Here is a 121,896-nt window from a genome sequence, read left to right as displayed (position 1 = left end):
CCGGGTTTTCTCGTTAAGTTGTGAATTACTACCATATTTTCCTCCTGATTTTTATGATCAAAACATTAGATTTCACAAACTGAAATGGGCAGAAAGTAAACCTTTGAGTGTAAATATTATCCATGAATCATGCCCGCTCTGTCATTGAACCTCTGACGTCACAAAACAGTTTGTGAGGCAAATATAAGCTCTACCTTCTTCCAGAGAGACAGATTGAAAGGAGAGACAGACATGCTGCGTGTGATCTTCACCATTCTGTTGTTCACCCCTTTGGGTTTCTCAGCTCCGCTGGACTGTGAGAAGCTGATCCAGCGCCTGGATCCGCTCGATCCCCTTCAACATGCTTCTGGAAGATGGCCGTTGGTTGCCGGCAGTGTGAAAGAAGAGAGCGACCTTTTCCTCCCACTTGAAACAACATTAAGTATAAGTCTGGAATTGGGTAAATCCTCCTTTACCCAGTTTATCCGAAGCATTCCTGGATGCTTGTTGATTGCCTCCAACTTCACCCTGGAAGACCATGTTATGAAGGCGGTAATAGGCTGCAACAACCACACCATCACCTTTTTCCGTACGTCCTGCCCAGACTGCAGGCTGTTCACAATTGAAGCGAGGACCTCTGCCGCCAAGTCTGAGGGAATCTACCTGTTCAGCAGGAGGAGAGAGCTGAAGCCCCATGAGATCACCGAGTTTAAGAGTCAAGCGGCGTGTTTGAAGTTCCCTCCAGTTGTGGAGATGGACCCGGAGGAAGAACTTTGTTAGCTGCACGAGATCTGCAGTTCAAGATGAGAAACGAAACGTTCAGAAGTGGAGCTTAAGGACTGAAAATGACATTCCAGTGGAAACAATCTTAACTGGAAGAAACCTCAAGCTGAATCAAGCCACAGAGGTCAACAGCTTTGTCATTCCTTTTGTCATCCTCAATAAATCTGAAACTTAAATCAAACCCTTTTTGTTGCCTCATTTCAAAATAGCAAATCCAAAGAAAGTGTTTTGCAATGCTACAAAATTATGAAACCAAACTTCAAAATAGCAAGGCTCCTAATAATGCACAGAGGAGACTAGTGAAAAATAGTTCTTCCCTTATTTTTTGTTACTTTTCTGCCTTTTTTGAGCCTTAAGAACCTTGAATGTCTCATAGTTTGATGAGTGGGAATTGCAGAGTTGAAAGACACACATCAGCTCTATTGAGAACATCAATAAAAATCTATTTCTCAATCAAACCACAAGCCCAAGAAGTCAATACCCAAGCGACACAGCCACCTCCGCTGAGGGCCTGGTTCTCCCCACTGAAAACCTGAGCTATGGTCAGTTTAAAGGTGAGGGTACAAAGTTCTAAAAGTAAATGATCACCACCCCCAAAAGTTACTTTTTTGAATTGCTTTGTTGTTACAGTGAGATCATCTTTCTCTAACAGCCATATATGCTTAATATCCCACTTTAAAGCATCAGTATTTAGAAAGATAATAAAAGGGACAATAAAATTATATGTCTAGATTTTTTCTTAATATATGTTCTCCACCATGAGAAATATGTCACAAGAACATGTTTAAAAATACAATTTCATAGCAGTGGATCTTTAAGATTAGTAATGGAGCAAGCAGAGCGCCCTCATTCACCCCAGATGTTACTTTTTCTCATTCTCAGTTTTTCCCATTCATTACAACTATTCTCTCTGTCTGACAGATGGGAAACAAACCACTGAAACATTTTACATCAGTATTCTATGACTCTGCCATTTTGGATTAAAACAGTTTGTGATTAACAGAGTATGAGGCTGCACTACGTGTTGCATGTATTGCTTACACACAGAATTTTACTTATCATTTGAAATGAAAACTGGAAGTTTCTGAAAAACGTGCTTAATTTCACACTCAGTAAAAACTCAGAAGAGTTCTTATCTCTGGCACAGATAAGGTTTCAAGGGGGGGGGGGGGCTGTGGAAAATCCAGAACTGCATCCTCGTTTTTGAGCATCGAGCTTAAAATATATATTATTTTAGGAACTTCATGCTTTCCTTCAGCACACAGGAACTCTCAAATACAAAGTTAATAGAAATCAGAGCAGATAGGCAGGTGGTTTCCTGAATATATGTCAATTTGCTGATAAAGTATTTTATTTCATATTTCTCAGTATTATTTCATATCATTATTTTATTTCATATATAAACAGGTATCCATAGCCAAATTTCTTGTTATAGTAGAAATTCAAATATTAAGTAAATGCCAAAGTGTCTTAGCTTGAAAGACTTTTCACAATTCTCAAAGCCGCAGTGAAATAAAAAAATTAAATCAATTTCTTGTTTGGTACAATAAGGAAGGGACTATGCCAAAGGAGAGAAGATGAGCATGGTGATTACATGTTTTCAGGAAACCTCTTAAAATCTGGTACTTCCTGCACATGAGGCAGTAGTGCCATCTGAGAAGTTTCAGTGGGATCAAAGACTGTTCTTGTTAAAATGGAGAAATAAATGACACAATTCAGTCATTTTTAGAAATAAATTCCTTTTTTCCCCACAATGATTCATTACACAATCTCGGAATCCACAGGTACAAAACTTCAGTGTTGTGAAAGCTGCCTCTGAAAGCCTTATAAAAGCAGCCACTGCTTTTCACCAGCTTTAAAGCTGCAGGGAGACTGACTGCAAGAGATTCAACATGATTTTTGCTTTGGCTCTCATCTGCTTGGCCTCTGTGGGACACTCGGTTCCTCTGACCTGCACCGAGTTGACCCGCCCTTTGGATCAGCTCGATCCACATGACCTGCCGGGTCGGTGGGCGTTAATTGCTGGCAGCATTAGCTACCTGCCATACCTGGAGATATTTCAACAACGAGACAGCGCCACTGTGGGTTTCTCCAGCCCCACCAACGCCAGCAGCATCTCTTACTCCCGCAGCCTCAGTGTAAATGGCTCCTGCTTATACAGCTACTACAACATCTCCCTCGAAGGCAGAAGCTTCAACTACGACGGGACGGATAAAAGCCAATTCAGCGCAAAGGTCGTCCACACGTCCTGCCGTGACTGCCTGCTATTCCTCATGACTGTCGAGTCGGGGAAGAGGCAGCACTTCTACTTGTTCAGCAGACGGAGGCAGCTGGAGGAGAAGGAGATGGAGGAGTTTAGAGCACAGGTGGAGTGTCTGAACATGCCTCCACCTGCTGTAATGGACCCCACCAAAGACCTGTGTCCAGAGAAGGACAGAGACACAGAAATGGACTGAGATCCATCTGCTGAAAAATTAACTGGATGTTTGACGTATGTAAATTTAAAGAGAAGTCTTTGCACTTTCATGTCACATCTGTAACACTTTCCCACTCTGTGTCTGTCAATAAATAAGATGTAATGATGATAATGTTGTGTGAGAGGAACTGTTTTCTAATAAACACTCTTTTCAAGACTTATTATGTCTTTGGTCTGACAAAAATGGGTATGTACTGTAGTTTCACTGACCACTTTCGTAGGACTATCCTTACAAACCAATCAATTCTGATGCTACGTTCACACCAGGCATGTGATACTCACATTCAACAGCGCTCTGAACACGGGTACTTGAACGTGCTTTTAGCATATGGTGTTCATGCTGGACTGTTGCTACCTGGTACTAGCGCATGTACTCACGTGCTTGGTGAAAAATGTCAAAGCAGTACAAATCTCACGAGTCATGCTTCAGGCTTTTTCTGTCACAATTCTATTCTATTATAGCATCTGTACATTTCTCCTTCGTGATTAAGTTTAAACAGTTGGCTCTTCCTTGTTTTGAAAAGGAACGCTGCCTTAACGTCACTCAGCAAATGAGGGTAAGGATGCAGCTTCAGCAGACACACCAGAGGCTGCGCCAAAAACCCCAAACCTTTCTGCAGCACCCACACAGTTCCAGGAGGTGCCCCTGACTGGTCCTCAGGACAAGCAAGACAACAATGCGGGTCCAGGAGAGCAGGAGCCTCTTCTGCTGAAAGTAGAAGCCTCCAACAGGGCTAGCGAGGCCCCAGCAGCAGGGGGGAACAGCCCCGCCAGTGCAGAGACACAGATCCAAAGTCGCGGGGAGAGCAAAACACCCAAACAGAAAACCTGCCAGTGCTGCTCCGTCATGTAAACCATCTGTTGTCGTCCATTCCTTCTCTCTGCTGAAGAATTCAGTACATTTCTCCAGTCTTGTTTTTATGCTTTCTTCTCCCCTTGGTGATGCTTAAATCTCATTGTACTATGCACAATGACAATAAAGCCATTCTATTCTATTCTATTCTATTCTGCATTCATACACTACATTCAACTTACACTCACCAACTTCTTGAGTTTTGAGTTTTGTTGCATTTTTCTTGGTTGACAGATGAACCTCAGTCTGCATCAATCCCTCACATAAAGTCTAACTTGTTTTTTTTAATTGCTGTATAAACATTTAGATCTCAGCATGTTTTTAAATCTAAAAATGTGCTGTAGCTAAACATGGTCAGAGATCTCCAGAGGTTTGTCGAGCATAAATAGTTTAGTTTCTTAAAAATTAAATTCTTGTATTTTTTGGGAGAACCTGTTTTGGAGATATTAACTAATACATTTAGGTAGAAAACAGGGTTTATGTACTTTTTTAAAGCTGTTGTGGCAGCCGTGCGTCTGCAAATGTTTACTTTCAAAATAAGTGGACCTCATTTAGACCATTTTTAAAGAAAATGTTTAAAATTCCCTTAAGTGTGAATTTATTTTATATTTTTTGTCAGATAGGCTTAACATTAAAGAGTAAAGTTTGAACACCCATAATTACTTTAAATAGAAATAAGCAAAATATGTGAGTTGTTTTTAGGATTGTTTAATGGTTAAACTAACAATTGTTTTACACCACCTGACTGGTTATGTGTTTATCCGGCGTCTGTAGCGCAGCTAAAATGGGGTAAATTGTTAACAATATAACATTAAGGTTGTTTTTTTTTTTTTTTTACAGGATTTTCATATTGAATAGGTAACTTTTTTTTTTTTTTTTGCATATTTTGTTCCAGATACATATCCCAGCAGCAGAAAGTATAAATCTTTTCTCCACTGTACTTGACATGTTGCAGAAAAAGCCTTCCTTTTTGTGAAGATGTCAATCTTTTTTGTTTGGAAGATGCTGCTAGAGATCCTGCATGTTGCATTTCACTCTATAGAAAAAGATGAGATCTTTGGAAGATTCAGTTTGCCTGTTTGAGTTCAGCCAAGCTGAGCAGAAATGATCTGTTCTGCCCTTCAAAACATAAGTTAACAAAAACAGTCCTGTTAAAGTATAAAGCAGTTGGCAATATTGCAGAAAACATTTAATGTGTTATATTTGCTTAGTCTGGATCCGTTGCCTGTCAGTTGTGATCATGTCTTATTAAATGATCTACTGCACATGAGAATCCAATAGATTTCATAAAAAAGGGCCATGGGAATAAAAAAATTAATAAAATCACTACATCATCTATTTTTGTCAAAATCTGAATTTAAAAGTTTGTCATCTAATTGACATTTGTAGACCCAAAACAAGTGAGAAATTGTTCTTCCTCTATTTTTTGTTACTTTTCTGCCTTTTTTGAGCCTTGAGAACCTTGAATGTCTCATAGTTTATTGAGTGGGAATTGCAGAGTTGAAAGACACACACCAGCTCTATTGAGAACATCAATAAAAATCTATTTCTCAATCAAACCACAAGCCCAAGAAGTCAATACCCAAGCGACACAGCCACCTCCGCTGAGGGCCTGGTTCCCGCCACAGTGAAAACCTGAGCTATGGTCAGTATGCTTAATACCCCACTTTAAAGCATCAGTATTTATAAACGTAATGAAAGTGGAAATAAAATTATTCTTAACATATGCCCTCCATCATGATAAACATGACACAAGAAAATGTTTAAAAATACAGTTTCATAGCAATGGGTCTTTAAGAGTAGTGATGGTGCAAGCAGAGCGCCCTCATGGTTCCCAGATGTTACTTTTTCTCATTCTCAGTTTTTCCCATTTATTACAACTATTCTCGCTGTCTGACAGATGGGAAACAAACCACTGAAACATTTTCCATCAGTATTCCATGACTCTGCCATTTTGGATTAAAACAGTTTGTGATTAACAGAGTATGAGGCTGCACTATGTTGCATGTATTGCTTACACACAGCGTGCGTGAGCATGTAGCTTAAAAGAAATACAATTTTGAGAAACTTCATGCTTTCCTTCAGGACACAGGAACTCTTAGATCCAATGATTATGGAAATCAGAGCAGGTAGGCATGCAGTTTCCTGAATTAATGTCCATTTGCTGATAGTGTAGAGGGATTCTGTTGCACCATATCCATATTCCTGTTAAAAAAGGTATTCTGTACAGCTTTTTAAAAGAAAACACACAGTACCCTGCAACTGTGAGGGAGTACAGGACCAATTAGCACAGGCAGTTCCCAAACAATGATTCATTTCACAATCTCGGAATCCACAGGTACAAAACTTCAGTGTTGTGAAAGCTGCCTCTGAAAGCCTTATAAAAGCAGCCACTGCTTTTCACCAGCTTTAAAGCTGCAGGGAGACTGACTGCAAGAGATTCAACATGATTTTTGCTTTGGCTCTCATCTGCTTGGCCTCTGTGGGACACTCGGTTCCTCTGACCTGCACCGAGTTGACCCGCCCTTTGGATCAGCTCGATCCACATGACCTGCCGGGTCGGTGGGCGTTAATTGCTGGCAGCATTAGCTACCTGCCATACCTGGAGATATTTCAACAACGAGACAGTGCCACTGTGGGTTTCTCCAGCCCCACCAACGCCAGCAGCATCTCTTACTCCCGCAGCCTCAGTGTAAATGGCTCCTGCTTATACAGCTACTACAACATCTCCCTCGAAGGCAGCAGCTTCACCTACGACGGGACGGATAAAAGCCAATTCAGCGCAAAGGTCGTCCACACGTCCTGCCGTGACTGCCTGCTATTCCTCATGACTGTCGAGTCGGGGAAGAGGCAGCACTTCTACTTGTTCAGCAGACGGAGGCAGCTGGAGGAGAAGGAGATGGATGAGTTTAGAGCCCAGGTGGAGTGTCTGAACATGCCTCCACCTGCTGTAATGGACCCCACCAAAGACCTGTGTCCAGAGAAGGACAGAGACACAGAAATGGACTGAGATCCATCTGCTGAAAAATTAACTGGATGTTTGACGTATGTAAATTTAAAGAGAAGTCTTTGCACTTTCATGTCACATCTGTAACACTTTCCCACTCTGTGTCTGTCAATAAATAAGATGTAATGATGATAATGTTGTGTGAGAGGAACTGTTTTCTAATAAACACTCTTTTCAAGACTGATTATGTCTTTGGCCTAGCAAAAATGGGTACAGTGGTGGACAAAATTGTTGGTACCCCTCAGTTAAAGAAAGAAAGTCCACAATGCTCACTGAAATGACTTAAAACGTTCAAAAGTAACTATAAATTAAAATGTATTGAAAAGTAAATAATCCAAATAGCCATTACTTTTGAATTGTTGATTCTTCCTCTTTTGGCTTTCCCAACAGGGGTCGCCACAGCGAAACAACTTCTCATTTGAGGAAGAGTCGCATGGTTAACTTAGCAATGTTTTACGCCGGATGCCCTTCCTGACGCAACCCTCTCAAGTTATCCGGGCTTGGGGCCGGCACAGAAGCAGAGAAGGGAATAGGGAGCATCCTGGATTTGAACCCTGGTTTCACGGATGGAAGGTGCTGCAAACCAGCACGAGCTAAACTGGCTCCCCCGAGTTGTTGATTAACAGAGTTATTTATAAAAATAAACAAATGAAATAGGGCTGGACAAAGTGATGGTACCTCCATAAAAGACTGAGAACTAATTGCCCAGGGGGTCAAGATGAACTCAGGTATGTCCCTTAATTGACATCATAGCTGTTTTCAAACCCATAATCAGTCAGTCTACCTATTTAACCCTTGTGCTATCCTAGGCACTTTAACATTGGGAGTTGGGTCATCTAGACCCACTAGTGCGCTGAACCTTTTTTCTTCTATGATTTGTGATCTTCACTGTTGTCCATGGATTACATGAAATCTTTCCACCTTTATCCACCTTTGTCATGGTAGGAATAACACGTCAATGCAAGGGTGGGGTCATCTAAGATAGCACAAGGGTTAAAGGGATTCAAATAGTCACGTTGCTGTTTGGTGAAAAGGTGTGTACCACACTGAACATGGACAACAGACAGTCAAGGAGAGAATTGTCCCAGGACATTAAGCTTGAAGTTCCTGTGACAACAGTGACACATATTATTCAGAAGTGTAAGACCCACGGGACAGTAGCCAACCTCCCTGGACGTGGCCGGAAGAGGAAAATTGATGACAAATTGAGGAGACGGATAGTTGGAACTGTATCCAAAGAGCCCAGAACAACCTCCAAAGACATTAAAGGTGAACTCTTAGATCAAGGTACATCAGTGTCAGATTGCACCATTCGTCGTTGTTTGAGCCAGAGTGGACTTCATGGGAGACGACCAAGGAGGACACCACTGTTGAAAGGAAATCATAAATAAAGCGGGACTGGAATTTGCAAAAATGCATGTTGACAAGCCACATAGCTTCTGGGAAAATGTCCTTTGGACAGATGAGACAAAACTGGAGCTTTTTGGTAAGGCACATCACCTCTATGTTCGTAGAGTCAAAAATGAAGCATACAACGAAAAGAACACTGTCCCTACTGTGAAACATGGAGGAGGCTCAATTCTGTTTTGGGGCTGCTTTGCTGCATCTGGCACAGGGTGTCTTGAAGTTGTGCAAGGAAAAATGAAATCTCAAGATTCTCAAGGCATTCTGGAGAGAAATGTGCTGCCTAGTGTCAGAAAGCTTGGTCTCAGTCGCAGGTCACGGGTCTTCCAACAGGACAACGATCCAAAACACACAGCTAAAAAAAAAACAAGAATGGCTGAGAGAAAAGCGTTGGACTATTCTGAAGTGGCCTTCTATGAGCCCAGATCTGAATCCCATTGAACATCTGTGGAAGCAGCTGAAACATGCCATTTGGAGAAGACACCCGTCAAACCTGAGACAACTGGAGCCGTTTGTTAATGAGGAGTGGGCCAAAATACCTGTGGACAGGTGCAGAAGGCTCATTGACAAATACAGAAACCGTTTCATTGCAGTGATTGCCTCAAAAGGTTGTGCAACAAAATATTAAGTTATGGGTACCATCATTTTTGTTCAGCCCTATTTCATTAATTTGTTTTTTTTTAAATAATTCTGTTAACAACTCAAAAGTAATGGCTGATTTTGATTATTTAATTTTCAAGAAATTTAAATTATTTTTTTTGAATGTTTCAAGTCATTTCAGTGAGCATTGTGGACATTCTTTCTTTAACTGAGGGGTAACCAACAATTTTGTCCACCACTGTATGTTGTAATTTCACTGACCACTTTCGTAGGTTTATCCTTACAAACCAATCAATTCTGATGCTACGTTCACACCAGGCATGTGAAACCCACATTCAACAGCGCTCTGAACACGGGTTCTTGAACGTGCTTTTAGCATATGGTGTTGGACTGTTGCTACGTGGTACTTACAAAGAACAGTACAGACTTACAAAAGTAGCGGTGCAGAGGTGGAGGAAACATAGACTTTTTGAAAAAACAAAAACCATTAACAAATAAATAAAGAAGTTAATCTTAGTATAAATAAAAGATACAGAGAAATACATTAACTGAACCTCAAGGATCAAAAGGCTTGGAAACGCTTATTTTATGAATCTTTATTCAGTGATAATAGTTCATGTAAATGTTTAATTAAAAAAATCTTGAGATGGTTTAAAAAATCATCTTTATTGTCCTGCAGATATTGAAAAATAAGCCTCTTTTGAAATTTAATCTTTCTCTAAATTAAAAAAAACAGCAACCAAGATAGGAGAGGACCCCCTGGGAGGTTCATAGAATAAAAAAGCTTTGATAAAACAGCAGGACAAAGAGCATGTGAAGTTAGGTAAAACTATAAAAAGATCCTAATATGAATTGCTGATAAAAAGGAAGTCACTGCAGATGTCTGTCTTATTTCTGTTTTTAGTCAACTCACAAACAACTAAGTTTAGGGTCAACTGTTGTGCTTCTCAAACCATCATTAAAAGTATGAGAAAAACATCTTTTAAAGCACCATACAGGCTATGAACTTGAAACCAAAATGAGTTTTAAATAGACAAACACCTGATAAGAACAAGGGATATGGATATTTACTCTAATGCGTTTAATTTGAAGAAGGAAGTGTCATCTTGTGTTAAGAAAAGCACATTTTTATTACCTTGGAGGGGATAAGTAACACAATTGTCTTCACGACTAACTGCTGAGTCATGGTAGCGCATGGACAGCCCTTCTTTTACTCTATGAAAACATGCTCATCATGTCAAAACTGTGGACAAAACAGGCACAAAGGTACATTTGCAGTTCACACTGGACTGACGCTTCCAGATACTAGCACAAGTACTCACAGTTAGAAGGGGTGTGGTGTGAAATGTTAAGCGGTGCAAATCTTGCATATCCTAAAATTATCGATCTTCAAATAGTTGGCACTTGCATGAATTGAAAAGGACGCTACCCATTCGTCATTCCCTGATTGGTCAAAACTCCCCTGGTTTAATTTTCAGCAAGCATTCAATGACAGCGTATTTTGCACATATGGCTGGAAAACTGATTGAAAAAAGCTTGTGTGAATGCGAGAATTGAAAATTTTAGCTTGAATGCGTGTTGCTGAGGCCTGTGTGAAATTTGCTTGAGACTCTCTTCATGAAATGACTTTCAAAGTGAAGTTAAAAGAAGACCTTTTATATGACTTGCACTCTTAAAATCTAATTTTTATTCGATTTTTGACGAACTTTGAGCAAAGCAAAGACACAGAGCAGCACTCCCTGTTATCAAATCCAAACAGTCACAGAATGTCCTTTTATTTCACAATCACAAAATACACAGACATAAGAGAACTCTGACTCCTCAAATCTGGCAGATTTCTGCAACAGCTTCAAAAACAGACAGGCTCCTCTACCAGGCTCATTTCTGCTTTGATACTGACGCTTATTTCACAGCTTAAAGACATGCTTCCTCTGTATGCCATCGCTCTCCTCTGCTGGGTGTCTGTCAGCCGCTCAGCTCCAACGCCCTGTGAAGAGCTGGTGAGACCGTCGGATCAGGTGAATTTTCCTGACTTGAAAGATTCCCGAGTTTTGGTTTTAGCTTCTGCCAAGGATCCATTACAAGCTGAGAAACTCAAGAGTCGAGACAGCGTCACTATCAGCTTTGACAATCACACCGACAGCTCTGAGATGTTCCTGAAACGCAGCTACAGCTTCGGTGACAGATGTGAATACGTGCAGTCCAACATCACAGTAGAAGGCAGCAGCTTCAGCTTCGCCGAATACAACATCAGCGTGAGCTTCCTCAGAAGCTCCTGTGCAGACTGCATCACCATGGTCTTCAACAAGAGCTCCCAGGGACCCGTGCGTCTGTACCTGTTCAGCAGAAGACGGGAGGTGAATCTGAAGGAAAGTGAAGAGTTTACAGCCCAAGCCAAGTGTTTCAACATGTCTCCCACTGTTGTGATGGATCCTACCAAGGAGCTTTGTCCAGAACAGATGGAGAAACAAAGTCCATGAGAAGCTTCTTCCTGGCTGATAATGCATCAGGCAGCACGTTCAAGACATGAAGGACAAGCAAAAATCTGGATTTCCATCATGCCGTCATTAGATTGGATTAATTCAAATTCTCATACACTCAAGGTTTTTTTAATGTATAAACCCATGACTTGATACATTTACAGATTTATATGCTACTGTGTCAGATGTCTTTAAAAAAATTGCTCATCTGCTCAATAAAGTTATACTGCAGAAATCTTATTGAGTGCATTTGTGCATTTGGCAGAAAACCTTTAAAAGGTAACAAAATTACTAAGAATGACCTATTTTGGAAAATATACATTTAAAAAATAAGATTTTCACCTAAAAATAATGAAAATCTATACTGTTTGGGAGCTTCAAATTTTTGTTACCTGTATCAATTTGTACAGTTTGTTTAAATTTAGGCTTGGACTGAATTGAAAAAATGGTGTTTGGACGCGATTAAACTTTACCCAAACTGGGGTTTTTTTGTAATGCTGTCATTCATTGCTATATTTCTGCTTATCATAGTGATTTTTTTATTTTATCAGTTGAAAATAAATAAATAAAATAATAATACATAATTAATAGCACACTTAACATAAAAAACATAAATAAATACACTCAGAATCAGACTTATTGGCTTCTGATTCACATTTGCTATAAAATAAACAAACTTGGATAATGATATGCCCACTTACAATATATCTGAGAAACCTTACAGAAAAAACTTACAGAAAAAATTGTGACAGATGAAAATGCTTTGTCACAAACAGTAAAGACTTTTAAATAATTTATAAATTTTAAATTTCTGTAGAAAAAAAAAACTATCCCTCTCAAAATAGAAGCGGCTATTAATTGTAGAACTTTTACCAAAATGGTTGGTAAAAAAAAATTAACAATATAAAGAGTTTAAAAAATGACTTTTTAATTCTAAGTGGACCTTTTTTGACCTAATTTGCTCTTAAAATATGAGTTAGATTTACACTGTTTAACTGCTTTTCTACAGACTGTGTAACTGAGAAGGTTTGTAAAGGCTTTTCTCTGAGGAATCAGGTCAAGATTTTATTAACCTGTTAACACATTTCCTGCCCACAAAAAATAAATGGATGTATGTAATGACCACTGTAAGTAGATTAGATAAACTTCACCATACATGTTCTTCATAGTTTGTATTATTGTGCATATCAGTTATTCAGGAAACATTTCTATAGTTTGTGATTTTACCCTTATTGTGTTTAAATTTCTCTTTAAAATCTAATTTCAATTTCTAGTCAATTTTTTTCTGTTCTTTGTTGCTTAAAAATGACCTGGAAAGGATTTAAAAGTACAAATATATTGATCTGCTATGTAACCACCCAGCTGCCACTCTTTAAATGAAAAAAGTCCAGAATTACAGTCTGAACACATCAAATTGTTCATCCTTCTGACAACAGAAAAGTCCATGAAGCACATTTTAAAGAAATGTTGCACAACAAAATGTAAAAACTGCAGCAAAAAAAAAAAAGATAATCAATAGAATATTGTGTCCATGCAAGTGTTAAACAACTGGACAAAGGATTTAGATTGAAAAACAGAAAAAAAAAACATTTTTAAACCAGTTTCTTTAGTATTTAAAGCAAAATAAGAAAGAAAACCAGACTGCATGGACTCGACCTTAGCTTGAAGACCTGATCTCCACTTGTGTGATGATTATGCAGAAATGTAGGTGCTAGTAAAATCACAAGAGCACTTTCACCTACACATCTATTAATGGGAAAGTGTCCAAATGTAAAGTGGTTCCCTTCGTGTTTTTGCTTTTCACTACAGCAAAGAACAAAGTATAATTGCTGTAAGTTTTCTTCAGTACATTGAATTTTAGGACATTTCCTTTTGTTTTTTTCTCAACAATCAGATTTCCGATGAAGAAAATATCTGCATTATTTATTTAAAGAAGGCACTATTTTATTTTATTTCAAGATTATTTTTTTTTAACTTGTTTGTACCCTTTAACCCGTGTGGGTGTGTGTGTAGCAGTGTGTGTGGGTGGATGATACTGGAAATTACTCTGTGTTCCAAAGTTTTTTCTGAAACGCCCCACACAAATAAAGCGGTTTGATTGATTTATTGAATGAAAAAGTGAGTAATGTAAAAGTCAATGTGATTTCCGCAACGATGGAAATCACACACAGATAATAAATTCTACCTGTGTTGCAAATGTGGAACTTTCTCATCCATGTTGCTCTACAAAAACACGGCCCACCGCCGCACAGAATCAGCTGAAATGTCAACCTGGAGAAACATGCGGTCTGTGTGCGCTGTTGCTATCTTCTGTTTGGTCTCTCTGACCCGATCGTCTCCCCTGGTCTGTGAAAAACTGGTCCATCCTTTAGATTTGTCCACTTTCAGTCACCTGGAGGGCAGATGGGCTTTAATTGCAGGCAGTCTTAACCACCCGCCGTCCATGGAGGCGCTGGCTCAAAGAGACAGCATCACTATGTACTTCTCCAACTCCAGTGATGCTGTCACGTACACCCAGATCAACCGCTTTGGAGATCAGTGCCAGCCTCTCCTCTACAACATCTCAGCGGAAGGCAGAACCTTCTCCTTTGACGTGGGGAATCGCTTCCACCTCACCGGAGCTCTGCTCCGAACCTCCTGCCCAGACTGTCTGGTGATGCAGTGGGTTGTGAAGTCCAAACGGAGGCATTCGGTGGACCTGTACCTGTTGAGCAAAAGACGGACAGTGGAGCCAAGAGAGATGGAGGAGTTCAGGGCTCAGCTGAAGTGCTTTCAGCTGCCTGCACCTGTTGTGATGGATCCTTCCAGAGATCTTTGTCCAGAGCAGCCCGAGAGCCAATCAACAGCAGCAACACCTCAGGCCCAGGTGGAGGATGGTAGAGCATGAAGGATCCGGACATAGCACCTTCAATTACTTTATCTGCAAGACTGTGAGCTTTCTGGAGGCTCAAGGACAACCAAAATAAAAGGCATGATGGGAAATGTTTTAGCAAGTTTTTGGGTGGGATTTGCTCACTCTGAAGCAGCTGTTTAAAATGTATTGGGTTTGACATTACAATTAGTTCTTTTTCCTGTTTTATTTTTGGAGATTTCTTGTGAGCCCTGAACAACAGAACACAGTGCTCAACGGCACAAGCATGTTGTCATTAAATTACCTTGAGATAAATCTTTCTATTCTGTGTCGTTCGGTTTTGAGACATTTCTGAGCTTTCCTTTTGTATCTCAAAGAATTGAAATGAAACAGATGGAAATTAAATAAAAATTCTTGAATCATTTGCTGGGTTTTGATTCGACTGTTTCCCAGGATATTGCAGTTTAAACTGAACCAACTGGAGATATGTTTAAAATGTACAGCCTGTAAAATGTCAGTTAGATCACTAACTATCCTTTGTAAAGGTACAGGTTACAGGAGGAAACACACACAGCGAGTGCAGCTGCATGTTTATTGAATTTCACAAAAGAATCAGATTTGTTTTTCTCTCTTAATCTCTTAATGATACTGAACATGTTTTACGCACTTATAGGAGTGTAAAAGAGTCAAATTGGCTATAGGAAAAAGAGCAATAGTTCTGTTAAGATTTGTAAATCCACTGATTTTCATCTCACCACTTTCACCATCCTGCACTTGCACGTTCTCCCCGTGCATGTTTGGGTTTTCTCCGGGAACTCCAGCTTCCTTCCACAGTCCAGAAAAAAGCTTCATGGGTTGATTAGTTACTCTAATTGTCCCTAGGTGTGTGTGTGGGAGTGATTGTGCGTCTCGCAACAGACTGGCAACCTCTCCAGGGTGTACCCTGCTGTCGCCCAACAGTAGCTTTGAGAGGCCCTGACAGCCTTCTGACCCTGAAAGGGATGTGGTGGGTTTAGAAAATGGATGGATGAACGGAATTATGAGGGAAAAAACACACAATTTAAACTCCAAACTTCCGTCTTCTGTTGTGGTTTGTGTCAATTGTGGTGTGGATAAGGTCAAGGGGTTGCTGGAGCCTATCCAAGCCACTGTTGGCTGAAGCCGGGGTGCCTCTTCAATTGTTTGCCAGTCAGTCTGGTGGGCCATACAGAGGCAAACCATCACAAACACTCACACCTAATGAGCAATTTAGAGTCAGTTTCCTGTGCAACATGTTTTGGAAAGCCAGAGTGCCTGGAGAAAATCCACATGTGTGAGGAGAACATGCAAACTTCACTCAAAAAGAAACCAGGGTTGGAACCAGGGCTTTGGCGCTGTGCAGCTAGGCATGGAGCCCCTGATGTGGATTTTAACAAGCTAAATAACGTTTGTATTTAGCAGGTCAGATAAACAATCAAGAAAATTTTTTAGCAATCTTACCATTTTTACCTTTTCTGCATCAATTTGAAGCTGAAATATATAAGATACATTTTTGGGTCTGACCTTTTTTGTTTTTTCGCCAATGAACATTTCAAATTCAAATGAAATTGTGGCAAAGAAGATTTTTGGCTTTGACTCTTGTCTTGCCTTTTTAATGGAGTTATTGTAATGCATTAGCGTGTTTCTAAAAATTTGGTGAGGGATCTTCCAGAATTTGTCATTCTGATCAAATGGTCCTCTCCAGATATGTTGCAAAACCTCTACTCAGAAGAATAAGTTAACAAAACTAACAAACAGAATCATACAAATATTTCAAGAAAAGCAGAGAGTTCACTCCCTGGCAGTGAAGGGTGAATGCTTTGATCTATTTGGAAATGGTTTCTATGAAACTTCTCCTAAAAGAAAGCCATCCATCTTTTATTTGTTTTGGGGATGGAGGTTGAAGTGCAACAAAATGAGACTGATTGAAAATGTAATCATTTTACTAAAAGAAAAAGAAAAAAGAATTCTTCACAAAAACACTCCAATAGACTCAGGAATAAATCATGAGCGCGGAGAACGAAAACTGACAAACTGATTTGATACAAAATATAAGAAATTTAGAACATTTTCATTAGAGCTTCAATAAGAAAATTTCAAATGAAATAGAAGCATAAGGGGAAGAACAGAAACAAGCTGCACTTGTAAGAGAATTAACCAAAGTTACATGTGTGAGCTTATAACCACAAATCCTCACAGCAAAACGCACAGGACCCAATAACTGCCTCTGATGAAGATCAGCTTTTCTGCTGTGTCGACAATTATTAAAAGAGACGCATTTTTGTGTCAAACTGTTGTTTTTAGTTCACTGGGATCTCTTTTCTGGTTTTGATGTGCTACACTAGCTTCACTCAAGATATTTTGCTCTGTGATCAAACTGCAAAAACAGGCTCCCGAAAAAATAAGTTCATCCATTCATCTTTTCAGCGGGTTAGCTGTATCCGTTTTGAGGCCTTGGCTCCCAGAGCCTAACCCGAGTACTGTAGGGTGAAGGCGGGGCACACCCTGGATGACAGCGGACTGCGATATTATTCAAAAATTCTTACAATTTGTAAAACATGTGTAAAACATTTCTTTGAAAAAGCAAAAAAAAAACAGTCAAGAATTCTTATGTTTAGAAAAAAATGCTCATTTTGCTATCGAAAAACTTTCTTGTTTACTTGTACGACAGAAGTTGGCATTGTTTTTTTTAACTCACTTCTGATTCAGTTTTTGCAGAGCACCTTGCTGTTGCTGCAGGGAGTTGGAAAATAGCGTGAGACCATTTTTGTGCCTTTGTTCGATCAACACCTAATGCTTTTCCTGTATAAAAATCCATTCTCTCTGTAGCGCCTCTCTTCCAGGCTCATAAACATGTCATTGATTCTTCAGTGTTTCTCCCTACGCAGATCTGTGGCTGAGGAGCTGGAACTTTTACAAACACACCGTCCAGCAGTTCTATATTGTTGTGGTCTCATGCTGTTGCATTTCTTTAGTCGGTTCCCGTCTTTTCTTCCCTAGGCAATATCATTCTTCCTGAGTCTTGCTGTGCTGGAGGTGTCTTTCTGCTTCAAGTTACCATCTTTCATGCAGAAACGCAGCAAAGTGAAACACAAGTAAGGAAACAAGGTTTTGTTTCATGGTCTCTCTTGTGCTTTTAGATTTCAAATGCAAGATCTTAAATCTTTATTAAGAAAACACATTTTAAACAACTTTTTCATGACTTTTATGGAGCCTTTGGATTAGTCTGCTGTAGACAGAAATTTCCTAGTTTCAGCCCCTGCTGGCCGTGGGTGGTAATGCAGCCAAAGACTGATTCAGCTCAATTTTTTCAACGTTTTCTGGTATTTTTTGTCCAGCTAAAACAAAATAGCAATTTTGAATTATACTAGGGAATGACTCAGATCTAAGAAGAATTCCAGTGTTTGGAGAAGCTGTTCCCATAAAAGAACAAACAAAAATCACCAAATATTGAAGTCTTGGACATTTTACCCCAGATAAAAGTGAAATCATCACATTTCCCTCTTTTTTCCCTCCCTTTGGTACATTGTTTGATTTGCCTACATGGTCTAATAATCAGCGTTTGTTGCAAACTAATTGGATTAGTAGCATGCATTTTCTAATCCGCCTAAGACCTGAGCTCCCTCGTTAGTGCATGCACACACACTCATTTGTCATATTGTTTGTGTATCGGCGTGTGATTGTGTAAATGGTGAACCAAAGGTGTTTATGCACATGAAGAGGGGTGGGTTCCAGGCAGCAGGAAAACACTGCGCCCACAGATTTCTTTGGTGCTGATGGCCTCGAGTTTCTGTCAGAGGAAACTTCCAAACCTTTTTTTCAGCAGGTATGTGTGATGGTATATTCTAGTATCTGTTTTTTCTTTGAATATTCTAATTATGATTAACATTGTTTTATCAGTAGAATAGCTGTTTAAACAGAAAACGGCTGCTGAAGCTTTGATTTGGATCAAAAACGGTCTTTAAACACTTCCAACCCAGAAAGAATGCATGGATGTTTTTGTAAAGACATTTCGAGTCTCCATGATTATAATTTCCTTCCTTTTAATAAAACAGGACCCTTTGTAGAGGCTGAGTGAAGCATGAGCCTCTTATGTAATGTTGTTTTAATTAGCAGCCACTTTCAACCCCGGAGGGCTTATAAAGCTATGGTCAAATTATGACAAACAAAAAGAATGTTGTTCTGATAAATAAAGATTTTTGTTTCTGGAGGAAATGTGCTAATTACATAAACATGGCTTCATCATAAAAGCTGTATTTTGTTTGACCAAAGACGTTTCAGCTGAAACGGATGTTAGGAAATAAATATTAGTTCACAGGAAAAGAAAAAAATGGAATATGTTAAAACGTCTACATTTTTACCAAAACAAGGTTTTCTGTCATGGGTTCTGTTTCTCTGTAACACTTTAACACTGACAGCAAATGATGGTAATTTTACTTGTCAACTGCTGCTAAAATGGGTCATGTAATGTCTGACTATAAATGATCTCCAGCTGATTTGGACAGCAGATCTGAGGGGATAAACTGTAAACAGTCACAGAGAAACAGAATTCAAATGTTTCTAGCTTTCCAAACATTGTGTGTGTATTTTTATAAGCAGCTTGTTCTTTACACAGGAAGGAGAATATTTTTGACCTCAATGTTTGACTTAACGTATTGTTAATGTTTTGTTTTGATGTGGAAAAACAACAGTCGGCTTTAAAAAAATTTATGAAACTAAATTTTGAATGGATTTGCCATCAATTCTTGTTTACTTGTTTGGACACGTATTTAAAATACACTTGATTATCTTGCAAGAAATATAAGGAATCTGGAAAACTTCACCTGCATTGTTCTGTACCCAGGTTTTTATCTGAGTCACAATGGTATTTTGGCTAAAGATTAAATCAAATTGTCAAAAGGAATCGTTGCACCCCTTGAAATCCGACAGCTGATGAGTGTTGTTCAGCTTTGCTGTGAATCTCCTTACAGCAAACTGCTGTGGCTTCTGCTATTGTGATCCTGACATGAGGGATTGCATTTTATTCGTCCATCCATGCCAGTCTATCAAAGATTAGTCATCCTCAGTGCTGTGATCCACACTGCCTTTAATGATCAGCCACTGTGTTGGAACCAGGCCTGGACAGAGGGGCTTGGCAGAGGACCGCTGTGGATGAGAAATGGCAGAACGCAGGCTGAGAGTGTTTGCGCTATAGAGGCATAATAACAAGCGCAGTTCGGATCCACGGCACATATGGGCATGAAAAGAAAAAATTAATAATGGAGGAAGCGAAAACTCCCATAAGCAGACGTCCCTTTGCTGTTTTAGACTGTGTGAGTGTGTGTTTTTTTCAGGCTTTACGGTGATTAAAGAAAGGTGCACTCAGCAGAAAACATGATACTTTGCTCCAGGAGCAGAAGCCATAGAGCCACAGCTTATTGCAACAACATGTTCTCTTTCACCTCTTAAACTACAAAAAAATAAAAACAATTCATGATATCATAAGAGGATTTTGTTTTCTTTGTCAGTCTACAGCTGTTTAAGCTAACACAGAACCGGGTGACAAATTAACGTGACATCAGAAGATTGCATTTGAACTTCATGCCACTGAGAGCAAATATAAAATGTCACGTCGCATTTTCAGTTTTGTCACACTTTGAGGACAGGTTGAATTTTCTTCAATGAAATGGAGAAAACCTGCAGCATTAAATAGGCTTTGACTTTTTCAAGCATTGAACAGATGAACACAGCTTCACATCTTTTATTATTCATCTATTTATTAATTGAGGTATTTATTTACATATTTAATTATTTATTTTCTTGTAAGGACTATTATTATCTTTGTTTCTAATATGCAATTCTTTTTATTGTTATTTTACCAATGATTCTTAGGTTATGTTTTAATCACTGACATTTTTATTTTTTTTATTTTTTAATTACTAACATTCTTATATCTTATTTTATTTTTTATCTTTTTCTATTTTTATTGTTGTTATTTTATGATCATTTTTATTTTTTATTCTGATGTTTTTTTTACTCCAGTGTTTCCTCTGGGGGATCCATCGTTCTTGGGCACCACCAGCTTGACCTGTAGGGCGTGCCGTTGCTGTGGTGCCCGTTCTGGTTGGGCGGGCTGGGGTCCCACTCTGTGGTCTAATAGCCATGGATGGGGCCCTGGGCTGCCCTGTGTTGGGCGGGCGCTGCGGTAATGGCCCCTGTGGTCCGGCTGGGCCTTGGAATGAATGGATCCCCATGATATCGTTTCCTCGCAGCAGTACCAAGCCAGACCTTCTTCAACTGCAGTTCTTTTTCTGTTCACGGTTCTACTGCGGTAACTGGGTGGGTGGGGGTGGGGGCGGGGGGTGGTGAGGGAGGGGTACCTTCTTTGTGTGATTGTCCTTTGTTTTCTGTTTTTAATAACTTTCACTTTTTATGACTGTTTTATCTGTTTTTATGTTAAGCGCTTTGTGTTTTTAACCAAAATGAAAGGCGCTATATAAATAAATAAAGTTTGAGTTTGAGTTTGAGTTAAAACAGTTGCGTTTTCTCACAAGTTGTAAAAGGATAAATCCACTATCGAATGGAAAATACTTTTAACTTACTATTCCTGAGATTTGTAGAGCAAAGAAAATATTTTTTTAAACTTATGGAGTTTGTCCTGCATTCAGTTCTGTGAAATAAAGGTGAATGACATTTTGTTTGGGAATTTTTCTGTAATTTTGTGCGCTCTGCAATGACTTTTCTTTTGCTGAACTGGTTTATTTTTCCTTTCAGTTTGTGACCCACTCATCCTTAGCATATTTTTACTGCTTTTCTTCAACATTTTGTTGTAGTTTGAGAGTCAGAATGACCAAAGTGATAAAAGAAGAAGGATTTTTCCCTTTTTTGCTCAAAGCAAATCAAGTGACTTATGCAAATTAAAAACAATAAGATGGCACTTAACATTTCAGAGCTGCTCCACAACAAATGTCACCAACAATCCAGGTGAATCATCCTGTGGTGCAAACTCATCGTGCCCTTAAATAACAGCATATAAAACAACCGGCAGTGTTTTTTGTTGTGCAGCCCTGTTAATCACTCTGCTGCTCTCTTCTGTCTTTTGTGTTCCCTTTGCTTTCACACAGACTGACTGGCTTGGGGCCAAACGGCCTGATTGCTCCAAAAAAGCTTTTACATCAGCAGTGTCGCAACCATGGCAACAAAGCCCGTGGTCTGGCAGGCGCAGGGTCTTCTGAGCTCGCTGGATGAGCTGCAGAGTGAAGAGATGGTAAGCAGAAGCTGCAACTGCTCTCCGCCAGATAGAAAAGCACCCAAGGCGGTGCCAGAGGAAGATATAGATGTCCTAGAGTCTGGGGCCGATGCCGGAGCTCCAGAGGAGAACCAGACGCTCACTGCAGACCCAACGACCGACTCCACTGATGGTCAAAAAGCTGCCACACAATCAGAGCAAGTTTCCACCCAACCATCAGATGTTTTATGCTCTCAACGTGAGCACGAAAAGCAAGTTGATGCGGAAGATTGTGACTTTCGGCCTCCACCTTCACCCAGTGCCTCTACATTAGGGGTCTTCTTGGGGAGGGATGGTTTTTCAGGCCTGGAGGAGAAGCTGGCAAAGGTGATTATAGACCCTAAAGGAGACCAAGTCTCCCTTGAAAGTCACAACAGTCAAGAACAGCCAAAAAACCTTGAGCTTGTAGAGCGCAGTCAGGAAGTAGAAAGTATTTTAGGAGTGGCAGCAGCAGGAATTCTTGGTGGTAAAAATATCATTGAATCAAAAAATAATGAATTTCATCCCCTTCCTTATGGTGTAAAAAACCTAGAGGATTGTTTTGCTTTAAACTCCCCTCCATATGCTGATGACAGTGAGGAAGATGAGGAGGCTGGTACCGATGGAAGAACTCCGCGTGATCATCGGCAAAAAACATTTGACTGTAGCTGCAAAAATTTCCAACCTTCATGTTCTGCAGCAGAACAGACCATCACAGCGCTCTCCTCACCCAGACAGGAGGGGGCGCTGTTGCCACAGAGCTCACATGAACCCTCACCCAGGGGAGGGAACCAGGAAGCTGTGCAACAGGTGTTTGGGGAGGGACCTCCACCTTTGTCTGCTGTCGCCATGGAGATGTGGGATCAGGGCAGGGCAGATAGTGAAGGCTGTGGCTCTGCTTTAGCTGCAGGAGAAAGGCGCAGCAGGGTGGGGGAGAGAGCAGTGGGTGAAAAGCAGCAAACAGGTGGGCAGGAAGGGCAGAAAGAGAGCGGAATCGAAAGGAAGGAGGTGGTTTGTCTGCCACGCAACAGAGGACTGTTAGGATTTTCCAAAACAGGCAGAAGACCTGCGTTTAACACGCAAAACTACAGCGGTGACAAGTTTCTCCAACAGAACAGACACAAGATGGAGAAGGACATTTTTGACGACAGCCAGAGTGACAGTGGTGTGTCAGCAGACTTCTCGCCCTTCAGCTCCATGGACATGCCCTCCTCCGCCTTCACGGTCCCTCCAGGAACTGCCTCAACAGAAACTCCCATTGAGAGAGAGATCCGGCGAGCCATCCAGCGAGAACATAGCCTGAGGAGGTCCAGAGGGCTCCCAAACCGTCCCACGTCTCCTGAGTACGTGGAGATCCCCCTGAGAAAAACGGTTCTTTCTCAGTCGCTTACCTCTAAGTCAGAGTGGTCCCAAAACAAAGACAGGGAGTTTGCGGGCAAAAAGATGCAACAAGAGATCAACAAGGAGGCCCAAAGGGAGCACGACCTGGTCAAGATGGGGAAAATTCCAGGTGTTTATGACAGAGGTACAGCCGGCCAGTTAAAGGAGAGGAAACAGATTTTCGAGGCCTTTCAGACAACTTGTGACTCAACTTTCCTAATGTCGGTCAAAAGTCTTCAAAGTCAGTCCTCCGTGACCTCTGACAGTACAGATGTTTCCACTCTGGAGGAAACAAAATCAGAGGCATCCACCTGTAAAGACGCAGGTGCGGAGAGGAGACCCAGCTTCGATTTGCTCCCACAAAGCCCTGCCGGAGGAGGATTGAACGGCTCATCCTTCAGATACCCGGAGCCGTTGAAGCAGGCAGGTCAGCAGGCCGTCGTGGTGGAGCACGGCCTGGTTCCAGCACCGAACAGCCACTTTTTCAAAGCAGAGAAAGTGTCTGTCATTGAGTCTGAAAGCTCTCTCGGTTCGTGGTACAAGGCCGGATGGCGGGATGGACCGATGGGGAGACAGTGGGAAAAAGAGGTGGAGGAGGAAATCACACCTAGGGAGAACCCCTTCTTTAAGCTACGCCCGTCAGATAATTTAGTAAAATTGAAGCAGGAAATCCTGCAGGCTGAAGAGAGGGAGAGGGAGCTTCGAAACCAGCGGATCAACCTGTATGGAGGAGTAGGAGAGGCTGTTCTTGCTGGGCCTTCATCCAAGGGGGGAACTGAACCTTCAGCAGGTGAGTCTTACCTTGAACGGACTTTATGTGACACATACCTAACCTGCAGGTGCACACTAATTCTGAGAGTGGAGTTATGTGATTCATTTCTCTGGGGAGGGATGATGAAAATCCTCAGAAACTTCCTCAGCGAGCACATAATTTCATGTTTTTTTATTTGTAATCTTGCCTTAGCATTCATCTGCAATCATTATTCACCTGAAAAAAACAAGAAAAGATGGTGCCATAAAGTTTAAAAGCTTTTTTTTTAAGTAGAGCATTGTCATGCTACAGTAGCTGCAATAGCTAGCGTGTGGGGTTTTTTTTCCTCTTATGTCAGCGAAAAGGAGACTTGGTTTCTCAAACGTCTTCTCAAGGTTTGAATTTGTCATGCACAAAGTGAATACATCTTGTTTTTATTTCTCATTGTGACATCCAGCCTTTCACAATAAGAGTTTCATAATAAAAGAAAAAGCTGTCTCATGAATTTATTCAGTTTGCTGCCATTACAGTAAAAAGCCTCACAGTGTGTTGTTCACATGAAAACAAGGAAGTTGGGCTGATTAGAACAGTTTAAAGTCACTAAATAGATTTTAAACCCCCCAAACAAATAAAAAGGGTGGGATGCCGTTAAACTTTGTTTACTGTGGGAAATGCTTCAGCAGGAGATGCTGTTCATGAAGCTGTGGGATGTTAAAAATGTGTGTTTTCACGCAGCGAGAAGGCAATCAGGTGTTGGTGGGCATGCTGCTTAAAGAAATGAAGTCAAGCAGACGCTAAGAGAGCTGGATAGTATCATTCAATCATTAAAATGCATCTCTTCTTGTGTTTGTTAAATTCTGGATTTTATCATCACAATAAGCAAAACAAAAACCTAATTTATCTTTCAAACTGATACTGTGGTTTGAAGGTTTTATTTAACATTCAAGAGGCCAATAAAAAAAGGGTTGGAATGGATCATACATGCTAACAGCCTCTGAAGTGTTAAATGCTTAAAAACATTAGCTAAGCGAAAGTGGACAAACAACATATTACTTAAAAATTAGAAAATACATTTGGAATTTTAATTATGAAAACAAAACTTTCTAATATAGTAAATATTTGAACAAATGTAAAATATTTTAGATCAGTGTTTTAAATTAGTTTAAAGTCCCACTCCGATCATCTTTTGATCTTTTTCAAAGCGTTCCCTGTTTTCCTTTAATCATATTTATTCTGTTTTTAGCCAAAATCATAAAACCTGTGTCGTTTTCTGGGACATAGTTTCTGCAGAGTGGCGGAAGTTCATCAGAAATTTGGGTCTGAGTTGTGGGCGGGACTGTTGGCCCGCTGTAAGCCTTCCTTTATTTCCCATCATCCCTTTGTTTACACTCTCTCCTGCTAGCTTACAGCCCCTCACAACCCCAACCTAACATAACTGGTGCAAGAAATGGGTAGCAGTTTTGGAGCAACATTGGAGCAGTTTGGAGCAAGCTAGGACGAGGAAAATCAAGACAGACATGGATCTATTTGTCTGCAAGTGGTTGCATCAGGATGAAGCAGAACAGGAAGCCCTTATGTCACTGATACAAGCTTTTTCCAATGGCATTTTTTGTATCTGCTCCTGATTCACAATGATTTGAACAAAGAAATACTCAGAAATACAATTCTAAGCTTAAGTTTTTATCTGTATGCTCCTTTGTAAGAAAAAAAGCGACAAGAACATGTTAAAAACACAATTTTCATTGGAGTGGAATGGAGTTAAAGTTGTTAAAAATATTAAAATAGTTACTAAAGTGCAGCTTGAACAAATGTTTGATCTATTGCAGCTCAGAATAGACTAAAGGGCTGGGAAACACACGCTGGGAAGTAGAGGTTTCGGCTGTGGTTTTCTGGGATTGTATTACATAATCGAACAATTAGGCAACCCTTTATTGTTGGTTTAAACTGACCAGAGTGTGGCAATACCCTTTATGACCGTGACTCGCTGTTGTAAAATGAACAGTCCAACTTTATACCAGTGTTTGCTGCCACATTTGTTTCCATGTCAGTAAATTTGTGTTCAGTCGAATCTCATTCTTGCAGCTCCATTTGTCATAAGGATATTTACTCTTAATTTGATTGGAGAGGCCGTTACTGATGCCGTTCCTCCTCCTTTCTTTGTTTCTTGCAGGACGACAGTCAATGGGAAAGCTGTCGGTGTGGCCCCCAAGTCAAACTGATGAAGAGGAGATAAACCGACCACAGGTGTGTCGGCTCTTTCAACCAGTCATCTTTTTCAAATATCACACTGTATGATTGATTATAACAGCTTCCTGTGTCAGCTCTGTCATGAAACACAACATGAAAATGTAGGTAAATCACCTCCCAGAGTCCTGCTTGATTGCAGCAAGGAAATTAAGATACAGCTTTCTGAAGTAAGAGCGTCCTTTAAGGTTTGTAAATCTGTCACTAAGCAACACGAAGACAAACAAAAGTGATTGCATTGTTAGATTAAATGAAGAAAAAGATTTGGGGGGGCTGTGTGCATTCCTCTATCCTCACATCTTCACTTATCTTCACACATAAGTGAAGCTAAAATAGAGAATTGATGGATGTGTGCGCAGTCAGTGCCATGAAAAGTCAATTGACCGTAACAACCGCAGCTGAGTGCCGCTGGCGCTTTTATCCGTTGTTTTATTTCACAGGGTTAAGGCAGCTTTAATCTCAACTACAACCTAAAAAAAATTTAGATGTTGTTTTGGAATCATTTATCTACTTTTTAAAAATGACTGCTCTCCTGCTGTTGTCCATTTTTCTTTATATTCACGGCCTCTCTTTATTTCTTCACACTAAGGTTTTCATCAATTCTCCGACCCCAAGACAGAAGAATCCGCTGGTGCAGCGCTGGGAGGCAGGGCTGGTCAATGGCTTCAACAGGGAGGATCTCTGAGAAGAAACTGACAGAGACGAATAGTTTTTTTTTTATTTTTTTTATCTGGTGTTCAAATTAAAGCAAAAAGATTGGTGTAAAGCAAGAGGAACTCGGAGAAGGGAGCAACAGTGAAGAAATGCAAGAGGAACTTTAACCAGAAAGAATTCTGAGGCTGAAAAAAGAAAACTGAAGGTGGTGGACTAAAAGAAATCCTTTAGGAATCTTAACGAGAAAAGTAAAATGTCAAATCAAAGCACAGAAGCTCAGCTGCTTCTTTATTGGCTCTTTTTATTTCTACAATTTAAAAAAATGCTTGTTTCTGTAATTTCTGTATAATTTAAAGTAACAAATGCATAAAAAATACTATTAATGATATAACTTTGATGCACTTTCTGATGTCGGTAGCCTTGACTGTATATGAGAACTGGACCGTGTTCTCATATTTAGAAAATGGCTCAATTTAAATGAAGTCGATTCATTCGCCTTTTTTTATTTATTTTTTTTTGCGATATGGACGTTGCCATGATGAGGCCAGACAATGTCAGTAAGCAGTGACTGGTCAAAGTCAGACTTAGTCATCATTTCTATGGAAACCACTCTCACCAATCAGGATTGAGCTTGTTGAAAGTCCACACCCTTACAGCTTGAAACTGGGCTTGGGAAAATCTGTCAATCAAACTTTTCAAATGTTGGACATGGAGGCCATTGAGGCATCTGATTGGTTAATTTATAATTTTATTTTTTTGCACTACCGAAAAAAATACATTAAGAAAAACATTTTGGATTAGCAAGAACATGCTATAAAAACACGTAGTTGAGCAAGAATGGCTATTCTGACAAATAATCTGACTGAGTAATGGCTGTTTCTTTCTCAGTTGAAGTCTATACAGTAAAGCGTTGGTAGTCTAAAGCTACATACCCAATGGGAATATGACACGTGTTAAAGATGTGTGAACACGCATTTAGCCCACGTTGTTCACACTGGACAAGCAGGGAAGGGCTTCTTTGTTTTCTCATGTCCGCCACCTAGAGTTGGAAGAGTTTTGGTACGGGCACAAATGGCAGTTATTTATTTCTCCTATGATTCATTTTGAAACAGTTTGCACTTCAGTTAATTAAAGGGGACGCCATCTAAACGTCACTGCTAAATTTGAGTTCCTGACTGGTCAAAGTTCGACCTGGTTTAACTTTCAACGCACAGTTAATGGCTGCGAGTTTTGTTTCTAGATCCTGAACACTGTCTTAGAAATGGGCCCACCGATGTGTGAACCTGAGAGTTTTGATAGCGGGAACCCAAATTACGCATTTATGTGCAATCACATAGACTTTTCGTTGGAAGTGGTCGCTTGAACGCACATTGCAGAGGCCGTGTGAGCGTAGCTTTACATAGGAATGAGCAAACCTGGTCTTCAAGATCTTCCGTTTGCTGGTTTTCCAACGGTTCCTAATTGCTACTGGTTACCTGATTCCAGGTGATCAGCAGCAGTTAGTGCAGGTACAGCTGGAAAACAAACATCCAGGTGGATCTCAGGGACCGGGGTTGAGCACTTCTGTTTTACCAAAAGGAACATGTTCTCATTTTGGGCACTCACAGATCATCCCAGTGTTATCTTCTTTTCAAATTAAGATAAGAACATGGACATAAAATCCTTGTTTTCCAAGACATTTTCTTTTCGTTGACTTTTTGTTAATCTACTTTTTATTACTTTGTAAAGTTTATGCAAGAGCTAGTAATGCTTTATTTCTAATAAAATGCACATCCGGTTCAAACATCAGTGCTCACTGCCATTTTTTTAACCCTGCTTAATGCATTTTTTGCAAGCGTCGGCTCCAACAGTCCCTCATGAACAATAAGGCACTCCATGAAGTTCAGGATCTTGCACTCTGAACCATTGGCACAAAGTTCTTGGATGCGGGAATTGCACCACCAGCATTCCAGCTGGCAGATCATTATCCTGAGCCACATGCAGTGATAATGAAATGCACTAAAGGTTATTTTCATCTCTACTGTCCAGTGTAATTTCAAACATCACCCATCCAATAAACCTAAATCTTTTATTGCATCTGTCACAAGACTGTCAACTGAACTTTGTGACAGTGTTAGAGACAGTAGATAACACTCTCACTAGACTTTTGCTTCACAGTCTCCATTTATCTGCACAATATGACACTTACCCAAATAACTCGTGAGTAAAAGTTAATAATTCCTCCCAAGATTTCCACTAAAATGTAGCAATAAAACACATTGAAAAAGCCTTCAAAACTTACTGACAGTGGGAAAGTTGAATCTGAAGATTGTTATTTTTCTTTTAACCTTTCATTTTGTGCTTTATTTCTTCTTAAATTCACAAAGATGTATGCAATTAATGTCAATATTGAGTGAAAATGCACAATATCTATATATATAATATAATATATAATAAAAAAAAAAAAAATAAAAAAAGAAAAAAAAAAGAAAATGCACAATATCAGTGCCAGTTCTGCCCCTACATGAAGTGGTCAGTTTTTTTTTTGTTTTTTTTCTCCCTCTCTTTTTTAAATTGTTTTGTCCAACAACTGAGCAAACAGATGAGGGCGGAAGGCCTTTTGTGTCGGACAGGTTTTACTATTGCAAAAGGAGGTTATATAACTTCGGAAAACCAGAGTGTAAATTTGTATAAACCCCCTTTTTTTTTTTTTTTTCATTTATTTGTTACATTTAGTGTGTGTGTCTGTGTGTGTGTGGGGGGGGGGGGGGGGGAGTGTGTGTGTGTGTGGGGGGGAATAAAAGGGAGAGACGGGAAGAAAGTGGGGGAAACAAGCGCCGATTTGAATCGGTTATTATTTTAAGCTGTGTAACAATTATACCAGATCTGCTGAAAAGACAAATATTACATCCGAAGGTCACATTTTTATTCTTCTTTTTGGGTTTTGTGGACAAAATCAGTTATATATATATATATATATATATATATATATATATATATATATATATATATATATATATATATATATATATTTTTTTAAAAAGGATTGTTTCTTTGCTTGTAGCAATGAGACCATGCTTTAACACCTCCCCAGCTTCCTTTAAATAATTCACGGCCTCATTCCGACAGGCTTGGGATATTATTATGGTGACGCTGCGTTAACTTTATTGCTAAAAATCATTAATACGCCTCACTAGTGACAAGACAGCCTCTGCAGCACATCACCAACGTTCGTGACATTAAACTCAAAGAAAGACATCTTTTACAAGCTTTAAAAGAAGAGTGAAAAGCACTTTTGGTTGAGTAAGTGTTCCATTTTTTCTTTCTATGGATGCAAAACATGTAGGTTTTGCATGGCAAAAAATGTTTCCAAGGTTATCTCCTGCTCGGGCAGCTCTCCAGATGTTTGTGCACCATCTGCACCTATCTTTCACCGACACCTACACTCATTTCCATGATATTTCGCTATCACCGTCTTAAACCAAAACCTGCTGGCACAAGCTCACAGAGCAGTATACTGCAAGATAGCCAGTTTAGTCAAAGTTCCTGTAATAAACTTTTAAAGTCCCACTACAATAATCTTTTGATCTATTTTAAATGCGTTCCTAAAGGTCTTTTAATTATGATTATGTTGTTTTTAGCCCAAATCAAAAAAAGCTGTTGATTTTTTAGTACAGTAGTTTCTGCAGAGCAGTAGGAGTTCGATAGAAATTAGTTTCAGAGTTGTAGGTGGGACCGTTTGTGAGGAGTGAGCCTGCCCCTGTTTTCCTTTATGCCTTTGTTTACTCACTCTCCCGCTAGCTTACAGCTTCTCACAACCTTAACCCCTAATACCAGTGCAACAAAACAATATTGGAGCTGTCCTGCTATACAGTTTTAAGATACCAACTGGAAGAAAATGAAGCAAACGTGGATCTATTTGTCTGCAAGTAGATGCATCAGCCTGGAGGGGAGTAGGGAGCTTGTGGGCTGTTTACTGTAGGTCATACGTCACACCTACAAGCTTTTTCCAACTGCTATTTCGCATCTGCTCCTGATTCACCATGATTTGAATAAGGAAATACTCAGATTTTATTTTTTAATTTCCCTTTGTATATGTTCTCTATCATGAGAAAGATTTTACAAGAACATGTTAAAAACACCAAAAACACATTTTCATCAGAGTTAGTCTTTAGTAGAAGCAAGAAAAAAAATTGTCTTTTAACCTTTTTATATGATTAATTGGTCAAGTTTATACAATAAATAAAATTAAATGCAAACTCTTATGATAATCACTAGGTTTGCATTCCTTGAAGGACATTTTTGAAATTTCTGCTCCTACAGTTGTTTTACATTACATTTTCTGAAATGTTCGAAAAACTGTTGATGAAAAATAAAATTATTGTCCAAAAAAAAGTGTTTCTATTTCATTTACTCCATAATACTTGTAACTGCGTTTGCTTTGACTTAAAAAGAAGTTAAATTGGAAGCAGAATCAGCTGCACAGGTCATTCAGGAAAACTGATAACAAAAAAGAGGCCGATATAATACAAGTGATAGCCCAGAAGATCCAACAAAAACATTTGAGGTGAACTCCAAAGTCAAAGTACATTAGTGCCACATTGCATCATTTATTGCCCTTTCAGCCAAAGTGAACTTCATGTGAGACGCCCAAAGAAAACACTGCTGTTAAAACCACATCATGGAAAGGGGCTGGAATTTGTTGCAGTTCTTATTGACAAATCTTTTGGGAGGAATTTTTGGAATCATCTGTTCTGTTTCCCTAGTAACAAAACTGAAGCATGCCAAGAAGAGCAGCCTGCCTGCTCTCATACACAGAGGAGGCTCTGTTATGGTCTGGGTTCGCTTTGCTGCAACTGGCATTCTGGAGTGAAAGGTGCTCCAATGTGTCAGAAGGTTTGGTCTCAGTCGCAGGTCACAAATCTTCAACAGGATGATAACCAAAACACCCAAGGACGGCTAAGAAAAAGAACTCAAGTGTCCCTCTGTGAGTATGGATCTTAATCCTTTTTAACATCTGTGGAAGGAGCTGAAACTGTCCGTCTGCAGAACAGGGTTTTCAGATCTCTGACAGTTGAAGAATTTTGATAAGGATGAGTCGACCGACAACAACCACTGACATACAGAAATGTCTGATTGGAGAGATCATCTCAAAAGTTTGGGGAAAAAAATATGTAGGGAAAAAAATGGGAAATTTTCCAAAATTGTTAGATTTGTTTGCATCTTCAAAGAATTCTCTTGAAAAAAAAAAAACAATTTCTGCTTGTCATAAGTTAATTTCCACAATTTTTTGACTAATTCTTTTCTCATTTTCAGGTTATTCCATTGCAGGTTGTTTTTGTACTTATACATTTACATGTGAACCCATTAAATTCAAGTAGTACAACGTTTATGACATTTTACAAAGCAAGACAGACTTATTAGTTGCTACATAAATTTAATGTTTAAAATTTTGTTCCATTTACTTTTGACCAAGTAAAAATTTTCTTTCTGTGTGGAGTTTGCATGTTCTCCCCGTGTATGCGTGGGTTCTCTCCGGGGTCTCCGGCTTCCTCCCATCATCCAAAAACATGCTTCATAGGTTAATTGGCAACTCTAAATTGTCCATAGGTGTGAGTGTGAGAGTAAATGGGTGCATGATAGTGGACATTCTACCCTGTGACAGACTGGCGACCTGTCCAGGTTGTCCCCTGCCTTCGCCCACAAGTGGCCGGGATAGGCTCCGGCAGCCCCGTGACCCCGAAAGGGACAAAACAGAATAGCAAATGAATGAATGAAAATTTGACCAATAGGTTTTTAAAAGAAAGTTGACCAAAAAAACAATGAAAAAGTCCAATCAGTGTGACAGAATCCTCTGAAACGCTGAGCAGTTACTGGGAGACAATGGAAAGGAATGACTGTTCTTACATTTTTTTAATAGGAACAAAAACAGGAATAGCTTAATAAGTCACACAAAAGACAAACTGATTTGCTAGAAATAGCAAGAGAATGCACAGGACAAAGTTCCAGAAGAATAAAGTAGGAAGAAGAATATATAATCTGCAGCCTTCACACTGATACTTCATAAAAATTAAAAATGGTGAGTATTGTGCTTATAAGTTAGTTTTGTCAGTGATATTTTGGGAGGGTTTGGTCTTGTTGTGCCTTGAGGTCAGGCACACCAGGTTTAGGTTGTCAATCATCCACAGCTGTGATGATTTGTGCTAACGGTCCTCAGTACATTTGAGTGTCTGGTTTTCTGTTCTTCCTTTCCAGGCCGTCTGCATTGTCATCCTGTTATTAAATACATTTAATAGACACATAGTCAACCATCCCACAGCTCATTGCATTGTGGTCCCATCACGCCTTGGGCATTGAAGCCACCACTTTCTGTGATGAATACTACATCGTAAAATCCATTTGAAGTCTGCAACAATCATTTCATCAAGAAACATTCAGTAAGTACAAAGAGGTAGACATGTGCAATGGTACAATGCACTGTGGCTGTGAGACCCATGTCCTTGTAAATTTTGGCTAAAGAAAAATATGTTTCCCTCTGAGTGTGTATTGTTAATTAACATGTCAATAAATCAAAATCAAATAGATGTGTTTTGATTTTCCAAACCCCCAAGAATGCATGCACTGATATCTAACACAGGGATCACCAACCTTTTTGAGGATGAGCGCTATTTTATGGGATCTGAGTAGTATGAAGGGCTACGCAAGACCTGTTTCCAGCGAATTTCCCCAAAAACACAACCCCAGACTAGTATTGTAATAGTAATGATAATAATAATTAGCACTAGTTATTTTAACATTATGAAGTGTTTGCTCACATAGTAATTATTTTCCACAATTCTGATCAATGATTTACACAACAGTGATGACAAAAATGCAAAAATATGAAACATTAGTTTATTTACTTTTTCAATACTAATATTTACTCAATAATTGGGGGGGCAAGACTCCCTGCAGCTCCACCCCTGCTGCATTCTTGTTTTTTTAGATTTTTGTGTGTTTAAAATTGTTTGTTTAGTAAGATTGTTTCAAACTTAAGATGGGCTGTTGTGATTCTTCTGAATGAACATGCTGGTCAAAGATGAAATTGCACATTATACAGTTTTTGCTGGATTATTGCTTTGTTTCTGATCCCTTTTAGCCCCAGTTAGATATTAAGAAATGTTTCAGACTTCTTGGAATATTAAATTTTGGGATTTCTAGATATCTGTGATCAAGATTAAATTGCAGTATTTTGCAACGGCGGCCGTTTCCCCGGGGTGCCGGCTTCCTGGGCCCGGCAGTGCTCTCTCCGCGCGGTGGGGGGGTTCACATTACATCTGACCCGGGGGTGTTTGTGTCCCTGGGGGGTGGGTTCTGGTCCTTGCTCCTGAGCGCTGGGCCCCGCCAAATTTCCAACTGTGGCCGAGCCTGGTCGGGCCATATTTACAACACCCCTTGTGGGCCCTCTTTTTTCCCCGGGGTTCCCCCCTCCTGGGCGGGGGCGTCGGGCCCCTGCCTTGCTCCTCCCTGGACCAGCCGTGGGCCGGGCGGATGGCTGCCTGGAGTGCGGAGCGGGTCTCCCTTGGGGGGTCCTGGCTCGTACCTGGGGTTGGGGCGGGGGGATGCCCGGAACTCCTGGGTGGTGGTGGGGTGCTCGTCTGGGGCTGTGGGCGTCCTTCTCCGGTGGGGCCCTGCGTTGGGTTCTCCCGGCGCGGCGGGGGGGCTGCTGTCCTGGTTGGGCTGGGGCGGCGCTCTCTTTCCCTCCGTGCCTCCCTGCTCTCTGGCTCTGGGGGCCTTGCGGCGGCCCTGCTGGCCCTGGCCTGGGTGGCGGGCTTGGTCGCCCGGGCGGCGGTTGTTCCCTGCCGGTTCCCGTGTGGCGTTGGGGGGATTCCGGCTGCCGCTGCTGCGGTGGGGATCTTGGGGTGGGGATGGCTGGGCATTCTCCCTCCTTCTTTTCACGTTCCACCATCCATTTTAGAAGAACATAAACACTCACCTGAGCACTGGTGTTAGCTCACCTTTGCACCAACAGTTTGCATGATTGATTGACTGAAATATTTCACACTAGTTGGTTTTAAGGCATAAGTATGCGTGTGAACACTATCTGTTTTGTGTACATGTCGACAGGTGGACATTTTTGCAGCTAGCAGGTGTGTTTATAACATTTGAGTGTGTGTGTGGACAGGCTCCGCCCTTTTTTTTTTTCTTTTTCTTTTTTTTTTTTTTTTTACTACATTTGAACCTTACCATAATGATTAAAAACCAGTAAACTTGTTGCTTTATGCTGCTTCATGGTCTTATCCCCCTTCCCCTCCTATTATCACCCCCTACCCCCCCTCTCTCTAGCATCCCTCTCTCTTCTTCCCTCCTTTCCTTTTCCGTCCGGTCCAATACCAAAGATTTTCAGACATGATTGAAATTAATAAAGTTTGGCCTCAATTACAAAAGTGGTTTATTCAGACATACCTTTGGTTTGTCTGAAGATTAATAACCCCTCTTGTTAAAGTAAAATATGTCCAACACAAGAGGCCCTCAGCTCTCATCTGTCTGCCCAGCTGTTGGACAGGACAAGTTGAAAAAAAAAAAAAAAATTTTTCCTCTATGTTCTTTTTCAAATGGTTGGTACAGATGTGAATTACAAAGGGCGCCATCCAAATGTCACTACCAAATCAGAGCCCGAAACATACGTTAACCTCTGTTTACCTAGACCTTTCATTGGAAGTGGTCACTTGAACATAACTTATTAAAGTGGCAAAATAGAGTTTTCTGAGATGTCCAGCATACATCTACAGTAGATGCATATTAGTTATCTGTAGACGTCCTTTTCCCTGCTGGGTGGTTGCAGTGTTTGGGTGCAGAGTCAGTGACGCTCATTGAGAAGTCTAACATCAGCATGAAGAAAAGATGTTTTTCTTTAAGCTTTATTTATATTTCGCTTTGATGTTTGTGAGAATGACGCAGGGTTTCATTTCGTTCTGGTTGGGCTTTAAACATTCAACACTCTCACTGTGTGAGGCTTCTCAGACGCAGGAGTATTTGCACTCTGATTGCAGGTTTGGCAGTTTAAGCCCAGACCTTCATGTGTGCCACTTTATTTGCTGATTTCTACTCTATATTCACATTTAAGAGTCTTAGATAAAGTCACAAATCTATCAAAAAAAAAGACAATAAAGTTTTCATTTTATTATTATTTCTGCAGAATACTACCTCCTTTAACTTGTAGCACAATCCTGTGCTCGTGTGGTTAGATTTTTAAGTTTGTCAACTTCTACTTCCGAGCCCTCTTATCATTACTTTGCCTCTCGGTTAAACAGATTTGCCTACAGTAATCCCCTTATCTTCAGCTGCACATCTCTGCTCCTGCACAAGGAATTTAACTGACTCACATGTGCAGACACTTTATATTGAATATTTTCACATCTTCACAGCTCACAAACAGCCATCTGCATACAAACACCCTGCCTAACTGTTTTTATCCACTGAGTGACAGCTCTGTGCTGCCCTGCAGATGAATAAGCCTAATAAAATGTATACAACCCAGAGCTCATATGGAGCTGTATCCGGGAGTGCAAAGGCAGTCAGAGTCAGTGTGCATCATAAAAGCAACATAAAAAGGCTGAGGGTTAGGTAATTCTAACTCCTGCATTTTTGTGTGATCTTACTTTGAGTCCATTTGAGTCCAATTTAGGGGTATTTAAATGGAGATTCCCAGTAAGGTGTAAGAAGGAGACATTACCAGACTGTTTAAACGGGTCAAGGTCGCAGTGTTTCTTTCACTATCAGGAACATGATTAATGGCCATAATTTTGTTGTTCCGAAAAGGTGTAAAGGTGTCTCTGACTTTGACATAATGCACAAACAGTGCCCTCTGCAGGTTTATTAGCAGACTTGCAAGCTGATTCAGTTAAAAAAAAAAAAAAAAAGTATGCAACCTGTAACTGGATTAAAGGTTTCAATTCAGTTCAAAATAAAATCCATTTCCTTCATGAAAATTGCAGCACTTACAATAATTCAAGTAAATATACAATCAGTTTTTATGCTGTACATCCAAATATGTTTTGCATGAATCTTTGCATGCACTTTTGCATGAATTATCATTGTTTTATTCAGGTAAATACTTTTTTTTTTCTACAGGCGTGCAAACTTTTAAATTCTGATTTATTACAAAAGTAGTTTGATATTTATGCATCGTTTTTGTGTAAAAGTATGGAGCCTGTGTCCTGACATTAAAAAATTAAAATATATCTCGTTCCCACAGATTAATATCTTGTTCCCACAAATTAGTATCATGTTCGCACAAGATACTATTCCGTTACCACAAGATAATATTGACTTCCCTCGAAATACTATTTTTTTGAACAAATGTGGGTCACAGAGACACGGAAGTTACCGCTGAAAGCGGCTTTTGCGGCCGAAGGGAGACCATATCAGTGTTTATGAATGACTTATGATGTGAATAATTATTGCGTACGCACAAAAAATTATTTAATCATTGTCATCAAAGTTAATCATTTCGAGGGAATGAAATAGTATTTCGAGGGAACGCACTATTATCTTGTGGTAAACGGAATAGTATTTTGTGCGAACAAGATATTAATCTATGGGAACGAGACGTATTTCAAGTTTTTTAATGTCAGGACACGGGCTCCGTATAAAATACTTTAAAAAGGCAGGATAATCCAAAGTTTCCTTGAAATTTTCAGAATTGCTATGGAAAAAAAACCCAGAAAAAATGTTTGTTTCTCCCACGCGTTTGATTTTATTTCTTGAGAAAAGTCAAACGTTTTCATAAAAATAAAGGTTGGCCGTTACTAAGACGTAGCAGCTCAGGAATATGTTATTCTGAGGGATTACTTGTTTTTGTTTTTTAATAGGTTTATTTTAATATGCATAGAATTTATTAAGCATGAAAAAAGTTATTAGACAACATTTTTACAAAGGAAAAATTGTGTTTTTTGTAAAGTAAAACAATTAATAAAAGAAAAAGACCAAAGTAATTTAGATTGGTTGAGCATTAAAACAAAACCTTTGAATTAATGAAGAAAACATATGTGTATCCAAACAGATTAGTAATAAAGTTTCACTGATAGCTTAAGATCAAAGAAGCATAATTTCCTGTCAAACTGTACAGTCACAAGCACACATGTCTATAAAAAAAAAAACAACAAAGCAAAACAATACATTTTTCTGTCCTCCTGGGATATACTAAATGATTCTACACGGATAAACTCCGATAAAGTGCGCACACACACACACACACACACACAAACACACGTGTGGAGGAAACTGACATTTCTAATGGATCTCAGTTGTGAATGTAGAGAGGGGGTTCCACAGAGATGATCTGGAGGCCGTTTCCGTGACCCCGCTGTTCCATTCCTGCACACAAACATGAAACGTGAAAGATCTGAGCTTCATGCAGCTTCCTGTGGCATAGTTCATATCCGACCACTGTGATCACTGCTAAATATGGCTGCTGGTTTCCTGACTGACACTGACTCAACAACAACTTGGAGTCAGGGGTCGTTTACTATATCAAAAACTAAGTGTGTGGAAATTTTGGTGAGTTTTAAAGTATGTGGTGGGTCAAATCTTTGCACTAAATTTGAAGGCAGGACATCACCTCCAAGATCAAACGCAATTATTAGGAATATTTTAATTTGTTTAACTTTTCATTTATTTGGTAGAAAATGCAAAGATGGGCAAAGATTTAGCAAACACGGTTGTTTCTCTTAAACTTCAACAGTGGCTGTTAATATAATCTGAAAAACAAAAAAAAAGTGGGATTGAAAAGATTAGCCTTTTTCCTGTTTTAAACCATTTGTAATTGTTCTATCTAGGCCAACCAGTGTTTTAACTCAAGCCAGTATTCAGTGTTCAATAATTATATCAATTTCAAACGTAATCAAATGAATCCCTGCAGGTAAAGCTGAAAGCAGGTGTAATTACAGCTCCAGCGTGAGTTGTTTCATTCATATTTGCATCAGTTGGTGTTGACTGCGTTCTGTCCTATAGGCAATAGCAGTTCAGTAGGAGTGCAGAGAGGGGAAGGGAGCCTGAAGGGAGTCTTTCGTCAGATGAGAGCCATTCATCAAGCTAATTAATGAAAGCGATCAGAGCTAATGAGACGTGTGCTGAAGCCCCCTCACACGGCACTAATGAGGAGCTGTGTGGAGCTCGCAACATTTTGGGGTGCGTCCTGTTTGTTCAGTGGGAGGTTCTTGTGTGTGTGTTTCCGTGTGTGCCTCCGTCTGTGCCTGACTGTTTATAGCATGAAGCTGGGAGAAGTTTACAGTTGTTTGGAGTTGAGTCTTCAGCACACATACCAGGAGTTCCAAAAGAAACATGAACTGTCCCTTAACAAAAAGTACTACACTTGAAGTTTATTTTCAAGTACTGCAAGTATAGAATGTAGTGTAGAAAGTATACTATTCTAACTGAATATATCTTCAGACTAAATTGGAACATTTTAAGTTCACTATATATAAAGAGTATTTAAAAACTACACTTCAAGCATTCTGCCTCATTTTCAGTATGTAGTTTGAATAGATGTAGTACACAAAAAAACTACTCTTTGCTTAGGGATAACTGGGCTAAACTGGTTTCACATTTAAGTTCCCATCAAACAGCCATGATTACAAGTCTGCTGTGTTGTGGTTTTCTTTTTCTCATATACAAAGGGAAAGTCATCACAAATGGGATTGTGGTTCCATCGTTACTCCATTTCCAGGAAGCCACTGTTGATGCCGAGGGCGGGGTGTCGGAAACGCTCCTGATTGGTCAGACAACCAGATTAAGTAGTAGAAGTTTCCTTGTTTGGAAACTACTGACAAGCCAGAACTAAGCAAGCTGGGATTTGACTGATCCAAGACTAATGCAGCTGAATGAAATGATTCAAACAGGTATACCCTTAGCAAAAAGTAACACACCTGAAGGTTATTTCATGAAGTATACTATAAACTGAATACTTCTTCAGAATAAAATTAGAACATTTTGAGGTTAAACTATATCTGAAAAGTAAACTTCAATGACACGTGTCCCTTTAGTATGTACTAAGTATAATTGCAGTATATTCAAACAGACTACTTTTTGCTCAGGGTAACCAGCTACGTTCACACGACCTTAATCAACCCGCGTTCAAGAAACAACTTTCCATGAGAAGTCTATGTAAACGCGCATAAATGTGCATTTCGTGCTTCTGCGTTCAAAATTCTGGCATTCATGCATAGCTACGCACACTTTTAAGACAAATTTCAGGCTCCCCTTTCATTCACAGAAGTGCCAAGAGAAGAAATATCATTCATAACACCAATAAGAAGCTCCTTCCTGTTTGTTCAGTGCACTAAATGCGCATTCAAAACCCTGTGTTTAGCACGTTCTTGAACGTGTCACATGCCCTGGTGCTCATTAGAAACGTTTGGATTTTAAAATGATGCAGGTACAGGAAGAGGAATTAGCCCTTCAAAGTCCTAATATGGAAATAGTTTGTTGGTATGATTCAAGAACATGATATTTTTAAACATGCCAAAAGCTGAAGCAATGGTTTGAATCCGATGTGGTCATTTGCAAAAACCTACACTCACAGAAGTGACTAAATGACGGTATTTCCTTCCTTTCATTTTGTTATTATTTGTTTGTACGTGTGTTCATCTCTTAAACAGCTTGATTCCTCATTTAAATTATTTTCAGTACAGTAAATGTAGTGTAAATCTCTACCTGATATGTAAAACTTGTGCGTCGAAGAGAAAGATCTGAAAATACACAAAAGCAGAATCTCAGATAAAAGATCACAAACAGCAGCATTGATGAGTTCTTACATTGTTCAAAGTGTCTTGTAGTTTCATGCTGTTAAAAGGCAGTAGTAAAGTCATTAAGAAGAGTGATTCTAAAATAAGAATAGCTCACCAACAACATGGTCTCTCCCATGAACTTTAGTCCAGAACTGTGCTTCTTGCCTAGATTAGTGCAACAGGACTTTACTGCACAATTTTCATGAACCAGCATGCAATTGAAATCCCAATGATCAACAATATAGAAATTTAAAATTAAAACTTTTATCATATAGTACCTCTTCTTCCTTTTCTCTGCTGCTGCTTTTACTGGAACAAAAGATGAAAAAGCAAAATGTTTCAGAGAAGCTGACAAGCAAACGAGAAGAGGCAGAGATTCTTGTTCAGAATACCTTTTCTGTGAGCCACCACAGCTATGAGCACCAGTGAGCAGAGAAACAACACTGCAGCAGAGGAGGAGCCCAGAACAAGAGGCCAGTCCACACCTGCAAATGCATATCAGATAGGGCTGTATTGATTCATCAACCTAATCAATTTGTATTCCTACAATCCAATATCGACTATGAATCAACAACCACGAATTAGGATATGAATCCAATCTCTTTTAAAATGACTTTTGGATTCGTTTCTTTTTCAATTAAACCCCATTTGCATTGATCTTACTGAGAGCCTACCTGAAGAAGATAATGGTTGGTTTCCTAAAAAAAAACGTAATAAAAATTACTATCACACTAATATACTACCCTGCAATAAAGTTTCTAGCTTCTACCTTTTGTTACAGACACTGAGATGCTTCTTTCTGAATTGCTCCACATGCTGCCCAGCAGGACGCTGTATTGGCACTCGTACAAAGCCACTGAGGAGTCTTGGACAGGGAGGGCGAACGTCGCCTGATGCTGGGTTACTTGAGCCCTTTGGGTGGCAACAGGAGCTTCACTGTCTGCCAGGAAGAGGGAGAACGTGGCACCAGGGTAGGCAGCAGACCCGGTGCAGAGCAAGTGCCACACATCTGTCTGCTGCTGAAGAACGAGGTTGGGCACCGGCAGATTGCCTGAAAAAAACAAGCGAGTGTTCCAACAAGACATCTTGCTGATGGAGGTTCATCCCCAAATATCACAACACAAAAAGAAAAGATAGGACTTGTAAAATCTCATCAAGAACATTCTCACCTGCTACGATGATTTCAATCGCATTGCTGGCGGTTGAGTTAACCAATCCTCGTTTTTTGCTGATCTGGTAGATGCAGGTGTACTCGCCCTCATCTCCTTTCCTTACAGGTCCCACTGTGAATAGCCCAGGCAGAGGGGCGTTTGAAACCCGACTGGCCTTAGGGTTTAGAATGACGGATGTGGCCCCTGTTGGCTGAGCAGTCCTCAGTAGAATAAAAGACACTGGCTTTTGGGACTGGGATCGAGACTGGGATTGCTGAGTGGGCATGGTGCAGCTGAAGACGAGTGTGGCTCCTGGTTTGACCACACCTGTGGGAGGATCCACTGACAAGAGCGGAGGGGGGAATGAGGGCAAGATGGATGGGGCATCATCTGCAAAAGGGAAAAGATTATTCTTTTTAAGTAATATTTATTTTTCCTCTTATTTACCAAAATAAATGTTGGTAAACAAAGCATTGAAAGGACAGTTTAAAATCTGAAAGTAAACTTCAATAATGCTGCTTCACTTTTAGTATATTCTAGTTTAGTATACATGCGTGCTTGCATGTGAACATAGTCAGGCTTTAAACTCTTAAACAGCTTGATGCCTTCAGGAACCTTTTACTTTGACTTTCATCTTTAACTTTGACACACAAACAAATTTGATAAACCTCCACCCTCACAGTGACTGTTGCTCTCATTCATTCCTGGCAGGCCTTTTTTAAAACAGGAGACTAAATTCCACTCATCAAACACGTAAACTGCCTTTCAATTAACAAGAACTTCTGTTCAACAAAGACGTTTTCTGTCCTTTGTCTACTTACTGAATGCAGGTTTTATATTTTATCATAAAACATAAAAAATAAATATAGAAAACAAAAACTAAAAATGGGTTTAATCAACATCAATAGGTTGCAATAGCTTATTTTTATGTATTTAATTAAACCATTTTTGTCACAACTTTATATTCATCATATTTTTGCTAGTGCCATAACGTTACTCTAGATTTTAACTCAAAAGGTCGAGAAAAAAGCAACATAAACCTTCAGAAAAAAACATAAACACAGATCGCTGTATGTCTGGGTGTGAACTTGTCCAAGCCAAAGCAGTGGGTCATGTGACCTCCACTGATGATGAGATGAGTGTGTGATGAGATTTGGCCAATGTAATGTCTGGAAGCTTAAATGACCCTAAAAGACCTCAATTTGTTGCACCTTTGATTTGAGAAAAATAATTATTTCATTTAGTGATTTTTATCAAAGCTTTGGATCTTTTTTTTTTTTTTTTTGCTGTTGGTTCTCCATTGTTAACGATAAATATCTGCCTAACTTTAAAGCAGAACCACAGTGAGTAACTGTCGACAGCAGAGCGAGTACAGTTGTGTTTGATGGTTGTTCTGTGTGACAGGGTGTGTGGTTTCCATATGAGGTGCAGGATGTAACTACCACTAAACACACCCACAGTTCTGAGGACAATAAGAGACCACAGAGAGCACCTGCATGTGGCAGTGGGTTCTGTCTGCAAAGTGAAGCGGATGGGAGTGTTTATTATTTTATACCATGCGTTGAATGGCAGCTGGCTGCAGAATGAATCACATCTGAAAATGCACTTTGATTGCTGGAACATAAGGCTGCTGCGGCGTCAAAAATGTACTAACCGTTGTGGTCGTCTAGATCCAAGTAGGGACTCATCGAACTGTAGAGTCCCTGCTCGTCCATGTACAGACAGCAGAAGATATTAGGTTTTTGGGAATCCACCCTGACTGTGAAATGAACTTCCTCAACTCCATACTGTAGGTTCACCCAGTCCACCTTCACAAAACAAACCCCCAAAAAAAGTTAGAATACACATTTTTAGAAAATATGCACACATATTCCAACTTACATACCTCCTCTCTTCCCTGGAACAGCTTGAACAGAACCCCACGGTTGCCTTTAGGGGCCCGGCAAACCAGATCCACTGACTGGCTTGACCTGACTTTGATTTTCAAGGTCGGTGTAAGGAGAGGGGCAGGGGATGTTGAAGAAAAAACTCCTCCTAATTGAAAAAAAAATACAAATATAATAAATACAATGAAATAAAATAAATCCTTTATTTTTTGTCAAAAAGCAAGAGGTCAACCTCAGGACAGCTGTGGAGAGCACGGATATTACTTCACAGAATGATGAAAGTGTCCGACCTACCAATGATTGCAGGTGAGAATCTGTGTTTCAACACATTTAAACAAATTAAAGGAGCCAAATGTCATAATTCTGTTTTAAAAAGCTGTGCTTTAAATCATAACTACCTTGAGCAATCCATGTTTGAAATCATTTCCACATTTTTGTCAAACAGTTAGAATGCTCCTATTAATTCTCAGAGACAGCATTTGAGAATTCCCTCACAAACAACAATAACAATAATTTATTCTTACCCCAAAGATGGAAAAAAGTCGTAGCATAAAAAGCAATATATCCAGCTCTGTGAATCTGCATTCTGGACTAGGAAAGAAGAAGAACTGGCAGGAATAAATAAAGCACCTCTGACACGTGCTTCTTTCTCTCCCTCTCTGTGTCTTCCTCTTTCTGTGTTTTCTTAAAGCATCTGACATCCTCTTGAAGGCAGAGCAATGGGGGAAGCCGAACCTGTAAAACGCTTCCTTTTTAGGCGATCATTGGCAGACGTGCAGTGTGGTATTAAACTGTTGACCTGCTTCAAAATGACCACAAAAACATCAAGAAACATGAGCTCATAAGTTAATGGAGGCAGAGGCATTTATTTTGAGCATGTAAGATGTGTCTGATTATAGCTAACCATGAAGAGCTTTGAGGTCTCTACTGTTGCCTTAAAGAATTTTCTTAAGAAGTGTAAAAAGAACTGATACTTATGTGGCAAAAAAAACCTCTTGTATCTGAACAGCTGGATTCCGCTTCTGACTTTTTTGTTTCAGTTTTTTCTGCTTTGCAATACTCCTAGTTTCCCCATTTTACCAACCAAAGCCATGCATAGAAACATTACTTAAGTCTAAAGACAGCTTTTGTAAAAATATAATATGGATTTATGCTTCTGTAGATCGGTTGCAATCATTGCAAAAAGTATCTTTGAGTCGTTTTTTTTCATTATTCCATACTATTTATCAAAAATTGAAATTTCCATTGTAGTTTCTACTCTGATAGGAAAAAGTTACACACAAACCAGTTCCCGTTCTGTTTTTGATGTACTAATTAGAGGAATCCAATCAAAGCAGCAGTGTTTCCCAAGACTTTGTGCCAAAATGAAGATTTTTTTTTTTATTAAAAAAAAATTCTCAAAGCTATAAAAAAAATCTAAAAACTTAAATTTTCAGCCCCTGCAAAAAACGAGTTCACTATTGTTTATTGTTCAAAGCAGGAAAAACAGCACTTTGACTCTGCAAAATCTGTACATTTCTTCAACGTCATTACAGAATCTAAAAATTTATGAACAATAATGTGAATTTCCGTCAGAAAGTTGGTGTAAAGGCAAGGCAAGTTTATTTGTATAGCACAATTCGTACACAAAGTAATTCAAGGTGCTTCACAAAACAGAAAAATGCATTAAAATCACAATACATCATAGAAATAATCAACGTAAAATTTACTTTAAAAGAAAAGAAAAAAACTGAAAATTGATTTAAAAATAATGTTGTTAATCTTGAACGCAAAGTGTTCTGACTTTGAGCTGCATTGTGTCTGATTTTATCCAGAGTTTTACACCAAAGCCGATTATGAACAAAACGTTTCAGACACTTAATCATTGAGCCAAAGTTAGGAACGAAATGGAAACACAGGACATTTGGTGGCGCTACAGCGCCTGCAAACATGTACTAACAATAACAGGTTCTAAATTCTCAGTAAAAGTGAGGAAAAAAAGAATTCATGTTTGCATTTCTAATATAGAATGAGAACTACATAAATAAATAGTAACGAGATAAAACTTTGGATCATAATTTTTGCTTTAAATAAAAGAAAGCAAGTAAATATAAAAACAAACTGCATTTGTTTGTATTAGTATGCAAAAAAAAGGAAAACTTTATTGGGTTCATGTAGAAACCTTAAAAATGCACAAACAGACATTAAAATAATAAAATGTGTTCTCTGCAGTGGTATGAAACAGCGCCTCTGATGGCCTTTACAGCATGTCAGCAGGAACATCATTATGGTTAGGACTTGGAAAAATATGTTTTTTTATATGGAGAAAGTTTTAAAAATATGCAAATTCTCTGAACAACATCTTCTGTTTTAATTAAAATAAATTGTATTGTAATAAATTAAAAGTTGAAGTGTAAAGAGTGGTGCCACTGAATTAGTGCTGCAATATAAGTAGACTTTTTGTTTTAATATTTTTGATTAACAGGAAGGATGTTTTGATCTAGGCAGGCAATAACAGTGAAAAGAAATCAAATTTTTCTAAGTTTCTTAAAATAATAAATTTGCTAATAACACAAAACAGATCTCAGTTTTTCCACTGCATGTATTGTCCCACATAGGCTAATCCCACTGGCTGCTCTGTGGCAACCTGACCTACTATTGTGCAGTTGATGTTAGTTGACACAATCTGACATGCAAATGTGCAAAGCCTCCAGATTTCCATCTGACTTCTTCTTTTCTTAGAATTTTTTTTTCCAGAAAAGGCACAAAAATGTCTTTATGATTTTTCAGAAAGGCCAAAAGACAGATCAAGTCATTTTTTCTAAACAATTTAGGGTTAAGTTTGGCATTTCGAGTTGACAAATAGTGGTGCAGTGTGCATGTATACATTCTTGTCTCTGCTTGCAGCCCATTGACCTCTACATGTACACAGCTGGGGATTCATAGAAAAGGAAATAAACAAGCTAGTTCTGTAACATTACAGCTCGGCAGAGCTCAATATCTGAGCAAACCGTCACAGGAAAGAGGGCAGAAACTGAGTTCAGCATCTTTTCTAAATGATTTTCAATGCGATGCAAAACCTCTTCAGCTAAGTTTCCATTAAACCACATTATTTGTCTCTTATTTTTAATGAAAGACACAATATCTTCAGTTGATGACTGTTAAAGCACCAGTAAAAAAACACAGCAGCTGCATTTATGTCGCATCTAAACAATAAACACGATATAGTTGTGCAATATCTATAAATGTATAAGAGAGTGGAGAAAACAGTTTATACACCATTGGGATACTTAGCAGTATTACTGCCACACATAGCTACTACAAATTAAAGTTATTTTTAAAAACTTTGCTCATTTATTAGCAGATTTATGGACCAAAGAATACATGTGGTTTTTTTTTAATAGTTCAACATGGAGCTGAAACTCAAACAAAAAGTCCAAAACAGAAGATGGGTAAACAATCAGCAATCAGTCACCACATCTTCCCATCTTGTAATGAAAGATTATTGTTGGTTTCTACAATGTTGCTGAATCAGACCTCCAGGGTTTTTTTAAAGCTCGCTGATTAAAACGAGTGCGGTCAAATAGGCCTTGATTATTGAATAAATTCAACATTTAAATGCAGACAATCTGTTCCTTCATTTTCCTGAGAAAAGAAATCTCGACCTTGCAGCAAATCAATTTTGCATCTGAGGAAAGAATTTAGTGAGGATCTAGGAAAAGTAGAGCTCAAAAGAGACTTTGAAAGTTGTTCCGATAACAGTGCATGACCTGTTTTGTTTCCCACATTTCGATGTAAGGTATGATGTTTATATTAAATTAAATATGGTTTATACACATAAACACTTGATCATCTTAGCTACTTATGTAAATAACAGCTTTTAAAACAAATGTAAATAAAAATCAATACCCATCGCTGTTGTACATCATGTTGCATTATAGGAATGTTGAAAATTAAGGAAACCTTTAACACATAGAGGCCACTTAATCTTTTTCTGTTAAAGTATTTTAATGAACTTTGATTGTACATCTCTACGATCTTAGTCCTAATAAAAATGCTATTCTTGTTTAAAAACTTTTTAGTATCATTTAGATTTTTTAAACAAAATATTTGTACCGTCAATGAGTTTAGGTGTGGCAGGTTGTAGTACACCATTCTGTTCACTTGATGGCAGTGGTCAGCTGTTGTGCAGACACACTAAAATTGATGGGCTTCTGGAGGGCGCACACATGCACAGTAAATTTCAGGTGTTTTTGTGTCTGTGATGTATTTATTTACCTCTTTTTGTTAGCATGGATGTTGAACATATCATTACAATTTTACCCAAAAATATCAATTTAGTTGAATTTGTGTTTCCTTTTCTTATAGTACTTTTTCTGGCAAATGATTTGAACCTATTTTTGGGTTGTCTGACATTAAGTGTCTCATTTCACCTCTTTATCAATATTTTTTGAGTGTCATTTTTTTTTAGAAGTTTGAAACGTAAGCAACAAAACATGAGACTGGATGTTTTTCTATCTTATCTGGAATAACATTTTTCTTTTTCTTTTGTTTTTATACTTTTAAGAGTTAGTAGGCTGTAGAATGATGGTATCCAATTTCAAAAGAGCAGAAGTGCTGGTACATTGGCCTCAGACTTTGAGAAACAGTGCAGCAGAACTTCCCTGTTTTTGGAAATGCTGTCTCATTTGCTCTTTGAAGAACGTGACTCGCAAAACTGTCTGTTTGCCGACCAGCAGATAACCAGGGTGGCTTGACTTGCCGTCGCAGCAGTGAGAGAGGTAGATCTGTTTTCCTGTTACTGTTCGCTTTTACTATTGGAAGTGTCTGTGGCTTTGACTGAAAAACGCTCTCATTGTGATCTTCTGCTGCTCGAGTGTCTCGAGGTTTCCTTGTACTTCTCTGGCTGTGTTAACTTTTCAGTATGTTTCAGTATTCAAGCTGAATTTTCATCACTCTCACCTCATCTTTCATTGATTTTACCAAAGTTTCCAGTCAATCAGAAACCATTATCATGTCCACAGACATGTAAACTCCATACTAAGATTGTTTAAATAATTACAAATCTCTGTCTAATATGTGAAACACTTTGTTAGCCCCCTCAGTTCAGACTCAAAAACATTACTGAATTATAGATTTCTTATTCCTTCTTGGAATAAACATGTTGATGTTATTTTATCCAGAAGGAAAGTGAAACAGTTTGGTACCTCTGGCATGAGAACATCTTGGTTGGTCTGTATGCATAATTGATCTGGTATTAGACTGATTTGATCTTCCCAAGCAGCACGGATATTTATCAGAAGCAGAAGCTGGGCTTTTTTAGCCAGAATATGGGAAATGACAATACTTTACACTATGTCTGTTTCACTGAATGTAAGAAATTAGGTTGTATATAGATAGATAGATAGATAGATAGATAGATAGATAGATAGATAGATAGATAGATAGATAGATAGATAGATAGATAGATAGATAGATAGATAGATAGATAGATAGATAGATAGACAGACAGACAGACAGACAGACAGACAGACAGACAGACAGACAGACAGACAGACAGACAGACAGACAGACAGACAGACAGACAGACAGACAGACAGACAGACAGACAGACAGACAGACAGACAGACAGACAGACAGATAGACAGATAGATAGATAGATAGATAGATAGATAGATAGATAGATATCTATATATAGACATTGATATCTATATATATCGATATCGATATCTACATCGATAGATATCGATATATATATATATTGATATCGATATCGATATCTATCGATCTATCGATCTATCGATATCGATATCGATACCGATATAGATATATATATCTATATCGATATAGATATATAGATATATACATATATATATATAGTTACCGGATATATATATATATATATATGTATATATATATATATACATAGTTATATATTTATGTTTTGCGTTTCCAGGCCTTAGAGAGGGCTGCACGGTGGTGTAGGAATAAAATGGTGTAGGAATAAACTAGGAATAGAACAGTAGTGTTTGGAAGAAAATCACTGGAAAGCAGTAAGAGTATCTGTCCCTGCAGAAAGTCATTTTTACTCAGCTAGAAATTTAATGATAGGATATCAAAACCTAGAAACACAGAGTTTCACACAAGCGTTCAAAGAGGGAAAAATAAGCAAAAACATGACTATTTTTTAGAATAGCTATAAATTTAAGGTCATACAGCCCAATAATTTGCTGGGTCTAGGCAAATAGTTTGTATTTTTGTATTTATTATGCACCTGATTGTAGTGATAAAACTAGTGTAATGATTCATTTTAGAACAAAATGTAAACAAAATGAGATCTTGTTGCAGTTGGCCTATCTTAATAAATTCTTCCTGGCTTCTCCATGTTATGAAGTAATTATTTTTAATCAAATGCTTTCAAACGTCCGGTGAACATGTCTTGAACCAATCAATTTGAGTTTTATTTTTTTAGCCTAAATCAAGTTTTTTTAAGAGTAGGGAGCGAAAGCATTTTTACTCATTTAATAACAATTTACTTACTTTTACATCGTAGCTCCTAATGAGACAGAAAATTCTCAACTGTGCTAATTTTGAGAAAAGCTTGGAAAGGTGTAGAGCAAAGATAGGGAACCAATTGTAAAATATCTTGAATGTCTAAAATCAAGGTTTTAGACTTATGCAAGTATTTAATAGTTTGCAATTGCGTTAAAAAGGCCCTGGTTCAAATCCCTGTTTGGTCCTTTCTATGTGGAGTTTGCATGTTCTCCTCGTGTATGTGTGCGTTTTCTCAGGACAGTCCGGCTAACATGTTTAGCAGGTTAACTATTCAGAAATTCCCCCTTGGGTCTGAGTGTGTATGGTTGTTTGTTTTTGTGTTGCCCTCTGATGGACTGGCAACCTGTCCAGGGAGTGTCCCACCAAGGTCCAAACACTGGATAGGCTCCAGCAACCCCATGACCCTAAGCGGGTTTGAAAAATGAAAGGGTGACCTCAAAGTTGTTAGAAGGAAGGGTTGGAAGGATTGTGTTTTCATTATCATGAGATCATTTTGACATGATCATTGTGTGCAACTCAAAGTAGGTCTCAGTTTTTAATCACGTTTATTTGCATGCTTCTGTGGTGTTATTTATGGTCCACAGAAGCAAAGTTATGTTAGAAACATTTGTGGGAAAAATTCTCGGAGGTGAGGCTGTGTTGCCATAGCACGAATACGGAGGAATGCCAGCTCACCCAGGGAAGTCCAGCAGCGGTGTGTGTGTGTGTGTGTGTGTGTGTGTGTGTCTAGATGTGTGTGTAGACAGAGACTGGGAGTGAAAGAAGAGAAGCACGAGAAGTGTCTCATTACTGCAAGAGATGCTGTAGAAGATTTATGAGGCTGCTCTCTCCTGCTGTTTGGCTGCTCGGATACATGAACATATGTGCAAACACACACAGTGTGCAGCAGTCTGCCCATTTTAATCTGCGCTCTAAGTGAGCTCCAACACCTGCCTCTTGCCATGCAGAAACATCTTGTTTTTCTATAGAAGTTTTGAAAATGTTTATCAAATAAAGCTGTCATATCCGGATGTCATTGTATTTTGTCCCATCTGAGATGTTCTCATGCACATGGAGAACTGTAGTTGCCTCACAAACTGGTAAAAACAAATCCAGTATGTTTTCTACGGTAAGTATCCAGTTACTTCAGTTACTAATATACTGTAGTAACTGCATGACAGGAGTAAGAACTAAATTGAGTGCGTGCATATTCCAGGCTTTTTCATCAAGTCAACATGACTATAAGTGGGGAACTCTATAATTTGCACTAATCCCTTCCACTCAAATAATTGATCACAATTTCTTTTATCTAGGATGAATTTATTCAGTGACCAGGTGACAGAATTGTTCACACTGTTGTCTGTAGTTGCTGCTGTCTCTCTGTCCTGTCCTCACCTGTCAGGCAGTTGTAGCAGAAGACTGAATGTTTGTTTGGTTGTCATGGAGATTTCTTTTTACTGTGAAAGCCATGTCTTTGCACTGTCCTGTGTGCTGTGGACATTGAGGATCAAGATAAAGACTTGTTGTGGTTTGCTGCTTTTATTGCCTTGACTGCAAAAAAGGCTTTTTATAGATATTTATTGTTTTCAGATGTGAATAACAGCTAATTAAACCAAAATAATGAATTTAATGAACTAAAAACAAAAACTAAAATATGATTACCAGACTATAGGTTGCGTTTTTTTAATTTTTATTATTATTTGTAGTCGCCATTATCATGTTTTTTGGACACATGAGTAGTTAAGACGTCATTTAGGCGCACCTGTCACCTGTGTTAGTTTGGTTTGTTGGTTTGATACAGAGAGGGTGCACAGGGCCCAGTATTTTTTGTTAACTGCTTCTATACATGATTATGAACTCTGCTTTGATGGATCGTATCACAAGTGTCATCTGAGGCAATAATGAAGTGGATTAAAATACGACACACAAACAAAGTGGATTTCTTGGTCATAGTTTTTTGTGGAGCGCCACACAAACAGGACCTGCTGCAGCCTCTCTAGCGGCTCATAAGCCCGCAGCTGTTACATTATTGTTTAATTGTATGTAACTTGTGTTTTTTTTTCTTCTTTATAATGCTTTTTTTCTTTTTAGCTTCAGACTGTGCTTTTTGACAAGAAACAAGCATTTGTCCGTCAGACCTGGTATATGGTCAAAAAGATGCTCTTTAAAAACAGAACATCCATGGTAACCCAGCCCTGCCCAGCCCTGCTGGGTTACCATGGATGTTCGTGTGTGCATACTATTCTCTTTTTTTTGTAGCGTTCTTCTTTTGTTGGGGCGGCCGTGGTGCAGTAGTAGAGCGGTCGACCCATGATCATAAAACTGCAGGTTTGATTCCCGCCTTGCACGCCCATGAGTCAATGTGTCTTGGGTAAGACACTGAACCCGACCTTGCCTCTGGTGGGAGGTTAGCGCCAGTGTTCGGCAGCGGAGCCAGGACCAGTGTGAGACTGGATGAAAGGATCTGTGACTGTAAAGTGGGCCTTGTAGGTAGAAAAGCGCTATATAACTATACGCCATTTACCTTATTGTTTTTCTTATGCTCCCTTTAGCTGATGTACTATGCAAAAAGCCTCTCATACTCCCTCAACCTCAATTAATGTCTCCATCTTTCTTCTCTTTTTCATCATCTTTCATCATCGTCACCTCATCTCCACATATATGATCAGTAGGAGGAGACTTGTTTGCACACTCTGCTTTCACGTAATGGAATGTCAAAATAAGTATAAAGAAAAGAGATCTACACCAAACTGAAGAGAAATATACAGAAAATCATAGCAGTGGTTATGGACGCAAAGGTTAAAAAACTTGCATAAAATGTGGAGGAAACAGGAAGCAGAAAGAAACAGAGTTCAAAGAGGAAGGCTTTTGTTAACCATTGTTTGTGCTGCAGAAGCAGTATCCCAGCAGCTATCAGCAACATGAACTTCCTCAAAAAGCCTTCCTCAAAGCGGTGCCCTGTAGCATCTCTTTTTGAGTTGGTTCCTGTGTCAGATGTTTGGTTTAAAGGTCAGTCAACACTTGTCTGTGTTTGTTGTGACCACTTTTAACTATACAGGTTGTGGTTGAATACCTATAAGACAACTGAAAAACAAGTTTGCATGATTCTCCTGGGGCATTCTTCAACTTTTTTGGACAAACTTCACAATGTGGACAAGTTATTTATCTTGTTTTTAAGTAATTTCTAATTATAATTTATAAATTGACTGCTTTAATTCAGAATTTCATCAACAGGCGACGTTTTTTTTTCATGTAAAACCTTAGCCTCGTTAATTCTGCTTTCATCTGCCAGGAACTCCTGAAGCTCTGCAGTGGTACACTATAACCGGTTGTTCTGTCACATATATCAACTTCCCGAGTAAAGGTTATGTTGCCTTTTAAGTTAGAATTTGTGCATTTAAGTTAAGTTCTCTTTTTTTCTTCTGGTTGCTTTCCAGTTCAGATTTTGTTGCATGATCTATTTTAATTTTCCCACGTCTGTCTCTGCTCTTTCTCCAACCGTGTTACTACAAATTACTACCCAGCCCGACACATTCCATACAATTAAAACAGTAAAAATATTAAAAACATGTTTTTCAGCCTGGAAAATTGTTAGTTTGGGAAAGTTGAATGGTCCTTTGCAGAGAATTTCAGTCCACAGGTGCCTGACACTGAAGTGTTATATTTCCCTTCTCTGTCCTGCCAGTAGGGACAGAAGGCGTGTAAACTTCCTGGGAGCGGAGGGCAACCGTCAGGCAGGCCTCCGCTGAAGACTCACACTTAGGTACAAAGGGAGTAGCCCAATTCAATTCAATTCAGTTTTATTTCTATAGCCCAATGTTACAACAATAGTTATCTCAATGGGCTTCATACCGGTAATTGTATAACAAACATGAAATCAATCTTAAATTCAACAGCTGATTTCTAAACTGAACTTAACACATTAAGCTTCAACTCACCAGTAATTGGGACGAAGGGGTTTGTGGACTGCAGGTTGTTCGTTGTTTGAACCCAACTGGTCAAGATTTTAGTTTTGTCTTGATTCTGAAATCCAAAACAAAGCTAAAACATTTTAAAGCAAACATTTTGACAAAATACGGAAAGACTCTACTTCTATTATGGATTCATTCATATGGGAAATCTCAAGAATCTTGCTTTTGCAGATTGTGAAGGTTTACAATAATTATTACAAACTTCACTGGCCGACTGCTTTTTTTATAGTTTTGTTAGTTTAATGGAGGTATTTTTTTTCCAAAAATACTTGTAATTATGTGTTTTTAAAACATGAATGAAAAGTATCACTTACATATAATGTAACTCCCTCAGAAAGGAGGTGTGTAAATTGCTAATGCAGCTTCATCTTTAGTAATCTAATCTAAAAAATATGAACATAAAATCAGTTCAGTCAATTTAGACTAAATGTTTATGTCAAGACTGGTATCCATGTCTGAAAGCAAAATTAAAGCAAAAGCTCTGACCACATGATGAAACAGACAGTTGACAGCCATGGTCATCTGGCATGATAAAACGCAGAAACTGAGGATAATTCGCTTTGATGGGACGTGAAGGCAAACAATAACGAGCTGTCTTTAGCATTATATTTTCTGTTCCGATCAGAACATTGAACTGTCACTCAAAGCATGAAGACATTTTTTCACCAAACAGCTCTGAGGTTCATCAAACAATCAATGTGGCTTGTGTTTCCATCTTGAATCAATGCAAAGGGCAGTTGAAGTGTTTGACATACACCAGGAAACTGGTCTGCAACCTTTGATGCTAAAATTCAGTTTCTAACTGACTAAAACCCAGAAAAGTCCCTCTTTATTCCTCAAAAAACACAATTTTGTTGTGTTTTTGTAACTATTTTGCCATTTATTTATAAAATGTAGCTTTTAAATATCTACAATAATTGAAATATTAAAATGTTATATTTTTCTGTTTAAAACAAATTTAATTTATTCTATCTTAGACAAAAGTACATATAAGTTCCTTTCAAAATAAAATACACCTTTTGATCTTCCTGCAGCAGAAGATTTACTTCAATTAAAAATGCAGGAATTTTTCTACAATTATGATAACTTTGGTGCACTGTCATCCTTTTTCTCTTTTTGTATATTCCTGTCTGGTGTAGAATCCTATTTAAAATGAAAAAAAAGAAAAGTATATATATAAATAAATATAAAATATAATTATACAAAATATTATAATAAAAAAGTGAATAGCTCTGACAATAGATTAAACTCTTTCACCATGATTTTGTTCAGTTATCTGACATGTTTGAATTTATTGAATTTGAGAGTGGAAAAGCACATAAGACCTGTTGATTTCACGTTGATTTCACAAAAATATAATTTATCATTTATTCAAAACATTAACCTTCTTCATTAGAGCCAAAGAGCCACAATAGAGGGACAAAAGAGCCACATGTGGCTCCAGAGCTTCATGTTGCAGACCTCTGGTTCCATACTACTGCTAAACTAACAGTTTTAATGTTGTATCACCACTTTAGACACAAGACAAGCTTCAAACCAACGGACCTGAAGCGTTTTAGGTTTCATCTTCATCTCTCCAAAGATGTTTGCATCCTCCTAAAGACTCAAGACTCACGTGGATTTCAGTATACGATACTAACATGTGCCTATATCCTACAAAATAAAATATAAATAAAAATTGAACTTGAACACTTCTGAAAGTCAGGAATGTACTGCACTAAAAAATTGTCAAAGGTTTTCACCCATTCATTTGTTTTCAAGAGGCAAACTTCAAAGTTCCGGTTTCTGCAAGAAATCAGAAACAACTTTTAGGATTGTTTTAGTCATTTCTGATAGTTTTGTCATTGGCAGGAAAAGGTCTTGTGCATTCCAAATTCATGGAATATTTTCTGGGCTCCCAGCACCAAAATCTGGTTAGAGAACAGAAAAGAATTATTCTTTTACAACCCGACACTCATATTCACCCAGAATCTGGAATTGAAATAAAGCACAGCAGGGGGGGCGGGGGGGGGGGGGGGGGCACAGATAAAAGCCAAGGACACATCATTATTCAACCAGCATGAGCATCCTCCTACCAAGGAAAGTATCAAACAAATCAGATTTTTCTGCATTCCTCCTTTTGTATTCACAAAACTACCTCTCCTAAGTTTTTATTTTGTTGTTCTGTCTGTAAGAAGTGTTGCTTTTATGGCTGTAAAATCAGCTGATCCATCTGTCCACACCTCACTTCTTTATCTTTCTCCTTTATCCTTGAAGAAACCTCGAACCAAGAATCTTAATATAACAGAAATAAAGGATATTTTCCACAGATTTTTGGGACCTTTCGTTTCTGTTGATCAGAGTTTGCTTCCTTTAAGTGATCCAGAGCAGCATGTTGTGAGTAAATAAAACAAAAATCAAAAATAAGAAAATGACATAAAGTTGCATCCTGAGCCTGTTTTGGAGATCCAATTACAGCTTGAGTAGGGGTGTGATGTCGTGACAGTTCTCTCATTCGAGTATTATGGAAGCAAGTTTGTCCTTCTGACTTTGAGAATGGCTCAGAGTTTCATTTTTTATCCCAGCATAAACATGCTGCCACAGGACCAGACCATTAGAGGACCAAGGTCACCTTCTACTGAGAGCATCAGGGAGGCGAGCATGAAGCCTGAGCGATTAGATGTGGACAGTCTGAAGACCATCTTTTTTTTTCCTTCTTAAATTCACAAGTTTTTCTTCTCCCTCTGTCCTCATTTGAATAACTGTGTTCTAAATGTACTGTGGTATTTCTGAGGCATGATGTTTAAAAACCCTTTGGTACAAAAATCTGCGGAAAAAAAAGCAAAACAAAATAAATAAAGTACAATGTTTCCATTAAATGTTAAAATGTGTGAGTTTATATTAAAGTTAACATTTTAGCCAAATATCTGTAGAGTAACACATCTCTTCCTCTGTTGTACAGCTGCCACATCTTAATGAAACTCTGCTTTTTTTCTTGCAGTGCTTGAACTTACTGAATTCCATTTCATTTGCCTGGGGTTTTGCATCCCTTAGTTGTTGAAATGTATGTTTTAGACTTGACCCACTTTGCTTTCTGCTTTGCTTCTTCCCAAATCCTTCTCTTGAGTCTGAACTTTATTCCTGGATCTTCAATTTTAAAATGCTCTGGGTACTTTTGCTCTGACCTGTTTGGTCCACATTATAGCTAGTTTTTAGAAATACAAACAGTGATGGAAATTCATGTCGGCCACATGTAAAATGTGCAGCCAAGATGTACATTTCTGCGTTGTGCGCACATATTTTAAGTGCATCCAAGGCTGCATTTTGTTGTTGGCCGCACGTATTTAAAAATTTTTTAAAAATTGAAAGTCTCATTATCTGTCACGCTCCAATGTGTGTGAAATGTGTTCTCAAAATTTGATTCATCCCCTGAAGCAGTGGTGAGCTGCAGAAACAGCTTCACTCAGGATCAATTTGGCGGTTTAACCCTAACTGCAGCCGTAATCCTAACATCAACCCTTCCTCTAGGTCAGGGGTGTCAAACTCATTTTCACAGAGGGCCATATCAGCATAGTGGCTGTCCTCAAAGGGCCAGATATAACTCATAAATGTGACTAAATGTATTGAAAAATAAACTTTTTAAAGTGACAATTACAGCTGCATAGAAAACATATGTTTGCTTGTTACTCTAGCATAAATCCTTTTAAATTTGATTCTGTCAGGTTAGGTTATATGGACAGTGTTTAAGTTCTAATGTATAGTCGCCCAATCCGATATTTCAAGTCCGATTCCCCCTAGATATGAATAAATAAGCACCAATTTTTATTTTTTTATTCTAAGATATTAAAAACTTGTCGCGGGCCACAGAAAATGACATGGCGGGCCACATTTGGCTCACGGGCCTTGAGTTTCACACATGTATTCTAGGTCCATGCGTCCACAAAGAAAGTTCCTTGTGAACTGTCTTCCATAACATACACTCCATTTTTTGAGTGAGTGTATGTAGCCATCGTTTTGTCTCTGTGTGACATGATCAGGGGGTGAATTTTTTATTTAGGGCACATATTCACCTGCAGGTTGGTCTTTGTGGTGGTTTGTGTATAGAGAGGGTGGGCAGGTCCTGGTGTTCTTGCTGACTGCATTATTTAACAGATTCCATTTAATGATTTTGATAACACCTTGAAAATTAGCTCTTTTTAAAATATTTTTCACGCTCAAGAATAAATTTGGTATACTGTTGGACAAGGAGCATTTTGTTCACTTTTGCTTGTTACAGACGATGATCTTTTCCGGTGACTGGTCAAGCATTAAAGTAGTGTAAAAGCTGCAAAAACATTCAGGTTTAAAGCAAAAAGTAAAGTTCTTAGTGTGGCATGGTGGGGTCAGAGCAACGGATCATTTACCTCCCTATGTGTTGACCATTTATAAATGCTTTTAGCTTTTTATAATAATTTCTCGTTAATTTCTGTTTGTTGTTTTTGTGTATTTTGTTATGAGGGGCTTATTTTATTATTTTATTGCATGTGTGGGGATTGGTGTTTTTGTGTTCTTGTTGAAAACCCACAGTAGTGTGCCAAATAGGAGAACGGAGACGTAAATACTTTGTTCAGTGAAAGCCTGTGAAAAGCTGGTGTGAGCTAAAATAGGGACGTGTTGACACTTTTCTTCATGGATGTCAGAATAAATGTTCATCAGTTGCTATTATTGTTATTTGCTGGATGAAATTTCACCCTGAAGATGCTCATTTAAGCTACTTTAGTAAAATGTCATCCAGACTTTATCTTACTAAAGCAGTTTGGTCCACTAGAAATAAGGGAAGGAGAAAGTGGGATGCAGCTACATAACTTCTTGTGTTTTTCATCGTTTTATTTACAGGAATGAACTCATATGTTCTCATCAGTGACCTAGATAAACGAAAAAAAATTTGTGTAGCCTTTAGATGTTTTTAGACCTAAATGAGACTGTGTGCTATTAGTTCTGTGCAAGAAAAATGTACGGGAGGTTTTTCATCAGGAACTATTGCTTGTCTGTGGCACATATTGGGATAACTATTTTTGTTTTTTTAGTGTTGAGAAAGCATGTTAAATTGTAGTGAATGGTATTATATAAGCTTTGCCAAAACCTCAGATACTGTGTAGTCTCCCTATAACCCATCTTTTTTGTGCTTCTGTTTATTGAAATTTGGCTCACTTTCTTAACTTTCCTTGAAGTATGGTTCTTTTACACTTTACATGATGTTTTTGTCAACTGAAAAGACATACTGCGTCCACACAGTCATTTTACTTGTAAAAAAGCTTGCTCTATAGGTAATGGTCACAAAAAAAGGAGATTTGAAATTTACAAAATTGTTAGTTAGTTTTTGTGGTGTTTTTCTTTTTCCTCAGTTGCAGCAGGTTATCTAAAAAAATTTAAAACTATGCTTTCAGCACTCTATTATGGAGGTCTCTAAAGGCACAGATAAGTAAAAAAAATGTCATTAGTACTGGTTTCTCATGCGCACGAGAAACCAGCTATAAGCTCTGATGTGCATAAGATACTAAGAGGTCTTTTGCGCACATGAGATCTTTTCAGAGTGAGTTACCTGAAATGACATTATACAAGTTTACTGAATTTTATTTTACCCTTGGATTTGTCAACGTCATCGTGTTATCTGTTGTGTGAACGTTGCCAAAAAGCGAGTTTTAAAGTCATGTGGTTTGTTTCGGCGCAGGCGATACACCTGCTTTGATCAACCAGTGTGCTGCTTGTGTGTTTCTTTCTCGTGCACACCAGATTCTTTCTCGTGCGCAGAACTTTTTTCCTAAAAAAAAAAATTACGAAGATAAACAAAAAGCAGGAAATATTCAAATTTGGGGGACCAAAACAACTGTTTTGCTTTTTCCTCTTTCACCGTGTCTGTCTTTCTGTTTGCTCAGGTTGTTGACAGTCCTGTGATGGTGGTGGCTAAATGGAAAAGCTGTCAGAGAATCTCACTTTTGGATCACTGCTTCCTTCTCTGCATCCCCCACAGACATAATCACTTGTAGTCACACTCTCTCTGGATGAGTTATGGCTTCTGGGCTGTTTGATTAAAAATATGTTCACGTGATTATTTTACAAATTAGGGTAATATTTACCAGGTAATTTGGTAATAGCAAACTGTTTTTCAACATAAGATTTATGTATTATGATTATGTTTCCTATTTTGTAAGACCAGAGTCTATCGTCACAGTGTCTCGACACCAAACACTAAGCAACACCTTCAGCTGCACCACTGTTAAAGACAAAGACTCCCTAATTTACGTCACACCAGCAGTTACACACTCTTTCTCCATCTCAGGGTTACAACACAACCGTAAAGGCGTTAAGGCTTCCACAAACAGTTTCAGCAGGTGTTTCACCCAAACCCTGTTTGTCATGGAGTCAAAACACAGAAGAAAGCCCCGTGAGCTCATAAATCCTACCATTTTCTTCCTCATAAATGAGAAGTGTGAATTGAAGGAAGGGTTGGACACTTTTATCACTTCCTGTGGTATTATCTGTTTGTCTTTGGAGCACAACAGCAGTGTTTAACTAGAAGAGCTAACACATGTTTAGCCTTTCTCGTCACTACTGTGCACATTACTGCAACATTTTTAGGTTGTGTTTGTTTCTTTTTGCTGGCCTAATGTAACATTCTACTAAATTATCTGTATAATCAAGTTTGCACAGTTTGTGCTCCACTATTAGTTCTTCTAACTTTGGAGAATGAAAAATTTGTTCTATTTTGAGTTTAGTTTTTCAATCTAGATCAAAAGTCAAAAGAGATAATAGAGGTGTTATTCCCAAATTCAATCTTAGTTCAGAATATCTCTATTCTGTCTTAAGTGACATACACACCTTTTATTTGACATTTTAGCGGTCACTTCTGGTGAAATGTAGCTTCTTGAATACACCGAGGGGCATCTTTTCCTTTTTTCCATGGTTTACTAGTTTGCTACTTCCACCTACAGTTGGAAGAAGCTTGGTGTGAAATGTTGGCAAACTGAAACCCACAGTAGATCAAATCTTGCTCCAGGCTTTTTCTTAAACAGCTCCATTTTGATAAATGAAAGTCTTGATGTGAAATAATTCACGCCTAATTACTAATTTCTCCTCCGTGATCAACTTACAACTGTTTTCAATTTCAAACTGTTGGCACTTCAACCAATTCAAAGGGACGTACATCCGTACATCACCAGCAAATTTAAGTCCTCGACTGGTCAAAGTTTAATAGTGCACTTAGAGTCCGAAAGCGACCGTAGAAACTTGCGTAGATACGCGTAAATACAAGAGTTTTGAACGCGGAAGCCCAAAACGCAGGTTTTACATAAACTTTTCGTTGGAAGTGGCCGCTTGAACGTATGTTGCTGAGGGCAGTGGGAATGTAGCTCTATACACTTGCAACCTTTACTGCAATACCAATAAAAAAAAGACAACATGGCATCTTTCTTTCATCAGAACTGAACTGTGGAAATACTGTCTTTGAAAATCGTATTATCTTTGAGAAAAAGGAATGTGTTTATAAAGATCTGAGGCTCTCACAAAGCAGCTGGTTCACAGATCCGTAAACTGTTAGTGTGCTTGCATCTCCTCTGTTTGCCCACTTAGCTGCAGAGTCTATTTAAATTCCACGACCTTGCTCAATAACTGCTTTTACAGCTCACTGTTTTTCATTGTGTCCATCAGGCTAATTAGCAGCTGTTGTGAGGCTGTTTTGCTGTGTTCAGTTTCAGCGCTTCTCAGCCACTGTTGCTTCTATCAAAGCAACTGAAAGCCTCTTTCAGAGCATCTTTTTGAAGCCCAGAGACACTTGTTTAAGGCCTAAACAGAAAATGCAAAACTCACCATGTGCCATTTTGTCATTGTCACTTGTCATTATTTTCCACCTCATCCAACTCATTGATTACTCTGCCATTTGGTTGCATCGATTTGATGAATGCACGGTTATCGATGATCGGGATTTCATCTGCCAATAACCCATCAGAGAAATCTGCTCAGCATCCTGACAGGTTAGTGTCTCTATAATTTAGGTTACTTTTGGCTGCTTTTCCTGTACTGTTGTGCATAAAGGTTAAATGACTGGATCTAAATCAAGCTGCTTGTACGTAGATTTTCTGAGTAAAACGTACAAGCATAACCCAAAAGCTTTGATTTTTTCATTTTTATTTTTTATATCCTCAACCTCAGACCAGTTCACACCTGTCAAAGACCAACTCCAATGCAAATCGTGTTTTTGGTTTATTCAACATGTTCTTGTGGCAATTTTTCTGATTATGACAGACATATACAAAGAAAATTAAGACTAAAATTCAATTTATAAATATTTCTTTATCTAAACTGTTGTGACTCAGCAGCAGAAAATAAATGCTATTTGAAAAAGAGCTTATTTAATACACAGTTAATACACTGAGTAGGCCACAAGCTCCTTGCATGCATCTTTTACTGATGCATTTACCTGATCCATAATAGTTCCGTGTCCATCTTTGTTTTCCTCGTCTGACCTGGAATCTGGCTCAAAACTTTACACTGTAGGCCTATAGCTCCAACATTGCTCTGCATTTTTGTTGCAGCGTTAATATCAGGTTGGGGGCTGTGATGGGCTTTAGGCTAGTCGGAGAGTGCATAAACAAAGGATTCTGGGTGACAGGAAGGGGGGTTGGGGTTGCTCTTTGCCAAGAGTCCCTCCCACAACTCAGTTGTGCCTTTCTAACGGACTACTGCCGCTCTGCAGAAACTATGACCTAGAAAAAAACACAGATTTTTTAAATTTGCCTAATAATGGCATGATTGCTCATAATCAAAGGACCACTGGGAACGCTTTTAAAAGAAATTATGAGATGAACGGAGTGGGACTTTAACATTGAGGCCATGTCTGTTATCTGTTTAATTTTCATTATTAAAGTCCTTTCACTGACAAAATGCCAAAACTCCCAGCATTACTAAACTTGGACTTCTCATGAATATGATGCTCGTCATCTAGAATTTTGATGACCAGAAAGTCTTCTAAAAAAATGATGTCAGCTGTTATTTTCTGCAGGAAGAGCATGCACATGCTTCATAAATCTGGCAAATGAAAAAAACAAAAGTAGAGATGCAGCTTTGAAAGGAAAAGAGTTCTCCAAGAGAAGCATGAGAAGGCTCTAGAAGATAAAGAATGGTTCAGGAAGATGCAGTTACAAAGCTTTTACTCCATCAATAACATACTGTCTTTTGGTTTACACTTTTATCCCTCCATTGGGCTCTTTGCCTTTGGAGAAAAATACTAACAATTTACATAACTAATAGGTTTGTAGTTTTGGTTCAGTTCTCTTAGTTAAGTTTTCATTTATGTTTAGATTTGGATTCTACACAAATGTTGACATGTTTATATTTAATGGTAAAATAGGAAAAAAAAGGTCACAATGATAGAAAATGTCATGTTTAACATGACTTTGTTGCAATTGAAACTCTATAACTCTGTAATCTGTAAATTTGCTGCAGAAGATCTGTGTCGTATGTAACACAAAATGTATTTTAATCTGAAAGGGACTTGATGTGCTGCTCTCCAAAGTAAAAGAAATTTAAATTGTAATACATATAAAACATGTTACTTTATCACAATATTTATTTATCACTATAATTCAATATTAGTAAATATTTAAAAGAAGCATTTTATAAGTGAATTGATTTATGACAAAGTATAAAGTGTATTTCTCTGAAGTGGGACTTTGCTGGGTTTTGGTCCGTGAGAAAATGGACCAAATAGCTCTTTTAGCATTAAACGTTGCAGACCCCTGACTTAAATGGATCACTGATATGCGAGTCCTCTTGCCATCAGCTGAGGAGCCAAAGCCACATTGTCAACCACATACAATTCTTGTAAAAATGTGTTTCATTATTTGACTTTTTGTCAAAAAAAAAAAAAAAAAAACACCACACAAAGTGTTGATAAGTGGAAGCTGGTGGTTTGTTGTGAACTTTTGATGTGCCTGGTCTTTTATGTCTGAAAATAGGTTAGGACCTCCCACAACTCACTCCTGTATGCCGAGTCATCGTCGTCACAGTGTCATCATGAAATGTGATGGCATGATAGTGTGGTAATGCAGAAAATGGTCACGTGGTAACTGCTTGAACAGTTATAGACCAAAGGTGTGCTTATCTTCAAGATCAGTCAAAGTGTAATACAGCAGGCAGAGATCAAAGGGCAAAACAAACAGGCGGGGTTGTTCATAAAGCCTCTAAACTGGACAGGAAAAGCAAAACAGTCCAATAACTACATAAGACATTAAGTGAATAAATAATAATTGGAATTTAATTTTTTTCTCTACTTTTTATTTATCCAACAATGGGGAAATTGTTCTCAGCACTTTAACCCATCCCCTAGGGGGAGCGGTCGACCCTCCAACCCTTCGGTTAGTAGATGACCTGCTCTACTGCCTGAGCTAAACTGCCACCCAAAAACTAAACACTAGATGTCTGTCACTGAGAGGTGAAATAGCGACACATTTCACCTGCATGTTGGTGGTTATTTATTTTATTGTTGCCATCTTTCACTGCACCCCTTTGTCCTCATCCATTAAAAGATGATTTTCAAAATGTGAGCGGAAATCAATAAGTTTGCAACTGTGGAGTTTTCCCCACAGGCAGCTCTAACCCAGTAGCCTGGTTTCACTCATATTGCAGTCATAGGCACACACTACATGCATGTCAAAAATCCAGGACACAGAACAGTATACAGTGCATGAACAATGAATGAATACCGTACATGTATGGGTTTTAGAATTGTTCCATATCTGAACACTCAAGTCTCTGAATCTTTTTTTTCCTGCCCTCTTTTCATTTCCCTGTTTGCATCCATCTTTACCTTCTTCCTTCGTCTTGCTGCATTGCGAATCCTAAGCAGCTGGCTGATCCCCACAGAGCTGCTTCAGCTAAAGTCTGGAGTGTGCACGTTTGTTAGGCTTGTGTTTTCCCAGTAGTAGTCTGTGAGGGATTTCTTTTAAATGTGTGTTAGAGATAGGTCTGTCCATGTTTTAGCCCTCCATATAATCAACCATTCAGTTGATTCTATATGTTCGATGCATCAATGTTTAATTAATGCTAAAACTGTAGAAGCTGATGCAAAATTTAAAAAACATTTTGGTGCTCTGTTTTGGAGTACTATGTATTTTTCATTATAGTTAGTCCTTTTCGTATTTTTGTACCTTACAACATAGAAAATAAAACGGTTTCAGAAATGATAAAAAGGGGACATTTTTAAGGCTTAGCACTCAGTAGCTAACCAGATATCAAAGCTTTAATTAATTCTAAAGCTAAATATTTATTTGTCCAAAACACAAGCTCAACCCCCTCCTGTGTTTGGGGTCTTTTTAGTCCATCTTAATAACATAAATAGCTAAATATTCTTGAGAATTTGAGAACATGATTTTTTGGGGCTGAGTATACTGCATCTGTGGAATATCTTTATTTTAATCAAAGACTCACTTTTTTAATCCCTTGACACCTTTTGATGCAAATATTCATTAAACCACTGCAGCTCCTATAGATCACTTTCATTTAGCATCAATAAATTCAGGTGTCAATGGGTTAACATAGCATTTACATAACGGATTTAATTAACTTATTTATTGACATATTTTTTTTTAGCTTTTAATGACTTTTGTGATTCAGTAGGAGTAGAAGCCACAATGTTTCCTTCCATTTTACATTAGTCGTTTGATTGTTGTTTTTAGTCCACTGTGTTTTAGGACTTTTTATTGTTTTAATCAACATGTCTTTTGTTAAGCACCCCATGGATTCTACGCATGTTTATTAAAGGTGCTCTGCAAATAAGTGATTGATTGATTGAAAGGATTGATTGGCTTAGGTGACTTTCACTAGTTTGCAGGTTAATACATTTCACTACATTTTGTTGCTCTCACACTCAAAGTCAGTATTAAGTTATATGGATTTTTCATTTTCAAGACAAGTGAAATCCTGTTTTTAAGTCAGGTTTTAGGTTTAGAAGGATTCCAGACTAAGTTTGAGCTGGAATAAAGTCTAAAAGGAAGACAATATCAAAACATTGTTTTGGCTGTTTAGTATTCTCATACATATAAATGGAAATCACAGAAAGAAGCATAGTTATTATTGTGAATGGTGTTAACACTCTGCTAGTATACAGACAAAGCCAGATGTCACGCGTTGCATTGTCAAGGTTCTTTTTGAACAGGACAACCTTTTAACAAATGGCACACAAACAATGGGAGCAGGCCATTGGCTAAGCTTCTGGCAGTTTCTTTGGAAAGGAAGGAGAAAGTTTGAAGAGAAGCAAAGAGAAAAAAGGCAGTAGGAGGGTGCATTCCTTTCCCTATAATTAGGTTTTTAAGGTTCCCTCATATGGGACCACATCTCCTTCCTGTTCTATATCTTTCTTACTGTCTTCCTGCATTTTCCTCATCTTATGATCATGTGACTTCTTAGACATAAACTCCAGGATTCAAATGCCGCAATGCTTTTCTGACTGAGAAACGCTACATAAACCACAGAACAAGCTGAAGCAATTTTAGCAGGATACTTCATTTTAAATTCAGAAACCTTTGCTCAGTGTTTTTACTGAAAGGAATATATTTAAAAGAAAATTACAAAAAAGATTTAACACTGAGTATTTATAGGCTGGCACATCAAAAAATAATCTTTTGTAGCAAAACCCAAGGGTCCATAAGTTTGTATTCACAATAAAATGAAATAAAAATGAATATTAGTATTATAATCTTAACACAATCCTAACAAGTGTCTCCAACAAAAGCACATGTACTTTGAATTCCATACATTACTGAGAGGATTTTCCCTAATTTATAATCATATGATTCACTAAATGAAATCACGTGTAAGTTTGTTTGGATTTATTTTGAAAGGTATGTCATATATGTTCCTTCACATTTTTTAATCAAGTAACACTTAAAATATAGTCAGGCTTTTATTACCAGAGCCATATTTGTTTATTACTTGTGATAACAAAATGCAAGGTAAGACTTTCAAAGTTCTCAAAACATGCCATCTAGTATTATTTATAAGATATTTTAGCAGTGAAAGTTTATAATGTCAAACAAAAACAGGGATTTCATGGAATATTAGCTTTTAACAATAGTTTTTAAAAGCAGAAATCCATAGAAAGATTTAGGAGATGTTAAATATCTTGGCTGGCGGACTCTTTCCTATAAAAACAAGGTGGTTGCATTAAATTCTAAACTATTTCTAAAGGTATTGGTATTGAAATTTACACAAAAAATCTTTTTTCTGATCATAATAGGCACATTTTCATACAGTCGTCTTGTAAGTGGATTGTTATTTTACGAAGATTAACTGGAAATGAATTTGTGTAAAATTTTTAGTCCCAGAAGTATGGATCTAGTTGTCTACAAGTGGATGCATCAGAATGGAGCGGAACAGGGAGCTTGCGACGTGCCATTGTAGGTTCTATGTCACACCAACAAGCTTTTCACAATGATTTTAATTAAGAAATACTCCGAAATGCTATTTCAAGCTTAATTTCTTTCATCCATCCTCAAAAAATGGCACAAGAACAAGTTAAACACACCAAAAAATACAATTTTCAGCAGTGGATCTGTAAGAAAGCCACTTGAATACAAAGTTGTGACAAAAAAGTTTTATTTCTAGGGACACCATAATAAATCCTCATCCAATCGGGTTATTTTGTGAGAAAAGAATAAAAAGACAAACAATGAGAACATTCTCCGTGTGCATTTTATTTCATTTTTTACTTTTTGAGAGCTTATCTCATCCTTTCTTTTAGCTCCGTTTTTGGGAGAATCTGCTGCATCAGTCTGCGTCGGTTCACCTCCCACCCCTTCCCGGGAGCCCACACGGGGAAGAGGCTCGCTCTTCTGGCAGGCACACACAGACAAGTGTCAGGCAGGGCGTTCTATGCAAATATAGTGCAAGTGGGCGGCAGCACAGAGCGGAGTGCGCAGCAATGTGAAGCCCCGCCCACCGAAGACAGTTGCTGCGCAACCAGCAGGAGAGAAGGAGGGGGAGAGGAGGGGCCGTGAATTCAACAACTGTTGCCCGGACTGAGGTTCTCTGTTTGGGTGGATCAACCGGCGAGCCAGCGAGCTGCAGAGGAGTGCGTGACTGTGTGAGGGGCGGCTGCTGTGTTTTACATTTCGCTCGGACGACTAACGTAGCGCCTCGCCTCTCAGAGGGAACACCTGTGCGGAGGGCGGCTCGTCGGAAGACACGCGGGGCCGAGCCCTCGGCAGCAGGCGCGCGTGAATGACTTCAGTGGATGAGGACTTGGCCGCTGGAGGCAGGGAACCTGCCGAACATGGGCTCCCCTCACTAGTTAACGCGGTAAGAGGCGGAATGACTGTGTGTTTGTGTGTGTGGAGGGCGTGATGGAACGTTGCTTGACAGAATGGGAGCACGGCGTTGAAGGGGGTCACTAGTAGTGGGGGTTCGGTGACGGGGAAGCGGGGGAGCATTGTTGCTGAGGGCCCGTGCGCCGCAGTGTGAAAGCCGGCCCGGCTCACTCAGCTGTCGGTGTGTGTGTTACCACGCTGCACCCTCCCGTCTGTCTGTCTGTCTCCCTCCGCGGCTCTCCCCTCCTTTCATCCGTCCCTCCCTATCCTTTTCTGGCTGTCGCCTGTCTCGTTTGGTTTCTGTTGCGCTTCAGCCTCTCTCTGATGTTAATGGGACTAATTGGAAGCCGGGGAAGAAGAGGCAGGGAAGGGAGCGTGGTCACACCAGGACACCACGACCAGGTAGAGGAGGCTGGAATACACGGTAACGGTGGATTCAGACACGTGTGTTGCAAAATGCATCAAATGTAGGCCGTGGAGGTTTGCAGAAAAAACTTTCTCCCACCTGTTTTGTTTTCAAGCAACAGATCTTTAAAAATGTCTCTCAATCTTGATACATCTTAAAAATGGTACATCAAATACTATATAATCCTTTTTTAGACTTTTATTCTTCTTCTAACATTTGCACTGTCAACAACAGACATTATTGTCCTTCCCAATACTTCTGATCATTTTCCAAGCAATTGCATAACATAGATGTTCTTGTTGTTTTCCACTTAAAGTTAATGAAAGTCGTGTTTTTAACATGTTCTTGTGGCATTTATATGATGGTGTAGAAAACTGTGATTAAACAGCATTTCTGAGGTTTTCTCTATTTGAATCATTTGGAACCAGGATCAGTTGGGAAAATGCCATTGGAAAAGCTCGAAGCAGTGACGTAGATGCTACAGTCGGCGGGACACAAACTCCTTGCCCCGCTCCGAACTGATGCATCCCCTTGCAGACAAATAGATCCATGTAGGTCTTTCTTTTCCCCGTCTGAGCTGGCATCTGGCTCAAAACTGTACGGCTGGGTATCTCCAATATTACTCGCTATTTTTGTTGCACCTGTAATATTAGGTTGGGGATTGTAAGGAGCGGTAAAGCAGGAGAGAGAGTGTATACAAATGGATGATGAGAAGTGGGGGCAGGCTTACCCGGCGCCAACAGTCCCGCCCACAACTGAAAGGTGAATGTCTGATAAACTCCTGCGGCTATGCAGAAACTATGTCCTAGAGGTTTATTGACTTTTGCCTAAAAAAACTGCATAATTCTAGTTAAAAGACCATTTTATGGATGTTAGGAGTGGATCTTTAAAGATGGTCACGCAAAAAGAAAAAAAAGATAACTTTTCCTTCAGGGTGGTTTTGTTTTCTTTAGAGATCACCGTTAAACCGGATGTCTTGCTGTTGCTCAGTGTTCAGCAGGACTAGAATTACTAGATTAACATGCAGTACAGGGCGGTTCTGACAGCCAGGACACTACACTGCAGTCACTGCACTACAGTCATTCATTACAGTAGCTCCCTTATTTTCGGTGCAACAGTTTACTTAACGCTATGAGGTTTTAAGTCAAAATGATCATACTTCATGCCAGATGGGAGTCCCAAAATGTCTTTCAAAAGGGGGTTCTAAACTGTTTCTTTTATTGTCATATAAATTAAACTGTTTCTGTTTTTGCTCAAAACAGAAACAAATTGTAGATTAAAATTATTAGATTGGGTCAAATATTTTAGGAAACTGCCAAATATCTGATTTCATTTACTAAACATAAAAAAAGGCATCTTTCCTTTTAATTTATTTAATATTTGACATTATTGTTTAGATTAGTCGGGAGGTGTAATGACAGGGACAATGTAAGAGATGGGTATTAAAGCCCTGCGCGGGACTATTTTCTTCATCCCGCTCCCGCCCGCGTCCGCTGAATTTCTGACCAATCCCGCCCGCTCCCGCAACGTATGCGTTACACTCCCGCCCGCACCCGCAAAACTCATAGAACTTAGTCCCGCACAGTAATAGAGATGCATTGATTTTGTATCGTCTCCCGTCCCGCAGGAAAAAAACACGTATTTGTATTGATATTATTAAAGAGATTCATGTCCCTCCTCCAGCCTCATCTTTTCATGCATTCCTCTTTTGTGTAATTTGCAACTTAATTATTAAATGTATTTTCACAAATCCCGTTCAGTTAAAAGTGTGCGTGTGTGCGCGCGCAGACAGACGGCCTCAAGCGCGCTCTTAGTAAGAGGCGGGGCGGGGCGTTGCACACCCCCAACAACAGGTTAGATGACAGAGGCCATTAGGCGTCTCTACCTGGTGCCTTCACGGAGCTTCAGTACATAAGAATCCAACAGCCGCACAGCCTAACGTAGACCGCTAATATATATTCATGAGATATTCATGCCAGCACTGATCCCGCTGGGTTTTTTTCTGCCGCCCGCTCCCGCCCGCAGCACAATTCAAACCGCCCAATCCCGCGAGATTTGGGTTGGGTCCCGCGGGACCCGACGGGACCCAATCCCAATGCAGCCCTCTAATGGGTATTATCCTCCTTTGAAGTGTATTTAACTTTTTTTTTTTTAATAGCCTATAACATCACAAAATCTAAGGCTTTCCTGCAGGGAAATGGGTGGGGCCAAGGCCTTTGAGACTTTTTGGAACACACCCACTAGGAGCTGAGGTTTTAACAACTGTTAGTCATTTCGTCTGTCTGTCAATAAAGCCACACCCATTTTTGTTTAAAAAATCAAGGTCAAAAAGAAAATAAGAAGATGCATAAAAACGAAATGAAAGAATCCCAAACTGTGTTTACATTTACAGTGGAGTTGTAAAATTTCACCCTAGCAGTTACTTTGTGAACTACTTTACTTCTGTTTCCTAATGAGCTTCAATCAGGAAGTCAAAGGGTTGATCCTGGGGCAGCATAAGATTTTAAAATCTATTGCTAATAATGACACACCTCATAAAAAATGGATAAAAGTAGAAAGGACCCCCTCTCTATATGCAAATGGTTTGAAAAGGACATTTCAATTTTGGTTTTGATCTTTTATGCAAAACACATTTCAATAAAACATCAGGAAGGAGCTCCAAGTTTTGAGGAAGAACACAATAAAGCCTCCTATAAGCTCAGAACCATGTTGATGCTTGAGTCACAAGAGGAAGGTCGTATTTGCCTGCACACAAATTTTCAGCTCCATTCATTTCTGTGATCTAGTTTTGCTGAAAAATGCACTGTTGAACAGTGTTAGAAGCTAGTGCTAGTTTAACAATGTGCTCATGAACCTAGTCTGTGGTACACTTTTTAATTTTTTTCATTTACACATTGTAATATGACACATCAATCACTCCGACGTATGCATTTCAAGTTCTTCCAGTTTAACGGGTCTGCAATATAAACATACGCTCTAGTCAAAACCTTCTGAAAATAACAATTTTGTTGTTTGTGTGTGTGTGAGAAAAGCCTTCTCATTGTATCTGCTTTAAACTCCAGTGGTAAAAATAGGCACAGGGATGTGTTTTGGCTCTCAGGGCCTTATCCGGCATATCTGAACTGAGCCAGGTTTCATTGACAATACCTCTCCTCCCTGCACTGTTCTCTGTACTGTAATCCAAGAAGCTACCCGTTTGCTCCCTGAAACACGTGTTTTTTTTGTGCCCTCTGTATTTTAAGACAAAACGGTTGCAAATTGGGCATTCCCGTGTATTTATTCATTTTTTTCAAATTACATTTCTTAAATCATTAATGCTCATACAATATAATATTTTCCTATTCGTCTCAAGTATAAAGTCTCACTCCAATTATCTTTTGATCTATTTTAAGTGTTCCCAGTGATGTTTTAACTATGATTATGCCATTTTTAGGCCAAAAATTATAAGAAATCTGACGTTTTCTAGAACAAAGATTCAGCAGAGCTGAAGTAGTTCATTAGAAATTTGCATCAGAGTTATGGGGGGTACTGTTAGCACTGAGTAAGCCCACCCCCATTTCCCAACATCTATTTGTTAACATGCTCTCCCACTAGCTTACAACCACATCATAACATTACAGGTGCAACAAAAATGGCGAGCAATATTGGAGCTATCCAGATGTCTCTCGTAGATCCATCAGAATGGAGTGGAGCAAGGAGCTTGTGACCCGCGGGTTGTAGCACCGACCTCACTGCTACAAGCTTTTTCCAACTGCATTTTGTGTGGCTCCTCCTGATTCACAGTGATTTGAATAAAGAAATACTCAGAAATGCAGTTTGAATCTTAATTTTCTTTATATATGTCCTTTAGCGTGAGAAAATTACCTCGATAACACGTTAAAAAAAAAACCAAAAAGACAATTTTCATTAGAGTGGTGTGCTCTTTCATAGGAAGATTGTTGCTTTGCGTCGCAGGACCTGTATTTGTCTAAAATATTTGTGAGAAGTCTCCAAATTTGGATAAAAAACCTAGAAAGCTGAAGGAATCTGTAGACACACCTTACTTGGATAAACAGAATAATTTGACTGAGGGCAATGCCTGGTAATCAACCTGTAGTCTCCAGAAATCGGATCCCATGGACAATTCTGCCTTCTTATTCTTTAAAAAAAGGATCAAATCAGTCCACGATAGTGAGTTTTTTGTTTTTTTTACATTTGTGTGCATATTTATGACTTGGACATATAAAGTTGCGGACAGACTCTTAATTACTTGTCTCAAATAATCCTATTACTGTCGGACTTGATCTGAGCCTCAGAGGCACTCCACGGCAGAAGGAGCAGTGCAGTAGAAATCAAAGCAATGGTTCAAAGTCCCCGTCTAACCGAAGGTATTTTGTCAGGGCAGCAATTATGTTGCGTTGAGATATTACTCGTGCGTTCTCTTCCCTTCGTTACTTTTGCACATGTTCCTTCTCTTTTCCATTTTCTGTTTTTTTTTCTGCTTACCCTCTTGTGTCCGCTAACGCTGACTCATGCGAAATCTAATCATTCCGAATCAATGCAGTTGATTTGAACAATCACTCCTGCTTTAGAAGTGTTGTTGTTTTGTTTGGATGACGCCTAAATGATCACTGCCCAGCTAGGTTACACAACAAGAAACGGCTCCTTTGTAAAGCCCTATAAGCTCTTAAATTCCTTTAATCTTGCTTGCGCGCATGAGACGAGACGCAAAGACGTTCCTGAATTTTTCCACATAAAAAACACTCAAACGTCTATAGATTGTGGAGAGAAAATAGACCCACAAGATTTGTGTGTTCGTAATTTTTGATTTGCTCTGCCTGTTTGTGTATAGCTTCTGGATTTGTGTGTGTGTTTGGTTCCTGATTTGTAACTCGTACAATACATCTTGTGCACAACTGTGTTTACTTTCAATTGTGTACTCTCGAATAGCAAAAACAAATACAAATACAACTGACACACACAACTTGAAATTACAGCAACTTAAGACTAACTACGAATTCAATACACCTCCAATGCATATAAACCTTTAAATAGTGCACACCATGAGCGTTAGGCCTGCACAATATACCGCAAATTTATCATTATCGCAATATCCAGCTCTGCAATATGCATATCGCAAAAGACTGCGAATATCGCAATAAATCGCAAACCCAAAATGTGTTAAAACAATCTTCTAGCAGCTTGAAGCATTTAACGAATCAAATAAATCCCTTTATGCTTTGACCAATCAGATGGACGCCTTCCCATTGTTGACCAATCAGATGGAGTCCTATTATGTTAGATGTTTGTCCCCCGTGTCGACGAGGGTCATTTGGAGTATAATTTTTAAACTGTTGCAATGAAATGGGAATGATGTTTTTGTTTATTTTTCTATTTGTTTATTTACTGAAAATTATATCGTTATCGCAATATTGATCACTAATATCGCAAGTTTTCCTCATATCGTGCAGCCCTAGTTCATACTAGGTCACGTTTAAGTTGTGGGCCTCTATCTTTTTTGTTCATTGTTCATTTATGTTTTGGCCACAGCTATAGGTCTTAACTTTTTCTCCTTTTTGAAAAAGACTTGGATTTTAAGTTATGTTGACTTATTTAATAACACTTGCAGTAAAATGGAAATGTAGGAGACACCAACCTATTTTATTCCTGGGCATCTATTTAAATTTTTTGTAATCATTCATCATAGTTTTGGCAAGTTCTATGGTAAATATATTTTCTTCTTTTTGAATAAAACTTGCACGTTAATTTAAGTTGTGTTGAATTATTTGAATAAAACTCACACTGAAACCAAAATGTATTGGTATTTTTGCTTTTCTATTTTTCCATTTATCGCAAGTCATACCGTCATCGCAGTTTCAAACACTGATATCGCATATCGCAGATTTTTCTAAAATCGTGCAGGCCTAATGAGCGTGATGCACACAGACAGAATCACATCTATGCACAGATCAAAGTGCATAAGGAGTTGTGAGACTCTTTTCACACTTCTTGTGCGTAGATGATGCTACAATGCTGAGCCATCAGTTTTCTAATCAGCCGCTTTGAACTTAGATTGTGAATAATATCTAGTAAAGACTTGATATTTGTCCACTGTCTTAAACAGATGTGTTCATGTGAATACACAATTGCAAGTACACGCACAAAATGTATTGTACAAGTTACAAATCAAGAATTACACACACACACAAATCCAGTGAGTCATTTTCTCTCCCTGATAAAACTTTCAACATCATTGCACCTGCTTTGATACAAAGGAGTGTCGTTTGGAAGAAATCCAACAAATTAAAGGAAAAAATTAGTTCTTAGTTTTTTTTTTTTTTCAATTACTTAATGTTTTTTTTTAAACAGACGTCGGGATCGATGTTAGGTCAGTCAGTCGAATCAAATCGGATAATTCAAAATGAACAAAATCAACTATGAATCGTATCGGCAAACACAAACTATAATAGGAATCAAATGGTTGCTAAGATGAATTGTTACACCCATAATTTTTTTTGTATTTGATCTTTAAGTTGTTTCAAATCTGGGAGTTATGCGTTAAAAAAAAAGGAAACGTAAGATCAAAAGTCTTGTCTGGTAAGTTCATAATCTTGGTTTCCCTTCTCTTCCTTGAAGATCAGTAGGACCTTGGTGTGCATAGCCGTCTTTACAGACTTTACTATGCAAGGATCGGACATTAGTTCAGCACATAAACGGTATCGACCATCTGCTGTCGGCACAGACTCAGTTCAGTTTCCAATTGGCTTGACAGTCTTTTCAACAAGGACTTGGAGAACTTTGTATCTCTTGCCGGATAAACCGTCTTCATCTTTGCTGACTGACGGCTGGAAAACTGTTGATAAGTTGATAAGTCATGTCGGTTTTTATTGTTGACAGCAGCATATTGACAGCTTGCTGCTCCAAAAAAATGTTATGTTTAAAAAAAAAGAGCACGATATGAGTTGACGATATAAGTTGTACATCGTTTTTTTGTCTTGTTTTTACGAGGAACACCAACTATTATGAACTCCTGTGTTGCTTTCTCTGTCGAGTTGACTCATCTGCGTTGATCACCAAACTATAAAAGACAACATATTTGACTCACCTGAATCAAATCTGCAGTAGATCTACCTTTTTTTAATTTATTTTTTGCATTATTTCCGCTATTTTGTTGTTCCACATACCTCTGCAGTTGGAGTGTTTTCATTCCAGACAGACAGAACGGATTTTTCTTGTTTTTTTCTGCATTAGCCTTTTGAGATAAATCAGTTGAATGTGGTTGTTTTTTTCATTTCAGAATGAATTAATTTAAATAAAATAGTGCTTTGATCCATCACTGTTTCATACGTTTCTTTTGAGGTATAGCCCTAATATAGCAGATCTCTCTTTTTGCCTTTTATTTTTTCCTTAATTCATTTGCTGCATTGCCATTTGTTGCTTCATATGTTAAGTTTCCAGTGCAGATTGACTGAAAAAAAAAGTTGAAATCAGCCTTAGAAACAGATTTTAAACATGGACGGCTGACCTTATGCAGGTTGATGGAGTACTTGTGAGGGCTTTTCTGTTTGTGGCTCTGCAATCTCACAAACGCATAACTTGTGCAAAGAAAACACCGTATTGTTGGCCTCCCTGGTAACTACTGCCGCAGCCCCAACACCTGCTCAACAAAGGCATTAGCATGTTGCTGTTGTGAGAGCTCTAATCCACCTCTGTGTTGCTGAAACTCTGAAGAAAGAACAAATATGTGACTCAGTGTTAGGAGTTTCAGAGATGAATCTGTTGACATGTTGTTTGTACTCATCTTTTAGTCCTCTTCACTGATTTGGTTTCGTTTGTGCGTCTGTGGAACTTCCACATAAAGATCACCTTTAGAGAAGTTACTAATAAAGCTGAAGAAACGGATCCACTCTGTCATTTTTGGAAATTTAGCAGACCTGCCAAAATCTGGCCGTTCCTTCTGCAATTCTTTTTTTCTTTTTGTGACATTTATTATGGGACTAGGATCAGTAGTTTCATCCTCTCATGCTTGTAGACTTTGCAGCTGTGAGTTCTCTGCTGTACATCCTTCTTCCTTTTCTCACTTATGTGTGAGGGGAAAAAAAGAGTTTGAGATGCAGCTGATTATCACGGCCAAAGTGCTGAATTTATTTCTTTTAATTTGCAAGTTTAAAATTTCAACAATTTAAATTCTTTTTTATTTCCACTGAAAATTAATTTTGTTTGGTTAAGAATACAGCATTCTCATAATTTGTCAATTAAACTGAAAAAGGCGATAATTTTATTATTTAAATTGGGATAAAAAAACATTCTTTTGAATGAAGATCCATTTATAGATTTGTGAAGAATATAAAAAAATCAGGAGTGTTTTTTTAATTGATGCTTTGTGTGTGTGTGTGTGTGTGTGTGTGTGTGTGTTTTTTCTAACCCGGGACTGGTTAGACGTTGTAAATTACAGGTATGGGTTTTTAGCAGGATGTTTGTGCATTTATTTTATGGAAAGTGCCTGAAAAATGTTAACTTTCTTGTATTTTAACTGCTCCAAAGATTTAATGGTATGCTCATGTAACATGTAACGGTAGTAAAAACCACGTTTCTAGTCAGACTGTCCTTTGAAAGTCTCCCAGGTTGGTTCTTGTACAGAGGATGCCAGCTTCCAGTTCCACATCGGCCCTGCCTTTAAAATCTAAGATTTTCCATCAATGTAATCAAATAAAAAATATTTTTTGCAGTCTCATGAGAGATATCTCATTATATATCTCATTCTTATTAGATATCTCAATATATTGAAACATTTTTTTTAAGTTGTGCTTTTGAAACAGGTTGTCCCTGGATTTGATGGCCCATGATGCCATTATTCACCTTCAACTATTTGATCTGAAGGAGCGAGAAGAAGCTGTGCTATGCTACTGCTAGTTTTAGCAGAGTTCTACTGGGGCTGATTACGATCTCTTTTCAGATTATTCCTGGAGAATAATTAAAGTGCCATAACCATCAATACTTCCGCCGTGAAGTGGTTCCACTTGAGTAATCTGGATCTAACCACATTGGGTAACCAATGCTGCTGATGGGCAAAGAAGGTTAATCTTGACCTTTTTGAACATTTAAAAACATGTTTATTCTGTATTCTACAGAATCTTTTGGTGAATGTTTTAACATCACCCCACCATGAATATTAGGGAAGCCAATGTTGACTGCGGATGTGAGTGAAGCCCATTTAGTATTTTCAGATGCCCACTGACTGACTGAAAAGGAGCTTTTCATCCATGTTATATTCAAAAGTGTGCAGTTTGGGAAAGAAGAACTTAAAAGGATTTAATCCAAAAATGTATTTTTTTTCTTTGTCTTTCTCTTATTTTTTTCTCCATTTTTCCCTCTATTTCTAAACCACAAATATCCTGTGACATTTTACGTTTTTGTCTGTCTCTCATTTACATCTTCATTGCTCTGCAGTGCATGTTTTCCCTTTTCTTCTCTCCATCAGCCTGGAAGCGTCTTTGTCTTGTAGTCAATTTGGCTCAGTCTTTGTGGCTAATAATCCACCTGAGCAGACCGACCATCGTCAGTATATTTTAGTGATGTTTATGTGAATATTTTCAAGAAAATAATGGGAAATGGGACAGCATTGTGGGTTAAGAATAAATCCAAACACTTTGCAGCCTGAACGTTTGTCTTCTCACCATCACACGGTAAGGTGACACTCAGGAAGTTGAAACAAGAGTAGGACTGGAATGTCAAGACTGTATTGTAACTGGGTCAGACCCTGACAGACTCTAAGAGATTGTAGGAAGATATTTTCTGTTAAATATGTTTATAGAAAAACATTTATGCTCGTCTTTGATTTAAAAAAAAAAAAAGATTTTCAGCCCGAGTTGCTTTTGGAGTCTGAAATCTGTTTTCAACCCGTTGATATCTGATCCTCAGTAAGTCGTGGTGACAGAATAAACAGCCGTTCACAGATTGGAGTGTATAAGGCACCAAAAGGACAGATCTGACATAAGTCAAGTTTTAAGCTGAAGGCAGTTCAGATGCTGTCTGGTAAGCTGCTCAAGAGAACTCCAAGCAGTCTGGAAGTTTGTGTTTTGTCAGTTAGAGCCTCCAGGCCACACGCAGAATGAATGTACTGATCGTACTATGAGGTCGCACACACACATACAATTCTCACAAGGCTTCTTTATTTTGGATTCCTGAAAATCACCAAGCTAAACACCTGCTAAATGATACAGTTATACAATGTGTCTCTCAAGATTGTTTTTAAATGGGCTATATTCCAATTTTACTTGGTATTTAGTTGATTTGAAAGCTTTTCCTTTTGAATTTGAACAAGGAAAAAAAGCAGACAAGTTAAAGTAATTATTCTCCCAGGGCTGCTCCCATTGAAACGACGTCTTTCTGGAAAATCCAGTTCAGACTAAAGCTGCAGTGGCAGCCGGTTCAATATTTGATCAAATATCAACATGTTTATGTGTTGTGTAAACCTAAAGCATTGTGTCTATTTCAAGGTTGAAAGTTTTGTATTTCCTATTTTAAACTGAAGTGAATTCCATGTCACCAAACTTTTCCAGTTTGACCTCATCAGGATAAAAAAGACTCACATTTCTGCAATATGTGCAACATTTTTGTCACAGAAAACGACCTTGAAGGCCGCCACAATGCAGACTTTACTACAGTTTCCTTGAATCAACAAGTCTATTTTATCTTTGTTGCTCATCCGGGATTATTGACTTTTAAACACTTAAATCTATTAGACATTTGGGTTTTTCAGCTCAAACCGGTAATTCCAAATAACCTTTTTCTCTTTGTTATTCAGAATAAATTAAGTTTACAGGAGGCTAATGTTCACTAGATGACAGAAATCATACAATGACTTTTAAAAGGTTTTCTTTGAATATTTTTTTGTTGCTCACTGAGAGACTCTTGGTTCTCCAATAGCTCCTTTTTCTCACACAGTGTTTTCTTTCAGCTGCAGGGAGGGAATGCTAAACAGACCTTCTGGCTTTGTTTTGTCCGTTGTGACTCAGATTCACGTTGACCCTTTTGTAGCACCACAGATCCTCTGTTTGCTGTATATATTTGAATTTAGATCGTGATTATTTTCATGCATTTAAATTCTCTTTTCCTTGCAGCCGCATCACATTTTTCGCTCTAGATTTCTACGATGTAATTTTAAAAAGTTATTTTCAACAAACGAACAAATTCTGGCATTTATTTGAAATGGTGGAACTGCTAAAGACAAAAAAACACATTTGAACACAAAGTAAACTAAGGTGATTAGATAAAGTGGTGTTAATTTGGTTTAATCCTCATAAATCTGCATTGATGTCAGATTTTTAGACTTTCTTTTAGGATTAGTTTTACAGAATTCATCCTATTGTGTTTGACACAGTCGGTCCTCTGTTTCTTTTTGTTCGGTCTTCACTCTTTAGCTTTATTCTTATCTTCCGTACCAATCGAGTTCCTTCTCTGCTGTCGTTTGTTTTTCCTCACAGATCACTCAGCAGTCTTCATTTCTGCCCCCAGCTATGCTTTTGAGTTTCTCAGTTGTTCGACCCGCTGAGAGAAGTCCATTTTGTCTGTGACGTAGGCCCCTGATTTTGAAAAAGGCAGCGAAACTGGGCGAGACCCCTGACCTCTGACCTTTCACCTCTAAAGCTCAACAGACCCCCCATCATGGGCTTAGCAGCAATCCAACTGTGAAGGAATTCCCCAAGTTAGGAGTCTGACTCCATCAATGTCTCATGGGTTAAAGGCAGGAATAAACTTTACTAGATTCATGTTGAGGGATCAAAAATGCAGAGAAAAGGCTGTTTTGGATCAACGTGCTTTTGATATAAAGACAAATTAAATTTTCTGTCTGGCAAATCTCCACAACAGACACTCATTAGTTCTGGTTTTCGTAAAAGCCATGGTTGGATAGGACTGACCTGCTTATGAAAGACGAATTTATGATGACAAAGTTTGACAGATCCTTGTACCTCCTCCTGACCTTTGGAATGACTTGTATTTTGATGTTCTGATTGGGGTTGTGCAACGTCTGGTCTGTGCAGGGTGGTGAGGAGAAGCAGATCTGTCCGGTCATCATGAGCACCCTGGCCTATCCTGACCCCGTCCCTGAGTGCCAGCTGTTCCCCAAAGAGGCAGAAGAGCCCGTGGAGGAAGAAGAGGGCAGGGAGCGGGAATCTGATAGAGACAGTGCTGTAGAAAGCACCCAGGGATCAGACACCTTAGACAGGCTCACCAGACTTGGAGATAAAGAGGAGACACTGGGGGAATTGTTTTTCCCCGGGGAGAAGTAAGTAACCATCAGGTTTAAAACGTTCTTTTCTGTAAAAGGTCCACTTTGTGTTTTGTTTTCATGCTGAAGACTAAAAATGTCTTCTTTTTTTTACCTTCTAACTTAACATAAATTTAAAATAAGCATCAGTTTCTACTGATCTACTAATATTTTTCCCATTTTCTGCAACTTTTGCCAGGAAACAAAGTGTATTTACAAAGATATTAGGAGTTTTGTCATTAATTTAAAAAAATGTAAAAGTTCTCCTTTTATGTGAACTATCTTTTCAATTTTGCTCATAGAAATGATTAAAAATATAACTATGAAATCTAACATTGACCTTTCTTTTTACAGGGCTGGGCAGACTAGTATCTCGGTGACCTCTGACCTTTCGACACGTTCTTCGGCTTCCCTGAACGAGGAGCAGTTTGAGGACTACGGAGAGGGGGATGACCCAGACTACACTCCCAGCAGCCCCTGTCTGGAGGACGAGACTCGCACCAACGGCTGCTCTGACCTCGGCTCATCTGTGCCCTCAAGGTGGGATACCCCTTGAAGGCCATACCCCTCCCCTTTTAAGCATGCCTTTTAACATTACAGAAAACCTTCTCCACTCCATTATTATTTAGGAGGTTGATGATTAATCTCAGCTGTAAAACATTTTCTGGTTTGTTTGTCTTTGCTGGAAGTTGTGCACAGTTTTTCAGCTCCTAAATTTAAAGGATAAGGACTAACAAAAGGATTACAGCCAGAAACTTGCTAAACCGAACACCTGGAATTCATCTTTCATAACTCAGGAGTCCATATTTGTCAGTTCGGATCTGTATTGACAACATTTTGGTGTCCCTTTCAATCCAAATGCAACGGTTGGAGCTGCATAAGTCTGCACGGTTCACTTATTTGCACATAAATTTCTGACTGTTACCATTGAGAAAGTGATTGTTTTTGTTAAATCTTTACCTGATGGACTCTCTCCCTAAAAGAAATCTAAAATACTCTAGTGTTGCTTTAGGTCCAATTGGCTTAATTTATTTAGGTTTCAAAAAGTAATTTAATTTCTTTGCCTGAAGGGCTTTATTGCAGCTAAAGTAAAAGTTGCTTTGAATGCTTCTTTAATCCAATGTATTTGAGGTTACCCTTAATTTGTGTCTTTTAGAAATGCTTGCAGCGTTTGACCAGAGTAATTAGTCTAATAATAATCCGTTAGATGTTTTATCAGGATTTAGCTTCATAAAAGCTGGTTAAATATCGAAGCAGAGATGCATCAATCATCAATGTCAAATACACTTTTAAAACTGACAGAGGTGAAGTTTTATATTTACAGTCCCACTCCGATCACCTTTTGATTTATTTTAATAAGCTCTTTTTCATTTGGCATTTTTCCATCTTCTCCAGATTCACAAAGATTTGAATAAAGAAATACTTAGTGATGCAATTTTAAGCCTAATTTTTGTCATACATTTCCTCATATATCAGAAAAATACCACAAGAACATGTTAAAAATGTTACTATTACTATACCTTTAGTTTCTGACAATCTAAAGATATTTGATGAGAAAGACAACCCTGGGACCAAACATTACGGAAGTATAAAAAAGTTTTCTCCAACAAAAGAACTGAGAAAGGAACTTTGGAGTGCAGGAAGTATGCAAACCTCAGTAAAGCTTCATGTATTGACAGGATGCTGCGTACAAACCTGACACTTCCTCCCAACGTTGTGGCAAAACCACAACAGCAGGTTCTTGCAGCACATGGCTCCAGCACACTCATCACTGCTCAGAGCAAACGAAAACTCTACATCTGACTTTTGCGTCTGTTCGGTTTCTCAAAGATTAAGCAATGATGAAGTAAAATGTAAAAGAGGCTCTATTTAATTTCATGCATTTTAGTTTCCTCTCTGCTGGCTCTAGAATTCCTCCCCGACTGCAGGAGTGGAGGGAAGGAGTTCTTGCCCTGAAGGCCACATGAATATTAATCAGAGCCTTGTTCTTAATGGGATTAAGCCTTTCATCTGATAGACTGTCAATACAGTTCTAATGCTCCTTTGTTGCATACCAAACAGACAAAACTCACAGAATTGGGCTGGCAAGTTGATTTAAAGTCATAATAGAGAAGCAGATTTATGACAAATAAGAAAAAGGAGGTTAATGAATCAATATTTGTTGATCGTCTCCATGCAGTCCTTTCCAGATGATTTATTTGCAGATTGGTTTATTTGTTGGTGTAAGGAGGGTTCTCTCTTGCTGTTTGTCTGGTAAAGTTTGTCTGTTTGTTCACAGCGCGGGCCAGACACCACGCAAAGTGCGGCACCATTACGCCGGCGAACTCATGGATGTCTACTGTTCACAGTGCAGCAAAAAGGTCAACCAGCTCAATGACCTGGAGGTTCGCCTCAAACACCTCAGAGCGAACAGGTAACACGCATGAAAATGTCAAACTGCTATGTGTTTGTGTACACAGCACGTTTCCTTACATGACTGACCTGACGGGCGGAAGTGCTCGCCAACTGAAATGTAAATTTAAGACATGATCTGCAAAAACAAACTTGGGACTCAATCCCCAGTATCCAGTATCCACTATTTTAGACTCAAATGTTAATCTTCTTTTAACAGATAATAAAACTTGTCTGACCTAAATGCAGAAGAACTTGTTTTTTAAACGGCGTAGAGTAAAACAAGTCATAAAGCAGTAAAGCGATAAAAATAAAATAAAATAAATGCAAAATTGGTAAACTTTTTAAAGTCTTTTTCAATCCTAAATCAAAGTGTTTCCTGAAATGTGGCAACATGGTGTCAAGGGTTCTATGTAACAACAAAGTGTGCCAAACTTAACAGTTCAGTCTTAAATCTGTCTGCCTATTTTTATTTATTTAGAACTTGGTTATTCAGAATTATTTTTTGACAAAAAACTCAACCAAAGAGAAAGAATACAGCCACTAAATGTTCTTCCAGTGGTAGTCTCTCTCTCTCTCTCTCTCTGTCACACACACACAAAGCCGCGCACACACTCGGATGCTAATGACTTGTTATGTAAGAATATCTGCTTGGTGCTTACCTTCACAGCCACCATAAAGACAAAGCTATTCCTGGAAACCAAATCCCTGCAGGTCACCATTATTAGCTGTCTAGCTTACCTGAAAACTCCCAGCCAACAAAAACACAAACAGAAAGACTCATTAGGAAACTATTATTCTGGGTAAAATATTTAATTAATATTGAATATGATTTAGGAGTGGAAAATGATTTATTTTTAGGAGGAAAACAGATCAGAATCATAGTTTTCAACAGCAGCTTTTATAAACAAAAGTAAAAGAAATGCATACATTCATATATATCAGTATATAATATCAACTATATTAAAATGGATTATTGTTTGTGACTATTTGAACTAATGAATCTCTGTGTTTTATTTTATATCGTATTTTATTATATTTACTGTTTTATTATATTCATTTTCTATATTTTATATGAAAATACTGTGATTTGTGTGAAACTACTCTAAAGAAATTCCAGTTTGTTTGTTTTCGTCTCTCCTGTACTTTTAATGATCACATTAAATGCAGTTTTTTTTAATGCTGTTTTTTTTGTTTTTTGTAGTCCCAACAGAAAAATCTCCAGCACGGCCTTTGGAAGGTAAGAGTGCTGGACTGTCTGTGCCCCTGTATGTATGCCTTCAAAAACTAACGTTTCCTTTCTGATGCTGCTGTATATGCTTGTGTCATGCATGCTGCACTGTTTGTATTTGTGCCGTCTGTAGACAAACACGCCTGACAACAACACCGTCAAACACTTCATTACTAAAAAGTAATTTAGAAAACACATATAAGGGCAAATACATGCGATCTGATCCTGAATTGAAAAAGACTTTTATCAACTTTGAAAGCAGCAGGCATTTTTGTCTGTGCATCGCCTGGATTCTCTTCTCTTGATGAGATGTCCCCTGTTGCTGCTTTTGTCTGTTGTAACCTTATATACTGAGTTATGGGGACACTTAAAATGGATCTGTCAGGCCTGATCTATGTTCTTAATAAAAACTTTGGCTCCCTCTCCACTGGCATCTGTGTCGACTTGGATCATGTCTTCCACTTTTTTTGCTCTTTGTCCATCCTCTTGTCCTTCCTCCTCTCCTCCTCATCCGCGCTATGTCCCCATCTCTCGGTAATGAAGCAGTGCGCTTGCCTCTGTGGAGTCATTCTGTCACATCATGGCGTGGATGTCACCGTTGTTCACAGTCAGAGACCCCCACACCTCTGTTGTGTGCTCGGCTGACTGTTTAGTTCGTTCGATTTCTTTTCCTTTGCCGTCAGTCTGACTGGAACTCTGAAATGCGGGTGTTTAGTTCTCTTCACCAGAGTCAGGTTGCTCATCTGTTTTTTGAACAGGCAGCTGCTTCACAACAGCAACCTGAGCAGCAGTAACGGAAGCACAGAGGACCTTTTCAGAGACAGCATTGACTCCTGTGACGTCGACATCAACGAGAAGGTAGAAAAGCATTCACATTTTCTTCATCTGCACATTCCTATCTGTTTATTTTTCATTTTATTTAAAAGAACCCTTATTTAATCAACTCTTAAAACAAACCATCTGAATGAATAAGATCTGATTGTCTGAGGCACTGAACCAATCAAAACAGACAATTATGATCTGCTTACATAGATGGACTGACTCAGCCTGACTAATCCAGAACATTTTAGACTGGAACAACATTTTAAACTTTAGTGGGGGTTTTTGTGTGGGTTTAACCCCTTCATGGCTGATTCTAATTTCAATTACATAAAGAAATCTTCAATGTTTTCCGAATAAGGGGATGCCAAATTAAGGACTAGTGGAGTCCTGGATTTAATGGTACGTTGGGAATTAGTGACATGCAAAGAATTGAAACATGATTGGACAATTTAGTGGTTTTTGTTGTCCAAACTTACCCTCCTTATTTGATAATTCCTTTAGCTTTTCTCAGAACATTCAGATGGAATTAATTACAATAATATCTATATCTAGTATTGATTTATTTTTGGAAATCCCATGCTTCAGCTTTTTGTTGCATTTCTATCAAACATATTCTCTTTATGGCAGGTGAGTTCTCTTGAGAAGAAGGTGGCAGAACTGGAAAATGAGATTGTGATGAATGGAGATCTCAAGTCCAGGCTAAAGCAGGAGAATACACAGCTAGTACACAGGTAAGGGGATAAAATGTTAGACTGTATAGCCCGGAGTCTGAGAGACCCCTTATAGGTCATATTTGATGCAGTATCTAAAACAATTTGTGCGACATGGTTTGTTTTCTCAGAGTTAATGAACTGGAAGAGCTGCTCAAGGACCAAGAAACCCGAGCAGAACAAACTCTGCAGGAGGAGACACGGAGGCACAGGGAGGCCTACATCAAGATGGAGAGGGACAAAAGCACGCACATAGAACTACTTCACAGTCGGTGAGAAGCACATGCACACAAGTACAAAATCCTCTTTTGGTACATTTTTTATCAGAATACCAGCTGGCAGAAACTCGTTACACTTAGTGGGCAATAAATTGCACAGTTGCCCATTATCTTTTTTTTTTTAAGTCGTGCACTGACAATGTTACTGTTGTCACTTCTTTTGCGTGTGTTGGTAGAAGACACCACAAGAGGGCGCTAGAGAACACTTGGACTTGAACCTCCAGGTCCCAGGATGTTAACAATGTTTGCAAAAAATTTCAAGTATGCAAGACGGAAGGCACAAATATTTTCATGGCCTTTGATCACAGGCTGAGACATGACTGATATGTCTAATAAAGTCTTCAAAAGTGACAGTAATGATTTGACCTGATGAACTCTTCTTTTTTTGACATGTTTTAAACCATAAGGACCCCCGTATTTTCATCAGGTGTTGCTAACATGTAAAGATAAAAAAAAAAGCAATATGTAAAGACCCGCACTAGGAGTTTTTGTTGGTTTAGTCTACAATTTCTTTGAACAATTGTCGGATTTTATCATTTAATTAATAAATGCACGTTATCAAAGGCTTCCTTTTTTATAGATTTTCCTTTTAACTACAAAGCAACAATCCTGACTGTTTTATCTAATTTAGGCTAATAAATCAGGTTCTGCCCCGTGGTCCCATTTATCCCCCAAATGCATCGACTCTTTTTCTAGAATTACAGAGCAAAATGGTGGCTGTGGTAAAAGAGCTGGTAGGTCAGGGATCTGCAACCTGAGGCTCTGGAGCCCTGTCACCCCTCCATAGTGAATCTTTGGCAGAAGAAAATTAAAAGAATACGATGTTTTAAAAGTAAAGTTTTGGCACAGGAAGTCTCTTATTTTTAAAAGATGTCATACTAGCTTCTGTCAAAAACTACTCCACTTTTTGAAAAAGTGCTAGTCTCTCTTTCTGTTTTTATTCATGTCAAATAAGAAATATATTTCAGAGTTATTATAAAAAGTAATGTAATGAGTGCATGTGAATGAATGTAAAAGTAAAAGTTTTGTGGCTCCTAAAAGGTTTAGATGAGTAAGAAATGGGCCCAAATGACTCTTTTACTGCTAAAGGTTGCAGAAACCTGCTGCAGGTGAGGCGCTTGAAGGATTTCCTAGCACTGACAGTCACAACTCCCAATGACAGTGCAATGAAACTGACATGTTATCCCATAAATCCGTGCAAAACGGAGGATTTAGTCCCTCCAGACACGTACAGGTATACGTTACGGGGCTGAAGGAGCTTATTGAGCCCTAAATAAGCTGACATGTCAATATGATGTGTTTACAACGTTGATTTATTATTTAATGTCAAGTCCTGAACAGTTTGGAATGTTTTTGTTTTTTACCAGCTTCTTCCGTTACTGTTAGACATCAGAAAAACAATGGTGTCAAATTTGACCTACTTTGCAACAGATGAATGTCTCTGCCACAAAAACATTTAAAGTTATTCAAAATACATTAAAACAGTGCTACTTCCTTGCTTCTTTGTATAGGGTAAAGCAGCTGGAAGATGAAAACATGGAGATGTCTCTTAACCTGTGCCGTCTGAAGTCACAGACAGAGAAGCTGGACGAGGTGAGGCTTTTCTACTGGACGCTAAGCAGCTCTTATTCCAAACTTCAATCATTTGAAAGTCCAGCTTCATTTTTACTCTGCAGGGTGGAGGTTCCTAAACAAACCATATTTTTTGTAAATTCTATTTCTTTTCTTAAATGTCAGTTTCCCCCGAATTTAAATTTAAAACATATTGCCGTCATTAGGAATCATTGTATTTACCACGTAAATAATTTCAGTCTCCAAAAGCACACGGTAAATGAAATAATGCATGTAATTGTTGAAAGGTATTCAAAAAGCAATGTTTAATGAAACAAAGACATAAACGTGTGTACTTTTCCACCCTCAGGAGAAGCAGAGGATGACCAATAAGCTGGAGGACACCAGTCTGCGACTGAAGGATGAAATGGACCTCTACAGAAAAATGATGGACAAACTGAAGCAGAACAGACAGCAGTTCCAGACAGAGAAGGAAGCCATGCAGGAGGTGGGGGAGGGGGGTATTTTATACAGTCATATGCAGAAAATAAGGGGGGGGGGTGCATTTTGTCCACTCTTGGTGGCATTTTATAGTGTTTTACATTGTTTATTTCAGCTCATAGAAAAACTCCGCCATGACGTTATGTAACGATGTAAATGGGTCTATCCATTGTTTGACCTGCAGCTAATAGAGGACCTGCGCCGAGAGCTGGAGCATTTGCAGCTCTTCAAGCTGGAGGCAGAGAAGCCCGGCCGGGGCCGCAGCTCTTCCTCTGGACTCGCAGACCTCAGCTGCAGGACCAGGGAGGTAGAGCTTGAGCACGAGGTCAAGAGACTCAGGCAGGTATGGACCAAACGCTTCGTTCGTTTTACATTTTTCTGTCAGGCTTGATCAGCAAGGGAATTTCTTTTTTTTTCTATGGTCATTATTTTTTTTGTGCTGATTTCAAAAACTGCTGATCCATTGAGTTCACACGTTTTTGCTTGTCCAACAAACGTCAGGGATCCTTACACAAACTGGAGTTTATGTGCTCCCTGAGAAGCAGGTGAGCTAATTTCATAGACCAAGGAAGACCTTTTGACATTTTTGTGTCTGCAGAGACATTACAACAGAGCAGATTTAAGTGGTACATTACCAGGATGGCTGTGGGTCTGATAACCAATTATAATGTTCCTTTTTTATAGCAGTGCTGTCCTCAACATAGCCTACGACACGACTTTAGTTTTGACCTCAAACTATGGAGCTTAATTGCAATTTTATTACAGCTGCAGATGTGTGATCTGTGTGTTTTGTCAATCATTGATCATCAGGATTGCCTTAAAAGTGACATTTATCTCTAAAATGTCTGGTAAAGTGTGGCATAACAAAACAACTGATGTTATGTTCAACCCAGAAAAGAGCAGGGACTTTTTGCTAAAAGATTTAGCATCATCATTGCATTTTAGATTGTTAAACTGTAGGCAGTTTGCCTCTGTCTCGTGGAGTACGTTCAAAGCTGTTCTTCAGAATAAAATCAATTTACATCCATGCAGCTATTAGCAGATAAGAAGCCACACATTTGATTCAAAGCAGCCAAAAATGGAAAAAGGAAGAAGGAGAGTCTGCCTGAGTGGGCCACCAAAAAAAATGACTTGGTGACAAATACTACAAATTAGACCAGTTTATTTCAGATGTAAAATGAGTGACTCAACCCAGTACAATCTGGACGGAAGTCACTCTTTTACTTGCCTCTGCACATGTTTCAATATTTCTATGTGTGTGTCCAGTCGTTTACATCCCAGGACTTTCTTCCCCCTGAATTCCATCAGCTGCTGTTATCTGGGGCTCGGCTCTGCCCCGACGTCATGGTAAAATTGCTTCTGCGCCTTTTGACGTCCCGATTAACCACTAATAAAAACTGAGTAACTCAAACTCGCCCAGACTACATTTAGCAATTCCCTTGTTGGAGGCCAAAGAGAAAGAACAAGGGGAGAAGCAAACTGACCCGATCTCAGCAGGTGGCTTCAATGTGCAGCTTTCATAACCCAACAGACAAATAAGGGAGCCGTTAACATGCATAACCCATGTTACATCCAGATTAGAAGAGCATTGCTGTGTCTGCTGGTACTGAGCTCTGTGTTCTGCTGTAATGTTGAGTAAGGCTTAAGTAGTGGCTGTCATTTTTGATGTTCTTTTGTGTTCTTGTGTGTCTGACCTGTTCTCGTTTCCTCTCTCCCTCCCCCTTTTTATTTTTTAGGAGAACCACAAACTGAAAGAACAGAACGACGAGCTAAACGGTCAGATCCTCAGCCTGAGCCTGTTTGAAGCCAAGAACCTGTTTGCCACGCAGACCAAGGCCCAGTCTCTAGCAGCTGAAATAGAGAATGCTTCCAGAGACCAGGTAAAATCCAACACGAGTGTTGCTGGCTGGGTTGGAGCGGTTCTTGGCTCTTAACTTTTAAAGTTTCCTCACAAACATCAGTTTTGTGCAAAGCTGGATATAGACAAGGGATGCCACGACACCCCCCCCCCCCCCCCCCCCAATGTGACGGCCTGCAAAAATCCAGGATGAACTACAGAAATAAAAATGATGGGGGAAAAAAGCCAAACATAAATAAACAACAAAAATAATTATATTAAATATTAATGGCAAAAACGTGTAAGGATGCACGGACAAACAAATGTTGCCTCAACAGAGCACAAGCTGGTGTCTTGCCAGTGTGCCGGTCCCAAGCCCGGTTAATGCAGAGGGAGTGTCAGGAAGAGCATTCAGCATAAAACATATCAAATAGTTTAAAGAATCAAGATCGATTCATGGATTGATGAACTGATAAGATAATACTGTGGTTTTCTAAGCCTTTTAGGGTCTTTAAAAGGATATGAAACGCCAAACTTTCAGCACACCTAGTTAGACTAGCACCGGCTAGCCCCAGTGGATGTTTTTCTACTGCTGATTCACAACAATTTGAATAAAGAGATCCTCAGAAAGGTTATTTTAATCTTAATTTTCTTTTTATGTGTCTTCCATCATAAGAAATATGCTGCAAGAACATGTAAAAAAACGCCAAAAACACAATTTTTTTTTCTAGAATGGATGTTAAAAAGTTTTCTTTGTCATCAAAATTAAGCAAAGAAAAACAAGCTCACAATGAAAATATTTGTTAGGACGTTACAGCCATCAGTTGCAAATTTAACTAAATTTGCAACTGATGGCAGATGTAACGAGACACAGTCCCCATAATTTCCTTATAGCAACAATAGAAATAATTGCTGTCTTGTTGTAGTTGTTTTGGCTTGCGTAGATGTGTGCAAACATCACTGATGAACTAAAATGAAGTCTTTGACATTTTTCTGCAGTTGATGGATGCCCTAAAGCAGCAGGAGGAAATCAACATACGTCTGAGGCAGTACATGGACAAAATCATCCTATCCATTCTCGATCATAACCCTTCCATTCTGGAGATCAAGAACTAACAGCGGAGAACCTGCAGGAAAACGGTTCCTAATCTCAGGCAAAGTGGGCTTTTTCCAACTGCCTGATCAGAACCTGCAGGCAAGTCAGGACAGGAACCTGTACAGATGAAAGACAAGGTGAAGCGGACTCGGTCTCGCCCGTGACTGTTCAGTGCTTGTTGTATTGGGACTTTACTCTCAAAGGTGAAGTTAAATCTTCAGTTGAGGTAAAGGGACTTAACCAATGCTTACTGCCTAATAGCTTAGAAACTGTAACTGTTCATCTCAGTCTCCAACTGTATTCACTCTGTGCTCTGAAATGTGTTTGTACTACTTTGGTCTAATGCGAGGAATTGATAACTTTTACGCACACATGACTCGTTTTCATTTAGAACTGACAGTCAGCGTATGAAACGGGATGTGATATACTTGAACCTAAATACTGGAATACAGTAACATCTACTGCTGTAATAATGGGTGTCTAATTCAGAAGCATCTTTTTTTTTTAAATATATGCATCAACACATTTTGGAAAGTACATTAACATAAGTTAAGAAGCAGACATGAAGGCGAGAAGGCGAGCCCGCTGCCTGAGCTGCAAACCAATATCCATCGTGGAGGGGTTTTTTTTCAGACTGCACTTATTTAAACAAACGTGCTTAAGAAGACTGAAGGGGATGAGGCAGATTTTATCAGAATAAAATAGAAATGCAAAACAATAAACAGCACAATTGTTGTTGAGGTTAAGTGTGCTGGCGAAAAAGGAATTTTGTAAAGTCTTTGAAAGTGCGATGAAGGTGACAACTTTATTTATAATCTTAATAAGATGTCTTCCAAGGAACCTTGCAAACAGCACTTGAAGTGTCAATCATTACAACAGTGAACCTTTTCACAAAGAAGTGTCCCTTAGTTGGTTAAGACTGCTGCTTTATGGCACGGACGTGGCAATCAGGGAGGGTCTTTTAACTGGAACTTCCATTCTAGGAGCTGGCAAAGCCAGAACTGAAAACTGATTTTGTATTTCTGCTGGAGTAATTGACCCAAACAATGTTGCACAGAGGAGTCGTGATATGAATGTACTGGATGTGTGGTGGATGTACTTTGGACTGATTGAAAGGCTTTCTGAAGATCTGTTCTCAGTGAGGTCGACACAGATTCTGGATGGAAGCGCGCGAACAGGAGACTAAACCTTTTTTTGGCTAAAAACATGATTAAGTGAAACCCAAATAACTCCCTGAAACTAATGCTGTAAATATCATGAATGTACAACTTCACAGTTTAGTTTCTATATGATCAAAAGATCATTCAAAATAAAAATACAGTCAGATTTCACATTAAAACAAAGAAATCTACAGTATTCAGGTGTGTAGGAGGGTGGGCATCTGCTGTATTATGTAACTATTCTTAACCAGTTTTGCGTCCTTGCACAAACATTTCGTTTTGTTTGCATGGTCCTTTTCTTTTTCTTCTGTCTGTGCCTTTTCAAGGACATTCTTCAAGATTGAGGGTACATTCTGTCTATATGTTTTTGAACTGTAAATGTACTTTGTATTCATGTGCCACTCACTGTTTTTCTCAAACTGGTACTAAAAAAAACTATTTTGTACTGTTTTATCAAGAAAAGGCTACCCTTTTATTGCATAGAAAGGAATGCTTTAGCTGTACAGCTCAATGCTTTATATGGTACTCAAGCCAGATATGTTTTGTGAGTAATTATAACATTTTTCTCTTTTCATTGTTTTTTTTGTGTTAGTTTAAATGCGCTTCTATTCATTTCATTTTAAACTGGCTTTTTACATCCTGTCATCCTACTTATTTACTCACAACTATAAGCAATATTAACTTATTACAGTACTTTACTGATTTGTGTTTGGTTTTTCTCCACAAACCTGACCTCTCAGTAGTACTTGGTGCCATTAAAGATTTGAATCAAATCAAAGGGTACATCCTGTTGAAAAAATTAAGTCTCCGACTTCTGTTGCTCTGAAAGGTTTTCATGATAAAGTCTATTTGCCACTTGAATCTGCAATAAAAATTGCTTTTACGGTTCTTCTGTCACAACGGTGTTTGAATTCTCCCTCTGTTGTGTGGACTGAGGGGGAAGCAGGCGGAGATAGATTCTTATGTTAATAAAACCAAAAAAGCAACCTGTCATATGTGCACGGCAAATTATTGCTTTTTTTGTTGCTTGATTTTTGTCTAATTTTAAGATTTAAGTCAATGAAAGATTATTTTTATACTTTTACATTATCACAAAACATCAATTTGTAATATTATCAACCCAATTTGTATTTTATCCGGGCGGGGACCAGCACAGGGAGACCCAGATCTGCCTGCCCCCCCCCTTCTGGCTACATATGTAGGCAGTAGGTTATTGCCCAACAACTCACACTAGATTCAGCTCATTGCACCCCTGGGAAGCAACCCCTGGTTTCCCACACACCAGTCCTGCATGCAGCCAATGGAGCCATCCAGCAGCTTTTAGATTGATTCTGCAACAGCAATTTGCATTGTTTTGTTTAATTGCTGCTACTACAAAAAATGTTCCCCACAAGCAGTAACAGCCTTACCAACAATGTTTTCTTCTTTTAGGATTAGATTACAATTAGTATAATCAGTAAATAAAGTTTTTTTTTCCTTGTGTTGAATGTGTAAATTCACTCAAATCTTTATGCTAATTTTTATTTGATTGATTTTCAAGCAAGTATTCAAAACAAAAAAATACCAAAGTAGGCCAACAAAAGAGATAAACAGATCAAACTCTGAATAATTAATAGTGACTTGACTGGAAAATTTCAAGTAAAAGAAATCCATTAACATCCACACACACACTTGGAAATGACATAATTACTCAAAATAGACATTTGTATTTGTGTGTACGTTAATGAAACATTGACTCCATTAAATGGGAAGTTTGTCAAAAGGTGTTTAAATATTTGCTTTAAAAGTAGTGGAAGGAATGAAATTTATATCATCCCACTCCTTTACTGAATTAACTTATTTTATTATTCATTTACATTTTTGTTATATCATAGGACTTTCTAAAGTTCTTGAGTAGTTTAAACGTTCAAAATTAGGTTTGTGCTCAGTTTAAGTCGCATCAAGGTTCAAATCTTTAGCATTTCACCACTGAAATTGTCGTTGCATGTTTTGGTTTGTTTGGTTGCTACATCAATCAAATGATGGCGCTTCTCATCGGCGGCCAAACCTCCACCCAAGACTTCCCAGCGCCGCTCGGTTCGGACGAGTCCATTTCATCTAAGGGCAAGTGATATTTTACAGAACAATTATAAATTTAATTTAACCCTCATTTTGATTTCTTGGAATGTTTTTCTCTCGCTGTTGTTCTTCAGAGAGTTTTAAAAAATGTCTTTTTCACAATCGACTTTGCTGTCAATCACAGCTAACTTGAGCTTATGCTAGGTGCTAGCTTAAACTTTTTGCTGAAACTACTTCTTGCAAACGAATATCTATCAACATTTTTGAAAGTGGACAGTAATATTTACTAGATAAACGTGTCGATTATGATTTGCTTGCTTTGTAATTTTCTGTTTTATTTGTGAAATCGAAGTTTCAGTTGCTTTGAAGTTGAACACGGCTAAGAAGCCCCCCAAAAAAGATGGAAGTCCGTTTAAAACGACTAAAATAAAAAGCCACTGATGAAAAAAAATGTTGTTTAGGTCCTTAATGTTTTAAAATTTCCTTTCACCCCCATGACTATACCCTGAGGCAGTGTAAAGAAATGTTGTGTTCCTGTTTACAACCAAACTAATTGGAGCTTTTAAATCGTTGATGACCACTTTTCCACTTACATTTAAATTTACAATTAATTTATTTATTTATTGTCCCCATTGTGGGATAAATGAAATGAAATAAGTTTTTTTTTAAAGAAAACTGCAATTGCACACGTTTGTGATGGATGATAAATATACGGTAAACCTCAGAAGTTGATCTGTTCCAAATATATATACAGATAATTAAAAAAGAAGTGCACTTTAAGAGCCAACCCTCAGATTGACAAAGAAAAAGAGAATGACCTTTATTTGCATGAAAAAACATATGCATTCAGTGAAATAATTTGAAGAAAATTGAGTTTAATTTTTGTCCTCAAGTTATAGTAAAACTAAAGTGACTAAAAGACTAAAAAGAAACATATTTTTTAAACAGGGGAACTGAACAATTTACATTTGTTTTAACAAGAATAATTTCAATCTTTCAATACATTGTTCATTAAATAAAAATGTAATAAGCATACGATAAGGCTTTCCTTTAACACAGCTATAAGGAGGCTAAAGTGAATGAATAATGGACACAATGCAAGCGCTTTGAGTGACTTGAAAAGCGCAGATAAATCCAATCCATTATTATTATTAAATAAAAAACGTTGAGAAGAATTGGTGACAAAAGGACACAAATTTTCTTATAGAAAAACAAACTATACCTTTAACAGCTCTATTAGTTTTCACTGGCAGAATGCTTTCCTTCAATGACCATTTTTTAATGATTAAAGAAAAAGCCTTTTTACACAATCACACTTTTTCCATCAAAATAATTGACTCCTTCAGTGCAACATTTCTTTTTCTTTATCCCGTGTTTTCCTGACCTACAGTCCAATCCGGTCCATCCTCATATCTGCTCAACACGGAGCTTTCAGTAGCAACGTCAAACAAAAAAAGCTGTAAAGAATTGATAACTATTTCTTATATTCACATTGCACTTTATCTAACCTTATTGTTGATGCTTTAAAAAATTATACTTCTTGCAAATATGGTACCATTAAAAAATGTGGAAAAACAGACATTTTAAATGAATAAATTTGAATAGAAAATAATTCTAAAACAGATTTATCTTAAAAATACATATATATATATCCTCACTTTTGTGCTACACTTTACAGTTTTCATTTATCTAAAGAGTGTTTTAAAAGAATCTAACTGCACAGCCCACTATAAATCAATAAATACCTGATTTATTTAAAGAAGTTTATATAAATGATTCCTATGTTCATTTTGTTGCCCATTTTGACAAGAACCATTAGTATCAACTGAACTACAACTACCTTTTTAATCGTATTTTCCCCAGAAACTTAATTGAGGTCATTTTTTTTGTAAAAGCGGTAGCGGCTTAACCTTATAAGATTCGATCAATTAATGTCAAACTGGGTCATCTAATCCTCCTGCTGATTAAAAGGTTTGTTTTGCTAGAAGTTTTTTTTTCCTCTCCCTCAGCCTCGCAGTGAAAGTCATTTTGTATCACAGGTGACACAATGCCCCAGACTGGTCTGAGCTATGAGAGGAGAGAGCATCACAGCAGCTGGAGCACCAAGCGCCTGGTCAGCAAAGACAGCAGAAGCGCAGGTCTGATAAACGGCGTAGGTGTTCGAACCAGCGAGACTGCAGCCGCTCGCTCACTGTACGCTCCCACACCTCCATGTGGACCTAATAGTTATATTAATAACAAGAGCAAAGGTACAAAAAGAAAACCTTCATCTGCCGCCAATGAACTGGCAGCCGGGCGTGCAGGCGGCGTGTTGGACGTTGGTGTGACCGGGGTAAACGGCGTTGCTCATTCCCACGAGTTTGATCGCGGGAAACCGGATCACTGCCCTTTAATAACCTCAACGCACCACGGAGGAAGGAAGACCTTTAAACACAAGAATAAGGCGAGGTGAGCCAGCGTCATGCACACACAGCAGTGCTTTACCGAAGTCATGCATCACGATTGTTTGAGCGGTTCAGTGACAGGTGGGGGGGGTTACACAGAAGCTGCATTAGTTCCACTAAATGGAAGACTGAAATATTTCCAGTGATACCTACTGGATTTGAATGAGATTTCTTGTTGTACTTGGGTTGTTGACATTCATCCTTAAGCTTCAGCTACCTTTGATCAGATGTGTATTAATATTGGAGCAGATGTGAAGAACTTAACTGCACGTCTGTGGACACATCTTTGTGAGTAAAGCATTTAGAGATTTTCCTCTCAAATTTACCCTAGACCCTGTTTGGATTAAAGAAGGACTGCTAAAGCATTTTCCAGTAATTATTCTTGAGTTGCTTATTGATTTTTATCTACATTTGTTGCTCAGAAACTATTGCCTCAACAACATGTTTAAACAGTTTATTACGTTTTTGTTCCTCAAAACTGAAGTTTAATACCTTGAATCTTGTCGTAGGAAATGTGAATTTACATCAGCAGTCACCCCATCCAAAGAGGAGGAAAACTGGGAAAATGATATCCAAGACGTCCGTCTCCATAACTGGGAAAAGATGTGTTTTGGAGTTAACCCTTATGGTAACAGAGAGTCCGTCATTTTGGCACAACTCCTCCACACAGCAGGCTTACTGAACTTAAGTACTCAAACATTTAAAACAGATTTAGTATTATTGTATCTTGTATGTAATTGATTTTTAAACTAAAGTGCATTTTGGTTGGACTGTAAATTTCCTATAGACTTTGAAAAGCAGATGTTTGCAGCCGGGTCATCACTGGCTGTGAGGTGTTTCTGCAACATACTGATATGAAACAAAATGTCTGTGGTGCAAAAGTATAAGAACAAATTGGTATAGCACATAAAGGTTTAGTATTTTTAAAACATTTGTGTATTTCGAGGTAAAGAAGTGGGACAGAATGGTTAAAAAAAAACAACAACTTTTTCTAAATATTTAGCTTTTAAAATGTGCAATTTATACCGAAACATTTGGACAGCCATTTCTTAAAGTTAATAAATTTAAAAAGTAAAAAGGTAATAATGACAGAACGAGCACAGAACAATTGATGAAGGTCGTTTTTAAAGACAGATGCTCTTTATAACCATTGTTAGAGCTCTCCCTAATGTGTAACAGATTAATAAGAAATAAATATGGATATTAAAAAATGTTGACTTTGCTTCAAAAACCTTTATTGTTCGGTACTAATCTAACAGGAAAAATGTTAATGAAAAAAAAAGTGTTTTTTTTAATCAGTTACATTTTCTCAGGCAGAATGAGGGGGACGGACACATTTTATGTACGGAATAATCTTTTTTCTTCTTTTTTTTACTCAAAAAGTCTAAAACTTTTCACTCTAGTAGAATAGAATAAAACTTTATTGATCCCACAATGGGGAAATGATCTGGTTTCCATAGCTCTATTAAAAACAGCAGATGGATAATATATAACACAATAAGGACACTTAAAAAAATGAAAATTACGGGGTCAGCAATGTTTATGACATGATGTGCCAGTTTAAACATTTCTCCTTAACAACTGTGTTTTCACAAACTGTAATGTGATTTCTACAACAAAAACATTTCCAATATTTCTGCAGTGTTATTTAATTCACAATCATCAGGTCAAATAGCTTTATTAAACATATTTTGGCATTAACTAAAAAAAAAAGTGCTTTGTCAATTCCAGAATTGACAAAGCCTCTTGGATAAGAGGTGAAACGTCTTCTAACTTTAAAACCAAGTCCAGATGACATCCCCTAAACCTGCTACAATGGAACCAACCTGGATGAATGACAGTCTTCATAGACATTAACTGGATGTGTCAAAAGTAATTGAGCTTTCAAGATTGTCTATAATCAACGTGAATAACACCTTTCCACCTCCTTTAAATGTCATGTAAGTAGAAAGTGAGCATCGTATTTTTGGAAGTGACCGCTGCTCTGTGGCTCTCCCAGGTCCTGAGGAGTTGCTCCACTTTGCTGTGCGGGGTACGACTCTCACGCAGAGGGTCGCCGGGGAGCTGCCAGCAACAATCGACTACAACCCAAAGGTGCACCACCCGCACCCCATCAAGTGGTCCTGCTACAGCGTTCCCTCAGAGCCAGAGCAGTTTGCAGACGCTGACGACTGAGCGTTTGCTGCCAGACATGGCTGTCAATACTCTCAAACAAAAAGAGGCTGCTTGCACATGGTTATTCCACACTAGTTAATGGTTTAACTTCCATACAAAAATTAATTTCATTAGTTGAGTTTGAGTATTAAGTAACATGATGCTGTTTTTGAGGCTAATGCTGTAATATAGAAACTTAAGTTCAGGAAAGTTTGTTTCCAAGTTTTATTTTGAAATGCTTTACATTTTTTATTAGCGGCTAAACTAATAATAAAGCGTTTGTGCTGTTTAGGTCTTAATATTTTAGTTACTTTCCCATATTTAGATGGACTTCTGTGTTCCCTTGCAGGTACTGTTTTGTAAAAACAATAATTTTATTTGTACTTAAATTTTTTAAAGTAATGTTTCAAAGAGCTGTAAAGCAGTTTTAATATTTTGAGTGGGTTGAAATACTTCGATTGATAAAAATCAGTTGACTATTTGTTAATTAACTGCATTTCTTTTATTGAAAATATTCTTAAGGTATTATATAAAGAATCATAGAAAAAAATAGTGATTTGATTTTGTGATCGCATTCAGCAACGTTCATACAAAAATTATGCCTTTTTTTCCTAACAGAATTATTTTATTTATTTTTATTTTCACAACTGCAATAAATCAGCTGCTGTTCTAGGTTTTTGTGCATTTTTCCTTTTTACTATAAGTTCTTCTTTCAAAGGAGTTGTGTGTGCCCAGTTCTGTTTACGATGCACCTCTGCCATGTATTCAGACAAAATAAGAGTTTTTTGGGCCTAAATGTTAGTTAAATCCTTGCACTATTAGAGGGAAGTTGCAGCTTTTGACCACTAGATGTCAGAGTTATTCCAAAAAATCCAGCCACTGAGCTATTTCTTCACAACTTGGGGAGTTCAATGGGTTCATTCTGGAAGAATTGGAGGACACAAGCTCTTACTTGCACCCTTGTAGTAACCTCAGTTTGAGGATGGGGTTGCTGGAGTCAAATAACCAAAAATATGAAAAAGAAAAATGTATATTTGCTACAGGTTTGTTAGGGGAAATTGTTGTGCTACTCTTTTTTTTTAATGCTTTTTTCCCCCGTAGTATGTGAGAAATGCTGCAACATTAGAGGAGTCAGAATCAAAGCGCTGAAGTAGCTTTGATTCATAAACTCCTTTGTTGACAGAGGGAAATATGATGACAGGAATAGATGACAGTACTGCTGTGCTTTTTGTGGAGTTGGCAAAAAAAGATGTTTAAAGAGAGAGGAAAAAAAATCACTTAGTGGATCTTACTGAACAGATTGAGCCTCACACTGTGAAATAAAAGGGTTTTTATTCGTTGTATTGAGGGTTAAAGATGTGCTTGCAGAAGAGGAAAGTGTTTGGAAACTTGTGAGTGATGTGAATCCATCTGTGAAAGTAAATAATTCTTTATTTTTTTCTCCTTCCACTAATCATCCCTAAAAAAGGAAGGAATAATTACCTTGTAAAAGTAGAATTCATGGCATTGGCTAGCATAAAAATTTACAGGTGTGCACATTAACCTGGTTAGCGAGTGTGAATGCATTGGCATGCTTTGAGGATTTTTCTTTGGCTGACGATGCAAGCTTGTTGGTCTTTGTTAGATAAACGCAGGCGCGGCTGCTCGTCTCAGCGCCTGCAGAAATGTGGCGGTTATTTGACCCAAAGCTGAGCATCACTTTGAATTTGCTCTGTCTCTGCAAACTTGTCTTGACCTGAAACAAAAAAATCGACTCAATGGCAGAATTCCCATATGCCGTGTCTTTGATCCTGTAAATATTTGGGTCTGTGAATAAACGAGAAAAAAAAAAAGTTTTATTAGTTTGAATTAAGGCTGATTCAGTGTTTTTTTGTTTTTGTTTCCATTGTATTTAGACCTCAGGAGCTTTTTTTGTGCTTTTGAAGCGACTTACTAAAAATGTCTTCACTAAGTCAAAGCCCCCCCCTAAGTGCAATCTGGCTGTGCACAAAGCCCATCTGTTATTGATTGTCACTGGTGTTCACTTTTAGCTTTGTGAGGCTGCTTGGCATTCATAAATCTTGATTAACAAGCACTCAGAAACATGGAGTGGATTGCCTCGGGGTTCCAGGGATTTCCATCGGAGTGCAGAAGTAGCAGAAAGAGTCTTGCGGCTTCGCAGGGCGAGCATCAGAAACCTTAAGGTGAAGAGACGGCTCCTCGGATCCCGCGTGTTGAAATCCTGACGAACCCCAGCGGAACCTTTACCCCAACATTTGGGAATTGGGACAAAAAAAGGCCGCCGCTGTGGGGGTCTGAACCGCCCGGGTCCATTTCACAACCGCCACGTGCCTTTTTGTTTCAGCTCTTTACCCGATGATTTACTTTCAAACGAAAGCGTGTACATTTGTCATGCTTACAACCTGTTCAATGTACTAGTAAAGCACAGAGACCTTAGCTGTGGTGGTTTTCTCGTGCTGAGTTGCCTCTGGGAAAACACATTTGGAGCCACATTTCTAAAATCTGAGTCACCTCCAGGTTGCTTTTTCTTTTTTTCTTTTTTTTTCATCTGGTTACCATTTATCATCCAAATTGATTTGGTAACATTATGGTTTGTTAAAATGGTATATGGGACAGATGCAGGAGGTGAGCAGGAAGGAAGACTGTGGTTGGCTCAGCCCCCCCACCCCCTGAATACAAAACAAATGTGTTCTGGTTGTGAGAAGACGTTTCATAAGAATTCATCAGGAAAAAGACTGAGTTCATATTTGATGATTTTCTGCTACAGATTCAGTCTAAACTGATAGCTTTTTGGTTTTGGGGGTACAGTGATACCATATTGTCTATTTGGGTTATTTAGGCCAAATCTGTCACATTTCAATTAGGGGGATTCTTGAAGTTTCTTTACTCCATGTCTGTGCGCTAAATTGTGTTTGTTTATTTAAAAAAAAAAAAAAAAGATTACCAAATGAAAAATGATTTTAAAAAAAACGGGAACCAGATCCTTCCGATTTAATTTCATTTATCGATGTTCAGTCCAAATGTTCTTTAATCAGTTATTATTCGACCCCACATCATAAAAACATTAGGTGCAAACAAATATGGGCCACATATTCAGCCTCAATATTCATGCAATGCATCCTAAATACAAAAAAACATTCACCAAAAATGAAACCATGGAGATAGAGATGGGATTATTGGTTCAAAAAAAGTTATTAACTGACAATTTTTTAAAGTAATAGATCTTTAATTTATTTAAATTTAAGGGAACATTTCAAATTCCCCCTGTTAGCTTTCCAAAAACTACAAATATTACCTGTGTAGACGAACATGCATGTAAAGAATGAGCTGAATGTTCATGTGAAGAAAGGGTTAAATGCATACTATGAGTATAGCCTCTGGTCCTTCATCTTCCATCTAATGTTTTCTTGGTCTGCCAGGTTTTCTAGAGTTAGAAAAAAGGTTTGTTATTTGTGAAATCGGAGGATTTTCTGGACGGTTTGGACTTGTTTCCTCTGGGGTTGTCAGAAGAAACCTGGAAAAAAACAAAAGTACAATGATTTTTCTGAAAAGGGGAAGTAAGTGTGTTAAAGCTAAATGTGCAGACGTGCTCACCCATACTTTAAGATCCTTTTTAAATGAATAAATAAATTCCTATCTTGGCATACAGAGAGTTGTATTTAGAATTTAGATTAAAAAAAAGCTTTATTTGAAAAATACTGCATCATTAGAACTAATGTTTGATCAAAGTGCAGAGATCTGTTCAAAATGAATCATGGCTAATCAGAATAAAACAGCAAAAAGGATTATTTGTAAAGTATGGCTGCGCGATATGAGGAATACTCTCGATTTGCTATATTAGTGATCAGTATTGATGATGACGATATAACGTGCAATACAGGAACAAATGGGAAAACAACCAAAAACCTCATTTCCATTTCACTGCAACAGTTACATTTAAATAAGAGTTAGCCCTAGTCTACTTAGGGAGGCAAACAACTAACACAAGAGAGCTCCATCCAATTGGTCAACGACGTGAAGGCTTCCATCTGATTGGTCAAACGCATAAAGGGATTTATTTGATTCGTTAAATACTTCAAGCAACCATAAGATTGTTTTAGCAAATTTAAGGTCACCATTGATTGCAATTTTTGCCATCTTTCGTGATATGCGTGCTGATTTGCACAGCTTCATTTCACGGTAACGATTTATTTGGGATTTACTGTGCAGGTCTAGTAAAAGGCTATCAGACTGTTTGACTGTATAACTGTCAGATCATTGGTTTCTGCACAAAACGGCTCTGCTGACGCATGTTGCTGTTGAATACAGGGGGGAAAAAAGCCCAAAGTCCTTCTGTTCACTCACATCATTTCCCATGAACAGAATTAAATATGTGCCCTGTCAGTAAAACATAGTCACCCCCCACCCCCACCCCACCCCACCCCAACAACTGACCTCCCACTGTGGAACGTGGAACATGGAACAAACAGTTCTTAAAAGCATCTGCTGCTTTATATCTCTGCAGTGACTCACATCAAGTCTTTGATTCTCTTTTTTCTTTTTTAGTTCTTTGTGTGTCCGGTCATTTTCTAAACCCTTGTTTTTTATGTGTAAGTGATCTTATAACAACTTGTTGGCAAGTACAGATAGCGGCTTGTGGCGAGGAAACCACAGCATTGAGGAATTGTGGATCTGGGGGTGCAAAGATGCTTTGTAACTGTAAACGGTCGCCTGTTAGTTAAACTAGTAAATACTGGACAAAACTCTGGAAAAAGTGTCCCTTACTTTGCAGTTTTGACAGATTTTCTTTGGTTCATTTATTTATTCTATCATTCTAAAAAAGCTTTTGAGTGGCTTTTCCATTTGAGAATGGGACCATGCTTTCAGAGTTTAGGTTGTAAATGTGGCATATGTCTGTAAGTGTAATAAAAAGACCCTCTCCCATCATATTTTGATGTACTGTAAAAGCCTTTCCAGTGCTCTTTTAATTATGATTTTAACATTTTTGGCCAAAAACCACAAAAAAAAACAAACCCTGTCGTTTTCCGGAACATAGTTTCTGCAGAGCGGCAGCAGTTCATTAGAAATTCCCCTCAGAGAAAAAAAATACACTTCTCATCAACATTTCTTTCATTTGCTCCTCATTCACAATAATTTGTTTAAAGCAATACTCAGAAATACAATTTTCAAATGAATTTTCTTTATGGATGTCCTCAATGATGAGAAAAATGTAACAAGAACATGTTAATAACACCAAAAACACAATTTTTATTGGAGTGGTTCTTTATGGGATTTTTTTTTTGTGGTTTTGTTTCGTTGTGACTTAATCCAGAAAGAAGATGACCAGAATGCAGCGATATGGGTGACAGAACACTTGGAGCCTGTGGAAATAGCTGGCCTTACTTCGGGGATTACAATAACTCTATTGACCAAACGCAGTTTGGTTTGGAGTGTGATGAAATGAGAAGACGCTGCAATGCTCCAGGCTGTCCCGTCCAACTGGGCGAGCTTTGTCTTAAGTTTCTAACCTTTTACCCATATTTTTTTTTTTTTTACTTTGGTGCTTCTGTTAACTCCTACTGTATTGTCTTTTTATTTTATTGGAAATTTTGTTTTGCAATAATGTTCTTAAAGGCACCACTGGCACATCTGGCAACCAGAGCAAAAAAAACAAACTGATATTGCTGAGTCAGTGATGGGGGGGGGTCCTCAGTGAAATCTTCCCCATGTGGCAAACCTGAAACAGAGCTTAAGCGTTTGGAGACCGGCACTTCCTGAGTGTCCTTTCTAAAGACATTGCTGCACATTCATGCTGAGTGATGTGTTGGACGGCTTGGAGGAAAACACGTTTGTGTTCAAGTTTTGTATTTGCACCATGACTGCTGCCATTTTCACGAAAAAGGAAACAAGTCAGTCTGAGGGCGCGCTCCCTAAGTGTGCACGAGACGGAGAAACTGTTTTTAGAAACGTTAGCGTCGTCAAAACGGGTTTGTTCCTGTCAGGACTTTTTTATTTGCCTGTCTATTTTTTATTTATTTTTTGCTTAAAAGTTGTAATCATCGAGGGGATGTAAACTTTAGACAAATAAACACAAAAAGCAGCTCTCAAATAGAGGCGCTTGTTTATTCAAGGAAAGAAACTGTATGGCATTCTGACAGGAAAAAAAGAAGTTGGCCGTGTTAAACAGAAATGACCTGTTTTTGATCACATCTCTGCAAAGCTGAGTACCGGTAGTTCCTTTTGCTTCACTCAGGACTGATTACTGCCACACCAGTTCTAAAAGGCACACTGAAAATGAGGTTTTTAACATGTTCTTGTAGCAATGTTTTAATGATGGAGGACATGTGGAAAGAAAATTAAGCTCAAAATTACATTTCTGAGTATTTCTTTAATCAAATCAGATGAAAAAAATCAGTTTGAAAAAGAGATGATCCGTGACAAAAAACACACGCTGGGTAGGCCACAAGCTCTGCAACTACTGCCGCTCTGCAGAAACTATGTCCTAGAAAACACTTAATCATAGTTAAATGATAGATCAAAAGATGGTTGGAGATGTAGAAATCACTTATACAGGACCTGCAAAATAAAGTTGACCATATGAGGATCAAAGCATAAACATCCTCTTTTTTTTGGCCAAAGAAATTAAGGAACAACTTAGAAATAAGATCTATCAATCTGGGGGAAAAAAGCAGCACTTTTGGCTGCTTCCTTTGGAGGCGGTTACAGCAAATCTGCCTCCATCTAACCCTATCATCTGCATCCTCCTCATTCACGCCGACCACCCTCATGTCCTCCTTCACTATATCCACAAATCTCCTTTTTGGTCTGCATCCTCCTGGTAGCTCCAACCTCAACTTCCTTTTACCAACATAATCACTGGCCCTCCTCTGAACAGGTCCAGACCAGCGCAGAGAGAGCGATTTTCCACAAATGGCCAAAACACAGAACAGTGGTTAACTTTCCTAGGAGTAATTGGCCCAAATGAAATGACCCCACAATGTGCGACTCATCCAAGTGGTCACAAAAGACCCCACAACAACATCCAAAGAGCTGCAGGCCTCACTGGCCTCTGAAAGGTCAGTGTTTATGACTCAATCTGAGCCGAAATGGCCCTACGTGGCAGGGTTTCAATGCAAAAACCACTGCTGCGCAAAAAGTAACTAAAAGATCTTCAACAGTTTTGCTAGAAAACATCTCTATAATCCCCAAAACTTGTAAGGAAATACTTTAAAGATTGACGATACAGTGTAAAAAAAAAAAAGGAAAATGATCAGAACAGTCAAATATGGTGGTTGTAGTGGGATGCTCTGGCGCTGTTTTGTTGCTTTGGGATCTAAAGTCTAAAGTGAAGCCATGGATTCTACTGTCTGACAAAATATTCTCAAGGAAATTGCCATGTTCCTGACCTTAAACCAAAGCGTACCACATGAGCCAAAACCACCTCTGAGAGGCCTAAAAAGACAAAATAAAGATTTTCATGTGGCCTAGTTAAAGCATCTCTGACATGTTAGTGCCATATGAACCATCTCGTACTCTGAGGACCTCAGGGGCCGGCCTCCTGTTGATTCCCAGTCAGAACTACTAAACAAGGGGAATCAGCGTTTCAATATTCTGCAGCTAAAATCTGGAACGGCCTCCCTGAAGTCGCAAGACAGGCCTCTTCTGTGTTCATGTTCAAATCTAGACTTAAAACATTTCTGTTTAGCCGTGTATATGACTGAAAGGTCCTATCTGCACTTTTCTTTCCTTCCTTTATTTTTAAATCAATTTTCAAATTTTTTATTTTCTTTTAAAGTAACTTTTACGTTGATTATTTCTATGATGTATTGTGATTTTAATGCATTTTTCTGTTTTCTGAAGCACCTTCAATTACTTTGTGTATGAATTGTGCTATACAAACAAACTTGCCTTGCCTTGCCCTTGCCTTGCCTATTTACCATTCTGTAATTCACAATTGTTGCTTCACGGTCAACAATTCTGCATATAGAAAAGTTTTCACTGCTGTGACGGACAACTTTACTTGGAATCTCACATTGCATCACTTTGGTCAAGCAGCCTGGTTTGAAGACAACTCTGCTTTTTAAATCCATAGCGTGTTTGAACCTTGTCCTCTCCTCTTAATGCTTAAATGATAGACCCTCTCCGTTTTTACGCGCAGTTATTTCAACCTTCCCATCTCATTTGTCCTCGTTCCACATTTTTAACATAGCAGAGCGGGAGCGACCGACCTCCGTCGCCACACTCGGCGATAAAACTGTCTTGAATCTCTGTATTAGAATGAAATCCTTTGTGTCAAACGGCAGCCTGCTTGTTGAAGCCACACTTCCAGTCAGTCACTCAGTTGAGTGAAACCGCCCTTTCTGTTGATTACTTTTTTTTTTAAACTTTTTTTTGTTTGAATTTTTTTCTCTAGTTTCTACAATATTTTTGCCTTTTACCTTTTACTATTCTATCTTTTTTTTTCAACAAAATAGAACTGTATGAGCAACTAAATGCCTGAGTTACTTCCTGTTTCAACCTTTTTAGGAAATGCTTGTGAAAGGTAATCCTCATGATCATTTCACTAGCAGAGCTGTGGAAACAGATGTAACACAGCAAGCAGGATATTTAGTTTGACAATTAAGATCTGATTCCACTCGGCAAGATGTTGCGTTGGATGACAAAGATCACAATTGAGTTGTTGTAGGAGGGGAATCAGCTGCCCATTTATGAATAAGTCTTTCTTTGAGCATTTTTGGTACGAAAATCCCTAAAAGTTCCATCTTTCCGGAGATTTTTTTTTTTTTTTCAACTCCTCACATCCTATGGTGTTGTTCATGAATCGCCAAAAGCTTCACGTACTTTTCCTGCTATGTGAGCCCGTTGCATTTGTCCTAGTTTCTGTGGGGGGGGTGCTACATGATGACCTTGAAGAATATACATGGAAGTACAGCCATTTCTACCACCCATAAAACCCAACCAAGATGACCTTTTTTGTGATGTCCTTCTGTAAAGAGCTGACGTCTTAGACTCCGAATGTTTCCTTTAGGTTTCCTCCTGTAGATTATCAGCGCTCCCTCAGTGGTTAATTGCTGCAGTGCAGCGGCAGTCCCAGACAGTGGCAGTGTTTATCAGGCGAGCGGCAACTGACCCTCTGGCCTGTTGGGATGCAGGGCTTGTAGCTCCGACTGGCTGCTGTGCATCTGCTTTGGACGACCCGCATGTCTACTTGTGTGTTCTCTAGTTCCCTGCCATTATCTATCATTTTTGTCTGGTTTAGAGCCCTAATTCATTTTTTTTTATTTACCTTTTATCCAGACTGTTTTATTCTGTCTCATAGAGCCTCCACCTCAGACGCCTGCTCTCTGGAACCCCCCCATCTGTCAGTCTTGCTGCAAAAGCTGCCCGGCTGTCATTCTGCTCTCTTTTTGCATGTCTGTCTGCACGGCTGCCTGTCATGCTGTCTGGCTTCCCGGTTTCTGGATAGGTGCTGGATAACAAGCACCCTGCAGACCCCGCCACTCACAAGAAGAGACACATGGAAGAAGTGCATGAGAGCGGGGTGGGGGGGGGCAGTTAAAAGAAGATTTAACCTGAGACAATGGAGGACATGGAGAACGTATGGTGAAGGGAGAGTGGTGAGGAGAACGGGTGTAAAGCTTGGAAGGAGTGATATTCACTAAGGAGCAGCGAGGAAAGATGGCAAAGACAGAATAAAACAGATGGTGGGGGAGCGGAGTGGATTGGGAGTCAACCATGCTGGGACGAGAGTTTTGGAAATGGGAAGAAGGACCCTTCTTATAATTGGACTTGCAGTCTGTGGCTGTTTTGAAACAAAGTAAAATGTAGACACTTGTTCCAGAGCTTCTGTCTTTTTAGCATCTCGTTTTACTCTCTGAACCGATTGATTAACCCATCAATTCACTTATTATTTCACTAAAGTTCAACTTGTGAAAATTGCGTTTCTGGTGTTTTTAACACCTTTGACCATCTTTGACATTTTTTTTAATGATGGAGGACATTAATAAAATCGAGCTCAAAATTGCATTTCTGAGTACTTTTTTAATCAAACCGTTATGAATCAGGAGCATGTGAAAGAATGTGGAGCTGCCTCCTCCGCTCCATTCGGATGCATCCACTTGTAGACGACTAGATCCATTTACGTCTTAGTTTTCCTCGTCTGAGCTGGAATCTGGCTTAAAACTCTACAGCTGGATGGCTCCAATATTGCTCGCCATGTTGCTCCGGGAATCTCAGGTTGGGGGTGTGAGGGGGGGCTGGACGCCAGCCAGAGAGCATGTAAACGGAGAGCACTCTGCAAAAAAGTAAAGTGAAAGGGGCGGGGCTGCTTCACACCCACAATTCATGAGCTAATGAATCACTGCCGCTCAGCAGAAACTATGTCAGAGAAAACGACAGTTGTTTTTTTCTGTGGCTAAAAGCTGCAAAATCATTATTAATGTTTTTAAAAAAATATGTTTTGTACCATTTTAATGCACATTTGTCCAGATCTGCCTTTCTGAAAACGGACAATGTTTATTCCAACAATGTTGACATTTGGAGAAACCTCTTTGAATGGGTAATTGTGAGACTTAAAAAGTCTTAGCGCTGACTGTAGGCAAGATCAACCGCACCACAGCCCATAGGGCAGATCTGAGAAACAATGGTCTTTATTATCCACTGACTGTTACAAGAGTAAAGGTTTGGGAGGAAGGCTGATGATTAAAAACTAGTGGATTAATCACCACTGTCATCAGTCAACCTCTTTGTTTTAGTGCGCGTTTTTCCTGTGGCGTGGAGAGAATGTGTCCTAACAAATCTTCAAACAACGCCCCACGGTTTGTAGTTCTAAAGTCATGCATCCATTTCATCGCAAGATTTTTGCTCAAAGTTTTGACTGAAAAATATAACTTTATTAATTATAGAAAACAATTTCTCAAAACCTTTTTCCTTTGTTTTTTAAACTATTTGTCACTTTCCTTCTTTAATCCTTACTGACCACATGATTCTAGCTGTCATTAAAACACTTTAAAAACTTGATAGTGCTTGTTGACCCGAATGGATCAAAAAATAAAAAAAGAGCCACTGTTTTCCAATCTTGTCTGAGCATTATAAAAGCTTCGGAGCCAAAAGAATTTTAATTATAGTTATTAAATTCAGGATAAACTGTTAGGCCTTTTTTTTTTATAGTTTCACATAAAATAATGTTCTCCGCTGATTTTGAAAAAAAAAAAAAAAGTACCCAAACTGTCAAAAATTACTGTTATTTTTATTCTATTAGTTTTATTCTATTCTAAAAGCATTATTCTTTTGTAAAAAGCTTACGTTTTTATCTTTCAAAATAGTCTGTGTACACACAGTGATAGATCAGCTATTTTACTTTACAAAATCAATTTTTGCGTGTGTTTCAAAGTTTAGTATTCTTTAAATATGGACTCTGGCTGTCCATTTTGCCACCAAAATGTTTATGAATGTTTGAGCTGCAGTTTCATATAATTTAACCAAGAAAAGGTCAAAAGAATAAAAGGGGGGGGGGAAACAGCCGTTATTTCTGAGTAAAAAAATGTTTTGTCTCTACCACACAATGTAATCTATGTTGTGTTAACATAAAAAAATGTCTATGCTGGCCTGTAAAAAACTTTTGTTTTCTTGAAAAAAAAGTTTTTTTTACAGACTTTATTTATGTCATGTTTGTAAGCGGGTGAATTGCAACTTAATATGATAATAGATAATAATGATAACAATAAATAATTGTTACATTGCTTCTAAACTTATAAATAGTGACACTTTTTTCAAAGTTTTTAACCTTTTTAGACAATATTACTCCTGGTAGTTTTTGTTTTGCAGCTTTTTTCCTCAATAATCAGCTTGTAAATACATATCTTGAAAAAGTACTTTTAAGTACTGTTAAGACAGATAAGGAAAAGATAAAAACTAATACCTTCTCCTAAATTCTGAGAATTTAGGATTTTTTTAGTCTCATCCCTGCAATAGAATCTGAATTAGTCATATTTCTTTTGTACATGTGGTTCATTCCTTTTTTATGTAGTTGTTAAAAAAAAAAGAAGTCTTCATTTCTAAAGCTGGATTCGGTGACATCTTTTCAGAAAGTTGCACCTCAAACTGGTTCTAGAATGTAGCCAATTGAAGAGAGGTGTGTTTAAAACAGCAGGCGGTGTTAAAAAAGCCAGCTGCACGTTTTCAACCTAGATTACTGTGCTTTTATGTCCGCAGTGATCAGTCACAGCATTGCTTACATTCCTGAAATGCTGCAGTCGGTGTTATAATTCTGTGTGTGCTTGTATTAAAGAGTGGGAGGTGAAAAGACGGGGGAAAGTTTGACTACATTTTCCTTGTCATCATTCATTACCGTGTATGCCGAAGCCAATATCCTCCTCATCCACACACACGCCGGCATGCGCCATGCTAGAAAATCCCCTTTTAAAGATGAACGACTCCCATTTTTCTGTTTCATCCCTGTCTGTGTTTTTAAACTGGTTCTCTTGCATGCCTCTCCTTGATCCGCCTGTTGCATTTCTACACCTGTTGTATTCACAGGAGTCGTCCTTGCAGCTGCATCCACCGCTACAGCGAAGATTTTCCAAAGGGAAAGCCCCTTCCGACAGCACACAACAATGGAATGTGATCCGACTGTCACAGCTGATGGGAATAACTGCAGCCTACACTTGACGTGTAGAGCAAGTCTGGTAAAGCAGATGTATTTCTTATTGTAGCAAAAAAAAAAATTCAAAACTAAAAAAGTCAATGTGGATCAATCAGTCTTAGATAATAACATGATAAATGTTAAATTAAAATAACAGAAAAGTAGAAACTATTATAATAAAAGATATGCCTAAAATTAAAGATTCTCAATATTCACAGATTTGCAGCTCTAAATGAAGATTTAAACTTTATGGTTACCTATTAGAAAAATTTTGATCCCACTAAGACAGTTTAGTAAAAATTGGAACCGTGAAGCATCTCTGTTTTCAAAAAAGATACACTTGTTTGAAATTAGATCCCAGCAGAAAAGAAAGTAGAGCATAAGGTTGAATATTTTATGACTGAAGTTGCTTGGCAACAGGTCAGCAACATTATAGTGTTTGGTTTCTATAAATAGAAAAGAATTGATTGCATCGTGAAACAATGATGTCGTTATCTTCTACATCAAACATGAATAATAATAAATAGTCATAGAGATGGCCATAGATCTGTGTAAAGTAGAAGTGATCTTCAGGTTTTTAGATGCATAAAAGAAAGTTTATTTTTCTGCAAACATTTTCAAAAAGTGTTGTTAGTGTTTACATTTTGTTTTCTTAAATTCAAATTCAAAATCCACTTTATTTTTAGAGCACTTCTCATGTTGCACAACACCTCAAAGTCTATACATTTAAATCAATAAAAACATCATAATTTAAAAAAAAAAAGTAAGGTCTAAAATGTAAAGCTTGATAAAGCATTATTTGGTTGTTCCTGATTGTAGTTTATTGAATTGCAATAATTTAAATTGGGTTAATGGAAATTTTCTTAATATTTTTTTCTACAGCTAGTTAGTTGACGCCATTTTGTGGATCAAATCAGTACTTTTCCATCAGTTATACTGATTTAATCTGCATATAATGCTTCTGTCGAAACCACTTTGTTGCAAAAATTACTCCGTTACATGAGACGTTGACAGCGACTCAAAAAATGATATAAAGAAATGTTATCACAGCTTTTTTAAACCGCTGTTAATCATCAGTGTTATTTATTTTACCTGCTGTCCTGATGGTTCCCAGTGATCCTGGTGATTCTTAATATCTGCATAATAGTAATTTTTGTTCTAAATTAGTTAAATTAAAAAATGTTCTTTTTAATGTAAAGCTCTTTGGTGCCCTGAAGGCAACGGTAAAGCGCTATAGAAATACCGATTCTTTCATTCATTCATTCTTTCATTCATTCAGCTTCAACAGTTCAGTTTTCAGCCGTAATTCCCAAACTAAACCATGGTCATCTGTTGATAAAACATAAACAACCCACAAAACCTAAACAAAGAATAGAAACCAACTTTTAGAGATTGATTTTAAATCTGCAGTTGCAGTCCTTTCATTGGAATGAGCGTGAAAACCTTTTTGGACACTGTTTGGAGCTGTGCGTCTGTGCGGCTGAAATCCAGCTCTGATTGTGTGGAGATGGCAGCGGGTTTGCCTTGTGACTAACTGAGGGAGCGCAGACTGCACTTGGGACATGCAAGGTCGTCAGCAGGTTGATTGCTTGTAGGGAGAGATGACATCCTTCGCTTCCCTTTAGTGGCAAAAAAAAACTGGAGAAGGAATAGATTTTACAACGAGACAGTCGAGCAGAGAGCTTAAATGATGACCTAATTTATTTTCTACTTTCTTTTATGTTTTTTTTTGTTTTTTTCCCCCTTTGGTAACATTCAAACATGACCCTAGCTCCCACTAACACACAAACACAAAACAACAGCACTTTTTCCTGTGCGCTTCAATGGGAACATTACATTCCCTCTGTCCCTCCAGAGTCCAGACAGTTTTGCAGACTTATTTCTGTATATGAACACATTGAACCTTGACGGGGCTTTTTATGCCGCACAAACTCACCGTCTTTGAATTTGAACTTTGCACTAAGTGGATCCGGGCCTTCCTCTTTGTCTTTGCACTGTTAGTCGTCGCAGACATTTCCAGCTTCAGTCTAAGCGCCTGTTATTGTGCATTAGCACGGCCATGGTTGCCATGCAGCATTCAGTAGGCTTAATCACAATGACAGATGAGTATGTTAGTGAGTCAACAGGCATGCCTGCCCCTATGTGTCGAGGGGCTCTACAGCTAAAATGTAACGGACAGGCTGTGAACCTGACCATCCTGTGCTAATAAGAAGAGCTTTACCCGGGACAAGATTTGTGGACAATAAAGAAGAACCAGAGGAATTTCACTTACTGGCTTCTCTGAGAGTTGCACAGGCTAACAGTTTCTTTTCTTAACTTTTGTATCCGGGCGTCCATCATAAGCTTTATTTAGTTTTAATTGATGTAACAGCAATGGAGCATTCAGGGCTCGCTGTCTAATTAATTCCATTAAAACCTTCCAGAGGGAAGGCGATGGACATTTATTGCATTTTTACATAATCTCAGTTATTGGAGTTTCTGGTTCTAGTTTTCTCGGGGTTTGTAGTTTATTTTGCGTTCATTGTTTTTCATGAACCTTGGATGACTCATGTCTTAACGGACCAGAGCAATTGCAGTAAATTTTGTTTCACTTGACTTGTCTCTCAGAAATGGGTGGAAAAAGTCAGGTAAAGCAAAATTCTCCTCCTCCTTCTTGGTACAGTTGGTGTAAACTTGAGGTAAGTTAACGGTTCCTGAGAAGACACCTAAAGGTCTGTAGCTTCAGTTTCTGAGAACTGTGTAGAGCTGAATGTTGAGTAATAACTGAAACGCTTCAGCTGGATGGCTGGAGGCTAACAACCTGACTTTTCTACTAAGATAGGTGGCGTTTCTCAGACAAGATCAGATCCAGCTGAGTCAAACGCATGTGAAGCTCATGTGTTGTCAGTCATAAACATTAACTTCCACCTTTTAAGAGTTTTTAAAATGTTTAATTTCACTTTTTACACTTTGGAATGTCTCTGCTTAGCAGGGATTCTTTAGTTTCAGAACCCTAGCTATAGTTTTGTTTGCAATTAATCTAATTTTGATTATTTTTTTAGACTTTTTTTTCTTTATAATTTTTTAGAGTAGGATTCCATTAATATGTTATTAGCAGGTTAAGTTATAAACAACGTTTAGTTAAAGTAACTGATTGACAGGAGATGGCTAAATCTGTTTGAGGGTAAAACATTTTTGCAGATCATATGGGGCCTTTAGAAAAAAACTTGTACGAAAAAACATTAAGATATCTCGGCTGAATTGGCTTTCCCCTCATTTTTCCTCGATTAGGAAACTTAACATTTTTAGCTGTTTTTTTCACTTTGAGCTTAGTGATATCAGACTTTTCATCAGTCTTGTAACACTAAAGCAGATTAGTGTATCTCCCAACAGTTTCCTCACACAAAGCAGTCATTGTTCATGCTGCATTTTTGTTTTCAAAGTAAGTTTTCTGTACTATTTTATTCCATTTTATTCCTTATCTTTCCATCTTAAGGATGTTTATCCCCAAATCTCTCTCCTGACATACAACTTAACAACTCAGTGAGGATGCACATCTGAGCAGTTGGTGCCCTTTAATCCAGTTTCTACTCACCTGTTTCTGCAGACCTCATTTTCAGTGCAACTGTTACAATCTTGGGATGAAATCGAGCCCAGTGAATGTTTCCATCACTTAGGTGCTCTGCGTCTGTAGTGCGTGCCTGCTTGTGTGTGCTTGTGCAAAAGTGTGAGCCTTGGCACTGTGTCGTGCATCCTCTGGGAGGTCATCAGGGGCACTCAGTGTAAACAGATCTTCGTGGGCATCAGCAAATCCTCTCGGCTGCATGGAGTACATGTTCTATACCTATTCTGTTATGCTCCTTTTGAGAAACATGCAAACACACACGGGCAGGGGGTCAAATGATCATGCCTGCTCATGCACAAATATTCTTTATCTGCTGGTCAGAGGCTTCGGTCTCTGTGCGCCCTCTCCCTACCCCTTTCCCTGACGGTGGGGCCTCTTGCTTGCTTTGCTGTTTCCAGGAAGCGGGGTAAAACCAGTCTTGAGTTTCCCCTCTCGTTCATTCCAAGCTTCCAGGTGGAGAAAATAGACCGCTGTCGCCCTTGTCCAAATCTGTCCCCACTTCGGAAAGGAAAACAAACACTGGAACTGGCTGAAAGGTCCGGAGGGGGCACATGAGAACCTGCAGCCCAAGAGGGGAAACGAGAAGTTCTGCTGCAGCTCATGCCTTCCTTTTTCGTGTATGTCAACCCCTTCATGTTTTCTGTTTTGATAGTAATGAGCTGCTTAAACATGCTCAAAAACACCGAAAATGGGAGTGCAAAGAAAATAAAAGTCAAGGTATTAAAAAAGCAAAACAACATAAAACTGTAGTGAAGCATCACAAAACAACTAAAACTATTCTAAAAATCCATGCCACGGTGAAAAAACTGTTAAAGTGTGTGCATTGACTTTTACTATAAGCATTGACACAGTCCCTTCACTAAACAGTAGAGCAATTTTTTTCATTTTTCTAAATGGGATTGAAACGTCTGTCATGTGATAACTCCTCTAAAAACCAGTAAGTATTTTCTTACATTGGACTCGTGAATCAGTATTGATTAATTTAACCCAAAAATGTCCAACCTGTATAACACCCTGATCATGCAGTTTGAATGCTTACACTTTAAGCCTATTTAGGCTTATTATTTACTGTAGTTTTAAATATTCAACTCTTATTTAGAGCTTGTTTTTACCCTGAATTGGAAAAGAATCATGTGCATCAAACAGACTAAAGCTAGAAAGATCAAACTTAACTGCTTTAACTATTAAACTTTGCCTTTCTGGGAATTCTGTTATAAACTATTTAAGTTATTGCGTGTTATTGAATGTGTTTTTTATACATCTATTTTTTGAGGGGAAAAAATGGTTGTCATGCAGCCAGTTTGTTTTGTGTTATTGCAGATTTAATGCAACATCTTAAGGCTATGTGTTGCATCTTTTCTTCTTCTTTTATATCTGACTGATCAACAGAAAGAAAAGGAAAAAAAAATGACAGGCGTGTTTCAAAACTTCCCACACAGCAGCTCTGCAGCATTTTGGCAGCTCAGTGGCTGAGCAGCGCTCTGGCATTCGTCCCATCTGTGTGTGATAGCCGTTTGCTGAGTTTCAGGAAGGCTCTCGTTGCCAGCAGCCCTGAAACAATAGAGCGCGGTTTTCTCAGCTTGTTGCTGCTCGGCGTAGGGCTTCTTCGCCTGCAAAAGCGCAAGAGGGTAAAACTCTGGACTTGCCACCTCCTGTCTCCCCCTTCTCCTCCTCTTCCTCCCCCGTTCCCCACTCCCCCTTATGAAAATGATGAGTCAGAAAAATGTGCTCGGCCTTGCTCGCTTTGCAAGACGCAAGCTCAAGTTTGAGTGAAACACAAAAGCAACTGAGTAAGGCTCATTGCTGCGAATGTTTCTTGATGGATGCTTTAAACTAATTTAGATTTGCAGAGTTCAAAAAGTGAAAGAAAAACAGCAACACTGAACTCTGTTGGAACAGGGCACAGCAATTTGCTGCCTAAAATAGCTTTTAAAAAAAAGTCAAAAAAAGAATCCGACTAGATTAAACTCAGGAAACAGTGCTGTCAGTTTATAAAGCTATTTAATGTCGTTTTCTTCATTCCTCTGGAACATTGTTTAAAAATTAAACAGTTTTCAGTTATTTTCTGCTTTAAAAAGTTTTTTTTTAATCCTACCAAGGATCTCACAATAAGGAAAAGAACACACAAATACTTCCCCTTTATGAATTTCAAATAAAAAAAATAGTTTTGTTTAAAGTATAGCTCATTTGACTTCTACATTATAAATTATTTACTTGACTAATACAATGACCTAAATTATCCTGGGTTTAAAACACGCTTCAAGATCTATAAGACACTTAAAGAGACAGTATTTGAATAAATCTGTACTTTAAAATATTCTTTAAAAAGATTAATGTTTATAATTCAAAAGAGAAAATACTATTGGTGTAAATAAATAACTGTAAATTTGTACTTTAGGAGCTCAAAGTTGCAAGAAAAAAGTATGTAGCTTTACCCAAATTTCTATATACATCACCAAAAAGAAAGGTCTAGAAAAACAATCTTAAGATTCTGGAGATTTACAACATTTGTGTAATTTTTGAATCACAACATTTAACTTGCATCTCTTTGTTTTTTGTAAAGCTATAAAAGTAGGAGTATTTGAAAAAACTATATAAAAAAAATCTATATTCTTATTCTTATCTATATTTTAATTTTTTTATTTTCGGATATGAAAACATATTTTCATATATGTTTGATCTTAGTTGGTGTTTAGGGCCATATATGTATACATCACAAAGACATTAAACAATCCCTTTTGCTGATATAATGAACAAAAAAAAAGTTAAACATATTTTTGAAGTTAATACATTTAGTTTACATATTTTTATATATCATGCTTACATAAAAGAAAATAGGAAGTCAATCTATCGGCATCCAAAAAATTGTAGAGTTTAAAATTCTTACAGTAAAAATTATTTTTTAACCAAATTTTATTTGACATAGATACTGTTTATTTCTTTCCCTAAAAACAAAGCAGTTTGTCCTTAAAAGAAAAAAAAAAACAGTTGGGAAAGTTTTTTTTTTTTTTCCATTTCATTGTCTATATTCATTAAGGCGTCTTCAGATAAAGCAAAATACAATGCAAACATAAATGTTCGATGATATTTATGGTTAAAATAAGGAGTAAAGTTGCTAATAGCATTTCTAGACAGTGTGCACACACTAAATGTGTCGAAATTAGCTCGTCAGATTTTCTTGGCAGTGCTGTGCCGCGTATTGGATGACAGTGTTGGCTCTCATGTTGGACAACCACAATAACTTCCTTAAAGCCTTTGGTGTAGAAAGACCCTCCCCCCCTTTTAAATGTTTGCTGCACGCAGTTTCTTCTATGGAGGAGTCTGGCCTGTTCTTTAGCCTGAAATATTGCCCTTCAGATCACACATCTGATCTGATCTTTATATCTTAAGCCCTGTGCTTCACACACAGCCGCTGAAGTGCAGCTGGTTGCCTTCCTAGGAAGCACTGATGCATTTGTAATCAGTTGGTTTGTGCAACAGCGCTGATAACTGAATGTAGCTTACCGTTCAAATGTAATATTTCACCAGCTTTTTATTTATCTAGTTACATTACTCTTGTGTATCATCTGCATGGTCTCTCGGTTTCACTGTAAGCATTCATTTGTCAACACAGAACATGAGCCGTGTGCAACCTAAACTTTTAGATAATGTTGTTTTGGGGCTAGCTAGACATGTTTCATGTCAGAGAAAGAACTTTTTCCATGAATCGCCTTGCATCCATGTATCACAGAGGGATTTTACATGTGGCCTGTTGGCTGGTTGGCCTTGGGAAGCTAAAGATATGCATGTGTGTTTGCTTCTGCGTGAGATAAATATATGTTTGTGCATTTTTTTGTGTACATGCTTGCACTTATTGGATTCTAAAGATTAATTTAAACACAAATCGAAATGTATTTCTTTCTTTCTGTTTGTTGTTTTGAGAGAAGGAAGTAAAAATTTCACCAAATGACTATATCAAGTAAGCAAAAGGGGCAGGAAATAATACATTTTCTTCTGTTTCCCTTTCATTGTCATAAACAATAACAATGTAGGGATGAAATAAATAAAAATAATAATTAAAGGTTAAGAAGAATTGTACTACCTAGATATGTATGAAGTCCCATCATCCAAATGTATTTTTTAGTTTAAAACAAAGGTGCAAATGCACTATAAATATTGTACTTTTCTGCCCCTTTCACTAAAGTTTAAAAAAAAGAAACGACTGAGAACATACCATTTGCTAGCAGAACAGTTGCACGTCTGCATTGTTGTTTGCTTCAAAAACAATCTTCTGCATCACATTGCAAGTTGCTGCGACAAATGAAAAGAAGCTCTTCGCGTATTTTCTTAATTTATACAATTCATCGTTTGCACTATAAGTGGGTGGTGCATGCAAACTGTCAACAGCTATGCCTATATTATTTTTTGTGTTAAGATAAAAGCTTGCATCTAACAAGAACACTCCGGAAAAGCTCTTGAATTTAGGTTTGGATGCGTAGTATTTGCTCGCTGAGAAAGCTCTGGCCACACCTCTTTCAATAACGATGTAAAAATAAATAAATTTAAAAAACACACAAAATAAACGAGGCAGGGTAATGTTGTTACAGGAAAAAAACGTGTGGTCAACATCCATTAAAATTATTGATCAGTAATGTTAACAACCACTGTCTTTTATTTTGGGCTCATAGTTCAAGAAAAGAGTTTTCTTGTGCACTGTTAAACAAATAAAAGTAGAAAATGTATTTTATTAGCATAAAAAAATCCTTTGAATCTGAAATGTGCTGCTTTTGTTGCACATGACCCATATTACTCATGTCCATGCAATTCTAACAGGAAGCCTAAAAATATTTGGTTAAAAATCTTTCTGGGAAATTCCTCTGTGACTCACACCGAGCCAGTGTGGGCTTATTCTAAACCAAGGTTTGGTTAGGTTTACCACCCTCTGGTCTCTTCAGTCTGCCTGAGTATCAGGTCATGGGCGGATTGAGAGTAGGCGTGGGGAAGCAGCTTTTTGTCCTAACTCTTAGACCATGTCTCTGAATCATCTTAGCTTTGAAATCTCTACCCTGTCATATTTGCACCTTCCTTCATGGCTCCTCTCACAACCACACCCTATCCTGATGCTGTTCGCCTCCCTGTGTTGTAGTTGCCTACAGGCACTCCTTTATGTATTTAGGTCAGGACCCAGATATAAGCTGAAAAAGATTTCAGCTTCCTAAAATGGGGTACAACACCGTTATTAGTTTGGGTTTTTTATATTTTCCATTTCTTCCTGTAGAGTTCTCTCCACTGTCTTGACCTGTAATACTGCAGTTTTGTAATTTCACCCGTTAAGAGAGACGGTTGCATCATTCAAAGAAGAGTACAATAAGTCACATGATGCAACAAGTGCAATAGAGAGGAAAACACAAAATAGTTTTTGTCTAGATTTATTACAAAAATCCTGTTGGGGGTTGAAGAAAAGGGCCTTCCAGACTCCCGGGGGGGGGGTCATGGAGCCCTGACATTATTAATTGATCAGTCTTTAAACCCCGTCTCACTCTCAGCTACAGTAGAGCTTCTTTCACAGAGGCTGTCTGGAATTTTGACTGATGTCATTGACGCGTCCTTAAGGGACGACAGTGTTGACGTGTAAATCTGTCTGTTGGCCAGCCAGCTACTTGAATTTAAACAGAAAAATGTTGAGAACAGCAATTTCAGACAAAAAAGATGTTGACATCAAAAACCAACTGTTTCTCTTGAGGTCATGACTGGACGCAGCACACAATGCACGGGTCCAAAGATTCTTCATTTGCTAACGCAACCGTGTGGTCTTGAAATTCTGTTCAAGAGGCCGAGTCACAGAAAACTACACAATAAAAAAAGGATAAATTACATCAACACCATTTAAATTCTATTGTTTAGGAATCAGCACCGGCATAATGGAGGAAAAGTCTAGCTAAATAATATTTAGGTAAATACCCTTCAATCATCCACTGGCATCTATGCAAAAAAACATATGTTAAAAAAGAAGCAAGTTTTTCTGCGCTTTCGTCTTGAATTAGTTATATGGCCATTTTCCATCTGGTCCTTTGTTTTAGGATAGTTAAAGGAAAAATATTTCAAAGCTGACCAATCTCCAAAAAAAACATCCCAGCGAACTCATCCAAAGATCAAATGACCTACAAAGTAGCCTATGAATCAGTGAGGATTTGGACTTTAAAGCCTCATTTGGTAAGTTAAAGTATACACTTTATACAAATAAAACACACGGAATAGCCCTTTTTTTCTTTTTTTAAACCGACCAGAAACGTTTTTACAGGACCTGTAATTCACAAGTCCATTAGTCAACTTCTCTGCAAAATAAGTAAATAATGACTTTTAAAATTTTGCTAAAATAAGCTGTCATCAGAGTGGGAACCAACATGAAAACAGTGATTTTCAAAAAGGGGAATTGTGGTTTGGAATATTGTCATTTTCTAACATCATCCCTGTGAGAGTACTTAACTG

At 38.4% G+C, this 121,896-nt stretch overlaps 4 protein-coding genes and 1 long non-coding RNA gene across 7 annotated transcripts; 4 read left to right on the top strand and 1 right to left on the bottom strand.

Moving 5' to 3' along the window:
* Positions 1-18,145: 18,145 nt before the first annotated feature.
* On the top strand, positions 18,146-28,514 carry LOC105353933. Its single transcript, XM_020701551.2, has 4 exons — positions 18,146-18,277; positions 21,555-23,867; positions 25,999-26,072; positions 26,662-28,514. The coding sequence occupies exons 2-4, from the start codon at positions 21,623-21,625 to the stop codon at positions 26,755-26,757; spliced, it is 2,415 nt and encodes an 804-aa protein (XP_020557210.1). The 5' UTR covers positions 18,146-18,277; positions 21,555-21,622; the 3' UTR covers positions 26,758-28,514.
* A 2,868-nt stretch (positions 28,515-31,382) lies between these two features.
* On the top strand, positions 31,383-41,342 carry LOC111947516. Its single transcript, XR_002873382.1, has 3 exons — positions 31,383-31,692; positions 32,961-33,142; positions 41,256-41,342. It is a non-coding gene; the product is annotated as an uncharacterized LOC111947516 (long non-coding RNA).
* Positions 37,426-44,487, bottom strand: LOC105353932. Its single transcript, XM_011474076.3, has 11 exons — positions 44,036-44,487; positions 43,511-43,659; positions 43,280-43,433; positions 41,644-42,015; positions 41,244-41,525; positions 41,149-41,172; positions 40,867-40,959; positions 40,753-40,783; positions 40,590-40,639; positions 40,401-40,435; positions 37,426-38,063 (listed from the first exon to the last, which is right to left on the bottom strand). Exons 1-11 carry the CDS (start codon positions 44,094-44,096, stop codon positions 37,980-37,982), a joined length of 1,335 nt encoding a protein of 444 aa, XP_011472378.1. The 5' UTR covers positions 44,097-44,487; the 3' UTR covers positions 37,426-37,979.
* A 3,767-nt stretch (positions 44,488-48,254) lies between these two features.
* rab11fip4 (RAB11 family interacting protein 4) lies at positions 48,255-93,537 on the top strand. Of its 3 annotated transcripts, none has more exons than XM_023955549.1 (14): positions 48,255-48,271; positions 80,743-80,987; positions 81,324-81,509; positions 83,248-83,382; positions 84,565-84,600; positions 85,350-85,449; positions 86,041-86,144; positions 86,255-86,395; positions 87,913-87,994; positions 88,323-88,460; positions 88,638-88,796; positions 89,720-89,800; positions 90,190-90,333; positions 91,290-93,537. In XM_023955549.1, the coding sequence occupies exons 2-14, from the start codon at positions 80,776-80,778 to the stop codon at positions 91,404-91,406; spliced, it is 1,635 nt and encodes a 544-aa protein (XP_023811317.1). In that variant the 5' UTR covers positions 48,255-48,271; positions 80,743-80,775; the 3' UTR covers positions 91,407-93,537. The 3 variants fall into 3 exon arrangements, with proteins under 3 accessions (XP_023811317.1, XP_023811307.1, XP_023811310.1); XM_023955539.1 differs by lacking the exon at positions 48,255-48,271 and adding an exon at positions 67,969-68,305; XM_023955542.1 differs by lacking the exons at positions 48,255-48,271; positions 89,720-89,800 and adding an exon at positions 67,972-68,305.
* Positions 93,538-94,405: 868 nt separating this feature from the next.
* On the top strand, positions 94,406-101,050 carry LOC101172876. The gene is made up of 4 exons (XM_004065685.3): positions 94,406-94,649; positions 96,644-97,052; positions 97,558-97,676; positions 99,048-101,050. The coding sequence occupies exons 1-4, from the start codon at positions 94,565-94,567 to the stop codon at positions 99,221-99,223; spliced, it is 789 nt and encodes a 262-aa protein (XP_004065733.1). The 5' UTR covers positions 94,406-94,564; the 3' UTR covers positions 99,224-101,050.
* The last annotated feature ends 20,846 nt before the right edge of the window (positions 101,051-121,896 follow it).

The sequence above is a fragment of the Oryzias latipes genome, chromosome 1 (assembly GCF_002234675.1).
Source record: "Oryzias latipes chromosome 1, ASM223467v1".
NCBI classification, from domain to species: domain Eukaryota; kingdom Metazoa; phylum Chordata; class Actinopteri; order Beloniformes; family Adrianichthyidae; genus Oryzias; species Oryzias latipes.
Note: the sequence above shows the minus strand (reverse complement) of the source record. Positions and strands in the feature narration are given on the sequence as shown.

Bases quoted from the DNA above. Each gene is read 5' to 3' on its own strand.
- LOC105353933 (XM_020701551.2), top strand. From the start codon at position 21,623: ATGGCAACAAAGCCCGTGGTCTGGCAGGCGCAGGGTCTTCTGAGCTCG. The intron at 23,868-25,998 runs GTGAGTCTTACC...TGTTTCTTGCAG, and splicing joins GGGAACTGAACCTTCAGCAG to GACGACAGTCAATGGGAAAG. The intron at 26,073-26,661 runs GTGTGTCGGCTC...CTTCACACTAAG, and splicing joins AGGAGATAAACCGACCACAG to GTTTTCATCAATTCTCCGAC.
- LOC105353932 (XM_011474076.3), bottom strand. From the start codon at position 44,096: ATGCAGATTCACAGAGCTGGATATATTGCTTTTTATGCTACGACTTTT. The intron at 43,434-43,510 runs GTATGTAAGTTG...TGTTTTGTGAAG, and splicing joins TGTTCCAGGGAAGAGAGGAG to GTGGACTGGGTGAACCTACA. The intron at 40,640-40,752 runs GTACTATATGAT...GCACTAATCTAG, and splicing joins GCAGAGAAAAGGAAGAAGAG to GCAAGAAGCACAGTTCTGGA.
- rab11fip4 (XM_023955539.1), top strand. From the start codon at position 68,228: ATGACTTCAGTGGATGAGGACTTGGCCGCTGGAGGCAGGGAACCTGCC. The intron at 68,306-80,742 runs GTAAGAGGCGGA...TGGTCTGTGCAG, and splicing joins TCCCCTCACTAGTTAACGCG to GGTGGTGAGGAGAAGCAGAT. The intron at 80,988-81,323 runs GTAAGTAACCAT...TTCTTTTTACAG, and splicing joins TTGTTTTTCCCCGGGGAGAA to GGCTGGGCAGACTAGTATCT.
- LOC101172876 (XM_004065685.3), top strand. From the start codon at position 94,565: ATGATGGCGCTTCTCATCGGCGGCCAAACCTCCACCCAAGACTTCCCA. The intron at 97,053-97,557 runs GTGAGCCAGCGT...ATCTTGTCGTAG, and splicing joins AAACACAAGAATAAGGCGAG to GAAATGTGAATTTACATCAG. The intron at 97,677-99,047 runs GTAACAGAGAGT...TGGCTCTCCCAG, and splicing joins TTTTGGAGTTAACCCTTATG to GTCCTGAGGAGTTGCTCCAC.